At 39.6% G+C, this 130,654-nt stretch overlaps 37 protein-coding genes across 37 annotated transcripts in view; 22 read left to right on the forward strand and 15 right to left on the reverse strand.

Annotated features, from left to right (window-relative positions):
• Positions 1 to 7,968: 7,968 nt before the first annotated feature.
• On the forward strand, positions 7,969 to 8,956 carry N7478_010274 (DUF2841 domain-containing protein; the record flags this gene model as incomplete). Its single annotated transcript, XM_056926488.1, has 3 exons — positions 7,969 to 8,569; positions 8,617 to 8,795; positions 8,849 to 8,956. The coding sequence occupies 3 exons, from the start codon at positions 7,969 to 7,971 to the stop codon at positions 8,954 to 8,956; spliced, it is 888 nt and encodes a 295-aa protein (XP_056775858.1).
• Positions 8,957 to 10,722: 1,766 nt separating this feature from the next.
• Positions 10,723 to 11,634, forward strand: N7478_010275 (response regulator; the record flags this gene model as incomplete). Its single annotated transcript, XM_056926489.1, has 1 exon — positions 10,723 to 11,634. The coding sequence occupies one exon, from the start codon at positions 10,723 to 10,725 to the stop codon at positions 11,632 to 11,634; it is 912 nt and encodes a 303-aa protein (XP_056775859.1).
• A 3,203-nt stretch (positions 11,635 to 14,837) lies between these two features.
• Positions 14,838 to 15,176, reverse strand: N7478_010276 (uncharacterized protein; the record flags this gene model as incomplete). Its single annotated transcript, XM_056926490.1, has 1 exon — positions 14,838 to 15,176. One exon carries the CDS (start codon positions 15,174 to 15,176, stop codon positions 14,838 to 14,840), a length of 339 nt encoding a protein of 112 aa, XP_056775860.1.
• A 1,751-nt stretch (positions 15,177 to 16,927) lies between these two features.
• On the forward strand, positions 16,928 to 17,457 carry N7478_010277 (uncharacterized protein; the record flags this gene model as incomplete). The annotated part of the gene is made up of 2 exons (XM_056926491.1): positions 16,928 to 16,958; positions 17,051 to 17,457. The coding sequence occupies 2 exons, from the start codon at positions 16,928 to 16,930 to the stop codon at positions 17,455 to 17,457; spliced, it is 438 nt and encodes a 145-aa protein (XP_056775861.1).
• Positions 17,458 to 18,015: 558 nt separating this feature from the next.
• On the forward strand, positions 18,016 to 18,402 carry N7478_010278 (uncharacterized protein; the record flags this gene model as incomplete). Its single annotated transcript, XM_056926492.1, has 1 exon — positions 18,016 to 18,402. The coding sequence occupies one exon, from the start codon at positions 18,016 to 18,018 to the stop codon at positions 18,400 to 18,402; it is 387 nt and encodes a 128-aa protein (XP_056775862.1).
• Positions 18,403 to 20,611: 2,209 nt separating this feature from the next.
• On the forward strand, positions 20,612 to 20,995 carry N7478_010279 (uncharacterized protein; the record flags this gene model as incomplete). The annotated part of the gene is made up of 1 exon (XM_056926493.1): positions 20,612 to 20,995. One exon carries the CDS (start codon positions 20,612 to 20,614, stop codon positions 20,993 to 20,995), a length of 384 nt encoding a protein of 127 aa, XP_056775863.1.
• A 1,022-nt stretch (positions 20,996 to 22,017) lies between these two features.
• Positions 22,018 to 22,995, forward strand: N7478_010280 (uncharacterized protein; the record flags this gene model as incomplete). Its single annotated transcript, XM_056926494.1, has 1 exon — positions 22,018 to 22,995. The coding sequence occupies one exon, from the start codon at positions 22,018 to 22,020 to the stop codon at positions 22,993 to 22,995; it is 978 nt and encodes a 325-aa protein (XP_056775864.1).
• Positions 22,996 to 23,338: 343 nt separating this feature from the next.
• On the reverse strand, positions 23,339 to 23,863 carry N7478_010281 (uncharacterized protein; the record flags this gene model as incomplete). The annotated part of the gene is made up of 1 exon (XM_056926495.1): positions 23,339 to 23,863. One exon carries the CDS (start codon positions 23,861 to 23,863, stop codon positions 23,339 to 23,341), a length of 525 nt encoding a protein of 174 aa, XP_056775865.1.
• A 1,743-nt stretch (positions 23,864 to 25,606) lies between these two features.
• Positions 25,607 to 26,538, reverse strand: N7478_010282 (uncharacterized protein; the record flags this gene model as incomplete). The annotated part of the gene is made up of 2 exons (XM_056926496.1): positions 25,607 to 26,128; positions 26,224 to 26,538. 2 exons carry the CDS (start codon positions 26,536 to 26,538, stop codon positions 25,607 to 25,609), a joined length of 837 nt encoding a protein of 278 aa, XP_056775866.1.
• Positions 26,539 to 28,397: 1,859 nt separating this feature from the next.
• Positions 28,398 to 29,147, forward strand: N7478_010283 (uncharacterized protein; the record flags this gene model as incomplete). The annotated part of the gene is made up of 1 exon (XM_056926497.1): positions 28,398 to 29,147. One exon carries the CDS (start codon positions 28,398 to 28,400, stop codon positions 29,145 to 29,147), a length of 750 nt encoding a protein of 249 aa, XP_056775867.1.
• Positions 29,148 to 34,809: 5,662 nt separating this feature from the next.
• N7478_010284 (uncharacterized protein) lies at positions 34,810 to 35,086 on the forward strand (the record flags this gene model as incomplete). The annotated part of the gene is made up of 2 exons (XM_056926498.1): positions 34,810 to 34,917; positions 34,943 to 35,086. 2 exons carry the CDS (start codon positions 34,810 to 34,812, stop codon positions 35,084 to 35,086), a joined length of 252 nt encoding a protein of 83 aa, XP_056775868.1.
• A 2,121-nt stretch (positions 35,087 to 37,207) lies between these two features.
• On the reverse strand, positions 37,208 to 37,702 carry N7478_010285 (uncharacterized protein; the record flags this gene model as incomplete). The annotated part of the gene is made up of 2 exons (XM_056926499.1): positions 37,208 to 37,289; positions 37,341 to 37,702. 2 exons carry the CDS (start codon positions 37,700 to 37,702, stop codon positions 37,208 to 37,210), a joined length of 444 nt encoding a protein of 147 aa, XP_056775869.1.
• A 2,144-nt stretch (positions 37,703 to 39,846) lies between these two features.
• Positions 39,847 to 40,203, forward strand: N7478_010286 (uncharacterized protein; the record flags this gene model as incomplete). The annotated part of the gene is made up of 1 exon (XM_056926500.1): positions 39,847 to 40,203. The coding sequence occupies one exon, from the start codon at positions 39,847 to 39,849 to the stop codon at positions 40,201 to 40,203; it is 357 nt and encodes a 118-aa protein (XP_056775870.1).
• A 418-nt stretch (positions 40,204 to 40,621) lies between these two features.
• On the forward strand, positions 40,622 to 41,435 carry N7478_010287 (uncharacterized protein; the record flags this gene model as incomplete). Its single annotated transcript, XM_056926501.1, has 2 exons — positions 40,622 to 40,672; positions 40,794 to 41,435. 2 exons carry the CDS (start codon positions 40,622 to 40,624, stop codon positions 41,433 to 41,435), a joined length of 693 nt encoding a protein of 230 aa, XP_056775871.1.
• A 658-nt stretch (positions 41,436 to 42,093) lies between these two features.
• On the forward strand, positions 42,094 to 44,359 carry N7478_010288 (glycosyltransferase family 2 protein; the record flags this gene model as incomplete). The annotated part of the gene is made up of 4 exons (XM_056926502.1): positions 42,094 to 42,824; positions 42,918 to 43,818; positions 43,875 to 44,063; positions 44,126 to 44,359. The coding sequence occupies 4 exons, from the start codon at positions 42,094 to 42,096 to the stop codon at positions 44,357 to 44,359; spliced, it is 2,055 nt and encodes a 684-aa protein (XP_056775872.1).
• A 475-nt stretch (positions 44,360 to 44,834) lies between these two features.
• Positions 44,835 to 49,205, reverse strand: N7478_010289 (uncharacterized protein; the record flags this gene model as incomplete). The annotated part of the gene is made up of 3 exons (XM_056926503.1): positions 44,835 to 45,704; positions 46,160 to 48,612; positions 48,815 to 49,205. The coding sequence occupies 3 exons, from the start codon at positions 49,203 to 49,205 to the stop codon at positions 44,835 to 44,837; spliced, it is 3,714 nt and encodes a 1,237-aa protein (XP_056775873.1).
• A 341-nt stretch (positions 49,206 to 49,546) lies between these two features.
• Positions 49,547 to 49,942, reverse strand: N7478_010290 (uncharacterized protein; the record flags this gene model as incomplete). Its single annotated transcript, XM_056926504.1, has 1 exon — positions 49,547 to 49,942. One exon carries the CDS (start codon positions 49,940 to 49,942, stop codon positions 49,547 to 49,549), a length of 396 nt encoding a protein of 131 aa, XP_056775874.1.
• Positions 49,943 to 52,363: 2,421 nt separating this feature from the next.
• N7478_010291 (uncharacterized protein) lies at positions 52,364 to 52,642 on the forward strand (the record flags this gene model as incomplete). Its single annotated transcript, XM_056926505.1, has 1 exon — positions 52,364 to 52,642. One exon carries the CDS (start codon positions 52,364 to 52,366, stop codon positions 52,640 to 52,642), a length of 279 nt encoding a protein of 92 aa, XP_056775875.1.
• A 568-nt stretch (positions 52,643 to 53,210) lies between these two features.
• Positions 53,211 to 53,903, reverse strand: N7478_010292 (uncharacterized protein; the record flags this gene model as incomplete). Its single annotated transcript, XM_056926506.1, has 1 exon — positions 53,211 to 53,903. The coding sequence occupies one exon, from the start codon at positions 53,901 to 53,903 to the stop codon at positions 53,211 to 53,213; it is 693 nt and encodes a 230-aa protein (XP_056775876.1).
• A 347-nt stretch (positions 53,904 to 54,250) lies between these two features.
• On the forward strand, positions 54,251 to 54,625 carry N7478_010293 (uncharacterized protein; the record flags this gene model as incomplete). Its single annotated transcript, XM_056926507.1, has 1 exon — positions 54,251 to 54,625. The coding sequence occupies one exon, from the start codon at positions 54,251 to 54,253 to the stop codon at positions 54,623 to 54,625; it is 375 nt and encodes a 124-aa protein (XP_056775877.1).
• An 889-nt stretch (positions 54,626 to 55,514) lies between these two features.
• Positions 55,515 to 55,978, forward strand: N7478_010294 (uncharacterized protein; the record flags this gene model as incomplete). The annotated part of the gene is made up of 2 exons (XM_056926508.1): positions 55,515 to 55,742; positions 55,796 to 55,978. The coding sequence occupies 2 exons, from the start codon at positions 55,515 to 55,517 to the stop codon at positions 55,976 to 55,978; spliced, it is 411 nt and encodes a 136-aa protein (XP_056775878.1).
• Positions 55,979 to 56,350: 372 nt separating this feature from the next.
• N7478_010295 (uncharacterized protein) lies at positions 56,351 to 56,889 on the reverse strand (the record flags this gene model as incomplete). The annotated part of the gene is made up of 2 exons (XM_056926509.1): positions 56,351 to 56,667; positions 56,724 to 56,889. 2 exons carry the CDS (start codon positions 56,887 to 56,889, stop codon positions 56,351 to 56,353), a joined length of 483 nt encoding a protein of 160 aa, XP_056775879.1.
• A 935-nt stretch (positions 56,890 to 57,824) lies between these two features.
• Positions 57,825 to 58,369, forward strand: N7478_010296 (uncharacterized protein; the record flags this gene model as incomplete). Its single annotated transcript, XM_056926510.1, has 2 exons — positions 57,825 to 57,974; positions 58,040 to 58,369. The coding sequence occupies 2 exons, from the start codon at positions 57,825 to 57,827 to the stop codon at positions 58,367 to 58,369; spliced, it is 480 nt and encodes a 159-aa protein (XP_056775880.1).
• Positions 58,370 to 59,509: 1,140 nt separating this feature from the next.
• Positions 59,510 to 59,949, reverse strand: N7478_010297 (uncharacterized protein; the record flags this gene model as incomplete). The annotated part of the gene is made up of 2 exons (XM_056926511.1): positions 59,510 to 59,680; positions 59,728 to 59,949. The coding sequence occupies 2 exons, from the start codon at positions 59,947 to 59,949 to the stop codon at positions 59,510 to 59,512; spliced, it is 393 nt and encodes a 130-aa protein (XP_056775881.1).
• Positions 59,950 to 62,250: 2,301 nt separating this feature from the next.
• On the forward strand, positions 62,251 to 62,928 carry N7478_010298 (uncharacterized protein; the record flags this gene model as incomplete). The annotated part of the gene is made up of 2 exons (XM_056926512.1): positions 62,251 to 62,344; positions 62,669 to 62,928. 2 exons carry the CDS (start codon positions 62,251 to 62,253, stop codon positions 62,926 to 62,928), a joined length of 354 nt encoding a protein of 117 aa, XP_056775882.1.
• A 425-nt stretch (positions 62,929 to 63,353) lies between these two features.
• Positions 63,354 to 64,181, forward strand: N7478_010299 (uncharacterized protein; the record flags this gene model as incomplete). Its single annotated transcript, XM_056926513.1, has 2 exons — positions 63,354 to 63,663; positions 63,715 to 64,181. 2 exons carry the CDS (start codon positions 63,354 to 63,356, stop codon positions 64,179 to 64,181), a joined length of 777 nt encoding a protein of 258 aa, XP_056775883.1.
• Positions 64,182 to 64,375: 194 nt separating this feature from the next.
• On the reverse strand, positions 64,376 to 67,089 carry N7478_010300 (uncharacterized protein; the record flags this gene model as incomplete). Its single annotated transcript, XM_056926514.1, has 5 exons — positions 64,376 to 65,544; positions 65,601 to 65,992; positions 66,088 to 66,410; positions 66,470 to 66,719; positions 66,779 to 67,089. The coding sequence occupies 5 exons, from the start codon at positions 67,087 to 67,089 to the stop codon at positions 64,376 to 64,378; spliced, it is 2,445 nt and encodes an 814-aa protein (XP_056775884.1).
• A 180-nt stretch (positions 67,090 to 67,269) lies between these two features.
• Positions 67,270 to 68,055, forward strand: N7478_010301 (uncharacterized protein; the record flags this gene model as incomplete). The annotated part of the gene is made up of 2 exons (XM_056926515.1): positions 67,270 to 67,513; positions 68,042 to 68,055. The coding sequence occupies 2 exons, from the start codon at positions 67,270 to 67,272 to the stop codon at positions 68,053 to 68,055; spliced, it is 258 nt and encodes an 85-aa protein (XP_056775885.1).
• Positions 68,056 to 70,084: 2,029 nt separating this feature from the next.
• On the reverse strand, positions 70,085 to 71,218 carry N7478_010302 (transcription factor domain-containing protein; the record flags this gene model as incomplete). Its single annotated transcript, XM_056926516.1, has 1 exon — positions 70,085 to 71,218. One exon carries the CDS (start codon positions 71,216 to 71,218, stop codon positions 70,085 to 70,087), a length of 1,134 nt encoding a protein of 377 aa, XP_056775886.1.
• Positions 71,219 to 73,792: 2,574 nt separating this feature from the next.
• Positions 73,793 to 74,614, reverse strand: N7478_010303 (uncharacterized protein; the record flags this gene model as incomplete). The annotated part of the gene is made up of 2 exons (XM_056926517.1): positions 73,793 to 74,169; positions 74,245 to 74,614. 2 exons carry the CDS (start codon positions 74,612 to 74,614, stop codon positions 73,793 to 73,795), a joined length of 747 nt encoding a protein of 248 aa, XP_056775887.1.
• A 930-nt stretch (positions 74,615 to 75,544) lies between these two features.
• N7478_010304 (aldehyde reductase II) lies at positions 75,545 to 76,653 on the reverse strand (the record flags this gene model as incomplete). The annotated part of the gene is made up of 2 exons (XM_056926518.1): positions 75,545 to 75,861; positions 75,927 to 76,653. 2 exons carry the CDS (start codon positions 76,651 to 76,653, stop codon positions 75,545 to 75,547), a joined length of 1,044 nt encoding a protein of 347 aa, XP_056775888.1.
• Positions 76,654 to 80,764: 4,111 nt separating this feature from the next.
• On the forward strand, positions 80,765 to 81,835 carry N7478_010305 (amidohydrolase family protein; the record flags this gene model as incomplete). The annotated part of the gene is made up of 1 exon (XM_056926519.1): positions 80,765 to 81,835. The coding sequence occupies one exon, from the start codon at positions 80,765 to 80,767 to the stop codon at positions 81,833 to 81,835; it is 1,071 nt and encodes a 356-aa protein (XP_056775889.1).
• Positions 81,836 to 82,290: 455 nt separating this feature from the next.
• N7478_010306 (Ty1/Copia family ribonuclease HI) lies at positions 82,291 to 84,865 on the reverse strand (the record flags this gene model as incomplete). Its single annotated transcript, XM_056926520.1, has 3 exons — positions 82,291 to 83,438; positions 83,476 to 84,649; positions 84,779 to 84,865. The coding sequence occupies 3 exons, from the start codon at positions 84,863 to 84,865 to the stop codon at positions 82,291 to 82,293; spliced, it is 2,409 nt and encodes an 802-aa protein (XP_056775890.1).
• Positions 84,866 to 85,585: 720 nt separating this feature from the next.
• On the forward strand, positions 85,586 to 86,296 carry N7478_010307 (uncharacterized protein; the record flags this gene model as incomplete). Its single annotated transcript, XM_056926521.1, has 3 exons — positions 85,586 to 85,591; positions 85,621 to 85,834; positions 85,893 to 86,296. The coding sequence occupies 3 exons, from the start codon at positions 85,586 to 85,588 to the stop codon at positions 86,294 to 86,296; spliced, it is 624 nt and encodes a 207-aa protein (XP_056775891.1).
• Positions 86,297 to 86,727: 431 nt separating this feature from the next.
• Positions 86,728 to 87,470, forward strand: N7478_010308 (Zn(II)2Cys6 transcription factor domain-containing protein; the record flags this gene model as incomplete). Its single annotated transcript, XM_056926522.1, has 2 exons — positions 86,728 to 87,115; positions 87,169 to 87,470. 2 exons carry the CDS (start codon positions 86,728 to 86,730, stop codon positions 87,468 to 87,470), a joined length of 690 nt encoding a protein of 229 aa, XP_056775892.1.
• Positions 87,471 to 129,077: 41,607 nt separating this feature from the next.
• N7478_010309 (uncharacterized protein) lies at positions 129,078 to 129,308 on the forward strand (the record flags this gene model as incomplete). Its single annotated transcript, XM_056926523.1, has 1 exon — positions 129,078 to 129,308. One exon carries the CDS (start codon positions 129,078 to 129,080, stop codon positions 129,306 to 129,308), a length of 231 nt encoding a protein of 76 aa, XP_056775893.1.
• Positions 129,309 to 129,320: 12 nt separating this feature from the next.
• The window catches only part of N7478_010310 (uncharacterized protein), a gene marked incomplete at both ends in the record, with an annotated part of 1,857 nt that continues 523 nt past the window's right edge, over positions 129,321 to 130,654 (reverse strand). The window contains one exon of the mRNA XM_056926524.1: positions 129,321 to 130,654. This exon is cut by the window's right edge and continues 523 nt beyond it. Coding sequence (XP_056775894.1) covers positions 129,321 to 130,654 — 1,334 coding nt within the window.

Here is a 130,654-nt window from a genome sequence, read left to right on the forward strand (position 1 = left end):
TTTCTAGCAGGCCTCGCATTTCAAAAAGCTTGGCTTTGCCTTATGCGTCGTTCGCGGGGTTGCTTCGTTGTATTCCCAAGGCCCTACGACGGTACAGTAGATGATTGTCAGAACGCTTTGGCACACAGATATACTTTCTCATAATTGTTTCGATCTATAATCGACACATTTAGCACTTCATTTGATCCTAATTCCTAATACAGGCGGCTTGTCAGTGGAAAGTGATGAGTGTTGATGAGTGTTGATGAGTGACGGCGTGGTGTGGCCGTGAATGACCGAAGGTGGCGTGACAATCCGAAGTTCGTCCCAGTGAAAGGTTCATTCATGGAGGGGGAGATGAGCGAACTTCGGTTTATTTCACTGGTTGTCGATCACCAGCCTTTCTCTCCTTTCTCCCTCAATGCTATCCGTTGATTTGTCGACGAATATGGCTGAAAATCCCTAGTGGCGGACCATATCCGTAACTCATAGTGGTGGAAAATCGGGGGATCATTTGGCTGCTTTGGGTGGATCTTCCCGATCACGACCCCGTGGACTATGCCGTCTGGCAGACTACAAAACCACTTTGTAGCTAATAACGCGAGCAATCACTATCAAAATGTCTTGAATCCTCTATTTCGTGCTAGGTGATGCAGCTTTCTCGCTCAGCTCGTCTGAATTGAATGTCTTTTGAATGACTGCTCATTTATGGTAAAAGACTTCCACTGCTAAATTGACGCGAATGTTCGCGAATAGATGGTCACCAGGTTCGAATGTGCCGACAATAGCCGGGGCTATGAACAAGGCATTCGCGTTTACTCCATGCCACACCGCGGCACATTGGTCTTAGTTTCGTCACGTCGAGCGTAATATCATCGATAATTTCTCCACTTGGTACCAGCAACGACAGGAGAATACTGTAGTCTAGTGTTCTTTACATTACCACGAGCTTTGCTACATTTTCACATGTTACGCCTGGGTACCCGCAGTGGCTTTCGATCCGGCGGTGGTCCTAAGCGTTGCCCCTCGGCAACTTATCTTTCTTCACAGGGCCAAGTATCGCTTTACTATTACAGAATAGCCAAATATCTCCACTAAAGCCCATGTATGTGCCTACCGCTCGGTAGAAACTTTTATTATAGCACGCCGCTACTATTCCCCATATTTTCTTCCGCCGGAAAGGGTGGAAGTTGAAGTGGGACGCGGCGTGCTTACGTAGACGCGGCCCCTCAATTTTCACTGCTCTCCTGACAGCCTCTAGAAAACCACTCACTCACTTTGCCAACGTAACGGGTGGTCTCCAAATTCAATATGAATCGATTTCGCCAACAGTCACTTGAACACATCTTCAAAAATAACAAGAAATGGGTCCTGTCGAAGACGGGGGCAGATCCCGCCTTTTTCGACAAACTTGCTGCTTTTCAGCCTTTGTATCATATATCAGCCCATGGATTTGCAAGTGCCCCTTCTTAATCGCGTCGGTCACTTCAGTAAATTTGCGTAATGAACGCAGTTGATCAAGAACGTTTAACTCGACAAAAGCGCGATCGCGTTCCACCACGGGGGTTTGATTGATATCTTCTTCGTGCGTTGCATAGAGGGAATTAAGCTTGCTATAATGACGGTTAACTAGCGACTCTGCGGATAGCTTGGGTAGAGATGGCCTACGTACCACATCCATGGACCTTTTAAACCGTCTCTCGAGATTGCTTTCACAATGCCACATCCATAATGGCCACAAACAACGATGTGTCTCACCTATGCAGCGTTAATACGAACGAATTGTGAATCTTTTGTGACTAATAGCTACCTGAAGGTCAACGACGGCATGTTTTATCGCAGTCTCGGAGGATAGGTCGCCATCAATGATCATATTGCCGATATTTCTAAGCACGAGCGGTTCGTCGCCAAGATTAAACGCATTAGATTCCCTAGAATCGCTATCAGAGCATCCAATCCAGAGCACTTGCTGAGTTGTCTGATGAACGCTTGATAGGTAGTTTGCCCCGAGAGGCTCAACCGTCACCCTCCTGAGTCGTAGCTCGTTCATGATAGAAGAGCCCAAGGAGTAAGCGGCAGTGCTAAGATATGCTCTCGAATAGAGATGTCGTGCCGAAAATGATAGAAACGTATCTTGCCAATTTGCAACAGAAATTTGACGGGAAAACATTCATGATGCCCAGTAAAAACTTTTTGCAAAGCGTTCAGCAAAGTGTGATTCTGCTATAAAACTTCAAATACTGGACAGTGAGCTAGGAGCCCTTCCCGATCGGATGTAAGAGCAGAAAAGGTTTCGACGACTCCACTTAGTCTATGCTCGGTCCCTTCCAACGAAGACGTGTACATTCCGAACGGCTCTCGCAGATCGTCATTAACATGAGTATGGATGGCGGGGGACTACTTATTAGTCGAACATCCGCAGCTGATTCCGAAACCCGAGAAAATGCCGTTTCGGCCGAGAACACATTTCGGAACGGTAGGGTTTGGACAGGGTATCGCACGGACCAGTTCGTAAGAGCCCTTTGCAGGACTGAGTGAAAGGGATACCTGGGGTTTCAGCAACCGTTGGGTCTGCTTTCTGGCAAATAAGTCTACTGCGAATGATACCCCCCAACTGTCTATTGACAGTACATTGGCGAGTTTCATGGACAGTGAGGTCGCGTTGCATGCACAGTTATCTTAATATGAAAATACCGACCGGGAATAAGACCCATGTGAATAGCTAATTTCAGGGGTATTTCTGGACCTGAAATTTTAAATCTCAGAATCGACTTAAGATCTTGCTATTTGCCTCTTCATCATTTCCGTGGAAACATCCATAGATCCGAAATTCAGACCTCTTAATCCAGCGTTGTCCCATCAGATAGGCCCCAGGTATTTTGTCACAACAATCAGAAAAGCTTCTGTCAGCTAATGGGCTTCAGTCAGCATATTTTATCGTCCCACGCCCGCTTTCGTGTCGGCCAGTACAATGATTATAACTCGCGGCTTTTCTCTCACGAACTTTGTGATCGCAAGCTCGGCCTTGTGCTTCCAAATTTGTGTTCTGTATCCTTGGCATCACAAATTAGAGGATGAATTCAAACAACTGAAGACCGAACACCTCCGATTATTGCAGGAGGGCGAAGAGCACCGGTTGAAGGAGTTGAGGGAAATTCGTGAAAAGCTTGGCTTCCTGAGTACCAAGAAAGAATAGAGGCCCAATATCATATTCTCGAGGGTTGAAGGACTTTTCTGGTTCCTTAGAAGTACTTAAAAATCAAAAATACGCGAAATTGAAAGAATGAATATCATACATCATGTTACTTGCGCAGCCCTATATTACTTCGGTTGAACATTACTTGATACATCAAGACATATATGATATCTTCAAATTCAACCACGCGCTTAAGCAATTCGAGCACAAATATCTCCGCGGTAACATGAAAGACATAGGAGCTAGTGTTATATACCCACTAGTAGATAAAATCGACGCAAATAATTACAAGAGGCCAGAAGAGAAACATATGTGGAGAAGAACTAAACTGCAGAATATTGAAGACAGAAAAAAATTTCATTCTTTCGCTTTTGTATATCCGATATCTGACCAAATCCCCAAAAGGTCCGTTATATTGGCTTGGAGGTCGGGAAAATCTTTGTGGAAACCAGACAGCAAACCCTCTTGGTCGGCACAACGATTAAGTAAATACTCATTTTTCTCTCGTTCTTGCCGAAGGTGCCTTTCCATCAGCATGTCAATTTCTTCCAGTCATTCATTCTCTGCCTGGGGAGGTGTAAAGTGTGCTTCTATTGTCTGGCAATGCCTTACGAAATGAGCGGCCTGGGTCTTGAGTTGGAGGCTCTCTTCTCTCGAGGTCTGAATTTCTAGTGCCATTTTACTAAACGAGATATGCACATCTGCATTGACATATTCTGTCGACTTGTCAACTTGGCCCTGCTTCTATTGCCCGAATAATCAGCTCCCGTGGATTCCAAGACAAGAAATTTACATTGACTGGAGAAAATCGCTGCGGTGTTTCACGAGGACTCTTGTCGGGGCATATTTCGTGTGAATGGATAGCCATCTTACTTTTCCCCAGATCTTGTTGTCCGGCTGACGGGGAATTCATGATAATTATCAAGAGTGAAGATATAGAGTTCAGGAAGGAATTATTGCTTTAAGCTGGCTTATCCAACGTTTATATAAGTGGCACCGTATCCTCGGCAAGAGACGAATCATGTCTGGCGTAAGTACCGTGTCATTCCGTGAACATGATTCTCAAAATCTAATATTGATCCAATAGTTCTGGAGTACATGACTCGGTCTGTCCTCCAATCAGGACTGTCGCAACGTGTCTGGACATTTCTGTAATCATGATTCCAAATACCCAAAAATGGGGTATATAGTATAAAGTTAAATCAAGCTCCTTCGGCTCCGACATATTACCGAATCAAAGCGTTACTCTGGCTCCAGAATTGAAAACCCCTGAAAATGAAGGTGGTGGCGGCATCAAGGTAGGTCTTTGTGTATATCTTGCACAAAATAAGCATCCACCGCTTCACTGAATGGGAAAGTGCGCAATTTCATGATCATCATTGAACTCATGTGAGACGCGAATTTAAGGGTTACCGTTGGTCTAATAGGAAATACAAGAATGTATGCTCAAAAATGGGTATGTAAGTTAGTGGGCTTTGCCGATAAGATGAAAAGGGTATTGCGCTAGCGCTCATGTTCTTGCAACACAATTTGCATGTAAATGAAGTTTTCACCATTACATGAACTGAGAACTCCACCGATAAGGTTTAGCGTGAGATCGGTGATACAATACACTTCCCGAACCGCGGAAAGTGCAGTTGACAAATTCATGACTCGTTGTTTCGACCAGAAAATATCTATATTAGGAAAGTGATCTGCGTGTTATCGTCCATTAATTGGTAGCCGTGCCTTACCCTACGGTCTGGACACCAAACACGACTAGCCGCATTTGGTGTCCCGCAGCGCAATGTAATTCTCACCGGAATGTAATTTTTTCGCCTTTATATACAATTTTTTTTAGCAATTTAGAATTTATTATAAAAACCAATAACCTCTCCCGACTTGCTGTATAACGGTTCTGCCTCTGCCTCTCTTTAAGTCTTTGTAATACGTAGTGTGGTAGGAACACCGTACTTTTTCTCCAATTCTTTTACCGCCCGTCTCTCATCTTTTTTGTCTTCCTTTGCCTTCCGCTCAGCTATACTATATTTAGTATCTTTAACACGTATAATACTATCATCACTAAGGCCTATAACATACCGTCTAGTAGTTTTTTTCTCCCGTAGGGCTCGGATAGTAGCCATTTCCTGTATAGTAGCCGTAGTATTGGTTAAGATGTTAAAATAGAACTCTTGCTTATCTAAGACCTGTGCGAGTGTTTTTTTTTCTTTGGGCGTTAAATTAGGCCGGCAGAGAAGAGGAGAGAGATGTTTTTGTCTTTTTTCCACATCTTTAAAGGTTTTTGAAGGTATGTTTTCAAGACTTGACAACAAAAGATCTAGTTCCGGAGAGGGTATTTTCTCTCCCGATAGATTAATTTCAATATTTGTAATAGAAGAAAAAGCATTTTCGAGGCTCTTATAGACTTTTTTTGCGTCAACTAGATAAATTCCTTGCTCTAAAAAGGTATTTCGATATATTCGGGATATAAGGGCTTTATCTTGGAATTAGTAAAGATTATTTAGAAAGGATGATTTTAATGTAAGAAGACCTCCACCCTATTGATTATTTTATATCTTAAAATAAGCCTTATAAGCTTAGAAAGGCTTACTATCTAAAGGTTAAAGATAATTTATTCGATTCAGCAGAAATCCAAATATCTTAATACCTGCTTTGGTTGTAGTATTAAGAAATTTAAATATTAGATATAAGCTACAGCCGTCGACTAAGAGAATACACTACTCTCTATTTTTAAGATAAGTATATGTTTTATAATCAAATTCTTCCATCCAATATACAATAAGTTTACTAATAATATAGTCTTTTTCTACAGTCACAGTTATCTATTTATTAAGTATTGGATAGTTATACCATAACTTTATATAATACTATCCTTTGAAGATAACTAAGGGCTATATTCACCAACTATTAGTAGTAATATATTCTACGATTGTTACCCTTTTACTATATTCTATACCTAGGAGGTCTAAAGCTTTACCAGATTGGCTAGAAAATATATATCAGGTCCGTCCTTATCCAATTTAAAAGCCAGTTTCATCAAAGTTATAAATATTGTATAGATTTATACCCTTAAGAGCCTTAGCTAACAAATCATACTAATAATAAAGCTCTACAATATCTATAATTCCTAGACGTTTAGAATCAATAATTTTCTGCCTTCTGAGCTTTATCTTAGTGTCTAGGAAACAACGAATATAGCGATATACCTAATCTTTTCCGACCATCCGATCGGGTATCTTTGACCACATAAGTGTAGCATTAGCCCAATACTCTATAATAGCAGGCGTCGGAGGAAGAAAAGAAGCATCCAAAGTCTTTATCTAATAGCCTAAAGCCTTCTCCTGATAGACATTTAGGGTATAATTCGATGGTTTAACCTCTGTTTTAGGCTTCATATTGCAATTAACACGTCGCCATAACAATCTATAATTAACGCCAAATTGCCGCACGACCTCACGTAAATTTAGCTTTTTTTGGCTTCGAGCGTGTTTCACGGCCTCATTTACACAAGATACCTCAGTTTCAATAGAATCGGCCATATTTAAGGTGGTACCTTGTAGTAATAAAGATGTGTAAAAAGAAAAATTACATTCCGGTGAGAATTACATTGCGCTGCGGGACACCAAATGCGGCTAGTCGTGTTTGGTGTCCAGACCGTAGGGTAAGGCACGGCTACTTCATAAGGTGGGACCTTTGCTTCACCCCGGATTAGGTAATTATTAGCCATCGTAACTAACTATGAAATGTGCTTTGTTCAACTCAAGTCGAGCTTACATCAACAGGCGAATTATCTCAAAGTACTCCTTGGGTTATGGTAAAAGCAATTGCAGGCTGCAATTGACAATTTCCGACTGGTGTCAATTTGTCTCAATTGTGCGTCGGAGCACTTCTGCTCGCGGTCGCTGTTTCCCATTTTCAATTGCCCAGCCGCTCGGCCCTCGAGCGCGAATAGATCGATCACAAAATTATGGACAGCAGCGTACATCTACCGTGATAGTGCTGAACCTTAAGCTTTTTGCCATGCAAGTTAAAGCCATGTTTCCAGCAATCAATTGATCTTGGATCTTGCCGTGACAAGATAGAGGTTACCGCGCCGCTCTAGCAGACTGGTAGAAAGGAAACTACCAGGATGTCGCGGCAATATCAAGAATCCCGTAAATGTAATCTGTATTTCATACTGTTCTTCGTTTAAATCGCAAAAGTTTTGCCTAATCATATTTGGCGCAACTCGACAAACATCTTACCAATACCGACCAACGTGACCTCGGCAACGCGACCCTCCTTTGACCCCAACCATGGGAAACATACTCGTTGTTTTGGAGAACGGAGATCTCTGCAAGAAAAATGATCTGCGTTCCCTTGCATCAGCTAAGGCACGTTCACGGTTAGCATGCAAACGGCCCTTGGCTAAGTTTCGCATCCGTCAACAAGTGAATCATCCCAATGGTCCTATGGACTATGGCTAAGCCATTTTCGGGGGAGGCGGCTCTCAGCTGGGGTCAGCATGTTGAAAACCCCCTAATTGTGCGTCGCATTCCTGCTGGAGTATGCGCTCCGTTCAATAAGTCGGGCCGCTTGGGCCTCGCGCCTGAGAAAATCAATCACAAAGGTATGGGTTGTAGGGAACTTCTTTTTCAATATCGCCGAATCAGGGGCTGTCTGCAAAGCACCCCACGCCATTGAGGATATTTATAATCCACACTGTCCCCCAGAGATCAATCCATCTTGCCATCATACGGTACAGTCTACACCACCGCTCCAGGGCGGCTTATGGCTGAAATATCATTAATAGCATGTCGCGTCAACATCGAGAATCTCCAAAATTTTTGGAGCATTTTGCCCTCATCTATATTGATCAAGGGGGAAACCTTCGCCACCAGGTATCTGCTTCCATCTTCGATAGTGGCCAGTTTATCCTATCCCCACAAGTTATCGGGGCGTTTCTGAAGGCGGTGGCAGAATCAAGGACAAGCAGCTTTCCAGAACAGCCCAATAGCCAGCTCGTGCCGTCCACAGCATGGCTAGCGCCCAACGTACCCAGGACAGCAGAGAAGAGGGGTGTTCAACAAACACCAAGGCTTGCGCAAGCGAAAGAGCAAGGCTGGGGTACCCGCACGGCCATATCCCACATTACAGCCCAACTCCCCGTCAATCAGAAAGATCTTCTTCGTCGATACTATGAAAAGGTCTTTCAAAATTTGCAGCAGGAGAATTGCAGGGTGATCGCCAAAACTTATATAAGGCTTGCCGAGCCACGTAAGCAGACACAGTATCCCTATAATGGAAGGAAGTCCGTGGAGGGTAAAACGCAGCAGTTCAATCCTGAAGAGACTAAGCCGCCATGGTGGCCACTTGGTGTGACTCATCGGGAACCTGACCATCTTCCTAAATCTGGTAGGTCAATTTTTATCGATCTCGTTAACCGCGCTAATTTCAGACAGAACGCATTGCGCTCCTCATCCATATTCTTTGCGAATTACGTATCAGCCATGGAATCACCGCGCGAAAATTGAAAAACGCAGGGCGGCTTGTTCAACGTCAAATTACTCCGAATGAGCGATTGCAGCTATTGGATGAACTTTACTGGGTCAGAGAGGAGGAGGAAAAATTCTTGGATGCAGTGACTGGTAGGTTCATATAAGTGTCTACAGGCTCTGAGCTAACTAGTCACAGACGGGAGTGCCAGACTTCCCATATCAAGAGCGAACGTACCTCAAGACCTTGAATCTGTCTGCCAGCCAAGTGATGCCAGCAGTGAGGGGCTTTGGAATAGCCAGCTAGTAGGATTCGAACCGCCAATCCAAACCACGTCGACATCTATGAAAGCTACCCGAGGGATTTTGGATACACCGGTATACCAGTATTATACTATGGATGAACCCTGCACTATCCCAGAGTTGCCCTCTCCATCGTCTCGAGACCTTAAACGAAAGCATTTCTGTATTGAGGATGCTATCTTGCCTATATCTTCTACACCTGTAGACTCCTCTTTTTCTTCTTTGTGCCATCCTTCATTATTAGAAAATTATATGAATATGCCACAATACCTAAGACAATATTGCATATCATGGTATACTGGAGTGAAGCAATGAAGTGGAAGCCTAGAGTCCCGTATCAGATGCAGCTGTCACACTTAACAGAATGAATACTACTATGATTTATTTCAGGTGCCATCACTAGCGTAGGCCAATGCCGAATTGGCCACCTAAGCTTCTTTATTACACTAGCTTGGGAATTGGGGGAGGTCATCGGCAGCGATGCTGATACTGATTGGGTTTCAGTGGTATATAAGCTGTGCCTCAGTGAGGTGAGTCTGCAGTTGTCTTCGGTTCAGCCTTTGCCCGCACCGCCTTGGGCAACTCACTCAGCTTTTTAATGATAGGCCTTGCAGCAGTCCGGTAATGAAATCTAGGTCGAAATACACCCAACGGTTCTACTAATCGCTAGTTCCATGCGCTGGGACGTGTTCACTTGTCTATGGTCGATATAGACGGAAGGTCACAACTTGTAATGCACAGTGCGACATGAGCCTCCATTTCCACCCGACTGCCTCTGCACAACAATTAGCCGACGTCATTCCACATGGTTTAGCACTTCTAAACCAAAACTTTATGTTAGTATCCGAAAACAAAAGTTTTCACACTCTAGTCCTGTACTCAAATGCTCCATTTCAGGCTCGCTGGTTGCAGTCAGTACATCCAAACGACCTCAGTCGGGCGAATGCTTCTTTCGATGCATTCGTAAAAACTGAAGCACCCCTGTGAGCTGAATATCGGATCCGGGGCCAAGAGACTTGGTGTGTGCTGGATTTGCATCCTCTGCGTTAAAATGGCTGCAATTTCACATTGATGGCCACAGCGGATTCATCGCTACGGCTGCAGACATTAACCCAGAGGTACGAGCCAAGAACTCTCAAAGCCAGGTTGTTAAAGATGCAGAAGAACACAAAGAACTCCAAGGACGTTTCATTGATATGATCAGTCACGAGATACTGAATCCTTTCTCCGCGGTATTGCACTGCACCGAAGATATAATGGAAGTAGCGCGGGAAGGATAGCTTAGTAAAGTGTGTGTCTCGCGTATTCGAGAATCTGCGGAGACAATCAGCCTATGCATATCCCACCAGAGAGATTCTTGATGATGTCCTTACATTCTCGAAAATCGACGCATCGATGCTGAATCTCTCCCCGAAGAGTTTAACCAAAATTACACTCTAAGAACCTGATTTCTCTCTTTCAGTCCCAACTACAAAGGAACGATATTCAGTTTGTTTATCAATCTGACTTTTCCTATTCGGGCTGCGGAATTGAATGGGTGATAGCCGATCTCGATCGGATGGGCCTGGTTCTCATTAATCTTCTCGCAAATGCGATTAATTTCACTGCCCAGTCAAAAGTACGCGAATAAGCCGAGTGTCAATAGGCGCTTCCAAAGACTGGCCGTCATCTTACCCGCCGAATGTTGTGTTTTTTCGATCCGGTGAGGCCACACTCAGCCTCGATAAGACAGCATCACCAAAATGGGCCGATGGGGAGTATGCCTACATTATGATCGCTGTTCGAGATTCTGGAATTGGCATCGATGACCATGCTCAGATCCGCCTTTTTGAGAGGTTCAAGCAAGCTACTCCGAAGACGGAAGGAACATACGGTGGCTCTGGTCTAGGTCTGAATGTCAGCCGAAAGCTTTGCCATCTCCATGGCGGGGAGATTGGTGTTAGTTCCAAAGAAGGCCAGGGAAGCACTTTTTGCTTTTTCTTCCGGGTTCGCAACAGGATGCGCCACTGGGGAGATGGGATTGATATGGATGACATCTCGGATGTTGATAGATTATCTCATGATATCCAAGCGGTATGCATCGACTCATCCGGCGCCAAAGAACTTCCTTCAGACGTCAGAATCCCAAAGGACCCGCCGGAGAGTGAAATTGAAGAATTGAGTCGAGGCGGCCCTTCCGATGAACGAACAACTCATACAAAAGAGATTGCGCGGAAAGCAGCGAGTCGTATCACCGGAAATGATGCTGCTCAAAATTTCATTCGAAGCATACTCGTTGTTGAGGACAAAATAATCAACTGGAAAATGCTCACACGGAAACTGAAATCGTTAGGGTTTGGAACAGTTGAGGCAACGAATAGCTTAGAGGCTCTCGATGCCTTCCAAAGCAGCAGACCTGATTGTATTCTCATGGATCAGGAGATGCCTTTGATGGACGGAAATGCGGCAACAAAGCACATCCGAGACCTTGAGGAAGGAGGCAACAATCATATTCCGATTTTAAGGGTGACAGCGAATGTCAGATCAGCACAAAAGTCAGAGATGCTTCAAGCTGGGATGGATGACGTAATTCACAAACATTTCAGTACTGAAGAACTTATTGCGAAAATAAGCCAATTCGTTCCCACGAAATTGGAAACGAAAATTATTGACATTTCGGTTACTTTAACGAGCATTAATTGAATAAGGTTAGCTACTTATATTGCTGCCCAGAAATGATATGATATTGAGGAACATATACTTACGTTCTGCCTAGATCGCTATACGCACAAAGATGCCAAGAGACTTCATTGCATCATTGCAATCCGATTATTTTATCGCAGTCCAGCTAAGAGAGTCAATGCGGCGACTCGCAACAAAGGGTGAGAATCCTGGGTGATTGTGAATGGGCGCTCACTCCATTCTCACCCCATTCTCACCCGGGCGGACAGAAAATCGCGAAACAGGTTACAATTCGCTCTCGGCTCACCTTTTTAAATTTGTACTTTCCGATCGCGCAGCTGTTTGCTATTCTCATAAAAAGGTACCACCAAATCGTCAGCTCACTGAATTTATGGTCTGCACAGCTCCGCACGCTTTTAGTTTGAATTTGAAAATCAAGTCAACTAAATATTGATAATAGCTTGTAGACCGAGAGGATCGAAGTACTGCCAGATAACTTCATTAATTACAAGAGTGTAGTCCATTATACGTGTTTTCCGCGCCTCGCTCTTTTTCGCCCTTGTCTATAAATCATATTTCAATTTGGTCGAGTAATAGATTTGCAATAAAGATGAAATACATGCACCCTAATCTGGCCTCAATTCGACCTATAGTGAAAGAGAGGTAGGAACAAGGAAGCGACCCAGCCGTGCGAAGAGGGGGGCTACATCGGAAAATTAGAAATTATTCTAGGGAGTACACCAGGCTAACCAATTTCAGACGTCCATATTGCTAACGTCTAGAATTGCTTAGCTTCTTGAGATAACTATGAGGCCTTTTTTGTGTCACAGTGTAGATCAGCCAGGCTAACCAGTTTCAGACGTTCATATTGCTGACATCTGAAATCGGTTAGCCTGGGTATCGAACTGATGACTACAAGGATTTCACTTGAAGGTGGTACTGAAATGGTTGTTATGCTTTAGGATGGAAATGTGCGCATTTACATGGCAGAGAAATATTGTCAATGACGGTGGGCGACGGGGCTCTATTAAATAACAGGACGCCCAGTTACCTCCACTTGCACACTGTGGTGATTGTACTTGGTCAACTTGGTAAACTTCAACAGCCGCTGATGTGACGTTTCCGTCCCGATGATTGTATGATCTCACAATAACCACAGAGGTGGTAAAGAGTAATTATCTGCGGAACAACCGGCACCCCGTAAGGTGCACTATAATTCGATGTAAATTCTCGATATGCACGTCATTGACAGATTGTTGAGGCAAAAGAAATGGGATGCTGGTGAACATTTCTGCTCTTTCACCATCAGAGCAAATTTTCCTTCCTCCAGCGATGATCCGCATGGAGGAGGAAACTATGTTGGTTCCAATTGATACATGTTTACTGTGCAATTACAAGTCAATAATAATTAAAATGAACGACAATACTTCATTCCCAGGCAAACCTCGATTAGAAATTTAAGATAGACCTTATATTCCCATTCAAGCGGCATGGTTCCGTAAGATCTGGCTGTATAAGATCTTGCTTGGGTACCCGCGGGTCGACCATATGTGGAGACACTGGCCTGTTGAGCCAATGAGACCCATTGCTCACCAATTGGACGTGGGGCGGCCTATGGCACTGCATCTCTATCAAGGTCGATAGAGCGGACTTGTTGTTGTTAAGCTGATGGTTTTATAATACGGCTGATTCATCCGTTTCGTGTATCACACAGTCATCAATATCGCAATCGAATCTATGCCAGTCCCTTCCTGACGCTCATTGTAATCCATTTTCAGATTGTCAGGATCACATTTGTCCTTCATATTGGTAGGGGAATATACACCCTTGCGAGGAATATTTTGCCGTTCACCTAATTTATATTTTCTTCTTAACGATCTGTTCTCATGTATCAGTTCTGTCTCCAAGAAGCTTTCAGGGACTATACATCAGTCCTGATTGCCATGCAACATACCTTTTCTGTCTGCTCGGCCTGCGTTATGAATTAGCAAGAAGAAAGAGGCACTGAAGTTGGGGCTGGGAAAACAAGGAGACGAACCGACTAGCTGGGGATTATACATGCCCATTCAGGCCGGACTGCCCAGATTTGTCATATGCATTTCCTGAAAATGGGTCGAATCGCACCATTTTTGGCGATCTATTCTCATGGCGTGATGACGCAGGGCCATAGCTTGATAGTATCGAGCCCCGTGTCTTCTGAGATGACGCCGTGGACTCTAGCGGAAGAGGGCTGCTGCCTGAGGCCTCAATTGTCTTTTTGAACTTGTTGTGATATGAGGCTGGTGCAGATCAAGAACTGATCCGCACCATCGGAATTAATTCCCAAGATATCTATATGTAGCATCAAGTTGATTTCCAATCAACTTGATCTTCTCGTTGTATATATAGCTTCAGGTATTCCCTCTGAAAGAATAAGAATCAATCTTCCCTTCGAACTACAACAGAACTCTTCAACCATCGTTAGGCGCGACCGGCAGCAGACGATTGGTCTGATTGCGCTATTCGTAAGCAGATATTGTTATCCTAGACAAGAGAATAACAAGAGGAAAACTGCGGGGGATGTACTTCAGCCATCACTTTCTCGGCCAAGCACAACTAATCCACTGCATACATAGATGATGTTTTAATACGAGGAGCTCACGTATCTGTAGATAAGAAGCGTGTTTTCCAAATGATCAATCGATATTAAGAAAGCCAAAGTCGCCTCTAGATACAAGACATAACGCGAGGAAGCAAAAGAAAGATAGCTTCCTTGCGTTCAGGGGAACCCATCTGAGATAAAGCTATGTGGGTCCACATCCCCCACTTATCGTGTATACCTCGTCAGTCTCTGACGCTTAATGCAACTTTCCTGGTCGAATAAAATTGTTAATGATGATAGTATTTCACCGGCTGCGTCTATCACATAAACTATGGAATTCAATTACCGTTTCTAAGGTTTACCAGCCCAAGCCACCATCAAAAATTCCTCAGCCGAAGTAAGCTTACAGTCAGGTAGTAGTCGGTTCCATTCGTCAGAGACCTTGAAGCACCCAGCAGAGATTCCTAGCAACATATCTGAAAACAAGGCCTTTGAAAGCCAATCGCCCGCATATTCAGGAGGTATCGAAGGATGGCTGAATTGCGGTATCCAAAACGCTGGCCATTCCCTACTCTCCAAATCCTCTTTTTCACTACTTGGATATGGAAAGGCTCACCACCAGGGCGGAGGTCTCCAAGGGTATCTATACCATATCAGCATTTGAATTAACATACAGCTTTGTGCGGAAGATGGATATAGTCATACCGTGGGCTGATTCGCCAAGGGCAATGAGTTCCTTTAGGGATACATCACTCCCTTTGACGCCTCCAACGACAGGCCATTTTCCTTCAAAGACAATGGCCTTAGCAACAACCTGCCCAAGATCTTGCACTTTTGTAAGCGTCAAATATATGTTCTCATAGTTTTGTGGTACAATCGCTCGATGGCTATTAAAATCGAATGGTAATTCAGTCTGAAGAAGATGAGCTGCAGACTTGTAAGGGTATGTAAGGTAGTTCATGAATAATCCTGGCTGAAACATCGTGTACTCGAGAACCTATTTAATATGAATCAGTTACTACCCATGTTCTTTCTTGTCCCCCCGCAGCCCCAGTGCTCCTTCACTTTATTTTTGTGAGCATTTCATTGTTTTGGTGTGGAGCTTACTGTTTGCTCCCTATTCGGCTCTTCGAGGTATCGCCGGATCTCTTCTTTGAATGAATACCAGGGCATTAAATCAGATCTGAAAACAGTCAATATTTGACGGAGTACAAAGCTCGAACAGTAATCGCTAGGTGCAAATCGTTTGACGCCAGCTCCAACGGCAGCATCAATGAGGTTTTTTTGTATCTCCCTCGATGGTTTATCCGTTATAACAATAAATGATAACACGGTATGGATTCCATCAAGAACTCTTCCCAGTTGTTTCGAGTCTTGATAGTCCACCCGTGCCCAGTCTACGCCTTCAGGAACGGCACCCTGTATCAATGGGTTAATTAAAACGTCTCACCGCTGGAGCGGAAACTCGTACCCGTTCACTTCAGGATAAGACTAGCACATCATGTTTATGAGAGACAAGAGCGTCTATAACCTCACGTGCAACGGCTATGAATATTTAGTGATGTTGTGGAATTATGATTAGGGTTTTTTATAGAGCTTACTGCTGGAACCACCCGCAACTGCGACTTTGACCATTTCAATGCGATACCAAAGGGATTCTTATTTGTAAATCAAGTCGTATACTTAAATTTGGAACTTATTTTTGTCCTTAGTAATGTATTTATAGGTTCAAATGGGCGCATCTCGATTACATAGGGGCAGAACTAAAAATAACTGCACCCAGAGATAGCCCGTCGTACATAGGAAGGGGCTTAAGGCGTCCAATTACCTGCGCACGCACCCAACGGCAGTTTTCCCACCACACGAAGTAAGAAGTCATAAAGTGACACCCACAGAATTGGTGGAGGAGGATCCGATGCATGCGCCATGTCACTATTCAAGACCCACCTCAAACCACGTGTTTCATTTGCTCTGATCAATAACGGCAGAATGGAAGTTCCCGCAGCACTGTGAACAAGATTTAATCGCTTGCTTCACAAGAACATCGTCCCCGAGCTGGAGGACATTTTTGAAGATAGTCTCGGCGGGCTCCACTGGAATTATTCAATAATGGATCAGAAAGGGTCTCCTTGGACAACGTGTGTGTTACAGAGCCTTCTTCAGAGGCGACAGAGTCGGGGTGTGCAAGCAGATGGAGAAAGGCGGGCCAGCCATACTTGGTGATGGATTCATTGATACGATCATTTGAAAATTTCATTGGTACCAGTAATGGCCCCAGTCGAGACGCCTGAACTCCATTCCATTGATCGGCTTTACGACAAGGCTGTGCAGTGCCTCTCCGACCGACCAACCCTCTCCTTTCGGTCATTGGCATACTTTATGATCCTCGGTCTCCTTTTTTATGCAGAGCTTAGGCGTCCCAGGATTTCTTCACCCTCAAGCTGTAACATCATCTCCGTCCCGAAGGCCCCTCCTTTGCGCAACCAAGAAGCTTAGACCGACTCCACCCAGTAGTATCGCCGATCCGAAATCCTCTTGGCAGCCAATGCCGATCCCGAATCTAATGTTTTCTATTCCAAACAACCATGAAGTCTTCTGTGACAACGTTTTTATCTTCCACCCCCCCCCTTCTGTTTCATGAGCAAGCATTCTACCTACTGAGGATATCTTGATCCTTGACGTTCCAGCAATGTATCTTGAAGCAATTTATTCCTATTGTACGGATTTATTATGATGACTACAAACAATTCAACACACTCGCACAGTGAGTAACTCTTGAATAGAGCAAACCCCTTCGCAAAGACTCAATACCCTCAGACACTTTCTGATAGACGCTGAACATTATTTTCTTGCCAGGGGTAGCAGAAATCAATCGTATCATACGACTTAGATCGGATTCGTCGGATGACAAAACATACCACCTATCTGGCGGCGCAATATCCGGAGTAGTAGTTGTGTCCTTTGCAGCAGTGATAATAGTGCTGCTTTTTATATTCAGGAAGCAGGTTGTTATTTGCTGCACCCGCAGGAAGCAGCCTGTCGCCGACGAGGAGCAGACATTACCTCCACCCACGTATGCTCCTTCGCAATCGCAGTCTGCGCTACATGATGCGCCTTACAAGAATGGCTCAGCCTGGCAAGCCTCCGAAATGTCGTCCGAACAAAATGCTATTCACGAAATTGGGCAGCCTGCGCCGCACGAGCTTGGGTCGCTGGATATTAAGCCTGAGGGACATGGACGTGTAATCCATGAGTTAAACTAACCTCATTCGGGCTGGGAACAGCGGCCATGTACGGCAAAATTTGATATTTTTGAGGATACATTTTGTTCTTGGTGGAAGGAAGATGTAGTGCAATATCTGGATTTCTTTTTGGAATGTTCTCCGCGCCGGTTTTGGGGTCGTTTTTTTATTCGCATTGAGGTCGAGCCCTTGGGCATTCCATGGTATTTAATTTGAGGAACCTAGGCTACAATAACAAAAATCTTTTCTTTGTAACTTTTTGTAGCTTTGAAGAATTTATCAGGGGGAAAGTATATCCGGGTCCTTACAAGTGTTAGGGTATCCATAAGTCTAGTGTGATTTTTAGGACTCATCCACTAAAGAGTTGGGAATTTCCACCTACGCAAGATATTACATAGAAAAAGCAGAATTCGGACCAACAATGTGGCGATGTTACATGTGTACGAATCCTTGCTAGCCTAAATTTATGCGGGATACTTGGGCCGGCAAAGATACCTTGATAAATATGAAAACGAGAGATTCGTCGCTCGACTCAAAGTGGCAAGAAAATGAATATAACTTACTTCCTATGATTGAGCAATGGGATTGGTTTTCACTGGCGGTTTTCTCATTTTCACCGTGGCACAGGTGAAGAGAAAGATTAGTATCTTACTAATGTATACGAGCAACCGTACCCGATCGACAAATTCGCGGGCACTGCCGCAGCTCGCCAGTGGTTTCACGAAGCTGCGCGAACAGCTCGCAAAATGTGGCGAGTTCCATTCGCCGGTACCTTTCTTCGAGTTTATCCCAGAGGTTGCGAGATGTCCCAAGTCCGATGACATGAATGCTAATGTGGGGAGACAGACCGGAAAATGGTGTGGTATGCCTCAGCTTCGCAGCGCGACCATTCAACGTGGCGCTCGAATGCCTGGACTTCCACTTCGGGGCACGCTTCAATGGCACGCTGCCTCACCGCCCCGTTGAGGCGGGGCTCCACCAGAGGTGGATGTTCGTGTTGTGTTTCGGAAGGAATATTGATTATAGTTGTTATTTCAGGGGGAATACATAAGGCTATATATATACAAAAAAAATCAACTTGATGCCTCGTATAGATATCTCGGTAATTAATTCCGATGATCCGGCGTCGTTCCTGATCTGCACCAATCTTATATCACAACAGTTCGCCTTAATGGGTGTACTTGAAGAAGCAATCAGGGCTGTTGTAGTTCAGAGGTATGAGTTAATTTGTCATTCAGAAACATTAGGGGTGCGTCTCCATCCTCCGCTTTCTGAGTCCTATTGCGATCGTCAATATATGGCAAAGTTGTCATTTGCTAGAAATCGTGATGTGTTATATCACTATGATTGCGTGAAGTCTGAGATATATATCTCGTATGGCTTAATGTTGAGGAATTTTACAACCCAATAAACAGGGCAGAACTGTGTTTATTAGGCAAATGAGTTGAACGAGAATGAATATTCGTACTTTCTAATTAGAATTTCGATGTAAACAGACCACATACAAGAAGGAGACATACAAGAAGGAGAATGATATATTTCCAGGTCAGGATTTGGAAAACCCGACAGGGGGTTCAACTGAAGTTGCCAAGTTGAACCCCCAAAAGCCACCATGATTGGTCAGCCCGCCATCCGGAAGTGATTGCTACCGCCTTCTTATATCAACAAAGCCTGACCCGCCAACTGCCACCGTCGAGGCTGGTCGTCAGTGTTGTGATATGAGGCTGGTGCAGATCAGGAATCAAGTCGCAACGTCGGAATTAATCCCGAAGTGTCTATACGAAGAAACAAGTTGGTTTCCAATCAACTTGTTCTTCTCGCTGTATATATAGCCACATATTTCCCTCTGAACAATAAGAACAATAATCAACTTTCCTCTGAACTGTAACAACTACCCGTACCGAAACTCTCCCTGAGATGAAAGACGGCTCAGTGAAGCACAGAATTCTATCCCAAGCTCGGTATTTCCCACACTAGATACAAGCCGCTATTTTCAATGGCTGATCCCGTGTGGGCAACCGACGCGGAGAACAACCAAGATCAGAAAAGGTGGGCTGTGCTTACATCTTCAAATAGATGTTTCATCACACACGGCTCGACCAGCCTAGATGTACTTCTTGAAATGATCACCTCCATTGATAAAAATTTCGCGAGATCAATCGGTTTCCTTTCTAGGCCACATACGTGAAGAGACCGAAAGCATATTTGTTAAGTAGCTGAGCCAGTTCGCTCGCCAGGGTTGGGCAAACAGGAGTCGCAAAGATAGGCGGCATGACCAATAGTTGCCATTGAGTGAAAGTTGAGGTAGACTACGGAGCCCGTCGATACCATCTAGGAAAGTAAAAAGATGGCCCACTGAGAACGCAAACTTTATTCGCTGGCTAAATTGGGAATTTACGGCTCACTTTTATATTTCTCATCTCTCAATTAAACAGGGAGTATCGTAAAGGTTGAAATAATTCTGCTCGCTCCACTATCTGATATACTGCAGTGCATCTTGGGTGAATGAAGAAACACAGGCCTTAGAGGCAGGGCTAAAACGACCATTACTCTGTGCCACTCCTCTGTCTCCCTTTTCAATCAGAGTTCGTATCCTCAAGCAGCCCAAAGTGGTGAGATTATCAACAATACATGGTCGTTCAAGTTGAGCCAACACCGAATACCTTGGATCCACACCCGTGCAGCTCGTGCGTCGAGGTGGGGCCACCACATTTGCTTTGGCGTCTCGACGTTGAGTGAACGACTGTGAATGTTCAGCGAGACAAGGAATTTAGAAATGCTAGTTGTGACTGACTGAAAGATTCCCTCCGTACTTTGAAAGGCCAGGGATAGTGCTGGCGTATGGACCACAGGAAATGACGGAGGAGAACAAACAATGGCCCGCAGGATTTGAAAGCTGCTCCTATTTTCATGCTATGGGGAATGTCCCTCCTCACTTATCTATGATGTTGGTATACAATGATTGCTGAAACCTGTATCCTACGGACGCAAGAATTTGATTGACGAAGAACCGTCTCTGGTAAGTCGTATCCTCAATCTATCCTCCCCTATTTATAAGGCTAGCTACTGCATGCAGTCCCCGACACTTTCATCGAATTACAAAGTCCCGTCATCCAAAGCAATCACGATTTGGAGACTACCTCTTTTCCAGCTTTCCAATAGCCCGGCAGCTACCATGGGTAGAGTTATGAACGCGTTCACAAGAGTTCGGGAACGGCGCCGCACCAAACAGTTCAAACTGAACCATGTACCATTGTGCACACCGCAGTCGTCCCTTGACAAGAAGATTTTCTTCCCCAACTGGCAGCCTAGACCAGAATGGAAACCCCGTCGAGGTGTTGACTTTGTTGGTAACGCTTGTTGGATTTTCACGAGCCCAGACGACCCAACCCTTCGTCTTGACGAGATGCAACTGAAGCTTTACCGAAATCTCTCTTTCCAGCCGGTATTCGAGAATGGCGGAATCATTTACAAGCGCGCCAACGAGCCTCCGCTTACGTGCATTACGAGTCCAACTGCTTTGGAGACCGCAAAGCCGTATTGCGCGGGGACATACTGATAGTGGAGACCAAAAACCGGCGCTGTGCCAATGCACTATGTCCGCAATGCTCTATCTTCTCTTTCGAGACATTCTGAATCTCGCTAAAGGGCATTCTTGATGTACTAGGAATATTGGTGCGTTGAGATTAAGCTGAAAAGTACATGGACGAATTTGAACACTGGCGAGGGCTTCTGCTAGACTGATAGTTGATGGACTAAGAAGATGCCAACACATGTACTTTAGGACTCTAGTCGAGAATTGATTCATTTATCCTTGTGCAGCGAGAATAGACGCGACTCATACTCGCATGGTCCTTGCGTATTCAAGAGACAGTAAATTAGAATGAGATGCCCCGGGAATCAGCTCAATATTTCAGTAATAGCATTCAGACTGAGAAGCATGAAAGCGTCCGCGTCAGAGAGCGATCTCTTCCCGCCCGCTGTCGAGATCTCCAAAGGTCTCAAAAAATTAGCGGATGATCTGCCATAGACTTTCAACGCGTAATTGTTTGCAAAGTTCACTGGGGAAGAAAGGCTCGGATGATTCTGCAGTGAATCTGCTTCCCGGTTTTAGACTATTGCTGTGGTAGCCTTGTCTCGGATTGATATTCTGATGACTGATGCTTCGAGCCATAGCCCTAAGCTAGCCCCGGAAACACGAATTAAATGTACCGATGATTGTCTCACATATGTAATTCGCGCTGAATTCGAAGTCTTGGTTGGAGCATTCCCAGTCAAGGTAGAGTAAATGATATGAGGCAGGTAATAATTCAGGCTTATTAGAACAATCACTCATGTTTGCTCACCAGGACCGATCACTCACCGAGAAAAAGGTTTACCGCAACGCCTACACGCCACGGTTGGGTCTTTTGGCGACAGAGCAAAAAATGACGAGCTCTTGGTGTATTCAAACACACATTTAGACTGTTGGAATTTGACCGGCGCAGCTTAAAGCCGGCCGGATGGCGACTCTCAGAATCTTCGAGGATCATCTTTATCAACCCCACCCTGCCCCTCCCTTGCCACTCCATGACACCCTTCATGTCTCCCAGTCGAGAGAGCTTTCCTCCCCCCGCCTCTAGGAAGAAAGGCTCGGAATCCTTCACCTCGATCACTGATGGACTTGCCAAGAGAATCAGTGGTCGCTTCATTCGAGCCGAAGGTAACGCCCCTACCGCAACCATCAGCACCTCGCCATTCGTATATTGGAAAACGCAGGAACTAGTGTGGAAATGGGACCAACGGAAACTCTGCGGTGCGCGAATGAACATGCTGCTCAACTCGTCGCTGCTCCCGCACGGCCAAGCATGGAATGTTCCTGACACGGATAACATCTTCGTCTCTGTTGGACCACTGGGCGTGATTGTTCACGAGCCTGCACATCTTAGAAATCTTGACTGGTCTGAATGTGCGATCGGCGTTTCTCAAGACGAGAAAGGATCTGGTGCTAGAATCATTCTACAGGGCCGCACTAAGAGAGAATCAGGCAAAAGCCTGAGCAAGCTCCTCGTCCGTTTCAAAGACCCGATTCTCCCTCAGCCTCTGCTTCCACCCATTTCTTGGTCAACCGAATTCTGGATGTCAGATTCCGTGGTACTCGACCCACCTTTGGATGAGGGGGAGCTGATCATTGAAGGTCTCCAACTAAATGTCAGTGGCTCAGAAGAATATCATTATATCGGACTTCCGGGGACGGATTTTGGCGCTCTGTTCAACACACTCATTACTTCATGGGGCACTAGCGAGGACTGTTTTAAGTATTCCTGTGGGTACTTCTGGCTACTTGCATCCATCAGCCCTGTTCACTTGGCTCCAGAAGCCCACGGCTCCTCTTTTCTATTGGAAAAGTATCCCCTCTCCTTTCGCGAGCAGATGAGAGGAGAATCTTGGCTTGTTGCAGCCAAAATTACGCTCAAGCTGCAGAGGCCATCACGTCTCAAGTCGAGGCTCCAGGTCCAGGTTCACGCCATCTCGTCTGGCTGTGTGACCTCAACTCGACGACCTGCCGGCTTTCAATGAGGGGGCTGTAATTGTTTCCAATGAGATTTATCTTGTATATAGCGGTTATATCATCAACACTTTGGGCTTTTGAAGACTATCAATTCAAATCTTCATATATGTACATCCAACCGATGAGGACACTCAAGGGAGCAGAATTGGGAAGAGGGCTTCTATTCCGGGTACACTTATTTTCTGAAGTAAAGAAGTCAAATTAGTCGATTCAACGTGGAGCTTGTGAGTCTCTCGGGGGTTAGGTGGGAGAGCCTCTAATGTTTCTGGAAAAGAAAACCTATCTTGTGGAACCTCTTGCTTCATTCAACACTATCTCTCCAAATGTATTCTTTCATTTGCTAAAAGCATCTCAAAGAGCCAATTTCCCTGCTGCACCGAGTCGATGAGCATAGTCCCAGATCCACGACAAGTTTCTCGCATAATCAAGCTGGGCAGAACCTGACGGCACTACCTCGAGACCTACCAATTGATCAGCTTGGTATGTAGTAGAAACATTAGGTGATGTCTTACCGGTCGATGATCTCTTGGTTCCTGTAGAATCACTGCGGTCTGATTGTCCTGTGGAAACATTTCGGAGCCATCGTCTGATTTGGCGCTTGAGCGGATTTCTTTTTCTCCCTTTCACAAGGAGTTTGCGATGTTCACACGTTGTAGGTTGCCGTTTATTTTTGATCGGTGTATGACCAGCATCGCGGCGTTTCCGAAGGATGTGGTACCTTTTCCCTCTCAGAGACTCGGCGCTTCTTCTTATTTGATATTGCTGCCAGTAGGCGTGAGACAGAGCGTTCCAGGTCAAGTCTCGGTTTGATTCCAACCAGGGTAACAGGTTTTCCTCCTCCCAGGTTGACCAACCAACCGTACTATGGGGAGCCATTGCTCAACTGAGCAGCAGACCTCAGGAAAATGTGGCAGTAAGATGCAGTTCAACTGTGAATTATTCTGGCTGAGGATCCTGTGCAGGAGGAGTTACATGTTTATGAAGTTTTCAGTGAAAAGAAGGTCTGTCACATATCGTTTCAAATGGCTAGGGTGCTGAGCGTAATCTTTCACCGCTGACAAGGTTCGAAAAGATCCATGGTTGGGCTCTTGCAGCGTCTTGGCAAGGAAAGAAAAGAAAACAAAAACTGGTGGGCAGAATTTGAGCTGTTGAAAATCACTTAAACTGTTGAGCAAACGGAGAGGTAGCGTTTACTAAACGCTCTGTAGAGTCAATGTTCGATGTAAGAAATAGAGTTTGACAATAGCCCGATCTCAGGGATGGAAATTGAGACTGCATACTGCGAGATTATCTACCTACGACTTGAAATCGGTCGACTAGTGGATATACTAAAGCGAGAGTGAGATACCCTCGACCGGGAGCTTCAGGTCTCGCCAATGTTGTAAAGTTTCCAAAAGATGGGCGTTGCCGAGTCCTCATAAACTCACTGACAAGACAGTTGGCCTATATCTAGACTCCAAAAAAGAATGGTATCCAGGGGACGTCTCCTTTGTCTTAAGAACTATCTTTCTTGGCCCTGCGTTCATTAAATGACGATGGATGCACAGAGGCTGCCACAGCTGCCCTAAAGTGAGATTTGAAGGCACACAAAGTAACCGTACTATATCTGATGTCGGCTATTTGAATCGAGACAATGTAGGCAAGAAGAGCCCGTACTGAGTTTTCATAAACGATGCGGATAAAGGAAGACTAGGTTGACGTATATCTTACCCTACAGATGTGACCGACACAAAATGGGGATACCCACCATGCGCCTCACATATTGAATCTTTTTTCTCAATTTACTGGAGCCGCTAGGATCTTGCTGGCTCGAACGACCCCAGCATGGTCCTGAAATCAAGGGTTCTGTAGATGGCGATGGCTCTTCGTTTGTGGCGTTTGCGAGGGTCAGAGTTCGCTAGCAACAAGGAGTAGCACGTTGCTTGGACGATTGGAGCGAACTGGGCAGCGAGGCGACAGAGGTGAGTCATTCTGAGGCTCTGGGAATTTGTAGTATGTACGTGTCAACAACGTTGTTGTACGATATCGTGGTCGTGTGTTGCGAGTGTCACGGGTAGAGACTCGACGGGCGCGCACGTCCAAGCTAAGATGCTCCCGGCGGATCGGCAACGCGCTCATCCATGGCCACTTTTTAGACCGTTAGATCAAGATGCCGACTTAGCTCTCGGCTTTTCTGAAGAGAACTGGACGTTGCGTTGGTCACAAATCTACGGTGGAGTATACTTTTACCGTAAAGTCTGCTCTGCATCCTGCGGAGGACTTTTAGCGAACCTTACAAACAGCCCTGGCGTTGTTACATATCCAGCATCACTTAGTCAAGTATACATGCAATAAACTACCACGCCCTAACTAGGTACTCCAATCATTATAGTGCTAAGCCAAAAAGCAATTCAAAAGCCACCAGACTTCATAATTCACAGGTGCCGTTCACATTATTGGATTTCCTGACTTCGTGCAAGAGACCGCTCCCTCTGGAAGTGTAAAATTAACTCAGACATGCGGCACCACGGCTGTCCCATGATACCTTGCATAATTTGAGGTACGATCGGTGACCACATCTTTGTCTCGGAATAGCTTCGAAACCCTCTAGATTTTTCCAGCCATGCTGCATGCCGTCATTTATTGAGCTAACCCTGGAAATGACTCGTGTCTCGTATCATGATCTCCAGCAGGCTTCTCATAAATCGCAGTGGTATTGCTCTCTTGTATCTTCGGCGGAATTTGGGGGTTTTCCATAGGCGCGTCTACTGAAGCTGCCCGTTTACCACTTGGTCGACGAATGAAAAATGTCGTGGCCCCGGCTATCGCAATAACTCCGATGGACACCCCGACACCGACACCAACTTTCTCGTCGATGGAAAGATTTCGTGATGAGTCGGATTCAGACGATGGGTGGTCAAGTGCACTCAAGGTCATCGTTGAGCTAATCTTTGGAGTTGGTTTGGTCATAATTTTGGTTGGCGTGAGTGGAAAAAGGGTTGTCGTCGTCGAGGCGGAAGTTGCGTAGATGTCAAGAGGCACAAATACCTCATCCCCCATCTCACAACAGTCGTGCGTGTCACCGCAACACCAAGTCTCAGAATAATCCGTGCCATCGCAGGGCGTCATTTGTGAATTTCCCGTTTGTAAGTCGGTGCCTCCCTAGACATTTTGTTATCCATGGGACTGCTGTCCAAATTACCATCTGGAAAAAAGGGATTGTCAAAGTAACAAAGGGGTTATTGGTATTCACGAACCTCACAGACTTTCAAACAGCCAATATCCGGCCAGGATGATAAAGAACACATATCACGCCAGTAAGTGTCGATGGTACCCGAAGACTCATCCCCTTTGATTTTGCAAAGGCCATTGTTGAGACATTCATCAGACTGAGCGCAGCACATGCTGACGGTACCATCCAGACTATTGCATATCTTTGCGTTTTCAGCATCAAAGCTAGTTCCATTGGGCGTATAGCAGGTAACTATATCTGCCATTGAAAGCGATGGGAGTTGGAGTGCCAAGTACAGAATAAAGCCCAAATGCGGCTTAGCCTTTCGATTGATTCCCATGTCCAATGAACAGGGGACTGTTGAGAAAGCATACGAACATGAACTTTCCTTTTGGAAGGGACAATAACAAACAGGGGCTTACAGCTTCGAGTGGATCCTCGCCTGAGCCTGATTGGCTGTTCATTGTGCACTAAATAAGCCAAGAACAATTTCATTATTGTATCATGCTCCAAAGGGGAGCTAGTTCGCCTGAGAGCATGGCACGGGTAGCTTCAAAGTGTGGAATCATAATATTCGACTCAAATATACAATATTGGCGCAGAGAGTAGGTGACCAAAGGCCGAAATAAAAGTTTTGACTCAAGATATAGAGATTGGGCTGGTATGAAAGGAACGCAAGGGATGCAATGAAGCTGGCGCGGACCGGATCTATCGAATAGGTATCCTAAGCAAATAGCTAGAATGGGGCATCGGAGACCCCGCTGCCTTTCTTCTCTTACTCCCATCTCATCGTCTCCAATTTTGCCTCACTGCGCCTTGTCCGAGAGTTTGAAAGTTTCGGATTATTCACATCGAGGTCCTGGCTCGAGTTACGCGATCAATTTTTCGTCCAGAGTGCCTTGTCCCGTTCGTTGCGGCCGACACCCACAAACGCCGATCGAGCCCTGAGCCGAGTATCTTGTATTGCTAGCCACCAGTCTCTTGTCTCGTGTTCCATAATTTCATGCAATTTTTCAAAACATACATTTAAAGCCCAAACCGCGGTTGTAATCGCATTCTGTTATTTTAGAAATTGCTCATTTGAGCAGGAAAACGGGTAGACTTTTCTTATGTGGTCCCCACTATAGAAAGACTTAAATACAATTTGAAGAACCATACACAACATAGTATACACAAAACACCACGTTTTTCAATCCGTTCCGGCCTATGACCCAGCACTGCAACGTACTCATGCTACCTAGAACGTTGATTTATACCCAACCGTTTCTGAGCAGATTGTATCCAAGTGAAAAAATTTCAGGCATGTCAAATGTGTTTTGCTGAAACTCTTCTTCAATTCGATATGGTTGGAGTACGGTACTGCATTAAACTTGGGATTTTCCTGCAGCTCGCAGGCCATTCTGAACCTGCGACCCCAGCAGGTGCAAGTAAGTCTTTTACAGTACATAACCCAGAGGCAGTACAACTGGAATCCTTATCTGAAATAACGCAGATCGCAACTGACTTTACGTGCTGCATTGCAACACGCTCTTTCAACACGCTCCGACCAAACTCTCACTACTGCCCGTCGTCAAGTGGTATAGTCAACCGAGTCTCACAAGTGTTGAGATTCTGCCCAGCGATTGCAGACACACTAATGGATTATTTATATTTTCATATTGATTTGCCCCAAGCGCGCGTTGCGCATGATGAGAAGTGCCGTTATCCACTTGTGAGAAATCGGCCAGTATTAGTCATCTCGCGTCTGTGGGTACCCAAACAAGATCCTATCCAGCCAGGTCTTACGGGACCATGCCGTTTGAATGTTATGTCAAGTTTTTCTTCAAGTTCTCATTAGGTTTTGCCTGAATATGAAGTACCTGAGTTCGTTGTGACTTATATCTAATGTTTTGACGTCCTAGCGGCAATTAATTGCGCCGTATGTGGAAACATATCGCGCTCACTCGGTTTGTCAAGGTCATATATAGTGGTTGCTTCATAAACTGCGAAAGTTGAATTATGAAACCTGTGGTTGTACAATATGTATGTATCAATTGGAACCAAGATAGGTTACCCTCCATGGGGATCATCGCTGGAGGCGAGAAAAACTTGCTCTGGGGGTGAGGGGCTCTTCGAAATCGTATATTGAAGCTACAAGCCGTTTCCGTCAAATTAGGCACGAGAGCAGAGCAAAACCCGTTCTCTGCGGAGCTGGCAGCCATGGCACATGTGTTGAAAATGGTAGCGGAAATCAAAGACTACAAAATTACGTTGCTCACAAGCAACAAGGCGGCGGCGCTCACGCTAAGGAACCCGCGACGACAGTCTGGCCAGGAGCTGGTTTGTCAGATGTACAAGTTGATGAGAAGGTTGCGGAGAAATGGGAATCGGATCAGTTCCCACTGGATCCCTACTAGCGAAGACAATAAGCTGTTAGGTCTGGCTAAAGAACGGGCCAGAGCTGCGACACAAGAAGATTCTCTCCCACAAGAACGCGCCCCGAGGATGAAGTCGACAACATTGAAAATTGCACGGTCCCAAGCAGTCCCCAGCAGTGAGCTACCAGAGAACATAGGAAGACACGCAAAACGAGTGGATGCCGCACTGCCAGGCAAACACACCCGGCAGTTGTATGATTGCCTAACGTGGAAAGAAGCGACTGTACTGGCCCAACTCCGAACCGGCATGGCTAGACTCAATGGGTATCTCAATCAAATTAATGTAGCAGAGACGGATCAATGCGATTGCGGACAAGCAAGAGAGACCGTGGAGCACTTCCTCTTCCGATGTCGGAAGTGGACGGCGCACCGGACGGAAATGCTACAATGCACGCAGACTAACCGAGGAAACATATCCTTCTTCCTGGGCGGAAAACAGGCTTCTGATGATCAGAAGTGGACGCCAAACCTAGAGGCAGTACGGGCCTCCATACGTTTCGCCATTGCGACGGGCCGACTCGAGGCCACTTGAACATACCGACCAACATAGCCCCCACCCCCTTCTTCCGACCCTACTCACCCACCACCTCGTGCTACAGATGGTAGACGCGCTTCAACTGCCGAAGATAGGATGTTGAACACTTGGAGAAGCGCCTTCAAGCCAGCCTACTAACCCACTTCCTAACCACGAGGAACTCGCTGCGACACTGCTTTTTGGAATTGTCATATTTTATAAAGTTTCATATATGGGCTTGCAAGAGACATAGCATATGCAGATGGACATGTACAGCTGATTAGTGATAGTTGCCCTTTCGGCTCAGCCGCCAAGCGTTAATTAATTGTTTGTTTGTTTGTTTGTTTGTTTGTTTGTTGTAATCAGACTCCATACCTTCCATTGGGATATCGACAGCAGGATAAAGAGGCGTTCAGCGACATGGAAGCAAAGTATTCTGGCCGTAAATCTCCATATGGTACTGTTGTTTTTAAACGCCCTGTGAATATAACAAGGGTGGCGATGATCTTACGGCTCCTGTTGGTCTTGCGGCCATGTTTCAGTGTTTTCCCGTCTAGTTATGATCGCTGTCGCTAGTGCGTGCAGACCCCCAGCCGATTCTGAGAAATCTTGTTTCTATTGGAATATTCCCTCATTATTACTATTATTATTATAGACTCAAGAATTACGTACTCATCAGTTAATACAACTTGCCCCGGAAACCACGAGCTGAATAGCGCGCACATTTACTCGGATCAGTTATGCAGTCAGAATCAACTGCTACGAGATAGCCATTGCAACTCTGAGCGAGGCTTCTCTATGCAAGGGAATTCATCTCGCTATATCTTGACAGGTAATTGGAATGACTTCAAATCTTTGCGACAACATCTGGACTTCCTCTCTCCTGCGCTTGGAGACTTTGCTACCAGCTCTGCTACCAGCTTTTGTTAGATTTCCTCGGCCTCGCTCGTCTATTTTTGTTCCGCGGATTGAAAATGAGATGCACATTCGGAACTCCAATAGCTGGAACTTCGTTACTATCTAACAGAGTAGCCCATTTGCCGTGTCTTATGTTTGGATTTCTCATTTGCTCTGTTCTTGACCTTCTTTGTATTGAGTCTATTAGTTTCGTATTGTATCGAATGAAATTTTGCTTTGCGATTTTAGATTAAGGATTATTCATGAATACTAGTTCTATGACCAACGATGCATGGCTTGGTCAGATGTGATCAGGAAGTTAAATGGATTCTGGTCAATATCAAAGTGCAATTTAGCTACTGTATTCGTCGATTCTGAGCGCCATGTATGCCATCGTATACTTTTGCTTGCGAACAAATTAATCCTTTTTGTTGATACGAAAGGTCTGAATACGACGAAGCCTAACATTCCACATTACTACTTAATAAGAGACATCCGCACTCGTAATCAGACTACAGTTTCATCTTGATAGTAAAGCAACACCAAAATATCATATTGTATCTAACTTAGATCGGTATTTGACTTAAATTCAAGCAGACTATCTTTCAACTTCCTCTTTCTAAGAAAGCATATATGTATTGGAATCAATTGATAGATACATTTTTGAAAAGATGGATATAGACTCTGTTATCCTTCATTGATTCATTCAACAATTGGCATTCGTCACAAGAAAGCCAGTAATCCCACTGCGACCGCGCCCATGAAGTATTCCACTTGAAATAGGTCTGATCCCTCTTCTTCAGCACCACACGTAGTTGATCATCGCCCGAGAAGCATCCACTTTCAGCTCTACAAAGCTTGCATAGAGTATAGATATTGATTCGTCTCTTTGCTGGGAGGAAAAATGACAATGGGTCGTATGGACATATGATGATATTGTATCGCTGATAGTCACTTTCCAGACAGGAGACACATGACCAAGTAATAGTACCCTTCATTTTTGGGATAAGGCTCTGGAGAAGCTTTCACTGGGATGATTCACTTGATAATACGCATCCGCCTTAGGAGTCGAGTAGTCGAAGTAGCCAGCGGTCAGTTATAGCAGTATGTGGGAAAAGAAAGTGCCTGCACTAGCAATCATTCGAAGAATTCTTGTCGATAATGCCGATCGTTTTAAAGGGATTTCCGCTTACTCAATTACAAAAAGCAGATAGTGGATCGCCAATCACGTCACGCCAGACAGCACCGGGACCGTTCATTCCATCTGGGTGTGTAGTATTCCTGACTCACAGAAAGTGCTGGTCGAATCACAAAATTGGCGCAGTTGCAATCGGAGGGCAAAGAGCTGGCTCACCCATGGTTCACAGTAGTGGTACGGTGACCTCAGAGAAGTGAGTCAGAATGAAGGTCCTCAGCATTATGCTGCGCGTGCGAAAGTGCCATGGTGGAGGAATGTGGTCAGGCCATTGGTCTATTTTGAAGAGGCCCGTCGAATTGCGTGCGGCTTCCATGCCACCTCCGATTAACTATGCCCAAGTTCTGGCGGCTTATTGTGAAGTACTGAGGTACACGGCTTGACAGGTTTTGTCTTTGCTGCACATTCCGAGAAGTAACGCCTACATGATTGCTATCCAAGGGTATTCCATCCGTAAATCCATGACTGGACTTGTGCAGAGTCCTACGTGTCCACATATCCTATCTCAGGGCTGGTATTAACTGACCAAGAGTGGCAGCGGAGAGGCCGCCGAGAGCTCTGAGTTCTTGGTGATTGTCAATATACTCTGATTATGGCCTTACTATTGAAAACCCCATGCCATGCCAATGCCATGCCAACTTAGTGAATACCTGTCTCCCAATCTAAAGTTTTGGAGGGACGCAATTTTGTGTCTTTCGTAGAGTAGTGTATGCAAACTGCACGGGCACCCGCTTCCTGCGGTGCTTTTCGCTGGAACGGCCGAAATGTGATGGAAAGCGATTCCAAGGACGCCTTGGGGAATTTTCGGGGGTCGCACAAAATTGAGCAATCCCTCAGTCACCATCATTCTCTGAGGGCTTCTGGATTTCCTCGCTGATCATTCACTGTCGTTCACTCAATGTTGAGGAACCAGAGTGGATATGGTGGCCCCACCTCGACCCACGGGCCGCACCGGTGTGGATCCAAGGTACCCGGTGTTGGCTCAACTTGAACGACTGTGCATTGTTATGGTCTTGCCAATTTGGGCTGCCCACGGTTCACATTATGCTTGAGGAGGAATGGCAACTCTGATCGTTCCCTCCAGGGCGTGTCTTGTGTGGTGCGCTCAAATCCCACTATGCGCCCGTATGATTCATTGCCGTGCAAGTGATTATGCAGCTAGCAAAACTATTTCGCCTGGTGACAGGTTTCTCTCCGTCCACCAGTTAAGTGGGCTTGACAAGGGAAGAGAGAAACGGTAAGATAGTCAATTCAGTAATAGAAATGAGGACTTCCTAGTGCTCGCCTCAACTTTTACTCTTCAACAAGTATCTGTCATTCCATATATTGTTGATAGAACCCCTGTTTGCTCATCCCCGTTTAGTCAACTGATTTCGCGAGTGAATAAAGTTTACGACCTCATTCGGCCATCCCTAATTCAAGTGACTGGGACTCGTACTTTATCTCGAGAACAACAATTTGTCATTCTGCATATTCTTGGGATGCCTCATGTTTGCTCATCGCTGTTGATTCAACTGAATCTGCTGGTGAATAAACTCTGGTCTCTCAATTAGCCACTGCTCCACTTTCTTGGTGGCATTTCCTGGCATTCTACCTGAATCTTAATCCTTGCCAAGTATTTGTCATTCGGTCTTTGCTGCTCCTGTTTGCTCACCACTGGTGAGTAGCCATGTTGATTGAGCGCAGAAAACCGCTTGCTGGTATGCCGTTTTTCCTCTTGCCTAGAAAGAATCAGAGATTCTCACAATTTGCCACTCTTGATCCAAGCGAAAGACGAGGAACTCCGCCCTGAAGGGTATAAATATGCTCCCATCCGTCTTGCTTGACTTTCCTCTTGCATCTCACCTCACACCTATCATTTGCGAAGATGACTTTGATCTTTTCTTTTGTCTATAACTTGTGAGTGTACCCAGCCATCAGCTCCAGGCTACCTATCTCTCACTGATAATACTCTTCCTCCAGGCTTGATATACAAAGGCTTGAATACGTGAGTACCACCATCCCTTATCAAAAGCTTATACTAAAACCGTATATCACTCGGGTTCCGCTAGGCATCCAATACATCCACCATAGCACGAAAGGTTTGTACCAAGGTGAGGTGTTGATTCATTTGACCCTTAAAAAATGCACTATGTCCTATCTAACAGTCTCACAATAGAGCTTCTTAAACGGTCTGTGTACAGTTCAGATCTGAACACATTCTATGACAACCATGACAGGCTCTTACCCCCGATAGATTACGGTGGAGCCTATTTATATGGTAGGCCCAATAACAACCTCATGAGGTCAATCGCTGATCAAACGAACTTGTATCATAAGAATCTCTCACAGAAAGGTGAATGGATTGATACATCATGAATACCGGCAAACGCTGAGTGTGATCCGTATTCACTGACCTTTGATTGATTCTGTATCCATTAAGCTGACTATCCTTCTATGGCAGATATATTCACGGCCCCCTCCCCAAGTCCTGGTATGGGCTAGCCCAGATGCCGGATAGCTCATGGAGCTTCCTACCCTCTCAATCTTGGACTCGATAGCAAGGGACTAGTTGTCGGACAGGCCACCCATCATGTACCCAAGGGAAGGCCGATTCCACCTCGAATACAAGAGACGCACTTTATATTGAAGCGTTTCTATCCTTGCGACTTTGGTTACAAGACCAGAAGACACTATAAAGAAGGAACAGCTCGTCAACCACATCAGCGATAAGGATGTGATGCCATCAGGTACGTATCTCAAATCGGCGGATGTCGGTCTTTTCCAACCCGCTCTTTGCGCTGCTTTCTCTATATTAATCCACGCTTAGGTAGCTCGGACCTTCAAGGTATAGAACGTGGGTGAGTGATGGCACTTCTCAAACAATCCGAATGACAGATCATTGACCCCTCATAAAGCCTTTCGATACACCGGCAGTAAGCCAGTGTGTACGCAATACATGGCGCGTGACGCTAAAACCAAAGGAAAGCCCAGATCCACTGAAAGGCTATGTCGATGGTTTCAAGATCGCCCATCCACACCCCATCTGATACGGCTCTCCCAGAACGAATGGCCATTCATCAGGCTTCGCTCAGCCCTTGCTGATTGTGTCGTGGTCCAAGTAATTGAATGGTGGAACTGCCAGCCCCCATCAACCCTATTGACTCCAACCCGGCGTATCGGCTAACCTCGCGATCTTGCTCCTCGATGAAGCAGTTTCATGGTCAGTTCTATCCCATCCATATTTTTCATGTATATTGGGAGGGCATTCAGCTGACAAGAGCGAGCTTCGTACACTCAATGGGCATAGACCCCGCAGTCACGAGAACCAACCTTCATATCTCAAGCTACGGATTATCGGTCATGGCAGAGCTCCGAGGACTGCGTCTAGTTATGCAGCCATGTTGAACGACCTCTTCGGTGGCAAGGGTTGCACTGCCGTCTGTTCTCATATATATCACCTACTTTTGGGGTTGATAAAGAGTCTCCCGCTCATGCCTACCTATCCTTATTCTTCCTCTTTTGGTACTAATATAGCCAATAGTGCGACTGGTTGCCTCGCGCTTCCCACACCCACTCCATGCGTGTGTCATCTCAACATACCCTCCAATGCCTGCTCTGGAAACCCAGGGGCTCAATCGCACTGAAAATCTACTGCATAAAGAGCATACCGAACAGGTGGCTTTGGATCGCGTCCGCCCCCCTGCATTTACATTCGTATGGCTGACTATCGTTCTAGCAGACCTCTCACGTTCATCGAAAGATTTGTTACCTGATCTCTGCTCATTCCATTGGTAATGCCGTCGTCTCTAATCAAAAGCTTGGTTTTGAGCAGGCATTAGACGCGAGGCCGGCTGCAGTACAGGCTCTGGAGGTTAACAGTTGACGGCTAGCGTGGCTCCCTGTCTCACCTCACCCAAGTCAACACCTACGCGAAATGAACAGTTTATGACAAGACCTACTGTTGGGTCCGCATTATGCATTCCGATGGCTGATCTCTATTGTCATTGGACAAGGCCACTTTACATCACCGTCTTCCGCGTCGGCATCTGTGAAGATGCTGAAGAGACGTGCTCTTGGCACGCGATGAGCTAAGCCTTTCCAAGGTCGGCTTCACATTTATCTAGAGGCAGAGCTAGTCAAGAGTACTACTTATAGGCCTGTGGTGGCCATCTCGCCGTCGGCATGGCCACTTATGATGCGTCTGCGGTATGATTGATTGTCGGTTTGAAGGGGTGATACCCGATAATACATACTGCGAGAGGATCAAGTTGATTGAAACTTGACTCTACATATGAAGATCTGAGGAGCCAATTCCAATGATGCGGCTCCGTTCCGGCACCTGCCTCAACTCACGCCAGCGGCGTGTCCATGTGGCTGCGTGGACTTTCTGGTGGGCCGACTTATGAAGCAACTTCAAACATAAAGACAGTTCCAACCTTTCCCGTGCCTTGTGATTTTTCAAGACGGCCTACATTGACGGAATCAGACTTAGGTCGTTCTTCCTAAACGGTCAGACGCGCCGCTGACTACTTGCCACAGCTAACTTCGCGTGACGTCATTTCCCAAACGCGTCTCCGCTGGGCTTCTTCGCGATGAGTGCATCTCACAAGTGAGCATCGATGCACGAGCGTTGAATTTCACGAAGTATGTATCGTTCTTATCTGCGCTTTTCCAACGGCTAATTCTTCTTTATATTCTCGTCGCGATATTCTCTTCGCGCTGGGTCTACACCAGCTCACGCTCTTGACAATCTCAACGTTTGTGAGCGGGAAAACGTGTCAGACAAATAGAAAGGAGGCCAGCGGGGAGCTCCAATGGTCCGAATATGGCTCTAGGGAGGGTAACTTGGGTCTTTACCCAATTCAAGCTAATTGTGCAATCAGACTTGTATCCAGTCTTGGGAGCGCTGCCTTGACATGGATGCGATGTTCAACAGTGGGATCAGCAGCAAGGTCAATCGAAAACGTGACTTCATGAGAGATCTTCCATACATGACGGGGGCACATTGTCGCAGCATAGCAAATTTGGGGCTTTCACCGCGTTCTTGAAGCTAAAGGTCAACTAGTCCGACTTCAATTGGGGTAGCTCCCAAGCGCAGCTCGCCCTGATGGGGCTTTAACGGTGTGGTATTCGAACTTACCTACTCGCTCAGCTTTTTCGTCTAGAACGAAAAGGTCGGACTCTACCAGATACCAATACACTACCGCGCAATCTCTCGTGGGATTTTCTGAGGTCGGGCATTCAACGCGACCACAAAGCTTGAAGTCACGGTTTTGACATTAGAGGCTTCTCAAATGGAGGTCTTACCGTGCTGGGTGCCCTTATCAATCATATACTACTTGTCTACCTTGATCTAAAATGAACCCGGTGATGGCTTCACTGCAGCGAATCACGGTCGGAGTAGAGGCCAGGCAAGGAAGTCGTTCTCCTACTCATGGCGGGTGATTCTGCTATGTGTGATGCACGATTCTTCTAGTCGGGTCTACGGATGGTCCCATTGCCTGACATTTAGTCCCACTCTGGCGTGCTTGCGAGATGTCCTTATGCGGCCAGGCGGTTTTCAGTGCATGCTATGTCACAACAAGTGATTATTGAAGAAATCAGCCGCCCTTTTCTGAGCTTAAAACATCTAGGACGAAAGCAGATATGCGAGACTGACCGAAGGGCCACAAAGGATCGACGCCCTTGATACTGATAGAACAGATTTGGTCTTGTGCCCTCCGCTTCAACTCGAAGCCCCTGGTCGATTTCCGGTCCCCTTCTTTTTTCCAAGATCAATTCTCCCTCTCAAAACCACCCATTTGATTCCTTCGAAATCTAGGTGATCGGCGGAGTGTCCCAGGTGTGCGTGCCTCTCCGAGCAGTCTAGCAGATCTGCGGGGCAATGCCTGAGGTCTCTCTTGTTGCACTGCACCCGCCTGCAAAATGTGCACCGGGGTGGATCTATATACAGAGGGGGAGGAATCCGCTGACGGAGTATCGCATGGGGCAATGCGGTGACACCCTAGCTTCTGGCTGCATCAGTGCTCATTCGAATCTGCGATGGCCACCCGCGTAACAGGGCGTCTTGAGGCTCTTCACTTCGGCTGCATCTCTTTAGTAACCAGCCTTTTGATAGACGCGTTCATTGCACTTACCAGACGCAGCATGACTCGTGCAACTCAGGTCTGCATTGCTTCAACTCCTCCATGCAACCCATGTGCGACAATACTTGGCAGTCTCGACACTGCAGAACTACATTCTCGTCAGTAGGATGGCCATTCTCGGCAAGGCAAAATAGGCTGTATATGTCGTCAACGTCTGTGCGGATTTCAAAACGGCGGACCTTCACGCCCTGCATCCCAGGCTGTACGTGGGAGATCAAGGTCGAGGCGGCGCTTTCAAGAGAATCAGTGAGATGAGTCAACTCGTGATGAGCCGACGGACCCGCAGAAACGCTCCCGGCTCTATTTTCGTACGACACCTGGTCGGCCATGTCTTCGCCATTGAGCTCTTGCATAGAATTGGTGCTTGTGGGGCCAGCTGTGATTCTGCCTACGCACGGCTGTTGATCAAAATCTCGCCAGGCCGCTCATGAATATTTCTTCCGCGACCCCAAACACGAAGAAAACCAACAAAAATCTGCGCAGCATCGAATGTTTTGCAAGAGGATCGTCAGGCCATAGGAACTGATATAGTTCGAGGAGACGTTCTTGCCCCGGCTTTATAGATGGACTCCCAATCGCTTATTGCTACCGATCCGTAGGCAAAGGACTGGCTACATTCACAAATTCTGGTAGTGAACCCACCTGCATTCCTCGCTCAGCAATATTTTATAATTCTGCCTTCAAATTACGACGGTAGATGATCTCCTTGGCCGTTCGGGGCACACAATTTGATTACTGCATAGGGAGTCTGCATTGATGGGGGGTGGCTAAGTGTGAAAGACCGCCGTCAACTTGGATCTGCTTCAACTAATGAAGCCTTGGCTCCCTGGAAGAATCACCCAATGAGTAAATTCGGGTCATGATTTAGCATTGCCGATCCTGAGATCTTCAAAGGGGGTTCTGGGAACTCAGTCGCTACTGGGAAGCAAGTCAACGTTCCCCGAACTGCTTCGATGTTTAGAATTACGCTACTTTGTGGCATGGATGAGTGACGCGGCACGTCACCGCTGGCGTATTCTAGTGAGCTCTAATCGAGGCTATGCTCGTGGACATTCGCACGTCCGTTCATCAACATTTAAAGTGGCGGTTCTTCCCTTAGGGCTAGCAGTGACAATCTTGAACGTCAAAGTGTTTCCACAGTCATTTCATCAGTACTACTTCATATGTATACCACCTTTCCAGCGAAGTTGCGTCCGCAAAGATGCTCGCCATCCTCGAGCGGTCCCACATCAACTCGAGCCTGCGAGTCGTGTCGAGCGGCAAAGATTCGATGCAGTCGTCAGCTTCCTTCATGCCAAGCCTGCATCAGGCGTGGTAAAGGTGACCTCTGTTCCTATCTAGCGAATGTGGACCGGAGCGCATCTTGCGAGCCGTGCCGTATCGCCAGACAACGATGCAGTATTGAATCACGCACGTGCAAGGGCTTTCTTGGAGGAATGTCCCAAGAGACTCGCATTCATAACACAAGCTGCCGAAGCTTACAAGCGCCATCGATTCGGCTGACATCGTCAGATCAAGACGAACCGGTCAGTAGCTCGAACTCTGCGGCAACTTGAACTTGGCTGATGCTCATGGTCCTTGAAAGACGGTTCCCCTTACGGAATTGAATGAAAATCAAGCCTTCGATGTTGATTCTCGCTCTCCTGAACATTTGTCTGCTGCAAGTCCTCCCGCTACCATGGCATATTCCAGGATGAAGCTCTCAGTGAGTCGACCCCATGCACGATCTTAGAGCCAATCAGAGGTTTTTAATGTATGGAACCAGGCATTGCTGCCATCTCCGTTGGAAAGTCCAATTGTAAGTCCCATGTTCGCACTAGAAGAATCACATCCGACTTTCCATCAGCTCCTCTTGGTATTGAACTACATATTCATCTCTGCAATGCTCCCTGATGATGAGGCGGCCATACGGCGAATTATCTATCGTCACTCAGCTGACTGGGAAAGAGAATTTGTCTTGCAGTATGATAAACTGTCGAATCGGAACGAATCGTGTATGGACTGGTAAATCATGGATCCCATTGCAAGAGGGTTTTTTGTTTCTGAGTGCTGGATCGAGTTGAGCGATCCTGCCTGATTCGTGCAGGCTAGTTGTATAGCCCATACGTACGCCTACGTGCGCTTTACATACAAAAACAGTAATATAGGATCTGTCGATTCCGAAGAAAGCTGTACGCACTAGTACGGAGATAGACCAATGGGATCATTGAACAGTACTTGAGATGTGTTCTTCTAAATACATGATGATTTGCAAAATAAGGGGGTTGGGTGTGCTGATTCAGCAGTTGATGCCTAAGGAATGAAAAATGATGTGATGTTGAATAAAACGCATAGACGCTAGTAAAATAGACCGGATCTAAGCACGCGCTGAATCATCAATCTGTAATAGGAAAGGTGGTAATCTTCTCCTGCGGAGTTCGACATATTTCACAAGCGGGTCGCCACCCCTTTCAACTTCCGCGTCTCCAATTGTCCCCCACCACTTTAATCACCCACCATGCCACCAATTCGGTCTAAAACAAAGCAAGATTCTATTCACCAAGAGGGTAGGATCGAGCTAGCAATTGAGGCTATTCAGAATAAAACAATCTCTTCTATTTCAGCCGCTGCGCGTACGTATAGCATTTCGCGATCAACACTACGCGACCGCATCACAGGCCGCGTTTCGCAGACCAATATCCACGCAAATAGTCATGAATTGACTCAATTTGAAGAGGATACGCTTAAGAAGTGGATTCTCTCTATGGACGACCGTGGTGCAGCCCCTCGGCCTAGTATAGTGCGTGAAATGGCTGATTTACTGCTTGCATTGCGGGGCACTGACCGTGTCGGCAAGAACTGGACTGGAAACTAATCAATCGTACGCCGGCGATCCAAACACGCTTCTCGCGTCGATATGACTATAAAAGGGCTGAGCAAGAAGACCCACGGGTCCTTCGTGGGTGGTTTCGGCTTGTGGAAGAGACTATATCGCGCTATGGTATTCTGCCTGATAATATCTATAGCTTCGAAGAAACAAACTTCGCAATAGGCGTAGTTTCTGCCGCAAAGGTGGTCACTAGAGCTAAATATCATGGCCGTAGATCTACTCTACAACTAGGTAATCGTGAATGGGTGACTGCAGTGGAAACAGTCAATGCTTTAGGCTAGGTTTTACCGCTTGTTATATTCAAAGGTAAGCGCTATATTGAGTCTTGGTTTCACGATACACTAAGGGGCTGGCGCTTCGAGGTTAGCCCAACTGGATGGACATCTGATAAGATTAGCCTTCGATGGCTTCAATCACTCTTTATTCCGGTGACCGCAAGCTATACGCGTGGTCGGTATAGGCTATTGATCTTTAATGCTCATAATAGCCACCTTACGCCTGAATTCGTTCATTTATGCGCCGCAAATGATATTGTACCGATATGTATGCTGCCGCATAATTCGCATCTATTATAGCCATTAGATGTGGGCTGCTTTGCAGTTCTAAAGCGATCATATGGTCGCTTAGTGGACCAACAGACACGTATAGGAATCAACCATATCGATAAGTTTGATTTCCTCGAAGCATATCCACAAGCCCGCGCAGACGCATATCAGGCGAAGACTATTCAGAATGCATTTAAAACGACTGGTTTAGCCCCATTAGATGCAGGACCAGTGCTATTAAAGCTGAACATTCAGCTTCGGTCACCGACACCTATCACTGAACGACCTACAAGCAAATCAAGCATTTATTGCCCTGAAACACCTACAACAATTCTCCAGCTTTCTAAGCATGCGAAATCAGCTAAAAAGCTACTAAAATACCGGTCGAAATGCCCACCAACGCCTACTAAAGAGGTCATTAACCAGGCATACAAAGCCTGCGAGCAAGTGATGCAAAGCATGATCTTAATAGAGAAAGAAATTAAGGATTTACGGGCCACCAATAAGAAACAACTACGAAAAAAGAGGCTATCTAGGAAGGAGATAGTGAAGACTGGAGGTATGTTTGTTTATGAAGCCCATGAGCAAGGCATTGATTGGTCTACTAGGTGGTTTAGAAGGTGGTGGTGTGTCCTTCGCAGCACCCACACAGACGGCTTCGGTGACCGGTAATGGCACCAACAGACGGCAATATAAATGCAGTTATGCGGAACGCCTGGTCATAAGGCTGATAGATGTTCAGATAGGGTTTAAGTTGAATATTTAAATGCTTCATGAATATAAAAATAAAAATAAAAATGGGTGGGCGGGAAGACCGGGAAATAAGTTAGGACAGGTTTTGCCCCCCCCCCCCCCCCCCCCCACCAACCTCCTCCTTCTTTTTGCGTAAATTGTTAGCGAACAAGTCCCCTGAGGTAGCGCGGTACTTTGAGAATGGAGTAAACAAATATTCTCGCAATCAGTAAGGGTGCGGTATAATGAGTATCAATGGCGCATGAAGAATGAGCGAGCATTGCTCGGTATCGGCTCCCATCCAATGACGAAGGTAGTCAGTCAGTGAACGCAAGGTAGCATTGTTTTAATACTACTTCGTACCTTTGGATTGGTACATTTGATTTCCCAAAAGATGTTCGAAAGCTGTTTACACGCAGGGTGACGGTGATATTCACGAGGCCTTATCCTCCTACATTTTTCGACCTAATAGGGGTTAAACCCTCGGAAATCACAACAAGCGCAAGCCGCTTGATTAACACCACCGACATTTATCTCTGAGGCCGTGGACCTACGACAATGCTCATGGGAAACTCAGATCGCAGATATCTCCTACAGCATGCGTTTCATTAATGATGGGCTGATTGCCGAAGAGATATTCGTTCCTGAATCTCTTCTGACCTCAGTCCCGCTTAAAGACGGCTGGGGCCAAGAGGCTTCAAGGAGATCATCTCGTTACCATCAACACAACAACCAAGTCGAAGAAATTCACGTTCCTAAAAAAAGGCAGCCTACAACACGCAAGGCGCCCGATGGGTTCTACAAAGTGGGCACTGGGCGGCATCGACCAACATCAACCCCAGCAGCAAAAGGTGAACCAGATGAAAGGATTCCAATTATCCTGGATGGTGAAGGACAAAGTGGTATCGAGTCACTTGGAGACAGGAATACCTCTCTCCGCCCCCACTGGAGAAAGTCAATCCAGCATGAACAGCCTGGAGAAGTACACAGAGACTTTGAAGATAGCAACTCGCGAACCTTACCTAACAACGGTACTCACTTGTCCCACCTGCCTGTCCACCAGCCCAGCAGTACAGCTACGAAGCCGCGGAAGAGCAGCCTGATGAGCCTGTATGACCGGACCAGCTTAGTCAATATCAAGCACCAACGCAAGTATTGGCTCCGGCTACTTATTGAGTACGGAGCTTACACAGCGCTTGCGGCTTTTGCTTATCTTGTTCTTATAGGGACTCCCTTGTGGAAAGGGGCCGTATGCTGGCTGTATTGGTTGATGCAACGCAGGTTTGTCTTCTCAGGTGGCTGGGCAATCGCGATCGCTTTGCTTGTTTTGTGAGTTGACCTTTAGGTTGATACCTGTGAGCTTTTTTAATTATACACAAGGCCAAAAGCCTGGCTAGAATACTTACATTCTTGTCTTCACAGCTATTCCTTTACGCCACTCCTCAGGACTTTCGAAAATGATGCCCTCGGTCCGGACTATTACCAGCAGCGCCGTATTATCCCGGAAGCCACAGATACTGCTCTCCTAATCCCGTGCTACAGGTCTGGACCTATTATTGGTCAGACTCTCAAAGCTGCTTTAAAAGTCTTCCCCGCCTCGCATGTCTATGTGATCGCCAACGGCAACTCCTCAACTCCTCTCGACAACACCGAGGAAATATGTCGAGCCAATGGGGTCAATCATATCTGGTGCCCTGTCGGATCCAAGATTGTCGCTTTATTCATCGGCTGCTATGCTGCCAAGAACTTCCGTTACACGCTCCTCATTGATGATGACTGCATCCTACCCGCCAATTTCCCAGTTGTCGTGTCTCGGTTAACCGATTCAGTCCGCTGTATTGGATACCCAATCAAATCTGTCAATACCGATCCATCAAAGAGTTCATATTGCCAACAGGCTCAGGATCTCGAGTACAAGCTAGCTGGTTTACAGCGCAGTTTTGCAGGACACATCGGTAGTGCCACCTTTCCCCATGGGGCTGTATCTCTTTGGGAGAGATCTTTTTTGAAAGAGGTTTTTCAGCACCATCCCGGATTTAATATCAGTGAAGATTGGTTCTTGGGCAATAGCTGCCGACGCTTAGGTGGCAGGATTCAGATGTGCACTGCTGTCTTTGTGGAGACAACCACACCATCTGCTCTTTTGTTTGCCAAACGCAGCCACGGCAGGGGCGGCTTCGGTGAGATGACCGTATTCAAACAGCGATTCCTGCGCTGGGGCTTCTTTACCACCAACGGAATGTGGCACAATTTGTCATATCTTCTAGGGTCCTGGAAGTTGGGTAAATGGGAGGCCGGAACGAAGCTCTTCGTTTTTCAGGAGGTACGTAGCCAGCTATTTTCAGGGCTTGCTGATTACTCATTTCTCGGAATTAATAGGTGTATGAGACCGTCTTATACTTGCTCTTTCCTTTCATACTACCTGTTTCACTTCTTGTTCGACCAGGGTTCTGCATCATAATGCTAGCGGCAACATTAGGGCTATATATGCTCAATACCATCATATTTAACGAAGTCCATCTGCGATTGAAAAATGAGCGCGTCAGATGGGAAGTCCTGTGGTACCATGTAGGTTCAGGCTTTCCCTTTGCAGGGATCTCTAGGGTCCCGCTGATGACAGCGTGAGCTAGATACCCTACAAAGTGTTCGTTGTCCTTACGAACGTCACCAGCTGCTACTGGTCGCTATTCAAATATGCCCGGTATTTCGCAAGGCGACACCCTAAGCTCACGGAAGATCACAAGGCGGTCGGGATGGTGTTGAAACTGGAGAAGATGACACAGAATCGACAAGGAGAGCTCAGGGGACTGAGTAGAAGTATGACGGCCAGGAAGGTTGGTGTACGTGAAGCAGGCAGCAGCTGAGCTTCGAGAATTCCTTTGCCGGGGCTAGAAGTTCGTTTTCGGGAAGTGGTACACACTGCGTCTACATGTACGGATAGCGTAGTAATAGCAATGCCGTATCGCTCAGCGATCATCGAGTTGAATAATGATTCATTTAAATAGACAGTCTTACCAATCGACCCTTGCTTTTCCTGGATTACAAGGAACAAGGGGCTCGCGTTGTCCACAGATATACTACCAGAAGGTTCGTGGCACAACAGCCTTGGTGTACACATCACCTTTAAAATACCCATAACCATAACCAGGTCTTAGAAACGAAGCCAATCACTGACTCTGCTTCATATGCCTCATTTTTGTTGATGCCAACGAATGTTAGGTTGACTTGTGTTACATTGTCCTTTGCGGATTGCGTTCCGGTCGGGTGCATGGTATAGACCCAGTCGCATTACAACGCGCTAAAAAGTCCAGATGTCACCGCTTTTCTGGATCCCGTGTGCTACTTTTGCGATTGAAACTGATGAACAATAGCATTAGCAGCGCCTTCAAAAGTGATCCCTCCCAAAATCATGAAGACAGGCACATCAACACCAAATGTCTTGCCAATCCAGTTACGAACCTCAATCGCGCATAGCGAGTCAAGTCCATAAGAATGCATGGGCCGGTGCAAATCAAGTTGACCTTCTGCCACGCCCAATAGCCCTGTGATACGGGCAACGGGTGCTTCACTGACGATCTCCGTGCTCTCATTGACTGATGTGGCGGCCACAAATTTGGCAACGACATCCTTCGCTTGTTTGCCCGGCTTTAAACCGTGTGCATTGTCCACACCCTCAGCCTCACCAGCTGGCAGTGGAATGTGATGCATGTGCTGCCAGAATGGCTGACTCAACACAAAAGATATTTCTTCAAGATGCCCCCAGTGGGATGGTGGACGAAGGCCGACAATGGGATGGCAGGTGGTTGGGTGCGTGGCCAATTTACTGGATGGATCGCAGAATATTTCGAGCAATGCAACAATATCGCGGATGCAAGTCGGAGTATATTTGGCTGTTTCGTGAATTTGTCGTCGTCCGCTTGCGTACTCGGCATTGGCAACGAGATAGCCTGCGTCGGGTATAGCGCCAAGATTGAAAGAGATGGCTCGCTGGCCCTGAGAGACTCGATAGCGCGCCAGAGAATCTTGATAAGTGTTTCCGGCATTGTATGGTGCTAGGGAGCCGGTTCCCAAAATGCCCATGACGGATGACAGCATGATGAAGAAGTCCATATCTGATGGAAGCATGGCATGGAGGTTCCATGATCCTTGTAGCTTTGGCTGTAATGTACTTTGCCAACTAGAGAGTAATAGTTCGGAAAATATTCCCTCCTAATCAACTTGTTAGCATGGATTCCATAAAGCGTAGAGTCTTCCATTGACTTAATCTTCCCTGCATGACCATGGCGGCTTGGATACATCCCTTGATTGGTGGCATGGTGTCTGCATACTTGTTGAGTAGCGCTCGCAATGCACTGGGATTCGTGACATCACAGGCGGGCATTTCGCATTGAACACCGTGACCTTGGAATTGTAATGCCAAAGACTGTGCCTCGTTTGTCTTGGGGCCGGATCTTGACAAAAGAATAAGATATCTAGCGCCATTATCAACGAGCCATCTTGCTATCGATCGGCCAACGCCTCCAAGGCCCCCTGAGATGACGTATGTAGCATTTCAGTCAATGTAGTCGATAGTCCTGCGTGACGCGAACCTGAAAGATATGTTAATACATGTCGTATGTCCCAACGAGCAAGATATGCTTTGCTTCAAATTGGGGTACACTCACGTTGATCGCGTCCGACTCAAACAGGCGTACTACAGCGGCATCGGAACTTCCTGACTGCTTTAAAAACGCCATGACTTCGTCCAGCTGCGAAATTCGAAACATGGAGACCCGCTCTCGTGCATTCAGAAGTGACTCCAAAATGGGCGTGGAAACCGCATATTCCAGAGACTCCTGCAACACCTGAGTGTTATCACTAGCAAGGAAACAAACGTTGAGAGAAGAAGAGCCAAACTGGAATGCGGAATGGGAGTCATCGTTGGAAACGAGCACCACTCGCCCATTCTCCCGCATCATGCTCCTGAAAGTCTGTTCTCCCAGTTCATTGGCGACCGAGGTTGTGGCGAACACAATATCAAACCTGGACTGAGGCTCTGACTGTATGGATGAAAAGGTGCTTCCCACAGCAGACGTCGGTATGATGCGTTGTTCTGGGATATTGAATCTCTCAGAAGCCCACTGGCAATCTTCATTGCTGTTTGCTGTCAACCATATTTCCGAAACACCCTCGTTCAGAAGCAAGCCTACTGCAGCTTGTCCCAGAATGCTGCAACCATCCATAACCAAAACAGAATCGCGGTTTCGGATTCGACCAATATCCAACAAACCATGATTAGCTGTCAGGAGAGGGGGAATAGCCCAGCACGCATCTTCAGTGGATAATCCATATGGTAGCTTAACAGCAGATGATGGCTGAACGGCAGCAGCGGAGCGGAAACAGTTCTTGTGAACCGCAAAGACCATATCTCCTTGCGCAAAACTGGACCCAGATGGTGTGCCTGTTACGATTCCGCTGCAGAAGCTACTAAGCTGAGTGCCTTTTGGAGCCAAGCCCCGGGCGGCCAACTGGTCTTGATATTGCAGTGAGATAGCTCTGACGGTGATTGACAACGCATTGTCAACAACGGGAGCGGATATCTTGACGAGGTATGGAATGCCATTTTTATCTTCAGGGCAAGCCGCTGATAGCTTGAAAGTGGCATCAGTGACATTCGTAGAAGTCATTTGCCAGGGCAAGATTTTGGATTCCATATCGCATTCCAGGTATTTCGCCTCAACAAGACGGCGAGTATGCAGGCAACCATCAATCTCGATGTACTCTTGTTCGTATTTTTGAGACGGCTTTCGGAACAGCATCTCTCGTGTAATCTGCTTGAGATGACGTATATGGCCAGCGCTGCCGTCGAGATTGATGTCGAGGGCGATAGAGACGAGATGTAGACTATAGTTCTCCGCTCGCAATGTTCTCAAGAGACCATCCATCAGCCCATATTCTGGTGCAGCTGAGTCTCCACCACCTACCAAGACCCACAAAACTCCAGACCACGTCTGAGAAAGTAATTTCAGAACCGTCCAATCCTGCTCTGACATTGAGGCGAGGAATGATGCACCATAGCCAACCAAAGCAATGCAAAGACCGTTTGAGCTGGTGGTGCGACTCGTCGATGCTGTAAGGATGTTTGCATCCACGATTTCAAGAGGCTCGGTAAACATGTCTTGCAATGATGTAACAAGAGATGCGGCGAGAGACTGTTGTTGGGGGAAAGCGTTCAGGTTGACAATGATACCACTATAGTACGTTGGCGACGCAAGAGTTCGAGGGATGGACGACGGCACGTCCACAGCGGTAGAAATAACACAGCCAAGCTGAGGAGCGGAGCCATCGAAATCCTTGAATACCATATCGACACCTGAAAAACCACAGTGTTGCAGAACCTGACCCCACCCTTCCGCACTCAACAGTGATAGCGGGCGATCAGCTTCAGGTCCAACCCACCATCCAGGGAAAAGTCCAAAAATAAAGCCCAGAGCCCACCCATCAGGCTGGAGGAACTCTGTCAGTATCAACTTGCCACCGGTTTTCATTGACTTTCTGACATTGCGGAACGTATTTTCCAGATCGGCGGTGATGTGAAGCACGGCATCTGCCACGACAAGATCATACGTCCTGTCGGAAATTCCCTGATCAGAAAAGTCCTTCTCGATGTCAAGGGTTTGAAACACCATTTGAGACTGATGATCAGGGAACTCTTCCCGTGCCTTTTCCAAAAATGTAGACGACACGTCTGTAAAGCAGTACTGGTCGCATCGAAGGGTTCCGGAAGCGTTGGATAATTCTATCACGCCATGAGGGCCAATCATAGACAGTGCTTTGACCAGATGGCGAGTTGCAGCTGCAGTGCCTCCACCGACTTCTAAGATTTTCATGCCACCATTTTGGTGGGCGAGCAGATCGACAAAGCTTGTCGTTTGCTTCATGCATCTGTAGGTCATCAACTCGTCGTAGTATTCTCTCAGAAGGCCAGTCTGCATGAGAAGCTCTAGGGGCGTTGCAATGCCCCTGACGAAGTCGACAAGATGCAAAGCCACTTCGGCGTAGAGACGGACCACTCTGTTCGCAGACTTGACTCGATCAAAAACCGAGCCAATGGTCTCAGTGAGCGCAGGCAATGTACCTAGGTAGTAAGGTTGCAAGGTTTTGACAATAACATTTGAACATAGCTATCCCTGAAGCCATCGAAGCACCATATGTTAATGTGCGATTACTGTCAAAACAAAGAAATGAATCAAGAAACAAGAACATTTGAACATTCAAATGTAATAAATTTCGGAATTGATAGTGACTGCGGTCTTCAAACTCAAACTATTTTCTCAAACGGTCCGTGACAGTCACAACACTATCTACACGAATGGTAGCATCGCCAGAATTGGGAGGCGGGGTTGTACCGTGCAGATCCGAGCGACGGTAAGATACATCTGCTCTAGCGCCAGCGTAGTAATTTTCGTCTTCACGGGGAAATAAACGAGTAGAGCTCTCTTGTGACTCCAGGCTGTGGCCATCATTATCAGCGGTCTTATTTAATGAGACTGATGGCATCGCAATGTTTTGAATTTGCGAGTCTGGTGCAGAGTAGCTTTGTGATGCCGATGTGCCGTTGCTCTTGTTGGAGCTGAACAGAGATTGAACTTTGCTAGGGAGTTTGAAAAAGTAGTTGTTGGCCAGGTGGCGGCCCAGCACAGCCATGGGCGGTAGACAAATACACAGCATGGTGACGGGCGCCTCGGCACCAACCCAGTAGGCCAGATGGACGACGGTCCCTATCAAGGAAATATTAGACGCAGACCAGAGTATCATATATCGGAGACTTTTGACATACAGGTAATATCGGAGTTCAAGCTATTACCAGTTAGCAAAACTGTAATGAGTCGACCGATGGAAACGACGATGACACTGTTTGTTCTTTGTTAGCCGCATGTCGCGATAATCATTGGCGCTATTCAACGCTTTACCTGTAGCCAAGTACAAAGACGCCGATGATAGTCATTCTGCGTCTCGCAGCCATTTCCAAGCTCCAGATCTTTGGTAGGGGCAACACCAATATAATTAAGTCAATGATGACACTGGGAATTGCGCTTCCAAGCCAAAGGTGCTGGGCCGTGCCGCAGTGTCCAGGTAACAAAGAATCCCAGCCCTTCTGGACGGGAGTGCACATGAATATGGTGCCCCCAGCCCTTCTGGACGGGAGTGCACATGAATATGGTGCCAAAGATGATGCCGGCCAACCATGCGCAGTTGAGGCAGTGGGTAGCGATAAGTGTGTAGTTGAACCATTTGGCGTTTGCGTGCCACGGAAAGATGCGCGAGAGGAGGAGCAAGGCCGAGACCTTGGTGAAAAAGAGGCCGATATCGTAGACGTAGTATACTGCATATAACAATCTGAGGAAGATGAGCAGATCCTTTGCCTCGACAAACTGGGCGTGGCGACCGAGGCCATAATGGCCCATGGCAAATGCCAGTCCACATAGAGCGAGGATCGAGGGCTACCATTAAAATGAAGTTAGCACTTTGCATAGCTCGTAGTATGCGTTTCTTCCTCTTCATTCTCTTCTCTTCTCGTCTCTTTCATTTTTTTTCTTGGGGAGAGAAAAAGATCAATTACAAAATCACTTACCACTGCTGCTAAAGCAGCCCAATCATCCCACCACAGACGCTGAGTATGTCTGCCCGCGCCGCGTGCCGCATTGTTGCGGGTGAATCGCGACTAGAAACGAAGCGAGATAGCAAGGGCTGTAACGATAGTGACAACAATGAAGAAAGCCCTGATGCCTCCGGAAATGTCATCGTGCACCGCGGAATGCGGTAAGGAAGCGGATGAAGACATGGTGTAAGACAGAGCGGGAAGAAATCGTAACGAGGTACGACAATATTCGCTGAAAAGTGAGTCAAATTTGGGATGTTTGTCACCTTCAATCTTCAAGTGATGGGTTGATGTGAGATTTGGCCTCACTTAGATAGAATGGGATGCGAGACAGACAGCCCGCTAGCGGCAGGCAGATGGTCATGTCATTCCGCTTGAAAAGATATTGATCGGAGGCTAGCATCAATGGTGAACAACCACAGTAGCTTTTTTTATCACAAGGAGGGGGCGGAAACACTGTGTTTGTCTGCAGGATCGGCCATTTGCCATGTTTGATCAAGTCAAATGTCTTGATGGTTGGTTTATCTCCGGTGCTGACGTGCATAACAGTGGAGCGTATCGTGCGGGCTGTTTTCAAGTGAAGAATCACCACGCAGGCAATTGGGGTGGAACTAGCGCGAGCTTGGCCTAACCTCCGCATCGGCCTTTTCAGCGTTGACTGCGGCGCATACTGAATTGAATTGATCTGTCACGAAACGGCCCCCAAGCAAGGTTCCCCTCTTCTCTTCACCTGAATCGCTTTTTATTTGGAATGGCATCTCGATAACTCCACTTAAGTCATTTAGCCGAGGCCCGACCAAGCGGACCTTGGTGTCCCCGTTTGGATAAATTCGAAATAGCCTAATGGGCCGATGATCATCGAACCAACATCTGAATCTTGGATTCGATTTGCTCCACGGTTGTTTGATTCACGCCCCCACGGAAGACGGGGCCACCCGTGGATCCACACCGGAGTTGCTGCCTGATATGGCAGCTTGCACGAGATGCGGGCTTGCGGGGCGCCTTTCAATTTGGAAAGAGCCATTCTAGCCAGGGAAGTCTAAAAATCAGCCCACGAAGAATTTTGCTGGCCGCACCGCCGAGTCCTTATGGCAGATCTTTCAATAGGTTGGCCGAGCCACTGGTTGTGGTTAATTGTGTCTACCCGAGATACAGGAAATATCAAGAATTGAGTTTTGATATAAGACTCATCATCATTATCGAAACTTAGAGATGTTCTTGACAATGCTAAATAAGGTCTACTACAATGAAAGAGTACGAGAAGGACTAGTTGAGTATTTGATGAACTCTTAAGTCCACACCTTCTCGCAAGCCTAATATAATGGAAATGAACAACTTAAATAAATTCAGTGATTTAATGGCGTGACTAGACATCAATCAAATACGATTTTCTGTAACTTCACTCAGGTTTCAGCTAAAGCGCATCCAAAAGCCCAAAAGACAGTCGTCTGATTGATTCGAAATATCGGCTCACATGCCATGTCAAATATTTTGATGGCAATTGGCCCTTGGAGACTGGTAGTCTTGCCGATAGGTCTGCTGATACTGCGGATAAATACTGCCTGAAAGGGCCTTGGCTGCAATGATATTGTGGGAGAATGAGCAAAGTTTTGTTTATGCGCATAGCCTTCGTTGAAGCAGCAGATTCTGAGTACTCTTTCAACTGGGTATCACTCCAAGGCCAAGAAATAAAATTCATAATCGTCCTTTCTTTCGCTCAAATATTCTGTTCTTGTAATGGTAATCTGCAGAGATGCCTGAAGTTTAAAAATCATCAATAAGATGAATTCCACTGAAATAAGTAGACAGGGCTCTCAATATATCGAAAAGCAACTGGCAGTTAGCATACGTGCAGCGCGATGTCGTTGACGAGGAATATCCAGCGCGTACGGGTGTGACTTTGGCGGCCGCCGGTTTTAGACTGCTAAAGAAGTTGATGCTCGTTAGCTGGCCTTTCATGAGGTGTTCATATTGCTTAAGAGTAGATTCCTTCAATACAATGTGCCTAAATCTGCAATAAAGTCTCTCACCAATATTTGATGGCAGTAACAAAAGTGACCTCGCCAGGTTGGATGAGGAGTATGGCTGATTCTTTATGGATATATATTAACTGCAGTTCCGCTGCTCATTCTGAAATTTTGTCCATCAAGTGGACTCTACACTCTTTCGACGGGTAACTCTCCAGAGAAGCACCACCCACCGTCTCAACCAGCCAAAACAATTCAACATGGTCGCCAGAATCTCCTACAGTTCCCGTCATACCGCACGGCCCCTCCAGCCAGTTCCGCCTGGGAAGAAGCCTTCCGACCACTCTCGCATTAAGATAAAGTTGCGTTTCAGCGAAAGAATTGGACGCCGAGTAGCAAAGCAAAGCATTCCCTGCCCTCAAAAGACAGAGACACATCGCCGCCGTCGGCATTTGCTCAGCCGTAATGCCGCTGACTGCGAGGCGACTCGAGTCGATTGGATGCTCCGACTTCGCCCGATGCCACACCGAGTGTGCTAGGTCTCTCGCAGTGCATCTGGAGATTTTACCCGTACGGTCGCTCGATGCAACTCAATTTGTCTGGCTTCAGCTGCCAGACTCAGACTCTTGGTGACTTTTTTCCCAGGCCTGCGATATACAAAAGAAGCCGCTGTCTCGGTATGAACTCCTTCGTGCCTGTCTACATTGATTTATGTATCTTACACAAGCCTGCTTTGAATGGAAGTGCGACTGTCTTGAGGTCTTGCAATTGAGAATGAATAATATAGACGTGTGCCTGGCTGTAGCGACCCATGATATTCACGTTGAAATACGTAAACAGTCCCTTCTTCCATTTAACTAAAGATTTTTGACCCACAACGAAAATGAGAAATCTAAACAAATTCAATAACGAGGAAACATATCTTATACACATCCTTGCAATTTTTCTCTTCATACACTTCCTAGCTTTCCGTCCAGCAGCATACTCCAAAGCCAACCCGCAACTCACAGTGGCAGCGGCCCCTCAGTCACAATTGATGAAAGACGGTTCCTTTTCGCGCAGATGTAGGCTGAATGGCTAGATGCAAGAGGCTACGATAGCTCCCAATTAAGCCATTCGTGCAATCAGCACTTGCATCACCTCGTGCGAATAAACAATGAGCGCCAAGGTGGTCATCAAGCACATCGCATGAAAGCTAGGCCCCCAATGATGTGGAACTCCTAAAGCCTCCAATGGCTGCAACATGTAGATGACTAGCCCGAGTATGTTGCTTGCCAACAACTTCACAAATGCAGTAGCGAGGGGGGTCGGGAACGACGCTGGCCCTGCAAGAGCATGCATTGTTGGCATCAGCGCTAGCATGATGATGGACAGGATATCAAGAGAAGTACCGGAACGCGGCGTCGACTGTCTATTTCTCACTTGAAGATGACCTAGTGCAACTGCTGTCAAGCCAACAAGATAGCCGAGCTGTGTCCAAGACCAAATTGGTAGGAGGAAACCCGCTGCAGGCAGGGCAGTAGCCCATATTGAGATAGTCCCCGCGAGCTTGATAAGACCACTCTCACTTGCCAGTGGCTCGTCTGTGATGATCTCAATCACATAGCTCAGAGCTGCATACAGATAGCAGGATGCAATGCTGACAGCGAAGAGAAGGACAAGCACAGCTGTGGGTACCAGATCCAGGGAGGTCGGCAGATGGAAGAGAAGGAACTGAACTGCGTAGACCAAGAAATAGAGGAAGCCAACACTGGCGATGATGGCGCCGCAAAGGCAGCTGGGAAGGCGATTGGTATTCATTGGGGAGTGAGGAGGAGACTTGCTTTGAGAAGGAAGACGGCGGACTGGGTCTCAATATATAGGCTCGAAATCTTTCTCACTGCATTCGGTGCTCATCTCAAGCGTTGATCTCCGCGGAACGGTGACCCACCAACTAAACGCAGAAAACGCTCCGTTGAGTGAGCATGTGTGCTAGAGTTGGTGGATGAACCACTCAACTTGACGGGAGGCTTTGGATATTTGTATTGACTGACTATATCTCAGGCGCATAGAAACTTGAACTCAGTAATAGAGTCAACCCCAACTGTCCAGTGACTAATTTCATTCTCCGCATCATCTTGCTTTTTGCATATAATAAGCCCTGCAATATGCAACAGCTCATTGAGTTATCGCAAGAAATTGGTCAGCAGCAAATCGAGAATCGCTACCTCCGCGAATGTTACAAAGCACTCAAAATACTGCAAGAGAGCACGGCAGACATGATCATGGTACTTGACGAGCTTTTCGAGTCGCAGACACAGGAGTCCATGACTCCCATCTATACGAAAATCTTCCGGCTACAAGAAAAGACATGCCAGCTGACTACGCGCGTGGACAGAGCCCAGGAAGCATGCGAGGAACTATGTCCACTTCATATGTCATGCTCCGTTCACCAACAGCTAGAGCCCATCATACGAATGATCATTGACCAGAGAGCTCTAACTGCTCACGCAGCCGATTTTGATTGCGAGTCCCTGCCTTGAGGTTTTTGAAATATTGCAGGTATTGATGCAGGAGACAACGGTGGCAGGAGACTCGATCATTATGTATGGTAGAGAAATATGCTCTGAAATGCAGTGCAATGTATTCATGCTCTTTAATCCTCGAATCATCACTCAGCTTGGAGTGCGTCGGTTTCAAGAAGTTTCAGAGAGGGATAGGGTTCTTTTCCTGCTCTGTGGCTGCTACCCATAGATTGAGCAATTGATTGGTATTGGCTTATCTTTTGCTTGGGAATGAGCCATCCAATTGATAAACCCAATGAAATGCACACGAGCTATCTATTTGAATCCACTAGAATGTCTTGTTTAAACAGATGCGAGCAGTGAAAAAGCCAGTAGTAAACAGGCATTCAGTAAACAGGCATTCAGTAAATAGACGTTCAGTAAAGAGGCGTTCAGTAAACAGGCATTCGGTAAACAGGCATTCGGTAAACAGGCATTCAGTAAACAGACATTCAGTAAACAGGCATTCAGTAAACAGGCATTCGGTAAACAGGCATTCAGTAAACAGGCGTTCAGTAAACAGGCATTCAGTAAACAGACATTCGGTAAACAGGCATTCAGTAAACAGACATTCGGTAAACAGGCGTTCAGAAAACAGGCATTCGGTAAACAGGCGTTCAGTAAACAGGCGTTCAGTAAACAGGCGTTCAGTAAACAGGCGTTCAGTAAACAGGCGCTCAGCGAACAGCCGCTCAGCGAACAGATGCATTCGGTAAACCAACAACCATTTCCAACCACAAGAAAAATTCAGTCCAAAAAGGCGGGCCACCAATACCGATATTCTACGTTTATAAAGGGCCCAGGCTACCAGTCTCTATCACTATTCATTTCATTTTCCTCAACTTTCATCCCAACTCTCATCCTACCAATGGCTATGCATCCGAAAAACGAACTTTTGACCACCTTGTCTTGGCCGGACTACCCCGAAGAACTTGTCACCGCCGATGAATCGTCTTCGCAGTCAACGAACGAAAATGCTCCATCCGAAAATACCGATGACTATGACTTTGTCATTTCCGATGAAGCTACCACTGAATACTCGTCGAGCGTGCCAGACTCGACCGGGCGGGACTGGTCCAGTGGGCAGAACGAGGAGGTAAGACAACCATCTATTCCAGTTCCGCATGACCGAAACTGACCTCTTTTTAGCTTGGCCAATTATGGCCAATCAAAGCTATTGCCGTACGTCGCGTCAAAGAGGAGGGATCATACACTCTCAACTACTTGGTGCTGTGGGGGTCTTGGGAGGAAGAGCCACCCCGAAAGGAGCACTCCATTGGGACGAGTATCCCATTGAAACAAGTGGCCGTGAAAGAAGTTGTTCATATTTAGAGCCGAGTAGCTAGGCTCGTTTCATTCGCAGATGCTTTCCATGAGACAGATGATGTCCCGTCGATTAGAGTATATATCAGCAAAATACCAATTGTTGTCCATTTAGATATGTTGTCAGGAGCCGGGAACGATTTGAAGCTATTTGATCGTCGCTACCAGGGCTTATTACAGATATATACTCACCATTCAATGGGTCAGAGCGCTCGGTTGATATCGTAGAAACTAATTTCGTTATTCAATTTTCAATCTGGCAAGGCCCATTTAAACGTTGGGAGCAACAACTTGAGGGCGAGAAAAGATTTGAGTCTCATGAGCAAAGCCACAAATTTGACAGCAAAATATTTCGCAGGTCCACTTAAAGCAGAGGATGCATCAGCAGTCCGTCGCTAGTCCGGTCGTGTTTTTTTGAGTCGGGGATGGAATTTCCGTAGGACGCACAACGGCCAGAGTTCGAGTGGTGGACGAAGTGGTCGTCACTCTCTCGGTGGTGTTTCGGCCAACTGTGCACTCACTCCCGACTTGGAGAGAAGCGTCGATTGTACAACTGGCCGTCTGGCCTTGCAGGTTTTGGAACCGTATCAGACCAGTATCATCGAGTTGAACGGTCGCGACCGAGCTTCTGTTCCCGGCATCATGGCCACAGATCGAGACGTTCATGAAGCGCGGCCCGTCCGCCACTCCTGATTTCACTGTTGGCGAGTGGCTTATTAGCAATAATCCAGGATGCATGGGGATGCTTTCTCACAGTCACATGTTTTTCCTTTGAGATTCCCAATTGGATCCGAGGTGCCCGTACAATCCCAGTTGTCAACTGAATAGATACGGCATTTTCCATCGACATCGTAAAGCTGAAATCGGCCCGCAAGGGTCAGGGGTAAGCCGACAGTGAAGAGATAAGGAACGAAACGCATGGTGCTAGACTTGATGGGTAAGACTGAATGTGCGATGCTCGCTTTTATGTTCTCTTCAGGTAATACAGGCTACGAGACTTGGAAGGCCTAACATGATTAATGGCGTGTTCCCAACTTCCAGTTCAACCCGCAATTTTGACCCGATCGCTGGAGCCTCATCTTCTATCTGGCATCAATATATCAACATTCCTTGCCTCCAGATTTCTAAATATTGTGCTTGATTTGCAGACTAAGGCCCCATGGAATATTGCTCACGAGGTCAGAAGTCATGTTTGTTTTTTGCGCTCCAATTGCTGAGCTCACTATCTTCATTCACCTCATGTCCACTGTTTTTCCGAACCCTATTGAGTGGGTCAGAAGATATCAAAGGTTTTGTTCTCCATTCTTTTAATCTAGAGATACTAGAATCAGGCTTACCTACAAGTTAAATTGGCTGGCAGGCGCTATTGTATTCTTATCATGAGATAATCGTACCTAGGGTCCGGCAATATTGCGGTATTGGTGTATTTTAATGGATGGCATTCTACCCATCAAAAAAGAAGCGTGCGATGTTGTGTTTTTAAGATTTAGATGAGCGTTGCGTCACCCTGTATATGTTGATAGCGGCCAGGTCGAGGATGCCAAAATTCACGATTTTAAAAGCAGTCAAATTGAGCATTTCCAAGTTATGCTTGGCAACTGTTCCACCCTGGATCGGTTTAATCGGTGATTAGGTGTTGAAGTCCACCGAGACGTTTACTCAACGTTGGAAGACCGCACCTTGCAATATAAAATTGACTTTCTTGATCACTGTCTTGGCAAACATTCAGTTTTTGCAAAGCCCGACTGCAAAAAAAAAAAAACATATATATAAGCGCTCAAATTGCGCTGCTACCATGCATCCATGAATCAGATTCGATTTCCCGCATATTTGAACCCCCACGATGTTCTACAAGATGTCCTCGCCTATGGATCGGAAGCACTGTCAAAGCCCAGAACCATTGATCGATTGTCCAAACAAAAAGCCGCGCGAATTGTATGAGGATGGAGAAGCCTCATTCCCGAAAGCGAAGGTGCTTGACGGGAGCCCCAGTAAAATGCCCCAGGTGAGTGTCCTGTCATGGGAAATCAGCTATTCTTTCACACGTACTGATGACTGCAGCAATCCCAGCCCGTTGGCGCTCTGACGGTGCAGATAAGACAACTACTGGAACTCGATGGGCCCCTTGCGGCACAAGGCCTCAATCTTCTCGGTTTCTACTTAGCTATGTGGGAGTGTTATATTGTGAAGTCCGCCCAGGGTCTGCGTCTGGTGAATGAAAACAGCAAGCTTCAAGCCTCGTATGACTGGCTCATCTATGAGAGGGATCTTCTCACACAACAGCTGCGGGAGATGGAGCTGATTCTGGAGGATCGAAGGAAGAAGGCAATTCACCTGCAGCATACGATGCTGGATTGTATGCCTTCAGGTCTTATGATATCCGCTCATCCTCAAGAGTAGCGATCTGGGACGAATCACGGATGTGATTATATTATGGCTGGCCGCCCTCATATAGTGGCTGTCACAAGCAGCAAAGTTGGCAAAAGATAAGCATATGAGTCTTTATACGTTCTCGAAACTATCAGTGCTGCCTTTTACATTTGTTTGAAATTAGAAGTGACAAACGTATCGCACAACAGAGTTGATTGTCCAGCCCCCGTGGAGATTACCAAATTTGGTAGGACCGATTGATCGGGGAATTCTCTATTGAAACCTATATTCAAGTACCTGCGAATCATTGGTATGGTTTGGCTACCAGAACAAGTTCTTCCCCCAATCATGCGTGGTTCAGATTTGTTGCGAGATGCGAGTAAGACTCAGACTCAGAGAATGGTATGTAATCACGTGAGAAGATCCGCGGGCCTACAAAATCCCCGTTTCGAAGGGTTACGGGAGTAGCGGTATCCCATACGGTATCCCACAGCACCCGCCTGAAGAATGGCATGTCTTGACTCCACGCTGAAGCGCCACATAAAGAGGTCACTGCAACATGCTCTCGCTTTCCTCGACCTACGGTTTATTGCTAAAGGACTCCTAGCCAGTGAAAGGGATATGCGATCTTGATTAGGCCGCATAGTTCTTTCCCTGAATGTGACAGTTCAAACAAGCGAAAAGCTGACGATGGCCCGTAAACCCCCAAGGAGAGTACTCTGGTATCTATCAAGCTTCCTATACGTTCTCAATATCCTCATTTGAGAGCCATTTTCGAACTTGATTTGTGCGTCAATTTAAAGGCCCTCATGGTATAACATGCATAAATGACAAGGGAAGAATATTGATTAATGGTACGACGCAGGCGACACTTGCTGTTAAAATCATTAGCAGATGTCAAGGGCGAAGAATGAATATCACGTCCGGAAACGCTATTATCCTCAATAATTCTGTGAAATTTTCCAGAAGTGGAAATAAATAATACATGACCATCATTTGATCCTAGCAGATACGTGAGATTTGATCTTCAATTTTCGTTAAATTGCATTGCAGCCTTGCATGATTCTCCACGGTTCATCCTAAATATGAATTGAGCTATCATTCAATAGTTTCCGACACCCTGTTCCCAAACCGTGGCAAGAGTCAGAATCGCTGGAGGGATCTCCAATCTCATCGGCTTCTCTCAACCTTGCAGTCCTTGCACTGCTTTTCCTTGTCATTAAAGCTGCTGACCGGCGCATCCTTGCCCACTGTGGCCGTTTCTTTCTTGCCGGTCGAAGGCGAGTCATTCAAGCGCGAATTACGATGGGACGTTAGAATAGGACAAGGGAAGTGGGAGGCCTAATAATTAGCATATTTTACTCAAGTATCATCTGAAGATGACATACCATTTGATGGGAAACAAAATTCCAGAACCCCGGCTCGTCTGCTGAAACAATGTGTACTTCGCCAGTTTCACGAATGCGAATCCCGACGCACACATCAGCATGGCAGAGGGCGCTGTATTCGAGAGCTTTCTTTATGAGTCCTGCTCTGCGGCGGCATCTTTTTTGACGCACTAGTTTTCTGGATTTCGATTGTGTAGCAAGTGTGCTCTCGCTTGCGGTCATTTCAGATCGTGCAAAGGTGGGTGATATTTTGATGCGATGCTGGAACTCGAAAGCTCAAATTTAAAGCAGCAGACTACACGTCATTTAAGAAAGCGGTATGAAATTTCTTCATTTACCAATAAAACTCATGGGTTCCCTCAAAGTTCAGCTTGGTCAAATGGCACAGCTATTGACCTAACTTTGAAGGCCGCTCTTCGAAGAAATGCGTCGCGGGGACTAAACAGAACGCAATCTTGGATCTGTTCCACTTCACCAGTTGAACAAACACCCATCTTCTAAAACATTGGCTTGCAATAAACTTTAAAAACTTCCAAGCTTCCATGGGATATTCATTTGTCATCGGGTCAAATAAAAAAGTCACGCATGGCATCCTAGTAAAATGCTGATGCCAGATGTAGCTAGCTCCAGCAAGATTTGGTATCGACTCGATGCTGTACTGTTATGTGCCGCTCAAGTAGCGGCTTCATCCCCGCCTATTGAGATGAGCGGTGTATGACTCGCAATTCAAGGTTGAACCGCAGTGCACACCTGATCATCATCAATTACCATTCCCACTATTAATACCAAGCGATCGATAAAGAGGCCAGAAGAGAAGCTTTGGATTCCAATGGCAACTGAATTCTTACCTAGAAGATAGTCTTTCACAGTACGCTGCTCCGTTGATATTGGCAGACCTCGATAGCGCTATTATATTGTTGGAGTTTAGGTAGCATGTGCATGATAGCTGTGAGAAGATCGCAGAGAATGCAAAGAGGGCTTCACATCATACAATGTTCGCATTGGTTCCTTCTTGTATCTTTGCAACGTTGACATAAACCCCCGTAGAGCTAGACAAGGAAGAAATGCGCAACGCCAATCTATATGTTGTTTCCCCCATACAGTGATAGCTTTCCTCCAGCGTAAAAAGGGAACGTGACCCAGCGACAAATACTGCACAGGGTCCTAGGATAAAGACAATGTCTGAAAATTAATCCTAAGGTTGAGAAAACGGATTTGAGAAATTCTTTTACATAAATGAAGAAAGAGGGCCTTCAACTTAACCTAGATATATTGATGTTGGGGTAATTGATTCTCTGCGCCTGGCGTGCATTTTCTGTCGCGCGTCCACCGCTCGTCAGACGGTCTTTTTTTCTGCCGTCCTTTTTTCTGCCGTCCTTTTTTCTGCCGTCCTTTTTTCTGCCGTCCTTTTTTCTGCCGTCCTTTTTTCTGCCGTCCTTTTTTCTGCCGTCCTTTTTTCTGCCGTCTTTTTTTCTGCCGTCTTTTTTTCTGCTATTTTTTTGCCGTCTTTTTTCTCCTGTAGGGAAATAGCAAAGAACATGCAAAGCCACAAAATATCGAGAAATTGATAAACAATGACCTTCTCGCCTGTCGAAAGCCTCCCTGGGAATATTCCGGTTAAAGAGCTGAAGCGGGCTGCTGCCAGATTGCCCTGATATTACAGCAATGTGGCCAGCTGGTCATGGTACCTGGTGTTGCAAGCCTACAACGGGTGCACAGAAATGGAAACCTTTCCGAGCTACTACGCTGCAACAAAGGTATAATTCACCATGCTCTCCGTTGGTGTGCAAACGATTGTTTTTCCGCGAAATAAGCAACAGCTTCTTAATAAATTTTGAGCGATAACTTTATTTTACTTTTTCCAAGTTTGCTTCTTTCGTACTTAGACAAAGCCCGTATGCCGGTTCCATCAGCCTTGTAAATGGCAGTATTGATTGTCATTAGACAGTCGTTCAAAATTTATGGACGCTGCCCCTTTTCTAAAACCATGACCCTTAAGTCATGTGGTATCCTCCCCAGAGCGTTTAAGCTTGGCGATAACGGCGACGACGGGGCCAGTGCAAACTTGCACTCGATGATTAGACAGGTCATCGGAGAGCCTTTGGGCAATAATAGAGGGTTCCTCAATATGGTGATTAGATGTTCGGCGGTCTGTCAGCTGGCCCGTACAACAAGGCGGCAGCCGAATGTGAGAATGCCGCTGCAAATAAACCCTAGATCGCCAGGATAGCGTTCAAGGAGAGTTTCCCACGCTGAACTGATAAAAGGAGAAGCAGAGTTACGCAGAGGCGGAAGGGAAGAGTCAAATATCTTAAATTGAATAGAAGTGTTGGGACGCGGGGCTGGCCAGCTGGTTGGCGGCGATAGCGTTTGGATTATATCAAGGCAGGCTGTGGCGTGGTCCTAACTCGCTGGTTTCACTTTGCAGCTTATCATAAATGGTCGTTACTGCATTTAGAGCAAACGTGCCTACGGTGACAAGTTCGCCAGTGGCAACCAGCAGAAGAGTTGAACTTTTCACAAATGACACAATCGTTATTTGGGGCGGCGGTTGAGCGCGTTGATCGTGTGGTTGGGGTAGTTGGTGCCGTCTTTGCTGGGAGTACGTTGTCGGGGCGTAAGTAGGAGCTTTCGAGAGCTTTCCCGATTTCCCAGTCGCCAAGAGAAACGGTGAGGTCGCCTTTATCGACGACCATCTGGTTGTGGTCTAAGGACATTTGCAGGATACACTCCTGCCACTTATATGCCCTAGCAAGGTCACAAATACGGCGGTGAAAAAGAACTATTCCACTGATGCATAGTAAGTGCTTGGCAGCAAAGAAATCACACCAAATAGCAATGTAATTACTGAAGCAGTGGGCCCACAGGGATGCGGCTTTTTCCCCAGTCCTTGATTAGAACCACCTTGCGGAATTGCAGGCCAGACGAAGTGGACTTTAAGTCGGAGGGATCGCCATCTGGTGCCGTGGCTTTGAACTCGGGGCTGCGAAGTTTTATGAGGTCCTTCTTTGGGCGGAAGGTGTGTTCGAAAACGGCTATAATGGCAGCACGGTCGAGACCGGGCAAGCGGGGGAGGACTGGCAAAACAAGAGATGGGACCCTACCGTCGTCGAAGTCCTCGTCTGTGGTGAGATCTATAGGTGGGCGCTTACGCTGCCCGTCACCCGCAACAAGGGAAGCAGACACGGTGGACATGAATGAATCGCGTTGGGTATCAGAGAGGGAATTCCAAATATACTCCGGTGGGTAGAACGAGGAGCCCAAGGTGGTCTGTCCCCTAGGACTAGGACTGGGGCCTCGGAACTATGTCGCACTATTCAACATTGTAAGAGGAACTCTTGAAAGAAGAAATCGCTGCGAAGAGAGCCCAACTCTCCTTCGAAGCGGCGATATTCCGCTTCGAAGGAGAGGATATACGAAAATATCTGTGTGCGATTACAAGCACGGAATATCATGGACCCGACGCAATTGGGGGGGGGGGGGGCTCTCCGCAACAATCCCGAATAGAACATATCATCTTTTGAAACCCCCCCCCCCTCCCCGTTGACTCCTATCTCCTGCTCCTGTCCCTCCACTCTCCCTCCCTGTCACAACCCATCCATCCTCGTCAAGTCTGTCCAAAAAGCATGACTTCTCATAAAAGACCAAGGCAGGTTACCCTCTCTTCTGAGGAAACTCATTCCGATGATCCCTTGGATGACACGGATAGTGAGTGGGAGAGGATCACAGAAGACCCTGTCAAGCGAGTCGCGTTTGAAAGAAAGTGCATTGAAGATGAGCTCACCGATCAGAAACGAGTAATTCTATTGCAAGAAAGTCCCAGCAGAAGGAGTCACTGTCGTTTCTGGGACTGTGTTCCCAGGAAGTTGAATGGAGAACCCAATATCAGGTCTGCTTTTCGTTTCAATGTTAAAGACCTTTCCGGTCGATACTATGGTAAGTCCTCACAGTCCCGAAAAAATCTACCTTGAATCTCACCAATAGTAGAACCGAACAAGTACTATCATGTGTCATGCATGGAGCAAATATTTCCCGACCTGAGTTCCCTGGTAGAGCGGGAGGTTTTGCATATGGAAGGCGGGGTCACCCAGCTGACCTCAGCCTGCTGGCAGATATCACAGTTTCACAATGCCATTGAAGATTGGTTCCGCTTTAAGGGCCGTACCTTCGAAGTGGACATATACGATCGATTCCGAAGAGCACATGCCAAGTGGGACCGGAAAGACAGCACAGTGGAGATCAACCATCAACTCGGGGATCATGAGGGTAGTCGTCAGGATTGTGAGAAGTGTGAAGAAGTGCCGGATGAACCACTGAGAAAAGATTACTTTCCTGAAGAGCCTCGCAGTAGCCTACTGAGTGAAGTTCTGGCCTCCGTGGTTGGCGTGGGACACTTGGATGGATTAGATGGAGATTCGAATGCTCGCCGTTGTAAGAAGATTCGGCGCAGCTAGTACTGCTATAATTTGTCGATCATATTGTTGCTCTGATATTATGACTATGAATCGTTTTTAGATGTCTCGGCTACGAGTGATCATTCTTTTCTCAAAATCAACAATTGTGCGATCAGAGATTGGCATGTTGTTTACGCTTTACCTCGCTTTGTAAGACACAGCTAAAGAGAAAGAACAAAAGGCACATCTAATATTTATGATAGTTGTAGGCCAAGAGATGGTAAAGGTAAACAGGAGACAGTTCCATGCACTCTTTCCGCATGGTTCAGCAGTCCCGATTTTGACATCAGCTTTTCGCCGCAAACATGGCACTGGCAGTGCATATCATTCGGGAACGGCTTGATATGCCGGTTGACAAAGTGCCGACTGAGAGAACCAGGGTTCTTGTACATTCTCAGACGCTCATTTTCGGGCAGCCCAGCATTACCAAGGCAAATAAAGCAGATCGTTGGTCTTTCCTTTTCGTTTTTGACGCAGACAGAAGCGATGGCTTGAGAAAAAGTATCGTCTCTCTCTTCTGGAAGGGTAAAATTCTGCCTCTTAGGCACGGGGGCAGCAGCGGGTACATCAACTGCATCGAGCGGGCGTTTCTGCGGTGGAGGACGCGAGGGAGCACCTTCTTCCGCATCACAGACAGCAATCACCGCATTGATTGCAGCAATTCGGCGTTCGGTTTCTTTTTCGACTGTCTTCCCTGGCATAGTCAAGACACTGTCGATAAGCGTCATATGCTGTGGTGTCATATAGCCTGTACGCTGCAACGCACCCATAACTTCTTCATCAACAACCTTTCCGGCAAGTTGCCGCTCGCTGTCTATCACTGGCTGCTCCTCTTTGTACCGCTCTAAGTTCTCGCGAATCAAGCGGTGCTTTTGCCTTCTCTTCTCATTTCTCAACTGCCTCACTGAGTGCTGAAACAGGTCCTCTGCGCGATCGTATTTCTGGCACAATTTCTCCACGTTTTTCTTTTGAGTTCTCCACCGCTTGTGAATTCTTCGGAAACCCTGAGTTGCAGGACTCTTCTGCGGGGGATCATCCCCAAATTCCCGCTGAAATGCGGCCTGCGCATTTTCGTACGTACGCTTCTTGACATCTCGGATCCGTGAGCGCGCCTGCTTCCTCTCTTCCAAGGAATGCACATGAGGAATGTCATTGATACAGCTCGAGTCCTCTAGCCGGTATGGTCTCCGAGGATCAATGGACCGACTCATTGAACAGGCAAACCGCATGAGTTGCTTCTGGGCGGGCAGGCCCCTTACAATTGCCTGAGTGTCCACATGAATACCCACGCTGTAGTGCCGAACAAAGGTGTCAATACTTGCATGCTGCAGCATAACGTTCTGTAACTCATTCGATACATCCGCTGATTGGGGGATTCCATTAGCCACCTAGTTATATAATGCGGAATTTGTGACTCACGACTATCATTAAATGCTTTCGCTGCGCCGTATCGAAGGCAATACGGCTTCGCGACTTCTTCAAAGCCTGTGATCTCACCACCTCGTTTCATTCGGTAGCTTAGCCATCCTTTATTAAGACTCTTTTCCAGCGCTATCCGAATTCCGTCCGGTTCTCGTAGTGCGTGACAGAAAACATGTCGATCGAGGATTTCATCCTTGAGCTTCAATTCCTGCTGTCCAAGTCCACTGAGGACCCGAAGACTGTATAATTTCTCTGGACAGTTCATCACCGGGCCGTCTTTGGACAGACTTTTAAACGCGCCAATCCTAAATAGCATGCCCAGCAGGAAAACATGAGGACTGAGGACCAAGGTAGGGTCGAAGATAATTTCCGGGATCGGGAATGTGTTCCTAATTGAAATGATCAGCAAAATGGCGGAGACAATGACGTGACTGAAGAAGGATAGGAAGGAGGAAGGAATGACTTTTCAAGGGGATATTCTCACGATTCTTTCTCGCCGAGAAATGACTTTGTGAATTCTGGCCTCAGGTAGATAAAAAGTCTGGGGCGTCCTCCATCCGGATCCCGGATTAACGTCAACTTTAGATCCTGGAAGCGAAGTTGTAGCAACGCTCCGGGCCGACTACCGGTAATAGCCGCTAGCTGGCAGAATAGGAGGAGTTGGATCCGGTACCAGCCACAAGGGAAAGTCATTTCTGTGGTGGACAGGATTACTCGGGCGAATTCAGCCACGTCCTCGACATACATGGTCGCTTTGGGGCGCTTCTTGAGGGAAAGCTTTTTGTCCGTGGCCACTATCGCGAGCACCTATGGAACGTCAGCGGGGTACAATCGATGCCGGTTCTGAAACTCAACCATGATCTTACATCGCGGACCTTGACCTGGATATCCTTGCTGAGACCGTGTCCAACCTCGGCCGTGTATATCAGATGCCACCACTTCCAGAATGCGTCAAGTGTGCTTTTTTTGTTCACTCCTGCGGTGCGACGTCCATCCTTTCCCCGTCGCTGGTCACAGCGCCAGGAGAAGAGGGCTTTAAGGAAGCGGACCGTCTGCTCTGTATCAGAGAGCCAGGAAAGACATTCTACCGGATCACGGTTTGTGCCTCGGCAAAACCTGCGAAAAAACATCAGCGAACCAGGCCATGTAAACGGCTTGCTCTAGTGGTATCCTACCTGTCCCAGAAATCCTGCGTCTCATCCAACCGCTCTTGAGTTTTCGGACTGTAACGTTTCTGTCGGAGCTTGGAGACATCTAGAGACTCGGCTTCTCGAAGGTAGTGTTCTGGTGAAAGTTGCTCCTCTTCATCATCTAGCGCCAGCTCATCCTCAGACTCAAGCTCAGCTTCGGATTCGCTGCTGGTGTCGAGGTCGCTGGCTGCAGTGGAGGAATCAGAGTCGGAGGCGTTGTTCGAGAAGACATCTGGCAGAACTGAGCTGGCGTCGCTGTCGTCGTCAGCTGGAACTGGGGACGGCGAGGCAGGCATGGCAGCGGATTACAGTGCGTGACAGAGGCGGCAAGAGGACTACAGAGACCTGCTGAAGCACGAGAGGGGGGGGTGGTCGAGGCTGATATTATTTCAGTTTGGACGAGTCATCTGTTGGAAACTCGGGCTTGGAGCTGGAAAAGCTGCTGGAAAGCGAGCGAGGACTGCCGGTCGGGGACCATGCTTGGGGGTATTTATGGAAACTCAGAGAATCAGAACGGTCAACAGGGGAGCCAAAAATGGCTCCCCTCCCACCTTGACTGGGAGTATGAGCGAACATGGGACCCTGCGGCGGCGGCTGCAGCACGAATGGACATGGGCTGGAACGATGGGTCAGGCACCAGGAACAGCCGACAGGACGCTCGGGTGGCATTAGATGGTGAGGCCGTGGTCTTTGGCACACGTGACGCCAAGACCGCCCACGGTGAGCGGGCGGCTTAAAACGGCGTCAAAGGCCGCCGTTTCTGGCCTCCAATTCACCGTGTCATCGCTATTTGGAGTAATATTAGTAGTAGTAGCTATAGCTATAATAGTCTTTATAGCCTTTATCTACTAGGTATTAATATCTATAATCTTTAGGATAGATATAATATAATAAGCCTTCTCTATATAGTCTAAGAAGGTAATACTAATCTTTAAGGCCTTTCTAATAAGCTTATATTATAGCTTAGGGGTTAACTTCTAATAGAGAAGTTTTATATGTTTCTTATAGAGAATAATAATATTATTAGCTAATTAGGTAAATTTAGTAAGGAAGACTATGAATTTCTCTGTTTTTTTATATAAAGTTTTTTGAAGTTAAATTTAGTATAGTCCTAATAGACTAGGTCTCTATAGATCTACTTTAGGTAGTCTAAGATATTATTATTATTATTATTTAGAAGAGGTATAATCTAATTATATAGGTCTTATATAGATTAGGGGTTAAGAAATAATCTATATTTATATATAGTTTTAATTCTATAGTAGTATACTAATTATAGAACTTTATATTAGTTCTATTTTTATTAGTAAACAATAGGGAGTTAGTAAACTTATAGGTCTTTACTTTAGTTCTCTTAGATATTAGTATCTCTAGTTAGGGAATATTATATATATTATTAAGGGCCTATCGAAGTTTATCTCTCTCTTATTTAGCTTCTTAATACTATTAAAAATACTATTTTAAAAGATCCTAGAGTTAAGTAATATCTATATAATTCTACTTATAGATATTAATCTTCTTATAAACTATATTTAGCTTATCTACTATATCTTTCTAAATATTAAATAAATATCTATATTAATATAGATCCTTCTATAGGTACTCCTATAGATCCTTAGATTAACTAAACTTAATAAAATTATTCTTTAGGTCTAGTTTAGGGATATCTAGATAAATAAAGATAAATAATCTCTAATTCTTCTTTAGGCTTAGAAAGTTAAGCTCCTCTATATTATTAGATTATCTATAACTACTATTACTATTAGTAGGCTCTTTAGATTTAGTTCTATATATCAGTATCTTATAGATAGTAGGGGTTTTATAAACTATAGTAATTTATTTATTTAAGAAATATAAAATAGGTAAAATATAATCTAATTAGCTAAGATATACTTCTAAATAGATATAGATCTATACAGCTTTAAGTAATATAAAATAATCTTTGTTATAATATAAGAACTAGAAAACAGAAGAACTTTCGTACGATTTAACTAAAGTATTAAAGATAAGGAAAAAGGAAAGAGGGGAGTTAGGCTCCTACGCGTTATTATATAGGAGAATCAGACGGATATAGGATTATGTGATCTGTTATGTGATCCCGTAACCTCGCAACCTCGACATTAGTATTAACTCGGTATCGGTTCGTTACACTAACTATGCCTTTTTATTTTATGTGTGACAATCTTTGACACATACGAAAGAATTTTGTATCGTAGACCAAATACTGCATCTAGATTCAAGGCACCTGGAATTCTTGTACTAGACTGGGGTGCAGGTTGATCGTTTTCTCCTAGGAAGCTCAGAGCACCATATAAAGTGAGTGGAGATCGCTCGCGGTACGATTTTGTGACCCAATTGTATTCCAAATATGTCAGAAGCAGCGAATTGAGTCAAACCCTAAACGTCATTTACAGGCTTGAGGTATGTCTTCGCCACTGAAAATTAGCCATATTTGTATGATACCAGGCTCGGCTGACATTCCAATCTTCTATTGCATGTTGGTACACCGCTATAGCTCTTGGCTGTTGTATTTACGAATGGCCGGAATAGTCATGATTACCAATGAGCATGCCATACTCTCAAGGTCTGTAGTAGCTATAGAAAGTGTTTCTGCTAACCTCGCATTTTAAAACATTGACTGAATGGGTGAGTTAATTTAATCCTCCGAAACTGCGACATCAGTAGTACGGTTAACTTGCAAATAAGTATCATTGATCAATTGAGAACTGATTGTTGCAGATCTGCAAATATAGTGTTTTCCATGTCTGCTACTCTCCTCAAAATCAGCTGCGATGCAGACGAAGCAAATAATAGCCTTGTCTGTTTTGGTGAGCGGAGATGAAAAGGAAATCATTGGAGAGAAGCATTTGTAGCTCGGGAAAACATGAGGTTTGTCTTGAAATATATTGGCTGCCAAATGCTAGAATGATATTTTTGATGGCCCGAATGCCTTTATCGATCTCAAAGTTTCTTGCTGCCTTCCCGAGATTGATTGAAGTCGAGACATTTTTGCTGTAGCTGAGAAGAAAAGAGTTCAACGGTAGCATCATTTATTGAGAATCTGCCGATGGCATAAAGCTACTTGGAATGTGATATATGAAAACACATTATGAAAGACAGAGGCGTTTGATTAGCAGTACTTAAGATTGGCATTGCGCCGACGAAAGAAATTCCAGCCACCTCGGATGCAGCGGCGCCTCAAATCGCGATAGGATCGAATTAATATGATTGTAATCAAGTGGCTGATCCATAGATTGACTAAAGCTTTCGAATGACACTATTCAATTCAACTTAGTAGATATCCCATTTCGTGAAGCTTGGGAAAATGCGCCACATACAAGTAAGCAGCCTCGCCTGCATCCAGAAGCTCCCAAAATGTTTCAACTGTAGTTGTAGCACCGTGACATCTTTGGAAAGATTATAGCGGAGATTCTCATCTGATGTGCTGGACTTTCTATGAAGATCAAGAAAAACAAGCGCTGTAAAAAGGATGAAAGTGATTGCAGGGTCCACTGAGAGACAGAATGCACTGTCCCACTGATATGCCAACGTAGCGATATCTCGAGAGGTGCTAAGAACGCGTTGCCAGCTTGGCAGCCAATCGTCTTCTCGCCGATGACCACATTCAACGATTGAAAGGAGCAACTGCGCCATTCTAAGATGAAAGACAGTAATTAGCCTAGCATGGTGGTCACCGGCGCCTTCATTCGCGAACGCATTCCGTTGAGGATTGAGCCAGCCCAGGGGAAGGGCTAGACAAAGTGTAGCTAGCCGTTGCTCAGTGTTCCCGGCCTCCAACATTACTCTGTCGTGCCATTGCAACATATGCATACGGATGACGCGACCAACTTGACGCATAATGGCAGTCGTGACAGTGTGAATGTTGTCTAGCAGGGTCTCTTTGTTTGATATAATGGCAGGAATAATTTCCAGCAAACCATCACTGTGGGGTGGCAAAAGAATCCCCTGAATTACACCATCTTCCGTCCGAGTGAGGGATATGGTTGTATTGATTATCATCTCATCAATTAGATATGGTGTACCAGAGGCAAGATTGGAGTAAGTGTCGAGTCGGTAGATTCGCCACCACAACGCTCGCCATTCCTCAGTGTCTTCATCGCTCACCGCGTTCCAGTCGGGGTATAGAACACGGACTTGATCAAGTCGATCTAAGCCAAGGCGATATGCCATACGCGTCACCTTGGAGATACGTAGCCAGGATGAATGCCCTGGAGATTGGTGTAACTCGTAAAAGGCCAGTAAATACGCTTTTCGGACCTGGTCAAGCGATGTTTTGTCTCCAGTCAGGTCATCCTCCAGCAGACTTGACGTCAGCAGTGATTCTAGCGCAGCATCTAGACACGGACCATCGTCATCATTGTCACGTCCAGCGAACTGAGTCAATTTTGCAGTAATAAGAATCATCGTCGAGATAAGATCTTTATTGCATAGCGAACTTTTATAGCGGCTAATGAAGCGCTCTCTTGAGAATATAGGGTTTGCATCTTGGACGACCTCGAAGAAAGTTCTAGTGCTGCATGGTGGTTCTTAGCTAAAAAGACCGCACAATCAGGTGGATACTCACAGGTATTCCTCCTGGGTAGCGGAAAATGGTACTGGGCTGGCACGAGAATACCTATTGGTATTTCCAGGTAGTGAGACTCTTCGAATAGATGTGTCTTGTAACACGTCGCCTGTGGGCCTGGGACTGGAATTTATGGAGGTGTTAATAGATTTAAGCTCCTGAGTGATGCCGCTCTCTTCAGAGAGTTCTTTTCAGATGAGTTAGTTCACGGTAACGATTGGGTACAGATAGAATATTTACCAGGCGCTGCCCGTGACTTTGATTGGCGAGTGACGTAATGAGCACCGCGAGATGGGCCTGGCCTGCGTCTCACAATAGTATAGGTGCATTTCTCTCCTAACTCATCGCAACGGGAACAGGTTGGCCGTGCCAGATTGCCTGTTGGAATTTAGTCGGTGCAAAACCCCCTGGAGGTATAGATTCGTCGTCATACATCTGACTTTCTTCCTATGCAACAGCTTAGTGACGGCACTCCATGGCAAGCAAGGAGACAGCTGGTTACCTGATACACCTATCACAGACTCTCAGCGGCATAATTCAGTTCTAGCGTGTGAAAAACGAATATGGATACTCCGAGGAGGAAAAAAATGGATGTCCCGTTACGCCATGTAGTGGAGATGAAAAGTACATGGCTGAGTCATGAATCGAATAACTAACTAACTAAGTTATTGGTTTATATCTATTAGTCAGAGTATGTCCATTTTAAAAAGCGACACGCTTACGTAGCCAACGATGGCGCGTCAGGATGGAGTGGGTCCAGAGTTACTCCGGGGAGTATCTCTTTACCTCAACGCTGACTGGAGAGGCAACTTTCATGTGGGCGCAATATGGTTGCAGAGTTAAGAGTGGAGGAAACTCCGCCTCGATAAAGTGGTTGAATACATTGCATACGTCAGGCTCTCATCAAGATTAAGAAATATAGTATAATGGGGATCTGCCAGGCCTTCCAGAATCTGGGCACGAAGGATCTTAGATTACAAGTCAAGGCTGTCACCCGCTCGGTTGAGGATCTATGACGCAAAGGAGTCTACAATTTTGAGCTATTATAATATACGTTCCTGCGCGTTTCTGATTGTTTGCAGGAAAGTTCCAAACAGCTGACTGAACTCTGATATGTACTACTGTCTCTTCCACATATTGGCTCACATACGGTGACCGCAGCTCCGGAGTAAGATGATAATAATTCATTTGAGTGTGAATGTGGTCTATTAAGGAGAGTTGGTGAAAAGAATCATTCGATTATCGATTCCATATTCAATACCGCCAGAATGTCTAAGTCTAACCCCCCAAGGAGTGTCATCCGAGCCATTTATTGCGTTGAGATGCTAAGACGTCCTTCCTGGTAACCGCCTCCGATACCTTTGAAAGGATAATTGCCGTCGACCACGCGTCATGAAACGTCGAATTGCAAGACATTGCCGAAAGGCTCTGGTACCAAGGCCACACAGAACGCTTGCGCGCCGACAGATTTCACGGGTTGGGCTTCATCAACCGCGACGTAGGCTTTGTCTACCGTGAAAGGTACAAATTTCCCTGCCTGGCCTGGATCGTCGGCTCATTTATCCTTGTCGGCCGCAATCCCTACTTGTTCGGCCAACAAAATGGTATCCAAGCTAGTGTACATGCCCAGGGTCTGGCCTGGCTGTGCTATGCGCCCCTGTAGCTTTGAGATTTCGGATCACTGCCGTGGCCGCGGAATTCGAGAGACCTCGAGTTGGCATCCACTGACTAAGATGGTGATCATGATGAAAGCAATCTATGGAAGGGATGGTTGCTACAGAAGAGTAGCGCCTCAGATATAAGCATCAGTCGCTCCGCTCGACGGGTGAGGCTCCTTTTAGTGCCCATAGCCTGACATGGCTTTCCGGATTGAGCTCACAAGGGAAGGTGGCAATGCAGCGGGAACATTCGAAGTCTAAAGATCAAAATATATCCAACGAAATGCCGGGCGGGAGTACAGATATGGCCAAATTTGAGCTTTTCTGCGCGGCGTCACTATTTGACTCTTCCGGTCGATCCACCACATACAAGATATTTAGCCTAGAAAAGATCTCGAAACGGTCAATAGCAAAGCACAGCGTATATATGCAATTTCCAATCCAACTAATTATTCCTTCGCAGTGGTGGACATTAACGCAGTATTTTGTCTTTAACGTGGACTCCCCTGTTCCCAAAAACAGCTTCATATCCGGCTCCTCATGTTCCTAAAGTAGACCCAAAAATCGATCCACAGGGAGGCGAATTATCTGGGGTCAATGGCTCTGAATACATTCCTACCTCGATGAGAAATTTCTCAAAGAGGAGCCCAAGAAACCCCCTTAACCCGAGGGTCTGGATTCCTCCATTCAGATATATCATTCGGGACACCCCACACATATGGCTCCTGGCCATGACCATGTTTCCCTGTGAGATCTTCAAGAATCACTGTCAGCAATGTATGGGAAATCGGTAAATACCAGGCTTACTTCATCTAAAGCCAGAACCATCACCTGCGCCACGATCGAATCACTAAAAGGCGATTTATCTCCAACATTGGCGATACGACCACTTATAGTTTGGACACAAGTTAACTTGTGTCGAATTGCCAGCTGCGAAAAGATATGTTGCTTAAACGAGTTGTGGCGATAACAATACGAAAGGTGGCGGCTTGATGTGAGAAGAATGCTGCTCAAAAATCCCTTTTCAGTGAGTGCAAGTTGAACCCAATCCATTATCATTGCGTCGACAAGGCTACTGCGGGCCTGGAGCTTCTTGCAGTGAGTTTTCAAATACGGTACGACGGTCGTTACATCTAAGGTCGGTTAATAAAGCATAATCCCGGCCAATGATGGAAGATCAACCATGTGGCATGTCACTAAGTACTCACAGTGGTCAAGCAACAAGTAGTCGACGGACTGGAAAGGGATCACAGCTAAGCTGGCGAATGGGTCTCTTCGACCCGCCGGCGGGTGACCGAAAAGGCTTCGCGGTTGGGCGGTCAACTTCGCACTCTCGGACACCTTCGCGTCAGGCAGCAAGCAATATTGATTATTGTTTTGTTCTCCTTCTTCCGGCGCCGCCGAATATCGGTGCTTGGCAGCCTGGTATTGCTTGGTCCGCAGGCGTCTGACCCTTGCATGTGCTGCCCGCGATGCATGGGAGTAGGCCGCCTTACGCTCTCGTTTATTGGCAGAGGCATTTTGCTCAGGATGAGCGATGTTGATGAATTGGATTTTATGAGGTTCGGGGAGTTGCATTTTTTGTTGGCGTATCGTTTGTTCGCTCGTAGGTTAGGCTACAGCCAATTTTCTGTGTTTAATCCCGCGCATTTGTCAGCACCGCAACTTGGCCAATCGTCGCTGGGTCGGGTGTTAAGTAATGTAATTGAGCTTCAGACCGGATGGCGCCATTGCTTGGGACAATTAGCAGCCCCCGCAGGTACGCCAAGACTTCCTCCTTCCCGATAAGGTAAAGTACATTTGCTTATGTTGACGTATCAGTTACGGTTGGAACACTGTTTGGCCGTGTTCATCATGGCACGGGTGCCTCTCTGCACTTCTTGGATCTTGCTAACGACGCTTTCCAAGTCCAAGCTTATGACGACATGCCGAACCCCAGCCCTTGCAAAAGAGCACCTTGATCCCATTTGCAGCGCTCAACTCATTTGGTTGGGAGATTGATGGTTCAAATCTCAAAATACCTTGAGGCATGCAATTTGTGGCCAATATTTTAAATTTTTGTGTTTTTTTGCCTTTGTATTTTGACACCTGTTGTGGTTTGGAGAAACTTTGATTGCTATTGTTCAGAGAGAGATTGAGGCTATATGTATCTAGCAACTACAAGAAGGTCAATTTGGAAATCAACTTGGTTCTTCAGTCAGGCATCTGGGTAATTATCTACTACGAAGCGGCTTGATTCCTGATCTGGACCGGCCCAATCTCACATCAGCACTCGGAAAAAAGACCACTGTTAAATTTAACCATCCGATTTACCAAGGCTGAATGTCAGGAATGCAAGTAATGACCAAAACGATGTAACCAGATAGTTGGGTAGGTTAGCAATAGATTCTTAGTATTAGGAAATGAATACGAGAATTGCGACTAATATGAGACCTCCAGCATAGTGTAGGAGACCTTTTCTCCTTCCTATGCTGCCAGCGGCGCAGCTCTCGTTGGGACAAAGACAGCTTACACCGTGCTTTCCCACCCGAGGATAGGATCCATGTTCTCCTGCACCGTCTGCTTCAGAGGCGTCCATCCATCCTGGCTTCCCCACCGTCTCAGGAGGGCCTCGGACAGGGTCTGGTCGGTTGTGATCTCCAACTGTGTCATTCCCCGGAGATCTTCCACGAATTCATGCTGAGGGTAGAGCTGTCGCAGGATTGCGAGGATGTCGTTCCAATTGCAGGGATGCGACCAGGCCTGGAGACGTTCGTTCCTCACGCCCCGGTCAAGAACAGCGGCCAGGTGGAGCCGGGCAACGTCTTTCACGTCGACGGCAAACACTGGCGTTGTGACACGTTTAGTCAGCGGGGGCTTCAGACACCAGAGTCGAACGGGCATTACTTACGGGCTGGGGCACGGGACAAGAACGCCACATTCCGATCGTACAGCTGCTTGATCCACGCCGCAGGTGACCCAATATGGCTTCTGTCAAGCGGCTCGCCCATGATCGAGGACGGGCAAACCGAGTTAACGGAGAAGTGCGGCTTTTTCTCCTCTACGAACCTCCAGATCGCCTTCTCGGCTTCAACCTTGCTCGCTTGGTAAACAACTGAGCCATGTTTGGGATCATCTGCCGCTGCGGACCAGGCAAGCTGGACTGCCTGGTCATTCCACGTGCTGCGGTCGACTCGGGTGACATTGCCGGGTGCAGGGATCGTCGCTGCCACGATCGAGCTCGTGTAGACAAACTCCTTCACCGAGGGCTCCGTCAGAGCCGCCTCCATGATCGACACGGCCCCCGCCACGGTCTGTGGGATGACATTGTTAGGCTCCGGATCAAAGTTGACGATAGAGGCGACATGGCAGATAGCCGCGACACCTTTCACGGCCTGGTCAAATGCGCTGGGGGTCGCCAGGTCGGGCACAGTAGCAAACTCGAAATCACCGCTGGCTGCATATGATTTAAAAACGTCGTCCACCAGCCAGGATGCTCTCTTTGGATCGCGGACCGTGCCTCGCACCTTGTAGCCGCGCTCTAGGAATTGCTTGGCCACCTGCGACGCGACGTAGCCGGTGACGCCGGTGACGAGCACCAAAGACCCCGTGGGGATCGTGGGATTGAGTTCAGGCATGTTCTTAGACGGCGTTAAGAGGGAGGTGAACAAGAAGATCTCTGTAGTGAGTGTGCTTCGTGCAGGAGGGACTCTGCCTTCGCTTCACAGGTTACAACCAGCCATTTAAACACGTCCAGCACTTCCAGGCCCCAGAGTACATCGATACCATGCGCTCGGTGGTAACATTGCCCGGCTGACGAACCTGGCTGACAAATTGCGGATTAAGACTTCAGACAGCAAAAGTGCCGGATGGAATATACGCGACGAGTCTTCTTCCAAACCAGGCAGGAGCAATGCTTGGCATCGTCAACGGTTGCGCAACATGCTCACGTACATGAAATTTCCGCTGAAATACACCAAAAACTTGCAGTATTCTTTCCAGAAATTTCTCGGAATGTCTCTCTTAAGCATTCGACATTCTCACGAAACATGGGAGCACAACAGCCAAACCTTGACCCATATCGGAAGCCCACGGATATTGCCTGTCACCGCATTTCCAAGGCCTGCGGATGCTGTCGCTTGAAGATCTCGAAGGTGAAAAGACTAGAGAGGATTGGAGTTAGCCCATATACTGCCGTATAAAGTGCGAGAGAGCCAGCCCAAGTTTGGGCTGTCGAGTCGACAATGCCAATTGCGCCATCGGTGTGCGTAAGAAAATGAAATATCGAAATAACCAAAGGGCTAAGCTGGATTGAAACGTGGTAATTGATTACGGACTGATAAGCATGCCAAGCTATCCCTCGAATTTGACCTAACAGCCCAATAGCAAATAAACTTGGGCAATTAATTGGATAGATCTGCTCAGTCTCCTGATTCTAGTTTAATCCATTTCAAACTCCGTCCAGAAAGTAGTCCTGAGAAATGGCACGTGAAAACGCGTTTGCCTCACGACCCAGAGCTTCCGATGACTCTGGCTGGATTTTGTTTACGTTCAAAATCATCAATATCGCGTTGCAGAAAACCGAAAAGAGACCTATCAACTTTCCACGTCGAAAAGGGCATATAAAGCGCGAACATGAATGGGCTTCTCAACAATCATCCTATCCTTAAGTTCCCTATCAGTTTCCAACGCCCCAGCCTAGATAGCTCAAGGTATGTTATGCATCACCGTCGATACCAGTTTGATATACAGATACCAGGAAATAGTAGCATGGCATCTACACGTACAGTGCGTCTCGAAACCGGTGCAACAAAAACACTCTTAGACACTCTTTTTGGCCCCACTGCCAAGACCTTAAGCGCAGTTCATTTATTAAGGTGCCCGCATTAAATTGAGAACCTCTATAACGAATACTGTATAGCATCGTATCCCCTCTAGTTGAAGTGGTTCTAAGAATTTGGATAACGGGTAGAATTGATAGTTACTGTGCTGCTGCTGGGCTTTTGCGGCAGATCTAAACTGGGTGTGGCGGCAACCTCAATAAATGATCTGCGCTAACGCCTTGGCAGTGGGACCGAAAAGAGTGTTGAAGAGTGTTCTTGTTGCACCGGTTGCGAGACGTACTGTAATCCGTCCATGCGGAGGACGCGCGGTCTTCCACGTCGGGACTATAACGCTCTACACAATGGCCTGGGTTCTTTGCCTTCGGGGCAATCTGAGGAATCTACCTGTGAATCCGAATGCTGCATCTTATTGCGCCAGGGCCATGCTTCATGGCCTTGAGGTTCTCCGAGAAACAATCAGCCTTGACGTGATCAATGACACCGAGGTGAGGTGATAGGTCGTGCGTTTAAGGTTGCCAAAAGATATATCTCAAAAAGATCAACTACGGCACATCAAACTGGTCAAAATCTACATAAGCGGGTTGTACCTTCCAACATATATTCGCAACGAGATTCACAGTCGAGCGTTGCTAATGAAGTGATGGTATTGTGAGATCGTGTCGAAAAAAGAAGGTCGTAGTTTTACTAGTGAGCGTATTCCGCGTCCGCCCGCATCTCCTATGTACCCCCTCCCCGAAAGTAACAGATAAGTTCTTCAACCTAGACATCAATACACCAACCAAATCCACATCGCAGTCTCATGGCCCGCAGCTTACAAAGCCCATCAGAGCGAATACTCCTGTTGACGAGGGTGCGGAAAGCACTCAGATTATGTGGGCTGACACGCTGGACGAAACCGAGATTTCACCACAGGCAAGTACACCAACTCCGGAGAGGCGTTCACAAAGGCCAAGAAAGACTTCATATGCCGATACTTGCACTAGCTAAATAAGAATGGGCCAAGGATTCGAAAACTTGCTTTACGTCATCTCGTGTTGCGGTTATTAGTCATCTAGATAGCTTTTCTTTGGTTGGCCCATTTGGATTCGATCGAATTGCTGCTTCATTCAAAATACTGGCACGCTGCTATTCAATTCTAATTACTCTTCCCTTTTTCCTTTCATTTCAGGGCCGATGCGTGCGACGCGCGCGTCTTCCAGTCGCTACTAGGGGGAATTGGGTGAATGATGAATAAGCCAATCCCGAAAGGTCCTAGTGGTATTTGACCACTCCCTCAGTTCGTCACTTGAGAGTGTTGATTTTGAATACTATGGAAAGTACAGAATATATGCGATGTGGGCTTAGCAAGATCGTTTAGAGCCATGCAAGCATGGTTGAAAACAGGTATATGGGGGTGCTGAATATTCCTCGGGCGCACTAGTAAAACTGCGACCCTCTTTTGTCGACACCATCTGTTAGATTACGGCCCCTAAAACAGAGGAGGAGTTGTTGACGGCTACGGCCGAATGGATTCAATTGAGCGGTACCAAAGCAGTTTATCTAAAGCTTGGAGAAGTGCAAAAATAGGGGGGTGACCAGCGGCGAGTAAATATCCTGGGGGAACTGATAGATCACACCACACAGGCCAACCCTGGGCAATGGATCAGGACCTAGCCCGTCACAGAATTAGAAATGGTTAAATTTTTCTGTGAGTACGGGTCTTGTAGTTGGAATCAAACCCGACCCAAGTCGAGGTCTAATATGATATTGAAGTTATTCCGCGGGTTTGCTTGAAGATCCACAACGCCGTTTCACAGGTAAGCCTGATTGATCCTTTTTACGGTTAATTAGTTATACTTTCGGCATAACTTAAATTTTCTTCCGCGGAGGAGCTTCGGCAACAATGCACCAAAACGGCTAATGACGCACAATGAATTTGGCTTTGCGACGACCATCCGATTCCACAAGTCGAATGTGGGTGATTGCGGGCTTACGGTCTGATCTGAACAACCAGGATTGGGGTGTAAAGGGATTGGGTGCAGGTTATTCATTTAATATGTTAAAGCGCAAAATTAACTTTTGGCCCCTCACGATTTGGTGACTTGACATTGCTGACGGGCCGGAGGGACATCGTGCCACCAACATTCCGCAAGCGGAGTCCGCCTCATTAGTCAACCCGCTGTTTAAGCGACGGCCAGATGGGGTCCATAGGCTTCCACGTGGACAAAATACAATGCACCGGAGTAGCTTTTCTTAAAAAGCAAATAAATTGAACTTTTTTCTATTTCGAACTTACGCCACAATGAACTAGCCACCCTGTAAAGGTTGAATCTATACTGTATACTTGTATATAGATCTGGAAATACATCCCATCATTTTCCATTCTTGACGTGGTTTTAAGAGCTCGCTAGACTCGAGTATTTGTTCGCGATATTCAAAGTTGGAAGAGGCCCCCCAAAATAATCATATGGTTTTGTCTTGATAGCACCTGTCACCCTCCACGCCTTTCATGAAATGTGAAGTAGGTGACGGGGGTTTATGTCGTCCGTGCTACGGTGGCGGAAATCTTGGCCTCAAAACAGAAAAGGAGCGCGAATCGGGCATAAGTTGCTTCAACAACGTTGAGTAGGGAGATGCTCCGTGGGGAGGGGGATAGTCTGATGCGTTGTGGACACTGTAGGCAATCTTTTCCGTTTCTTGACTGGTGCCATAAGTTTCGTGTTCTGCCGGTGGTCTATTCGCATAGTCCATTCCAGTGGGGTCTATCCCCCGGTTTCAAGTCAGTAAATAAAATTTCAGGAGCAAATAGCTTCACAACCGGCACTTTCTCCACTTTCACTCATTGCCTATAAACTTGTCAAATCCCTTTATGCAGTATTGAAAGCGTTCTCCGGGGCCGCCTTATATTTCGTTTCCTGTAATCGCAATGTTAACCAAGAACATTTTTTCCAATGCTTTTTGCTTGTTGCATTATGCCCAGTTGACGATCTCCCACGAGCATAAAGCCCAACACCCGCCCGGCGTTCGACCGCCAATCAACTGGACATTGACAGACACCCACATACATGCCATCCCCCCAGTTCTTGCCCAGGCTATTGCTGAACATGGAGGTGATCCGTCCGGAGAAGCAACTCCAGATTGGTCGTTAGAAGGAACCCTGGAAAGCTTGGACAGTATTGGCTCGGCTCATGGCATTCTGTCAATCTCGACGCCAGGGGTTCCAATCGCAGGGACCGGACAGGAGGCCCGTGATCTTTGCCGCCAAATCAACAATTACCTGGCAGACTTGGCAATGAACAGCACCAGACTGGACTTTTTCGCCGCACTCCCGGACTGGAGGGATATTGCCGGTACACTGGCTGAGATTGATTGGATATATACTGAACAGAAAAGTGCGGTCGGTGTTATTTTCTACACTTCTTATGGTGATTATTTACCCGGAGATGCTTCTTTCTCACCAATATGGGAAAGGCTGGAACAGTACAAAGCGTTGACATTCATGCACCCCGGGACTATGAATGTCAGCCCATTTCTAATCAACGGCAAAATCCCTCAACCTATTGTCGATTACCCGCAGCAAACGACCAGAGCCGCTGTCGACTTGGTTCTAGGCGGCACGAGATCACAAACGCCGAACGTCGATATGATACTTAGCCATGCTGGTGGAACATTCCCCTTTATTGCCGAGCGTGTGTTGGGGAGCTTAGCACTTCAAAATGGATTTTCCAATATCAGTGCTCTCAAAGCCACTGCTGAGTTTGCGCGCTTTTATTACGATATTGCGCTCAGTGGAACAGCAACGCAATTAGACGCCCTTTTGGTCCAAACATCTCCCGACCATATTTTGCTAGGAAGTGACTATCCGTACACTCCGCCTGAAGGAATCATTGCAAATCAAGCCAGTTATATGGCTTGGGCCGCAGCACACCCCCAGCTGAGCCCTGCCACCCTCACGGCAAATGCCAAGGCTGAAATCGAGTCACACAGGATCTCATGATCGTGAGTTACCAAGGAGCATCTATTGCACGTTTCTTCTCAATTTCTAATCAACTCTAGTCGTTAGAGGGGTTTTCTATGTCTCGTCGTTTACTCTGGGCTTGGATGCCCATCCAGAGTAGATTGCGCCATAGCTCGCGAATGGGGTGTAGAATCAAACCCCAACCCATAGCGAGTTTTGGGTTCTGTACCTAGGAACCAATCCAGCCTAATGGGTTCTGTATCTAAAAACAAAAACTCTTTGATAACCTATTTGGCCGATTCTTGCACCGAAAAACATTAATTTCAATACTCGTATCACGGGGCTCCCCACGGAGGTGTAGATCCCTATAATGGCGGGTGACGAACTTCGAATTTCCGCCGAATATGTGGAAGGTGCTGGATTGAAATGATGCGAACTTTGATAGGGATCCCATCAACTTCGTGGGAAAATAAGTGGAAAGAGCGCCTATGCTGTCAGGCATGAAGCCTTTGAGTTTCTGAGGCGTCAATTCCTAAGAGACTACAAAATTTAGCAAAGGACGTAGGCCCCAATGGCTTGGTGAGACCATCTGCGGCCTGTTCCTTAGTTGGAATATATTGAAGCTCAATCTCGCCTGCATCCAGCACGGCTCGCTGATAGTGAAATTTCACATTGAAGTGCTTCGTCCGTTTGTGGAACTCGGGATTGCGAGAAAGCGCAATGGCGGACTGGTTGTCAGCCATGATGTTAGTGACCGGAGACCGATACAGTTGCGTTTCAGCTAGAAAGGTGCGGAGCCACTGCAGGTGCAGAATAGAGTTGTACTGTCCGATGTATTCGGCATGTGTCGTAGACGTGGCCACTTCCCCCTGTCTCTTGGACGACCAGGAAACTGGCGCCCCTGCAAGCTGGAATACATAGCCAGACGTCGAGTATGCACCGTCAGTAACGACAGAGCCCCCGAAGTCGGCGTCTGTATACCCGATTAGCTGTCCACTGCGGTAGGTGAGACGATGAGACTGTGTGGCTTGAATGTAGCGAAGCAGTCGCTGCAGAGCAACTTGGTGGTGTGCTTGCGGCTGAGACGTGAAGCGACTTAACGTGCCTAGTGCAAACGCAATATCCGGTCGCGTGCCAACCATCAGATACATTAACGAACCGATGGCAGTCGCATAACGAGCCTTTGCTTCCTCGTCCAGAAGTGCCTCGTCTGGACGATGATTCAGGATTTGCCTGGGATTCATCGGCGTAGACTTCGGCTGACAAGTTTCCATGCCAAAGTCTGAGAGTACCTTCTGGATGTACTGGTGTTGGTGAATGGATACGGACCCATTGACGTAATAGTCGAACTGGATCCCGAGGAACGAGCGTGGCGTCCCCAGGTCATTCAATTGGAATTCTGCTTGCAATGCTCGTTGCACTTGCTCTATCTCATGCGAGTTTGCTGCAGTAATGAGAAAGTCATCGACGTAAACACAGACCACGCAATTGGATTTGTAGAATACACAGTTGTCCGATTGGGCCATGGTGAAGCCGTGGGCGGCCAGGAGGCGGTGGGCGCATTGATACCAAATCCGCGGGGCCTGCTTGAGGCCATACAGGGAGCGGCGAAGCCGACAAACATATCCTGGCTCTTCGAAGCCTTCGCAAATCCATGTAAATGGAGGAGTCAACGTCACCATGCAGGAATGCAGTGACAGTGTCGAATTGGTGGAGTTTCCATCCGCGCAACACTGCGCTGGCGACAATGCAGCGCACCGAGTCCATTCGTGACACAGCTGCAAATGTTTCATGATAATCGATACCGTGTTTCTGTCGGTAGCCCTTGATGACCAATCGAGCCTTGCGGGTTCCGTTGGCTTTGGTTTTGAAGACCCATTTACAGCCTATCACATGATCTCCAGCTGGTACGTGTGTTCGCAGAACCTTTTCCCATGTTCCGTGTTCCAGAAGAGGCGAATATTCTTTCTGGATGGCTGCCCACCATTCCTGTTGATTTGAGCCCGACACGGCCTCGTGGAAAGTCGACGGGTCGACTTTGCTCACAGATGCAGTTTTCAGTGCGCCTGCCGAATACACCTTGCCGAGTGATTCCAGCAACCTTCGCGAAGGCCATCTTCTGCGGCCATAAAACGAATATCCAAGATCCTGTGTCAGGTCAGTTCCCTGTTGGCTTGGATTAACTGCCGGAGGTGTCTCCTCTTCACGCTCAGATGGCGCTTTCTCTCGCTCAGCCGACGGAGGCAATGGTGAAGCAGGTGGTGTGGGCAGCCCGCTGGCTGAACTTATCGGCAGTGACGGAAAGACAGCTGATGGAGGAGCGTTGTCCGGGAGGTCATTGCCTGTTTCCTCATCGATGAGTGGCGCCACTGGGGTCCTCTCATCGAACTCGACATCACGGGAAAAGACAGTCTTTCTAGAATGGATTTCATACAGCTTGTACTGGTTTGGTTCACAATAACCAAGTAGTCGGCACTCGGATGATCTCGGTCCGAGTTTAGCTCGGTGCTCTTTTGGAATTAAGACCCATGCACGGGAGCCGATCCGTCGTAGATGTAACAGCGATGGCGGCTTCCCATATATAATTCCGTACGGGGTCTTCTTCCGAAGGATTGAAGCTGGAGCGCGCAGCTTCAGATAGACGACTGTGTCTACCAGCTCGATCCACCAGGAAGGAGGAAGGTTCGCATCGGACAGGAGCGTGTTGATCCGCTCCCGGATAGTGCGATTGGTACGCTCGGCCAGTCCATTCTGCCCTTTGCAGTAGGGCGGCGAGGTGTCAAACTCAACTCCCTGGGATTCGAGATGTGTTCCAATGGGCAAATATATCGGAGAGGGGCGAACGCGTATGAACTAGTACAGCTGGATAGCATTTTTGGGAGGGTTATTCTATCTAGGTGCTCGATCGAGTTGAGCGATCTTGCCTGATTCGTATAGGCTATTTATATAGCCCATACATACACTTACGTGCGCTTTACATACAAAAACAGTAATATAGGATCTAAGCCCGCGCTGAATCATCAATCTGTAATAGGAAAGGTAGTAATCTTCTCCTGCGGAGTTCGACATTTAATTGTTTATAATAGCTACTCCAAGTGAGGGAAAACTTTATTAGCAAATTTTCTTTATCTTAGATATTTTATAATCCTAGCGCTTTGCTAAAGAATCGTGTTTACTGATTAGATATCACTAAGAAATTGGTCTATATTTGGAAAACTTCCGTATACTTTTCTGATAGAGCTTGGGTAGTATGTCTTCTGAGTAGATAAGTTAAGAGTCTCTGTATATCGACAACGGTATAATCTTCAACTCAAGCAATCAAAGCCCTTGTGATCAATCATATCTGTGTTCTTTTACTCTATCTGAGAAAGGCCTGGTCTCTACTCTTGAACTTTTACGGTCTTACTAGGCTGTTTTGTAGGCGGACGTGAACCTTGCACGGCTTTTTGGTGTTCCTCTGACTAGTACTCTTAAGTTGGAAGGACTCGATCACTTATTTAGGGATAAGCTGTATGTTATTGAAACTGACCACTCGGAATCTTTCTTTCGCTGGGCTGATGTTGTCCTTTCCTTGACATACGAATCAAAGCAGCAAACCGATGGCAACTATCAAATCCGGGTGGACAAGGGAAAGGTACTCGTGTCAAGAGAGGATCATGATTTCATTGCAACCGGTCTTCCGCGGCAGCTGGTGGATCCTCATTCATATCCTTACGATGTGGCATCGGAAATCGACATTGTCAGGTTAGCTCAATCCCAGATAACCTTGTGGGGGGATCTTGCTTTACAATGTGCGTAATCTCACAATTACTTTCATAACTTAGTCTACCATTCTGCTGATACTTCATATAAAAGTGAGTGAGGCCATCCAAAGCGTATTGGAAGGACTGTCGGAGAGAATCGACAAATTACAACAAAAACACGTAACACCTGGCTCTCGGAGATACGCTTCAGACGAGAATACTCAAGCTAGCTCTTGGGCAACGACTGCAGTTGAAAACACAGAGGGATATTCGAAAGCCAGGAAATATAAGAAACGTATGCTGAGCCTGCCTTTCAATGGGTCTTTCAAGCAACTAACTAACTAGCTCTTTAGGTACGAATCACAATTGGACACTCAAGGAGGACTGCGATTTGCCTGGCTGGTTTGAGCAACATCGGAACATGTCCAGGAAAGAAATTGAGAAGCGATACCTCGTTTTCTCGGGCAAACGTCGGAGCTATTTTTCTCTACAAACCAGACCTCACAAATTAGGCTTCGGGTCTCTTTGTAACCAGAAAAAGAAGCCTTTACATGAGCAGCAAGCTGCTGCCCAACCTCCCATGTTGAGTCAAGCACCTTCCATCGATGGGGAATCCAGTCGCCCAGCCCAGCTCTCCTTATTTCTCGATCATTCTATTTGCCTAGTCAGCGATCATATGGGACTCAGACGATCGAATCTGTACCGTGCATGTCACCGCGACAAACGCCCAGAACAAATAGATCGCCACGAGAGATAGAAAGTGATCTTGAATCGGAGAGTTTTGAGCCAGACTGCTTCATTTCTGACGTGATCCAGCATAATCGCTACGAACAGAATTCGGCTGGCCCAATTGGCATTATCGAAAAATCAGTCGGTCAAAATACACACCCCACCCCCACACCCCTTGCAACCCTCGGTGGTCAGCCTCCCAGCCGATCGATGAGCGGTCATTTTTTCAACCAATTGATGAGCCAGAACAATCCATCCCAGGTGAGAATACCCTGGCTTCATAGGGAGGAAATTAATAGCGCTGAAATTGTTCTCACCTACAAATTGAAACAGCAGGGCGGGTCGATCAATCTGGCTTGAGTTCCGGGTCGGACATGGAACCAAATCTGAATGTGTCCCTTAGGAGAGAAACACCGATCGAGAATCGAGGAAACTACAACTGAACTTCAATTCACTAGCATGCGATATAATTCACCGACTACTCATGGGACTTCTTATGGCCTGCAGAACTGGCAGCCTAGCTCGGAACAGCCGATTTTTCGGGATATGAACAGTGTTGGAGGCAAGACTAGACCTTCCAATATCAAACAAACAACAACTGGAGATGATGGCAAAAACAGACAGATGAATGATCCCAATATTGAAGCTAACGTCTCGTTAAACCAGCTATATTGTGATATGAGCTCTGCGATAGTGAATCAGCCCCCTACGGAAGATTTACAGCTGATTCCTCAGCCCGTTCTTCTGCCTAAGCCAAGGAAAAAGCGTGCGCCACACCGCAGAACCAAGACTGGCTGTAGCACCTGTCGCCGTCGCAAAAAGAAATGTGATGAGCACAAGCCGTCATGTATGATCATATGTTTTCGCAAGGCCACTGCAACATCACTGACTTTCAATCAGGCAGTGCTTGTGTGCGAGGTGGTTATAGATGTGAAGGTTACCAGACGCCTAGAAATGTACGATTACCCATAGCTCCGGTCATGCCCAGACCATCAAGACCGTTTGAACGGGACACAAGCGTCAAGTCTCGTGACCAGGATATTGCAGCCGACCATACTGCCTCCTCTCATCAAAATCCATTGTCCATGCATGCGATTTCACCGCCTTCTCATCCGACACTCCAAGACTGGACGATTCCTTCTATTCATGAGCTCCTTCAAGATACTCGCGTTGGGAACGAGCTTCCTCCCATCTCGAACTGAGTCACACACTGGTTAACACTGACAAGGGAGGTTATTTCTTTCGGATCATGTCTCATACAATCATCAAGCCCTTTTCGGCACAAATATCTATAATACTAGCTCGATAACTGTGCAGAATATGTTGACTGTTGCACTGGGCGTGTTGGAGTGTATCCGAATAAGACTTTCAAATGTACAACCTCCACGGCCATTCTCAATTCTAGTTGGATGCGGATGAATGTAGATTTGAGAGAAGAGTTTACAGAGCTTTACAACAGCTAATTGCTCTTTGAAATATCTAACTACATAGTATATCATGTACCAGTCTTTGATTCTACATATGGCCGTTGCTTCACTATTAGCCGAAAGCCGCGCTGCAGCTCCTAGGGATATGGTTGGTCGGTTGCCAACTATCCAGGCATTGTGATTCAGGAATCAGGAATTGAAAGCAAATGAAATGAGCTATGATACTTCCCATATAATTGCCAAGCAATTCCAAGATATTGACATTGTGACCTGCTTATTCGTGGTATAGCTACTGGCCCCATGTATTTGCCCTTCATCACCTATAAGATGTTAGATTCTATTCTACGGTTGGCTGGCCTGGTGGGTAAAACAACATAGTGTTTGCTTCCAGCAGGCAATCGATCGGTCAGTAGTTTGAAGCAACTTCTGCGGTATGCTGAAACTAATTAAACGTAAATACAAAGGTCTTCAATCGACTGCCCTACTCATTCAAGCTTGATCGCAGAACCTATAAAGTATATCTCATCGCAAAGCTACTCTTCGTTGATTTAATTGCATTGCAATTTACTCCTCGGCAAACCCCACAATTCTGCTCAAACAGATCGGACTATATAAGATATCATGTCAAATAATGCCCAGCCGCGATCACCTAATGTCTTCGAATCTCAACCGCATTTTCATCTTCCGTCCAAGATATGGTCGCCTGAAGAGGACAGGAAGCTAGTCTCGCTTCGCAGTGAAGGCTGGCAATGGACCGACATTAGCCAAATGCTACCCGGAAGATCACAGACCGCTTGTCGCCTGCGGTATAAGTGTCACTTGATTCGCTCTTCCCAGTGGACTGATGAGAGAAAAAATTCTCTTTCCCGGGAGTACGCAAGGTCAGTAGCTGAGTCCCTTCTTCTTGCACTATATTTACTCGAATTAGACTGAGAGAGCATGTATGGTCGATGATTGGAGATAGATCTGGTATTCCATGGAGAGTAGCCGAGGCAATGCATTGCAATTTAGGGGAGCAGGAGATATCACGTCGCGCTACATTAACTTCTTGTAAAACGAGATTCGCCGAGAAGCCTCATATCCTAGACCTCGATCATTGCCAGAGAGGGGGAGACTTGTCACTTTTGGGGCAGAGTGGAGTAGAAAAAAGAGACAAATATGTTAAATTACCCTCTATCGGGACACTCTTCCCAGAAGTTCCCAACCGTGAAAGGAAATAGTTGCGTTTTGGGCACTTACATATGATCTTGCTTGCTTGCCGTCTTTTTTATCATGTACCAAAAATAGAGACTCTCTTTCAAATTCTTATCGCATGATAACTTGGTCTAGAAATGGCTAGCTTGGCACTTAAAGAAGTGTCTGAGGTGAATGGTACGTACATACAGTATGATGCTAAACGGGTGAGCATATTCTCAGCTGATCGCACACCGCCGCTCCTGGCCTAGCCTCTGCAACCCGCACTTTTCATGCACTTGTATCCCAATTCGGGGACGACTGGTGTGCTTTCCTACACTCTACGTATGCTTTTGTCTCAGCCGTTCCTAATTCTATTATACTGGATGATGGAGAGGATCTTTCGATAATGGTAGCAACCCAAGACCACCACTACTGCTCCCTGTGGAGCAAGCTGCGAGCAAACGCCGTCACGCTGACAGACAGATTCTCATACTTATGAATGCGTACCAACCCCTTCTTTTCCCAATGGAGTCAGAATTCTTTCAGGTCTTAGTAATGCCGCGTTGGACATCTGCTTCATTCACAGACTGACAGGGGACTGCGACAATACCTGGACCGCCCCTGGACACTCCACTCCTTGGCCGAAGATGCCCCTCCCGCAATTTCTCCGGCAGACTCGGCTCATCAGGTACGACTAAATTGCATACATGACATGCAAATCAATTGCTTCGTCGAATCGATTGATCGATAGCGCTACAAACCTTTTGAACGATCTCGAGCTTCCGAAAACAAATCCTCACGCCCATTCATTTTGCTGTTTGTAGCCTTGGTATCATCGTCTGCAAGAAAGCTATTTTTCTTTCGCGACATAATCCAGAGCCTCATCTTTGGCATAAATTTTGTAGCGTGTGAGGTATAATGTTCCTGGGTACTTCCCATCGAGGCGCATGGAGGGCTGACTGGGCGAGGATACCTGCTTCGGCGGTTGCGCTCGCATAAACTACGAGCAACATGCGTGTTGTTAGATATCTGCAGAGAAAATCATATTCTGGAGTCTGAGGCCTATGACCGTTATTTAAGAAATATTTAACAAAATATATTGTCAGACTAGTTGAGACGCATGCCCATGAGGCCATGCGTGATAGCTGTGAACAAGGTAAACCCCTTTTTCCGGCCTGGAAACGGGAATTTACCGATTTCAATGAAGTACGTGATTGGCTTATGCCAGAATTGTATGACATGCCCTAACTGGGACCACTACTCTGATTGTGTCGTGAGTGCTGTTACAAATTACCCTGGTCACCAGTTTACATCTTTCACAATATCACACTCTCTCTTCCTTTATATACTTTTTCTTCTGTACTTCCTAAATACCTTATTGTATTTCTTCTCGTCTAGTAAGTATAATTCTAGATTCTTATAATATTGACTAAATCAAATATAAGCTAATGTATTGTTTCTTATAGAAATATTGGATGTTCCTCCCTTTAATATAGATACTATTATACTAAAGAACTTTAGTATTAGACCTTAGTTTACGAAAGCTATTATTTATAGCAAAGGTATTAATATATTTAGAAATATATTCCTTTTTAATTTCTAATCTGTATCTAATCTTACCCTTGTTGCTACGCTAGTTGCGTATAATATAGACTAGTAAGATATAAGTAATATAAAGATAAATTTAAAAGGGTAAAGGTATATATATATTACTTAATAAATTAGGATAGCTATCTTAATATCCTATATATACTATTTAGTAGGTTATAGGCCTTTCCTTTTATATATAGTTATAATTCTAGATAATAGAAAGGTTATATTTAGTAGTTCCTATACTTTATATATATATAAAAATACTACTAATAGATACTCTTTCTAATAATATTCTTCTAAGAACCTTATTTATTTTATATAAGTTACTTATCTGATCTCCTATTATTATATCTTATAATATCTAGTTAAGGATCCTACTATAGAAGATAATAATATAGAGATTAAGGAAGTATCTCCTCCTATTATTATACTATAGAAATATTATTCTACTACTTCTATATCTTCTTCTAAAGAGACTATATCTCCTATCTCTAAGAAGCTATATATAACTATTCTTACTTCTTCTACTATAAAAACTCCTATTTATACTAAGTTAGTCCTATCTTCTATAAGAAGGACTTAGAAGATCTAATCTTCTTTTCTTATAGCTTTTTCTTCCTCTTCTAATCTAAAAGGATCTATTTATACTATTAATATTAAGTATTCTAATAGACTAATCTATCTAATAGACTAGTACTTTTCTCTACTAGATAACTATAATATCTATTATTATACTAAAACTAGTAAGTTTAAGCTAATACTAGTAGTATATAATTAGCTTTCTTTTATAGAGTCTTAACTAGTCTACGATTATATATAGATAATAGTAGTTCTAATAGAATATTATATTCTTAATCCTAATAAGAGTAAGGCTAATTTAGAGGGGAATCCTTTTATACTTAATATAATTAAGACTATATCTTAAGTAGTTATCCTATCTATAAAGAGAAATAATTATTATAAGAAGAAGTCTATTCTTAAGAAAGAACTTAAAGAGTTTAGAAATATTATTTATAATAAGCCTAAACTTTCTATCTATAATACCTTTAATAATAAACTTTTATTTAATATATTATCTAGATCTCTAATAACTCCTTTAAAAAAGACTATTAGTAAATAATCTATTTACTATAGCTAATCCTATAAGAATATCTTAGTATAATCTATACTATTTTATACTACTTTATAATATTTATAACCTTTTTCTAGGGATGATTCTTAGTATTTTTCTATATTTAATTTAATTATACTTTCTTTTATATTCTTAGCTAGTACTTAATAAGCCTTATATATCTAATATAAATCTCTACTTTATTCCCTTTCTTTTTTATAGACTTTATAACTTAGTCTTTAGGATTATAATAGTAAAGGAACTATCTTTTATTAGTATCCTTTTATATATTATTATAGTATATAGAATACTTCTTCTTAGAAGAATATCTTCTTTTATATCTATATCTTTATTTTTAGAGATATATCTAGCTCTATTATTATTATTTAAGTCTAAACTTAATTCTTTCTATAACTCTTTAGGATTCTTCTATTTTAGATCTTCTTATATATATTAGTATTTTATTATATATCTATATACTTTCTTAATAATATATTCTATAATTATATCCTTCCTTATTAAACTTTATTATATATTATTATAGTAAAACTCTTCCTACTCTTTATAAATAAAAGTTAATAGATTAAAGTAAGTTAGTAGTAGAGTATTATTCTCTAGGATCTTCTAGATCTCTTTAGGTCTTTTTAGATTTAAACTAATTTATTATATTATAGTTTAAACAACTTATAATATCTATAGTAACTTTAGGTTATTTACTCTGATTTCTAGGAGTCTTAATCTATTTATAAGATTTTAGAGTATATAGCTAGATAACTCTACTAAAATATATATTCTAAGGATATAGATTACTAGAATATAATATAATCTAAACTACTTATTTTTAAATTTCTTCTTATTTTTATTATATATTAATACCTAGTTATCCTTCTAGAAGTTAGTTTTTATAACTTTACTATTATAGATATAATCCTTCTTAATTATATAATTTAGTAATAATTTGTTTATCTTTATTTATATATTATTTAAGTTCTATAGTATATCTAATCTTTCTATAAAAGGATATATTACTATTATATTATTATTATTACTAGGTATTTATAGTTATTTACTATATACTAAATAAAATAGGCTAAACCCTATTATACTATATTTATATATATATATAGTAAAAATAGTCTATATTAGATAAAGATCCTATAACTTTATTAGTTTATTTATTAAATACTTTATTAGTATTTAATCTAATAATCTATTAAAGTTTTCTATCTTTCTATTTATATATAGATAGTATAGAGTAGTTATTTAATATTAGGTATTAAGAAGCTAGATATAGTATCTTATTACTCTAGCTAATAGATTTCGGCTATTATTAATAATTATTTCCCTTAGTATACTATAATTTATAAAGATCTAATTATATATAAATTAACCTAAAGCTTCTTTTATAGCTTCTAGAATAGCCTATATAATAATATAGTTAGTAGTATAATTAATTGTAGTAATAATCTAGTAATTACTATTAGATATATAAGAAAGATATCTAATTAGATTAATATCTTATTATTTAAATAGATAGATATTATTCTCTACTATATATTAAACTACCTCTTATTCTAATCTTTTTTAAGGATTTTAGCTAACTTAGTATTTAGGGTATAATCTTATAATATCTTCTATATCTCTTTTTATATTAGACTACTATACTTATAGATAAATAACTCTATTTAGACCTAGATATTCTAAATAACTAAACTTTTTATAGAGATATAGTAATAGTTCTCTATAAAAGAGAGGTTCTAAATAAGATATATAAACCTTATCTTTATAAGTAAAGATTAACTAATAATAAGCTATACTTATAGATTTTATTAATAATTTTATATTATAGTATAATAAGTTTAGAGTAAACTTTTCTATAGCTTTTATAAGCTTCTTATTAGTAAGAAGTATTCCTAAATCTAAATACTCTTCTATAGTTATTAACTAATCTTTTTCTAGGACTTTTATAACTATTTATTCTACTATAGTTAAGATTATAGTAAGAGTAGTATTCTAAATTAAAAGAAATAATATATTTATAGGGTCTTTACTAATAAAATCTAGCCTTCTACTAATAATATTAAGAATAATTATCTCTTTATCTTTTTAATACTAAATCTTTAGATTATACTCTTAATACTCTATAACCTAATAAGTAAGCTATTTATTATAGATTAGTAATATTTATAAATATTATAAACCCTAGTAATTAGTTATAATAGTTATTTTTATACTATTTTCTAAATAATAATCCTATAGATATAAAGTCTCTTTAATAGCTAATAACTCCTTTTTATATATAGAATAATTTAATTCTATACTAAAAAGCTTATAATTATTAAAGATTATAGGATAGAGTTTTCTATTCTTATCTATTTGGTTTAGGACTATCCTAATAGCTTATTTAGATATATTAGTCTTAATTATAAATAGTTTTATTAGGTTAGGTTAGATTAATATAGAAGTAATAGTAATAAGATATTTTAATTATTTAAAAGCCCTTTTATATACTACTAACCATAAAATTAGATAAAACTTATCTTTTTAGAGCTACTTATTAGGCTTTTTTAATAATTTATATAGAGATATATAGATTCTAGTAAAATCCTTAATAAACTATTAGTAATATATTATAAGTCCTAAGAATTATTAGACTTTATATATATTTATAGATCTTAGCTATAATATAATTATATTAATCTTTACTAATACTATTAAGACTTATCTTCTTTTAATATAGAACCTATAGAACTTAATATATTTAGTAGTAATCTTATATTTTCCTAGTATAGTATATAGCTAATATTCTTTTAGTATAGCTAATACTTTTTTAAGATACTTATAGTATTCTTTTATAGTTTTTAAGAAGATAAGGATATTATCTAAATAAACTATAATAAATTAACTAAGAAAAGGTTTTAATATATTATTTATAATAGACTAGAAAATAATAGATATATTATATAGTCTAAATAGTATTATAATCTACTTATATTTTCTTTATATTATATTAAAAGTAGTCTTTTTAATAAACTATACTTTTATTTAAATCTACTAGTCCCTAGATATTAAATCTATCTTAGATATAATCTTAATAGTATCTATATAATTAAGTAGATCTTAAATTTATAATAATAGATAACTATTTTTTAATATTAGTTTATTTAATATATAATAATCTATATATATCCTTTAGCTACTATTTAGTTTTATAATAAATATTATAGAGAATCTCTAAGTATTTATAGATAGTTAAATCAGATTCTTTTCTAATAGTTTAGATATTTATTTTGCTTATTCTTATAGCTTTTACTTAGATAATATATATAAATTAATATTAATAGGTATAGTATCTTTAATATATATATTATATAAGATAATCTATTCTAGTAATAACTCTTATAGTAATATTACTCTAAAGATATCTTTATATTCTATTAGAATAGTATAAATCTTTAGATTCCTATATATAAGAATCCTAGATAACTTAGATATTTTAAACTCTTTTACTATCTCTAGATATATAATATATAATACTCTTTATATAGACTTATACTTTAGTTCTTTTTATATTTATTTAATTAATATTAAATTTAGTTATAGGTTATTATTATTTAAGATATATCTATATTAATTGTTAGTCTATATAATATATATCTAGTTATAATTATAAATCTTTATAGTAGATATTTTCTAATAGATCTTAAGGTTCTAATATTTTAGGAAATCCTACCTAAGAATAAGTTTATATTCTAGTAAATTAAGTATCTATACTAAAATTATTATATATTAGCTTCTAAGAGCTATTAGGAGATAAACCTTTAATCTTATAATAAGCCTTTTTCTATTAGGTATTTAAATATATATATCTAAGCTTATTTTATAGTAATTAGAATATAAATAATTTTTCTTAAGGAAGTTAATAGAAATAAAGATATAGGAAGTACTATAATTAAATAAGATATAAATAACTATATTTTTATTTTAGTTATATACTAAAACTTTATAGTATAATAAAGAATCTCCTATAGTATAGAGATCTATCTTAATATTAGTAAGTTTAGTTTTCTTCTTATATTTTTCTATATTCTCTAGTTTCTATAAAATAATTAGGATAGTAAGAACTACTAATACTAGATCTAATAGATTTAGATCTATATATACTAGTAATTTTAAAGCCTTTTTTATATAGCTAATAAGAGTTTTAGTTATCTTAGTTATCTTTAGTTTTTTAACTTCTTAGTATATCTAAAATCTCTATTCTAACTCTTCTTAGGTAATTAGTAATTTTATTTAATATACCCTTTTTTATTATAATTAAAATATATCTAAGTTTCTTTCTATTAGTTATCTTTTAATTTATTTATAGACTTAAGAATATCTAAATCTATTATATTAGGATTACACTAATTACTATATAGATTACTACTTCTATTCTTCTTTTCTAGATAGCTAGTGATTATAGCTCTTTATTTAAATTATATAAAATATTTAATTATCTCTATAAGTTTTATTAGGTAATTTTAGTTCTTTATCTAATACTTCTATAACTATATTTTTATATCTTTCTATAGGAATTAAATTAGAATAGTCTCTAATATCTTAATTCTATATTTAGCTATAGTCTCTTAGAGATCTATTATATACTTAATAAAGATATAATCTCCTTAATAATACTTCTAGAAGTAGTCCTATTGTTTTTCTCTACTAAGATATTCTAAGAACTTATATTTAATCTATACTCTATATACTATAAATATATAAACTTCCTAGTTAGGATCTATAACTATAATATATTGCTTATAATATTTCTAAAACTAAGCTACTCTTCTTTTAAGAGCTCTACTAGCTTAAATCATCTTATTATATTCTTCTAATTATACTCTAGTAAACTATATAATCTTGCGAAAGTAGTGTTTATAATTATAGAGATACTTTTATATAGTGTCGTCCTGAATTCGGTTATTATATTTATTAATTATATAGACACTCTTTATTAATACCTATTTAGTAGCTAATACACTTAACTAGATACGAATAGTATTAGATATTATATTATACTAAATAGCTTATAGTACTTCTTACTTTATATATTTATACTTAAATATAATAGTAGTCTAGATAATAATTTTAGATATAGCTACTAGGTTACTATTAGTACTCTATATATTTATATAAGTCTCTACAAGTACTAATAGAAGGATAGAAAGTATATATATAGTTTACTTATCTATAGATAGAGCTTACTAGTAATCTTCTAATCTATTATTAGTAACTTCATATAGATAATAATTATTTATTATAGTTAATATGTTTTAGCCTTTTTTTTAGTGAAATTGAATATACTGACTCTTCTTTTCTTTATAGTAAAATTCTTCTAAAGATATTAAGTCCTTACTATATTTATCTTTTTACTTCCCTTAAAGATAGCTATATTATAGTTCTTAACTACTAGTCTCTGGTTTTACTTAGAAGGATATCCTAAAATAGTATAGTTAATATAATATAATATAATAACTTAAAAATAAAATACTAATATATATAGATCTATAGGATTTATTATATCTTATCTATACTTAAAGTTTTGACTATCCGATTATAGTAGTTTATACTTATCCAACGAACTTTAGCTTCTGAATTCCCTTAGATAAAAGCTATATATATAGTATTAAGCTTTTATATACTATTACTATATTGAGACCCTTTCGGCAAACCTCGTTATCTTTCGAATTGTTTTTTCCAGGGTCGTACAGATATTTATATTATACTCCTAGTAGCCCCTAATAGGCTATAAAAGGCACTATCTTTAAAATAATACTACTATATAAGATCTTTAGATACAAATAGGTATATATTACTAAGTTAGGGGAAACAATAGTTAATATATATATACCAGTAAACAAATATAGTAAATAGATATATCTAATTATATATAATCAGATAACTATAGATAGATGGCAATAGATATAGATATAGATATTGCTATATATAAACAAACATAACAGATCGTAATATATGAAATATATAGGGAGAATTAGATAAATTTATCTCACTATACTTAGTTTTATAAATAATCTATAAGATATAAAAAAGGATTAAAGTTCTCTATAAGAATAATATCTAAATACTTTAACTTCTTAATATATTAAATATATTTTAATATATTCTTATATATTCTTTAATAAATATTCCTAATAGAATTTCTTTTTTAGAAGTTCTTTTATATATATTCTTCTAAAATATCCTATAAGTTACTTATTATAATAAAGCTTAATTAGTTTTTATCTTAGATTTTTAGTAATAAAGATATAGAGATATTCTTTATAATATAAAAGGTTCTTAAAATTAATACTTTAATACTTTCTTTATAGAATATCTTTCTAAGTTATATTAATTCTTTTTTAGACTATTTTATCCTTATCTTAGAGTTCTTTAATTAATAATTTTAGTTCTTTTAAGGATTTATTTATAAGTAGATCTTTATTTATAGTTATAATAGCTACTATTTAAGAAAATATAAATTAAAAGTAACTTAAAATCTTATAATATATTATATTATAGTCCTAACTTAGGAAAAACTTAGTTATATTATAATCTTAACTTAGAAAAACTTCTTTATTATTCCCTAGATCTAAATAATTAGCTTTACTAGACTTATCTATAGTCTTCTTTAGATCCTTCTAATCTATAGGAATAGTAATATTATTTTAAATCTAGTTTAACTCTAACTTTAGGTTATTAGCTAAGCTATTTATAGTTAAAAAGAGAAATAGTAATAGACTTCTATAGGCTAATATAGTTATAATTATTAATCCCTACTTCCCTTTACTTTCTTCTCTAGATAGTATTATATTAGTAATAAACTACTATACTTTTATAAATAATTTAACTATAATTCTCTTATAAATTAGTCTTAATATCTTCTTTATAGATAGAGACTTCTCTTCTTCTAAGATATAGGATAATCTATCTATAGGATTAGTCTTTCTTAAATAGTAATATATTATAAAGTTAAATAAAGTAAAAGAAAGGTATTAATATATTTATCTTTTATTAATCTTAGATTAATCTATAAATAACTTTAGGTTATAGTAATCTATTAGAACCTTAACCTAATATTAACTTTCTTTAAGATATTAATACTAGTATTTAAACAAATAAATAATTATAAATAGCTTTTAATCTAGTATTATATAGTTCTATTCTATAAATAAGAATTTCTTTAATCAGAAAGTAATAGAATACTATATCCTTTAATTATCTAGTTATAAAAAGATTCTATCTATTCTAAAACCTAAAGTATTAGTTTTAAGCTATATAAGTCTCTCTAGATTAAAGTATTATAAGAGAAATATAATTAAAAAGGTATTAATAAGATCCTAAAATGCTTTCAATTCGTGGTTATTTAGCTTAATATTCCCTAGTTTTTTCCTATCTTTATTTTCCTTAAGAAGCTCTATAAGTAGTAATATAATTAAAAAGTAATTTTTAATAAATCTTTAATAGAAGTTATAGAATCCTAGGAAGACTTAAATCTTTTTATAGAATATAGACTACTTCTATTCTTAGATAGCTTAAATCTATTCTAGATCTATAGAAATACTATTTCAACTAATAATAAAGCTAAGGAATTTAACTTATTCCTTATAGAATTAATATTTAGAGACTTTTGTGAATAGCTATATTTTTCTTAATCTTTTAAGTATAAGATAAAGGTATTCTATATATTCTTTATAGATCCTAGAGAAGATAAGAATATTATCTAAATATATAATATAAATAATATTAAGAAGGCTATAAAGTATAGTATAGATATAGCTTTAAAATATTATAGATATATTAGTAAGACTAAATAGTATAACTATATATTTAAAATAGCTATATCTTATACAAAAAGCTATCTTCTATTCTTCTTCTTCTTAAATATAAATTTAATAATATATATCTTATATATTGATTTTACTAAGGAATTAAGCCCTAGAAAGATAATTAAGAATCTCTAAAATAAAGGGTAGAGAATATTGATTTTTAACTAAAATCTTATTTAGACCTTAATAATTAATATAGAACTATAGCTCTCTATCCTTTTTAAATATAAATAAGATATATATACTAGCTAGGCTTTTTAATAGTCTAATTTAACTATTTGTTAAGTTTTTATTAAGATACTTCTATAACTCTATAAGTTTTATCTATAAGAGGGGGTAGATTAGACTATATAGAGATAATATATCTTCTTTAAGTTTAATTAAATAGTTAGTCTCTTTTTATAGTAGTATAATTTTAGAGTTCTATATCTTAAATATATCCTAGAATACTAGTAATTCGGAAGGGATTTAGTCTTAACTTACTATTAATTTATTTTCTTCTTCTTTTAAGAGAAGCTAGATTTCTTCTAGGGTTTTAATAATTATAAAGATATAGACTTAGTTCCTATATACTTTTATAAACTAGTAAGACTTTAATTATTTAATTATTTTTCTATTATATTTAAACTACTATTATTTCTACTATAGGGCTAATATAATTTATATTTCTTAGATAATTATATTTAATAGTAATACTAATAATCCTAATAGATAGGGATCTCTATTAACTATAATATAAGGATATAAAAACTTTTATTTAGTTCCTTAAGAGTTATATATAATAATTAGAATAGTTTATATACTATAAATAAGAGTTTTTTATTAGTCTATTACTTCTAGAATAGGAATATTATACTTAGCTTAATTAAAGTAGTATTTCTAAATAAATTTATAACTAATAAGATCTATCTCTATATAGATATTAATATCTATATATATCTTAATATTATTTTAGATATAAATCAGGATATAGAGATAAGTAACTATTCCTACTTAAGACTAGAAGTTAGAATTTATAGAAATTAATTCAATCTTAGTACTTTTTTTAAGTCTTTTAACTAAGTATTATTATAGTAATACTAAGATCTTAAATAAACTTCCTAGATCTTTATTCCTAGGGCTTATAGTAATAGATAATATTTATTTATCTAATAACCTAGTTTACTATAATTAAAATAACTATTTAAAGAGGTTTTAGTAAATAAATTAGATAGATTAGATAGATTAGTCTCTTTAATAGATATATTATTTAGATTATTCTTATTCTAAAAGAGAAATAATTAGGGTTTATCTTTAAAAAAGAGAGATTTAGATATAACTTAGAGTTATTATAATTTAGATTAGATCTAGGACTATAAGGACTTTTTAAGTATAGATTTCTAGGACTCTTTTAATCTTATTCTATATTATTAGATTAGTTTAGGAATAAATTATTAGGTTATAGATATTTTAAGCTTAAATTTAAATTATTAATAAATAGATTATATTTATATATCTTTACTTTTATAAATTCCTAGGTACTTTATATTTCTTCTATTTATTATACTTAAGTTTTAGAAGAAACCTTTATATATTAATAAATATATAGTATTAACTATAGCTATAGTTTTAATATATAGTAATATATTTACTTATTCTAAGAGATCTAAGGAAAATAATATTCTAGATCTATAAGATAATAATAAAAGGCCTTTAGTTTTTTATTAGTTTATTAGTAATAATACTTTATCTTATTACTAACTTCTTTAGTAAAGATATTTTTATTATATATTAAGATAAAAGTCTATTTCTTAAAGTATTCTTAGTTATTAAAATAATTATTATTATTATTTTTAAGATATCTTTTCTCTATAGTCTAGTTATTTTTATAGTTAGAGTTAAGATATTTAATTTTTATAAGGATCTTTATCTTTTTATTCTTATAGATCCTAGGATTATTTTAAAAGATATATTTAAGCTATAAGAGTTAATTTACTTATTCTTAAAGACTAAATAATTTCTTAAACTTATTGATCTTAAAACCCTTTATTTTCTTATATATTTTAATTTTAGTTCTTCTATAAGCTATAGATAGATTATTTAAGAAAGCTTTAATATTAATTCTAAAGACTTAAATAAAGAGCTTTTTAAAGTAAGTATAAATTATAAGAAACTCTTCTAGGTATTCTAGTTTATATCTCTTTTTTTCTAAGGTATTTATAGTAATACTTCTAGATCTACTAATACTTTTAGTTATAAGATTACTAGTAATTTCTTTAATCTAGTTTAGACTAGATTTAGCTAGATTTATATACTAATCTAAGACTAATTTAACCTTAGGTTATCTAATAATAAGAGGGAGAGATATAGTAGGCTTAGATTAAATACTATTATAAGAGGATATAGGGTTTTAGTATATAGAGAGTACTATTATTAATCCTTAGGTAGTTAAAAGAGAAAAATTAGAATTATAATAGTTATTAAGTTATTAGACTAGAGACCTATAACTAAATAAGAATATCGGATAGTAGAGATCAAATAGAATAGTTAATATATAGAACTAATTCTTGTAGGATAAGAATCATAGTTATTGTTTATATATTTTAATATTACTAGAGCTTACTAGGGCTTAGAGTAGTTATATATTAGTAGGTATATTATAGTAGATTCACCTATAGAGTAGTTATAAATTATATCTAAATCATACCTAAAGGGATTCAGGAATCCTATGACAATCTTAGTAAAGAAAACAATAGGACTACTTCTAGAAGTATTATTAAGAAGATTATATCTTTATTAAGTATATAATAGATCTCTAAGAGGCTATAGCTAAATATAGAATTAAGATATTAGAGACTATTCTAATTTAATTCCTATAGAAAGATATAAAAATATAGTTATAGAAGTATTAGATAAAGAACTAAAATTACCTAATAAAACTTATAGAGATAATTAAATATTTTATATAATTTAAATAAAGAGCTATAATCACTAGCTATCTAGAAAAGAAGAATAGAAGTAGTAATCTATATAGTAATTAGTGTAATCCTAATATAATAGATTTAGATATTCTTAAGTCTATAAATAAATTAAAAGATAACTAATAGAAAGAAACTTAGATATATTTTAATTATAATAAAAAAGGGTATATTAAATAAAATTACTAATTACCTAAGAAGAGTTAGAATAGGGATTCTAAGTATATTAAGAAATTAAAAAACTAAGGATAGCTAAGATAACTAAAACTCTTATTAGCTATATAAAAAAGGTTTTAAAATCACTAATATATATAGATCTAGATCTATTAGTATTATAGGATTCCTAAATCCCTTTAGGTATGATTTAGATATAATTTATAACTACTCCGCAGGTAAATCTATTATAATATACTTATTAATATATAACTATCCTAAATCCTAGTAAGCTCTAATAATATTAAAATATATAAATAATAGCTACAATTCTTATTCTATAAGAATCAGTTCTATATATTAACTATTCTATTTAATCTCTACTATCTAATATTCTTATCTAGTTATAGGTCTCTAGTCTAATAACTTAGTAACTATTATAATTCTAATTCTTCTCTCTTAACTATCTAAAGATTAATAATAGTACTCTCTATATACTAAAACCTTATATCCTTTTATAATAGTACTTAATCTAAGTCTACTATATCTCTTCCCCTTATTATTAGATAATCTAAGATTAAATTAGTCCTAGATTAGTATATAAACTTAGCTAAATCTAGTCTAGACTAGATTAAGGAAATTACTAATAACCTTATAATTAAAAGTATTAGTAGACTTAGAAGTATTACTATAGATATCCTAGAAAAGAAGAGATATAAACTAGAATATCTAAAAGAGTTCTTTATAATTTATATTTATCTTAAAGAGCTCTCTATTTAAGTCTCTAGAATTAAAGTTAGGGCTTTCTTAGATAATCTATCTATAGCTTATAGAGAAACTAAGATTAAAATATATAAGAAAGTAGAGGGTTTTAAGATTAATAAGTTTAAGAAATTATTTAGTCTTTAAGAATAAGTAAATTAACTCTTATAGTTTAAATATATCTTTTAAGATAACCCTAAGATCTATAAGAATAAAAAGATAAAGATCCTTATAGAAGTTAAATATCTTAACTCTAATTATAAAAATAACTAGACTATAGAAGAAAGATATCTTAAAGATAATAATAATAATTACTTTAATAGCTAGGAATACTTTAAGAAATAGACTCTTATCTTAATATATAATAAAAATACCTTTACTAAAGAAGTTAATAATAAGATAGAGTATTATTACTAATAAACTAATAAAGAACCAAAAACTTTTTATTACTATTTTATAGATCTAGAATATTATTTTCCTTAGATCTCTTAGGATAAGTAAATATACTATTATATATTAAAACTATAACTATAGTTAATACTATATATTTACTAATATATAAAGGTTTCTTCTAAGACTTAAGTATAATAGGTAGAAGAAGTATAGAGTACCTAAGAATTTATAAAAGTAAAAATATATAAACATAACCTATTTATTAATAATTTAAATTTAAGCTTAAAATATTTATAACCTAATAACTTATTCTTAAATTAGTCTAATAGTATAGAATAAGATTAAAAGGGTCCTAGAAATCTATACTTAAAGAGTTTTTATAGTCCTAGACCTAACCTAAATTATAATAATTCTAAGTTATATCTAAATCTCTCTTAATTTAGAGATAAACCCTAACTGTTTTCCCCTTAGAATAAGAATAATCTAAATAATATACTTATTAAAGAGACTAACTTATCTAATCTATTTAATCTATCTATTAGAACCCCTTTAAATAGTTATTTTAATTATAGTAAACCAGATTACTAGATAAATAAATATTATTTATTACTATAAGCCCTAAGAATAAAGATCTAAGAAGCTTATTTAAAACCCTAGTATTACTATAATAATACTTAGTTAAGAGACTTAAGAAAAATATTAGGATTAAATTAACTCTTATAAATTCTAACTCCTAGTCTTAAATAGGAATAGTTATTTATCTCTATATCCTGATTTATATCTAAAATAATATTAAGATATATATAGATATTAATATCTATATAGAGGTAGATCTTATTAATTATAAATTTATTTAGAAATACTACTTTAATTAAGCTAAGTATAATATCCCTATTCTAGAAGTAGTAGACTAATAAAATACCTCTATTTATAGTATATAGACTATTCTAATTATTATATATAACTCTTAAGGAACTAAATAAAAGTTTTTATATCCCTATATTATAATTAATAGAGATCCCTATTTATTAGGATTACTAGTACTATTATTAAATATAACTATCTAAGAAATATAAATTATATTAGTCCTATAGCAGAAACAATAGTAGTTTAAATATAATAGAAAAATAATAGAATAGTTAAAGTTTTACTAGTTTATAAAAGTATATAGGAACTAAGTCTATATCTTTATAATTATTAAAATCCTAGAAGAAATCTGGCTTTCTCTAGAAGAAGAAGAAGATAAATCAATAGTAAGTTAAGACTAAATCCCTTCTGAATTACTAGTATTCTAGGATATATTTGAGATATAGAATTTTAAAATTATACTACTATAAAAAGAGACTAACTACTTAATTAAACTTAAAGAAGATATATTACCTTTATATAGTCTAATCTATCCTCTCTTATAGACAGAACTTATAGAGTTATAGAAATATCTTAACAAAAACTTAATAAATAGTTAAATTAGACTATTAAAGAGCCTAGCTGGTATACCTATCCTATTTATATCTAAAAAGGATAGAGGACTATAGCTCTATATTAATTATTAAGGTCTAAATAAGATTTTAGTTAAAAATTAGTACTCCCTACTCCTTATTTTAGAGATTCTTAATTGCCTTTCTAGGGCTTAATTCCTTAGTAAAATTAATATATAAGATATATACTATTGAATTTATATTTAAGAAGAAGAAGAATAGAAAATAGCTTTTTATATAAGATATAGCTATTTTAAATATATAGTTATACTATTTAGTCTTATTAATATACCTATAATATTTTAAAACTATATCTATACTACGCTTTATAGCCTTCTTAATATTATTTATATTATATATTTAGACAATATTCTTATCTTCTCTAGGATCTATAAAGAATATATAGAATATCTTTATCTTATACTTAAAAGGTTAAGGGAAATATAGTTATTTATAAAAGCCTCTAAATATTAATTCTATAAGAAATAAGTTAAATTCTTTAGCTTTATTATTAGTTAAAATAGTATCTCTATAGACTTAGAATAGATTTAAGCTATCTAGGAATAGAAGTAGTCTATATCCTATAGGAAGATTTAAGTCTTCCTAGGATTTTATAATTTCTATTAAAGGTTTATTAAAAATTACTTTTTAATTATACTACTACTTATAAAGCTTCTTAAGAGAAGTAAAAATAGGAAAAAACTAAGGAATATTAAGCTAAACGACCATAAATCGAAAGTGTTTTAGGATCTTATTAATATCTTTTTAACTATATCTCTCCTATAATATTTTAATCTAGAGAGATCTATTTAGCTTAAAACTAACACTTTAGGTTTTAGAATAGATAGAATCCTTTTATAACTAGATAATTAAAGAATATAGTATCCTATTACTTTCTAATTAAAGAAATTCTTACCTATAGAATAGAATTATATAATATCAGATTAAGAGCTATTTATAATTGTTTATTTATTTAAATACTAGTATTAATACTTTAAAGAAAGCTAATATTAGATTAAGGTTCTAATAGATTACTATAACCTAAAGTTATTTATAGATTAACCTAAGATTAATAGAAGATAAATATATTAGTATCTTTCTCTTACTCTATTTAACTTTATAATATATTATTATTTAGGAAAGACTAATCTTATAGATAGGTTATTCTATACTCTAGAAGAAGAGAAGCCTTTATCTATAGAGAAGATATTAAGACTAATTTATAAGAGAATTATAGCTAAATTATTTATAAAAGTATAGTAGTTTACTACTAATATAATACTATTTAGAGAGGAAAGTAGAGAGAAGTAAGGATTAATAATTATAACTATATTAATTTGTAGAAATCTATTACTATCCCTCTTCCTAACTATAAATAACTTAGCTAGTAACCTAGAGTTAGAGCTAAACTAGGTTTAAAATAATACTACTATCCCTATAGATTAGAAGGATTTAAAGAAGACTATAGATAAGTCTAGTAAAGCTAATTATTTAGATCTAAAAGATAATAAAGAAGTTTTCTTAAGTTAAAACTATAATATAACTAAGTTTTTCTTAAGTTAAGGTTATAATATAATATATTATAACATTTTAAGTTACTTTTAATTTATATTCCTTTAAATAGTAGCTATTATAACTATAAATAAAGATCTACTTATAGATAAATCCCTAAAAGAACTAAAATTATTAATTAAAGAACTTTAAGATAAGGATAAAATAGTCTAGAAGAGAATTAATATAACTTAAGAAAATATTCTATAAGAAAAGTATTAGAGTATTAACTCTAAGAAACTTTTATATTATAAAGAATATTTTTATATCCCTATTACTAAGAATCTAAAATAAAAACTAATTAAGCTCTATTATAATAAATAACTTATAGGATATTTTAAAAGAATATATATAAAAGAACTTCTAAAAAGGAAATTCTATTAGGAATATCTACTAAAAGATATATAAGAATATATTAAAATATATCTAATATATTAAGAAGTTAAAGTATTTAAATATTATTTCTATAAAGAACTCTAACCCCTTTCTATATCTTATAGACTATTTATAGAACTAAATATAGATTTTATTATAAGACTTCTAATTATAATCTTTAAAAGAAAGAAATATAATATAATCTTAGTAATTATCTACTAACTTATAAAATTTTCTTAATTCTTCCCTATATTAATAATAATATCTATAGGAGATCTTACTAAACTTTTTTTTAATTAAATTAAACTTAAATATAGAAACCTAGAGAGAATTATCTTTAATTAAGAACCTATTTTTATAAATAAGTTCTAGTTATAACTTTATTACTATTCTAAGATTAAACTATAGTTCTCTATTATATTCTATTCCTAAACTAATAGATAAATAGAAAGACTTAACTAGGTTTTAGAAGATTATCTTAAATATTTTATTAATAAAGAATAATTAAACTAGGCTTAACTCTTTAAGATAGTATAATTTATATATAATAATACTATTAATATATTAATTAATAAGATCCCTTTTTATATATTACTTAAATATAATCCTAATTTCTAAATCTAAACTCCTAATAAAATACTTAAGAAAGAGGTTTCTAATACTAAAGAATAAGTAAATTACCTCTAGAATATTTATAAAGAGACTATAAATAAGCTTTAAATTATATAAGAAATATAATAGAGATCCTATAATAAAAATTATAAGCTAAAGGACTTTAAAGTAGGAACCCTTATATCCTTTTTAATAAAGAATCTCTATTTTAAAGCTAAAGAAAAGAAGCTATTCCCCTATTGAATTAAGCCTTTCTGTATTCTTATAAAAATCAATATCTAAGCCTATTATATCGTATTACTAGAAAAATACTTAAGATTATATAATATCTTCTCTATCTCTCTTCTTAAACTATAGAATAACTAAAATAATAATAACTTATAAATACTAATACTAGAACTTAAAGATAAAGAAGAATAAGAAGTTAAAGAGATTTAAGATAAAAAAGTCTTTAATAGAGTACTATATTACTATATAAAATAAATAGGATAGCCCTTAGAATATAACTAATAGAAACTAGTAGAATACTTAGAAAATATAAAAGATATAATAGCTTTATTTAAGAAAAACTAAGCTTATAAAATAGTATCCTAATAATACTAAAAACCTTCTAAAACCCCCCCGAATTAGTATTAAACTAATACTAGATAAAGAAAAACTATACTAGATAAGACTATTTAGTTTAAAAAGGGAAGGATAAGTAAGGTAAAAATAATAAATTACTATAGAATTCTATACTAAGCTATAAGTATCTTAATATTAGTAATTATTACTATTATAGCTAGAGTTAAAGTAACCCTAATCAGAGTTATATTATATCAATATCCTACTATAATCTCTACAAAGAAGGATTAAATACTACTCTATTAGAGAGTAAAACTAATATTACTAATCTATAGATATAAAAGATTATTAGAATAATAAAGAGACTAAGCAGAAGGTAAACTAACCTTAATATTTAACTCCTTCTATCGCTTAATAATAAATATAATATATACCTTTATAACTTAGTCTATATTCTATAAATCGAAATAGAGCTTATAACCAGAAAGATAAATAAAGATTATCTTTTAGAAAGATACTAGGAGATAAATAGATCTCCCTATAGCTATAGCTTTACTTTCCTTATCCTAGATAGATATAATACTACTAATAACTACTATAGTAGTACTATTATTTTAAACTTTATATATCTAGTTAAAGATTAACTAAAGCTAATATAAATTATTATAAATTCTATAAGATATCTAAGATAAATTAGTACCAAATTAAATATAACTTAAAGAAGAACCTTATTTAAAAGTAATTTTTACTATACTTTTTATATAAAGTATAAGTAATCAAGTTTATATAATCCTAGTTATAATAGATCTTAGGAATAATATCCTTAGGAGGGTAAAAAGCTATTTTAGCAATATATTTAATATAGAATATAAAGGAAGGATAAGTAATTTAATTATAAAGAGGATATAAGCTAGTAGAAGTATTAGTAATACTTCTATTATTTTTATTAATCCTATTACCTCTATTATTATTACTATTACCTTTACCTCTAGCCTAACCTTTATCTCTAGTTATATAATAATTGTTATAATAAGGAGGATTACTAAAAATACTAGAAGTAGTAGTCTTAGATATACTAAAATAAAATAAGATAAAAGTAGAGAGTAAGAAGATAGAGAGTTAAGAATTAAGAGTTAAGAAAAGGGAAAAGATAAGAGTGAAAAAGATAGGAGAGAAGCTCTTATCTTAAAGATATTAAAGAACCTATATTGTTTTATTTATATCTATATATAAAGATACCTAAGGTAGTATTAGTCTTAGAATCTTTGTTTAATATAATACTATTAGATATAAATTATCTAATTAAATATAAGTTATATAGATAGTCAAGTTGACTATTATTAAAAGGGGAGGATAAATTATTACAGGATTCCTGAATCCCTTTAGGTACGATTTAAGTATGATTTATAGCTACTCTATAGATAAATCTACTATAATATACCCGCTAATATATGACTATCCTAAATCCTAGTAAGCTCTAGCAATATTAAAACGTATAAACAATAGCTACGATTCTTGTCCTATAAGAATCAGTTCTGTATATCAACTGTTCTATTTGATCTCTACCATCCGATATTCTTGCCTAGTTATAGGTCTCTAGCCTAACAACTTAGTAACCATTACAATTAGACCTAGTATTAGTAGTTCTTACTATCCTAGTTATTTTATAAAAGCTAGAGAATATAGAAAAGTATAAGAAGAAAGCTAAACTTACTAATATTAAGATAGATCTCTATACTATAGGAGATTTCTTATTATACTATAAAGTTTTAGTATATAGCTAAGATAAAAATATAGTTATTTATACCTTATTTAATTATAGTACTTCCTATATCTTTATTTCTATTAACTTCCTTAAGAAAAATTATTTGTATCCTAACTATTATAAAATAAGCTTAGATATATATATTTAAATATCTAATAAAAAGAGACTTATTACAAAATTAAAGATTTAACTCCTAATAACTCTTAGAAGCTAATATATAACTATTTTAGTATAGATACTTAATTTACTAGAATATAAACTTATCTTTAGATAGGATTTCCTAAAGTATTAGAACCCTAAGATCTATTAGAAAATATTTATTATAAAGATTTATAATTACAGCTAGATATATATTATATAGATTAATAATTAATATAGATATATCTTAAATAATAATAACCTATAGCTAAATTTAATATTAACTAGATAAATATAAAAAGAACTAAAGTATAAGTCTATATAAGGAGTATTATATATTATATATCTAGAGATAGTAGAAGAATTTAAAGTATCTAAGTTATCTAGGATTCCTATATATAGGGACCTAAAGATTTATATTATTCTAATAGGATATAAAGATATCTTTAGGATAATATTATTATAAGAGTTACTACTAGAATAGGCTATCTTATATAATATATATACTAGAGATACTATATTTATTAATATTAATTTATATATATTATCTAAGCAAAAGCTATAAGAATAAGTAAAATAAATATCTAAACTATTAGAAAAGGGTCTAATTTAACTATCTATAAGCACTTAGGGATTCCCTATAATATTTATTATAAAACTAAATAATAGTTAGAGGATATATATAGATTATTATATATTAAATAGACTAATATTAAAAAATAGTTATCTACTATTGTGAATTTAAGATCTACTTAATTATATAGATACTACTAAGATTATATTTAAAATAGATTTAATATCTAGGTATTAATAGGTTTAAATAAGAGTATAGTCAATTAAAAAGACTACTTTTAATACAATATAGGGAAAATATAAATAGATTATAATACTATTTAGACTATATAATATATCTACTACTTTCTAGTCTATTATAAATAATATATTAAGACCTTTTCTCAGCTAATTTATTATAGTTTATTTAAATAATATCTTTATCTTCTCGAAAACTATAGAAAAATACTATAAATATCTTAAAAAAGTATTAGCTATACTAAAAGAATATTAGCTATATACTATATCAGGAAAATATAAGATTATTACTAAATATATTAAGTTCTATAGGTTTTATATTAAAGAAGGATAAGTCTTAGTAGTACTAGTAAAGATTAATATAATTATATTATAGCTAAGGCTTATAAATATATATAAAGTCTAACAATTCTTAGGACTTATAATATATTACTAATAGTTTATTAAGGATTTTACTAAAATCTATATACCTCTATATAAATTATTAAAAAAGCCTAATAAGTAGCTTTAAAAAGATAAGCTTTATCTAATTTTATAGTTAGTAATATATAAAAGGGCTTTTAGATAATTAAAATACCTTATTATTACTACTTTTATATTAATCTAACCTAACCTAATAAAACTATTTATAATTAAGACTAATATATCTAAATAGACTATTAGAATAGTCCTAAACCAAATAGATAAGAATAGAAAACTCTATCCTATAACCTTTAATAATTATAAGCTTTCTAGTATAGAATTAAATTACCCTATATATAAAAAGGAGTTATTAACTATTAAAGATGCCTTATATTTATAGGATTATTATCTAGAAAATAGTATAAAAATAACTATTATAATTAATTACTAGGGTTTATAGTATTTATAAATATTACTAATCTATAGTAAATAGCTTATTTACTAGGTTATAGAGTATTAAAAGTATAATCTAAAGATTTAGTATTAGAAAGGTAAAGAGGTAATTATTCTTAATATTATTAGTAGAAGACTAGATTTTATTAGTAAAGGCCCTATAAATATATTATTCCCTCTAATTTAGAATACTACTTTTATTATAATCTTAATTATAGTAGAATAAATAGTTATAAAAGTCCTAGAAAAAGAATAACTAGTAGCTATAAAAAAGTATTTAGATTTAGGAATACTCCCTACTAATAAAAAACTGATAAAAACTATAGAAAAGTTTATTTTAAACTTATTATACTATAATATAAAGTTACTAATAAAGTCTATAAATATAGCTTATTATTAGTTAGTCTTTACTTATAAAAATAAGGTTTATATACTTTATCTAGAATCTCTCTTTTGTAAAGAATAGTTACTATATCTCTATAAGAAGTTTAGTTATTTAGAATACTTAAGTATAAATAAAGTTATTTACCTATAAGTATAGTAGCTAAATATAAAAAAGGATATAGAAGATATTATAAAATTATACCCTAAATACTAAATTAGCCAAAACCCTTAAAAAGATTTAGAATAAGAGATAGCTTAATATATAGTAGAGAATAATATCTATCTATTTAAATAGTAGGGTATTAACCTAATTAAATATCTTTCTTATATACTTAATAGTAATTACTAGATTATTACTATAATTAATTATACTACTAGCTAGGTTATTATATAGACTATTCTAGAAGCTATAGAAGAAGCTTTAGGTTAGTTTATATATAAATAAATCTTTATAAATTATAGTATACTAAGAGAAATAGTTACTAACAACAGCTAGAATCTATTAGCCAGGGTAGTAAGATACTATATCTAGCTTCTTAGTACTTAATATCAAATAACTACTCTATACTATCTATATACAAATAGAAAGATAGAAAACTTTAATAGATTATTAGGCTAAATACTAATAAAGTATTTAATAAATAAACTAATAAAGTTATAGGATCTTTATCTAATATAGGCTATTTTTATTATATATATATATAAATACAATACAATAAGGTTTAGTCTATTTTATTTAGTATATAGTAAGTAATTATAAATACTTAGTAATAATAATAATATAATAGTAGTATAACCTTTTATAGAAAGGTTAGATATATTATAAAACTTAAATAATATATAAATAAAGATAAATAAATTATTACTAAATTATATAATTAAGAAGAGTTATATCTATAATAGTAAAATTATAAAAACTAGCTTCTAGAAGGATAACTAGGTATTAATATATAATAAAAGTAAGAAGAAATTTAAAAGTAAATAGTTTAGACTATATTATATCTTAGTAGCTTATATCCTTAGAATATATACTTTAGTAGAATTATCTAACTATATACTTTAAAATCTTATAAATAGATTAAGACTTTTAGAAATACAAGTAGATAACCTAAAGTTATTATAGATATTATAAGCTACTTAAACTATAATATAATAAACTAGTTTAAACCTAAAGAGACCTAAAGAGATCTAGAAGATCCTAAAGAATAATATTTTACTACTAACTTACTTAGACCTATTAACTTTTATTTGTGAAAAGTAGGAAGAGTTCTATTGTAATAATATATAGTAAAGTTTAGTAGAAGAGAATATAATTATAAGATATATTATTAAGAAAGTATATAGATATATAGTAAAATACTAATATATATAAGAAGATCTAAAATAGAAGGATCCTAAAGAGTTATAGGAAAAATTAAGTTTAGACTTAAGTAATAATAATAGAACTAGATATACCTCTAAAAATAAAGATATAGATATAGAAGGAGATATTCTTCTAGGAAGAAGTATTTTATATACTACAATAGTATATAAAAGGATATTAATAAAAGATAGTCTCTTTACTATTATAATCCTAAAGACTAAGTTATAAAGTCTATAAAAAAGAAAGAAGATAAAATAGAGATTTATATTAGATATATAAGACTTATTAAGCACTAGCTAAGAATATAAAAGAAAGTATAATTAAATCAAATATAGAAAAATACTAAGAATCATCCCTAGAAAAAGGTTATAAATATTATAAAATAGTATAAAATAGTATAAAATAATATAGATTATACTAAGATATTCTTATAGAGCTAGCTATAATAAACAGATTATTTACTAATAGTCTTCTTTAAAAGAGTTACTAGAGATCTAGGTAATACACTAAATAAAAGTTTATTATTAAAGGTATTATAAGTAGAAAGTTTAGACTTATTATAAATAATATCTCTAAACTCTTTAAGTTCTTTCTTAAGAATAGACTTCTTCTTATAATAATTATCCCTCTTCGTAGATAGGATAACTACTTAAGGTATAGCCTTAACTATATTAAGCGTAAAAGGATTCCCCTCTAACTTAGTCTTATTTTTATTAGGATTAAGGATATAGTATTCTATTAGAACTACTACTATCTATATATAATTATAGGTTAATCAAAACTCTATAAGAGAAAGCTAATTATATATTACTAGTATTAGCTTAAACTTATTAGTTTTAATATAGTAATAGATATTATAGTTATCTAGTAAAGAAAAGTATTAGTCTATTAGATAGACTAGCCTACTAGGATACTTAATATTAATAGTATAAGTAGGTCCTTTTAGACTAGAAGAGGAAGAAGAAGCTATAAGAAAAGGAGATTAGATCTTCTAAGTCCTTCTTATAGAAAATAGGACTAACTTAATATAAACAAGAGTCTCCAGAGTAGAAGGAGTAGGAATAGTTATATATAGTTTTTTGGAGGTAAAAGATATAGTCTCTCTAAAAGAAGGTATAGAAGTAGTAGAACAATACTTCTATAGTATAATAATAAAAGGTGTGAAGGGCTAAAGCAGAATTTATATTTAATTGAGCTAGGCTATATACTATATATAAAAAGCTTAAAGAGAGAATTACTAAGTAGGTGTTCTATATATTAGGTTATTATAGTTATATATACTATATAACCTTATACTAGGTATTAACCTATAATAGTATCCCCCCTTTAGGATAGTCCTTCTTATATATATTATAATTATATTTAGTTATCTTCAGACCTATAATAGAGTTAAAACAGGACCGAATTGTCTTTTAAAGATATCCAATATAGAGCAATCTCAAATATCACTAAGACTCTATTAGGTCTATTCTACCTAACCTATCTATTTTACTAGGGCTTTATTATAGTATCCTTAACTAACTTTCTTATATCTTATATCTATTATCTCTTCTACTTTATACTTAAGTTTCTTATTAACTAGTATTAGTAGGGAATATAAATTATCTATAATCTATAATAGAAATAGATCTAAAGTAATAGATCTAACTAGCTTTATATAGAATATTAGATAGATACTAATAGATACCTTTAATTATATTATATAAGATATAGAAATATCTAAAACTTAATATTAAATATATAACTAGTCTAGCTTCTTTAATTATTATTGTATATATATATTCTATAAATTTAGCTATACCTAGTTATCTTTCTTATAGACTAGTATAATCTATTATTACTTATTTAATTACTTTTCTTATAGAGTTTATATAGAAGTAATTATAGCTTAGGCCTAATTAATAGCTTCTTATAGTTAATTTATAAATATTTTGTCTACAATTCCTAGTTATATATAGGTTTTATAGGGTTTCTCTATCTTTTCTATTTTAATAGGATTAATATAGTAACTATATATAAAGAAGAAGAGGAATAATCCTATTATACTAGTATTATAATTATTAATTACTATAGTAATAATAGGAAGTAGTATATCCTAATTACTTTATATATAGATTATAAATATATATAAGATCTATTTAACTTCTTGGTTTATATACTCTATAGTACTATCGGATTATAGATAGAAAATAGTTAATAGTCGATATTAAATCAATAGCTTCTTATATACTATTCGCTAGAATATACCTATAAATTAGGATCTATAGTTATTTATAACTACTTATAATAGCCTATAGTATATATAAAAGTAGATAAAGAATATATCTACTACTCTCTTAGTAGTTATCTCTACTATACTTATAAGAATTATACTCTTTATAAGCTAGTCTATAATTACTATTAAATTTATTATATCTATATATACTATTAGGGGTAGTTCTATAATAAAATCTATAGATAATTCTATCTATATTTACTATAGAATTAGTAGTAGTTTTAGTAGTCTATACTTTATATTATACTATATAATACTATAGTTATAAATTATATAGTTTTATAAGAAATATTATATATCTCTTACTACTCCTAGCTAGAAGAATCTCTATAATAGTATTATATAAGTAATATCTTAATTAGAATATACTATAATATAAGAGTTATAGATCTTCTATATAATCCCTATATATAGTATCTTATTATTTAGGATCTATATCTACTACCTAAAGTAAAGTAGCCCTTATTTATCTAGATAATACTCTAATAGGCTTATTTTTATATTTACTTTAGTAATAATTCGCCAATCTCCCTTTTCTAAAGCTTTATATATCTTCTAATACTCTAGATTAGTAGATCTTATATTCTTCTATTCTTATTATAGTATAGGCTTCTTAAATAGAAGTATTTCCTTCTTAAAGTTAATTCCCTCTATTACTAGTAGATTAGGTTATTCTATCTTAATCTATATCTTTTTTAATAGGGTTTAGAACTAATTCGATAGCCTTTTATCTATAATATATTATAGGGTATCTTAGCTTTATTATAAAAGTATATTAGGTCTTATAATAAGTTTTCTAAAGTAATACTTTAGTTTATAGTTAAACTCTATAAGTATATCTATCTATTTTATTTATTATTTGTTTAGATATTATACTTTACTAAAGTATTATAGATTTTTATAGTCTATTATAATAGTAAATCAAAGTACTATCTTTAACTTTAGTCTCTACTTTTAGAGGGTATATATAATTACTAGTAGCTCTTTATTATAAATCTTATAATTTAACTCTACTAGTAATAGTTTCTAGGAGAGGTAGATATATAGATATAGCTACTTATCTAGTCTATATTATAATAAGATAGCTCTTATAGCCTATCCTAATATATCTATCTCAATAATAGTTTCCTTATTCTCTTCGAAATATACTAGAATCAGGGTATTAATAAAAAGACTCTTTAATTCTTTAAATATTTATTAATAGTTATTATTCTATATGAATTAGATATCTTTTCTTATTAATTTTATTAAAAGTATTAAGAGGTTAGCAAATTAGAGTATAAATAAATAATAAAAATTAGTAAATCTAAGGAAGCTCTATATATCTTATATTAATTTTAGTACTTCCTATTCTTAAATAGCTATAACCTTCTTTAGATTAATATAGATTCCCTTATCTATTTATATAATAAACTTTAAATATTTTATAGAATCTTGCTTAAACTCTAATTTTCTAATATCATATTGTAGGCCTACTTTCTATAGTTTTTATAGTATTTATTCTACTTTCTATTAGTAATCCCCTAGTGATCTATTATTATATATAATAATATTATTTATATATATAGATATAAAATCATCGAGATATTCTTATAGGGTCTTATTAATATATCTTTAGAAAGTTATTAGTATACTAGTTAGTCTGAATAGAGTAATATTCTATTTATATAGGCTATATTATATCTAAAATACTATTTTCTATTCTTCTCTTAGTTAGATATAAATCTTATAGAAAGTAATAATAATATCTAGTTTAGAAAACTATCTAGCCTACTCTATATTTCTTAGTATCTCTTTAATTAGTAGTAGTAGATAATAATCCTTTACTATTAACTTATTTAATCTATAGTAATTAATATAGAATTATACTTCTCTATTTAGTTTTCTTACTAGTAGGACTAGGGCTACAGTAAGTAATTTACTTACTTAGATAAAGCTTTTTCTAAGAAGGTCTATTAATATCTTCTATAGATATAGAAGCTCTTCTCTATTTATATTATAGAGAGGACTATATAGGGATAGTTCCTTAATACTATTATAATCTTGTTTTAGGGTGATTTTGTAGTTAATTCCTGGTTGATTTAGAAGTAATTTATTAGTTAACTACTAGTTAAAGATATCTAACTACCGCTAATAGTATTTTAATAGCTTATCCTTAGGATTATCCTATTTCTTTAGATATAGTACTTTCTTAATATTATCTATTATAACTTTACTAATTTATAGTCGATTCAGCTACTTCTCTCTATAGATAAAGTTATATAATAATTAGGCTATTAACTTCTTAATCTATATTCTCCTTATATTAATTAATCTAATTATATAATCTATATAGTTCTAGTACCTTATCTACTCTTTATTTCTTATAAATATATTAATATACCCTTTTCTTACTAAGTATTAGTTATTAATATCTTATAGCTAAAGGTCTTCTAATATTATACTATTCTCTTACTAAGGAATAATATATATAAATACTTATCTTTACTAGTAGCTATAAATATCTAGGTTAAAGTATATAACCTAGGTAATTTAGCCCTAATTTAAGACTACCCTATCTAGGATCTACATAGATATCCTAATATATAGAAGGTTAAATAACTAAACTAATACTTTATTTATAGTTATATAATAATAGTATCTACTATTAACTAGAGCTTATATAAATTAGATTTTATTTACTCTAGCGTCGACTAGAAATAGTAGTATTTCTTATTTTAATAGCTTTTTAACTCCTTTTTACTTCTATTTACAACTTAGAACTAGAGTTACTCTTTTCTTAAATCCTTATTTAAGAAAAGTTTATTCTTAGAAGCTAATATACTTAACTTATAGTTAGTTATATATCTAGCTTTCTTATCTTTAATCCTATAGGAATATCTCTCTCTTAGTCCTTAGTACTATATAGTTAGTAAGGAATATTTTATAATAAAGTAGTTTTATTTACTATAATAAAGATATCTTCTTTTATCCTATTATCTCTCTATCTCTTTATAATTAATCTACTTTACTTATCTACTTATTTTAGGCCCTAATCAGTAGTGTTTTGTATAGAATTTAGTTTAATTAACTATAGTAATTAGGATCTAATCTATTAAGTCCTAGTACTACTAGATATATATATAATATAATCTTTCTAAGATATTAATACTAAGAATATCTATATTAGTACTAATTTTATAAAACTAAGTAATAAGATCTAAAAATATAGTAGGAATACCACGATTTATTAACAAATTCGTTATATTTTTATTTAAGGATCTTAATAAGATCTATCTCTTTATTTTATTATATTATTTAAGGATATCTATATCTATAAACTCCTTCTCTAATCTAAGAAGGAATTTTATAAAAGATATATTATTTGACTAGTGTATCTAGTAGAGATATCTTATAATATATACTTTAATATTTAAGTCCCTATAAATACCTTTAAGATAGTCTAGAATTGTCTATAGATCCCTATTGTTTTATTATAATTTTATAAAGATTCTAATATTCTTCTAAGTAAGCTTCTTAAGCCTAGAGAATATATATATAAACTAATCTTAGGATAAGCTAATTACTATACTATTAATATATAGTTTATTCTCTATTATTATATACTATATTAGCTAGTTAGCTACTTTTCCCCTAAATAGGATTAGGTCTAGTAATTATATCTTTAGGTAATATATAGGTTCTAATCGTAGGGATTCTAGGGTTAATTTAACTATAGTTTATACTAGAGTTAGTTCCCCTATTGTCGTTATTAATTATAAGACTAATTACTCTATTATAGTCTCTAGGTAATAGATTTGTTTATCTTAAGCAATATACTCTTAGTCATATTATTATATTAATTCCTCCTATACTATACGTTCTATATTAATTTATTTATTCTATTTGCTCTATATAGCTTATAACTATACTATTTATTATAGTAGTATCTATATCTATAATAGTGGGCTTATAGACTTCTATATCTTTTACTTAGGGATCGTATCGCCGAATCACTCTTGATTTAGGGATAATTCGTATATAGTTTTAGATTTTTATAATATCTAATTAGAAGCTTTTTATTTATAAAGGGCTAAAGTAGAATTTATATTCAATTAAGCTAGGCTATATACTGTGTATAAAAAGCTTAAAGAGAGAATTACTAAGTAGGTGTTCTATATGTTAGGTTGTTATAGTTACGTGTACTACGTGACCTTATACCGGGTATTGGCCCGTGATAAAAGGAGATACTTCCTTATTCCTTGTATTATTATCTTCTATAGTAGGATCCTCAACTAGACATCGTAAAACATAATAATAGGAGGTTGGATAGGCAGCTTATATAAAGTAAATAAGGTTCTTAAGAGGATATTATCGGAAGGAGTATCTGCTAGTAATATTTCTGTATATATATAAAGCGTAGGAACTATCGAATATGATCTCTTTACTATCTAGAACTATAATTATATATAAAAGGAAAGGTCTATAATCTATTAAATAGTATATATAGGATATTAAGGTAGCTATCCTAATTTACTAGGTAATATATATATACCTTTACCCTTTTGAATTTATCTTTATATTATTTATATCTCGCTAATCTACATTACGCGCGACTAGTGCAATAATAAGGGTAAGATTAGATATAGATTAGAAGTTAAGAAGGAATGTATTTCTAAACATATTAATACCTTTACTATAAACAATAGCTTTCGCGAACTAAGGTTTAATACTAAAGTTCTTTAGTATAATAGTATCCATATCAGGGGGAGGAATATTTGATATTTCTATAAGAAACAATACGTTAGCTTATGTTCGATTCAGTCAATATTATAAGAATCTGGAATTATACCTACTAGACGAGAAGAGATATGATAAGATGTTTAGGAAGAGAAGTATAGGAGAAAAAGTATACAAAGGAAGAGAGAGTATGATGTAATGACACACAAGAAGGATAGTAAACAATGTGAAGGTAGTATTAGTAAGCTTTAGCTAATAAGTAGAATCACACCGCCGGAGAGAAAGACGATATAATAATAATAGTGATACTAATTGCTAAGCTATGATAGGAGGTTAAAGAGAAAGAGGGCTTATGGCTGGAGGAGGGGTTGATGCTTTATATAGGCCTCTTATGAACGGGAAGCTCCGCGAAGCTAAGTGAGAGGCCTCAGGCTAATACAGGCGTTTGTATAGCCGGAAGGGGTAATTATAATACTATTCGGCAAATACTATATAACCTGTGATCATAGCCTCTCCCTCTATACCATTCACCACGTTATCGTCAAAACCATCTGGAAAACGACCGACAGACTAATATTGAGCCTGAGGCCGTCGATTTATATACTAGAAGGGTAATTTAAGAGGTTCTACCATCTTAATACCCCTGGGATATTACTATTGTATAACGATCCTCGATGTTACTAGTATTCCCTTATACGATATATACTATACAATGAGACTGTTTACTATATAGCCGGATATATTATTATATACTATCGTGCAAGATGCTTTATAAGTAGCCAAAAGCGAGCAACATGGCGCTCTCGAAAAGGCGAATCGTGAATATTTGTGATCCTCTATATGCATAATCATACTATAGGTGTTTTATATACTATTGCCCTATGCGAATACTTAAGATCGAGACGATCTTGGTTAAGTGGGGGAGGATGAGATAAATTTATCTAATTCTCCCTATATATTTCATATGTTACAATCTATTACGTTTGTTTATATATAGCAACATCCATGTCTATGTCTATTACTATCTATCTATAGTTATCTGATCGTATATGATTAGATATATCTATTTATTATATTTGTTTACTAGTGTATATATATTAACTGTTATTTCCCCTAACTTAGCAATATATGCCTGTTCGCACCCAAAGATCTCAATAGATTTTATTATAAGATTTCTAATTATAATTTTTAAAAGAAGGAAGTATAATATAATCCTAATAATTATCTACTAACTTATAAAATTCTTTTAATTCTTCTCTATATTAATAATAATATTTATAAAAGATCTTACTAAACTTTTCTTTAATTAAATTAAACTTAAATATAGAAACCTAAAAAAGATTATTTTTAATTAAAAACTTATTTTTATAAGTAGGTTCTAGTTATAATTTTATTACTATTCTAAGATTAAACTATAGTTCTCTATTATATTCTATTCCTAAACTAATAAATAAATAGAAAGACTTAACTAGGTTTTAGAAGATTATTTTAGATATTTTATTAATAAAAAATAGTTAAACTAGGTTTAACTCCTTAAAATAGTATAATTTATATATAATAATACTATTAATATATTAACTAATAAAATCCTTTTTTATATATTATTTAGATATAACCCTAATTTCTAAATTTAAACTCTTAATAAAATACTTAAGAAAGAGATCTCTAATACTAAAGAATAAGTAAATTATCTCTAGAATATCTATAAAAAGGCTATAAATAAGCTTTAAATTATATAGGAAATATAATAGAGATCCTATAATAAAAATTATAAATTAAAGAACTTTAAAATAAGAATCCTTATATCCCTTTTAATAAAGAATCTTTACTTTAAAGCTAAAAAAAAGAAGCTATCTCCCTATTAAATTAGGTCTTTTTATATCCTTATAAAAATTAGTATCTAGATCTATTATATTATATTACTAGAAAAATACTTAAGATTATATAATATCTTCTCTATCTCTCTTCTTAAACTATAGAATAGCTAAAATAATAATAACTTATAAATATTAATACTAGAACTTAAAGATAAAGAAGAATAGGAAGTTAAAGAGATTTAAGATAAAAAAGTCTTTAATAGAGTACTATATTACTATATAAAATAAATAGGATAACCCTTAGAATATAACTAATAGGAATTAGTAGAATATTTAGAAAATATAAGAAATATAATAGCTTTATTTAAGAAAAACTAAGTTTATAAAATAGTATTCTAATAATACTAAAAACCTCTTGAAACCCCTTTAAATTACCTTTAAATTAATACTAGATAAAAAAAAGCTATATTAGATAAGGCTATTTAGTTAAAAAAAGAGAGGATAAGTAAGATAAAAATAATAAATTACTATAGAATTTTATATTAAGCTATAAGTATCTTAATATTAATAACTATTACTATTATAACTAGAGTTAAAGTAATTCTAATTAGAGTTATATTATATTAATATCTTATTATAATCTCTATAAAGAAGGATTAAATATTATTCTATTAGAGAGTAAAACTAGTATTACTAATCTATAGATATAAAAGATTATTAAGATAGTAAGAAGACTAAGTAGAAGATAAACTAGTCTTAATATTTAACTTCTTTTATTATTTAGTAATAAATATAGTATATATCCCTATAACGTATTCGGTAAGCGAGTGACGCATATAAGCGAGTAACACACCCCACCCAAAACGCATCTATAAATTAGCACTTAATTAATTCAACCACCCATTATACCACCAATTCGCCTCCAAACCTCAAGAAACTCAATCAAGCAAAAGGGTAGGATCTTATTAGCTATTCAGACTATAAAGAACCAAGAAATCAGCGCTATTCGTAAAACAGCACATCGTTTTAATATATCGGAGCCGACACTTCGCCGCCGCCTCCACAATATTCAAAACCGCGCGAATTCACACGCCAACTCACATAAATTGACAGAAATCGAAGAGGAAACGCTTCAAAAATAGATCCTATCGCTTAATAATCATAGAGCAGCGCCCCAGCTGACTACTATATAAGAAACTACAAATATTCTTCTTAAGACTCACAAAACAACCCCTATTCAAACAGTTAGGAAAAAATAGGTTTATAACTTCATAAAAAGGTATCCTAAACTATCAAACCAATTCTTAAGACACTATAATTATAAACGTATAAAGTACAAAAACCCAAAAATTATTAATAAATAGTTTAATCTTGTTCAAAAAACTATACTTTAATATAGTATCGATCCTAATAACATTTATAACTTCGACGAGACTAGTTTCGCAATAGGATTAACAGCAACTATAAAAGTCGTTATAAGGGCTAAATACTACAATCGACAATCGCTTTTACAACCCGGAAATCATAAGTAGATAACCATAATTAAATATATAAATACTTCAGGTTAGGTCTTATCTCTATATATAATTTTAAAAATAAGGTTTTTATCAAATCTTAGTTCAATAACCTTCCAGATAATTAGTGATTCAAAATAAGCCTAAACAGCTAGACTTCCGATAAAATTGGTCTTCATTGGCTTAAAAAGCTCTTTATTCTATCGACTTCTTTGTAGTTAAAAGGTCAGTATCAACTTTTAATACTTAACGGCTATAGAAGCTATTTAATCCTGAGGTTTGATAAAATTTATGAAAAAAACGATATTATACCAATTTATATGTCTATATATTCATCACATCTTTTACAGCCTCTCAATATCAGCTATTTTACAGTATTAAAGCGCTTATATAGTCAGTTTATCGAAATAAAGATACACCTTAGGATTAACTATATTAACAAACTTAATTTCCTTAAGATATATCTGTACATCCAAATCAAGGCTTTTAAACCTAAGACTATTAAAAATAACTTCAGGACAGCTAATCTAATACCTTTTTTACCCAATCAAATACTCTTAAAGCTTAATATTTATCTTCGAACCCTAATACCCCTAATAAGCTAAAATAGTAAATCAAGCCAAAATTTTACACCAAAAACTCCCTATATAAAGAAAGAACTACGTTGATAGGCTTCATTAATTAAAGCTTTACTTTATATACAATCTTATAGTCCACCTAGCCTGTTAGATTGTGTATTAAACCAGCTTATAAAAGACTTCCAACTCCAGATACAAAGTCATATTCTACAAGCGCAAGAAATTAAAGAATTACACACCACCAATAAGAAGCAGAAGCAAAAATAGACTCAGTCGACTAGGCAGATAGCTCACAAAGACAATATCTCAGTTCAAGAAATTCATAAGCTACGTACAGAGCCATTTAAGGCCCAAGTAGCCCATATCAATACCTATCGTAAACAGGTTTCAGAGGGTTTACAACCACCTACGCGGGGCCAGCAAGGATATGGAATATATAGGAAGCCAAGACATAGAAGAGAAACATACCCAGATAGAGAATATAGCTAGTTAAATTAATTTAATGGCGTTTTGGTTAAGAAAAATGCATTTAAAATAGATATTGTATGGTAGGTGCATCACTCGCTTACATACGTCACTCGCTTACCGAACACGTTAGCTTAGTCTATATTCTATAAATCAAAATAGAGCTTATAATTAGAAAGATAAATAGAGATTATCTTTTAAAAAGATACTAGAAGATAAGTAGATCCCTCTATAGCTATAATCTTATTTTCTTTGTTTTAAATAGATATAGTATTACTAATAACTACTATAGTAGTACTATTATTTTAAACTTTATATATCTAGTTAAGAATTAACTAAAGCTAATATAAATTATTATAAATTCTATAAGGTATCTAAGATAAATTAATACTAAATTAAATATAATCTAAAGAAGAACCTTATCTAAAAATAATTTTTACTATACTCTTTATATAAAGTATAAGTAATTAAATTTATATAATCCTAGTTATAATAGATCTTAAAAATAATATCCTTAGGAGAGTAAAGAGCTATTTTAGTAATATATCTAATATAGAATATAAAAGAAGAGTAAGTAATTTAATTATAAAGAGGATATAAACTAATAGAAATACTAGTAATACTTCTATTACTTCTATTAATCCTATTATCTCTATTACTATTATTATTATCTCTACCTTTAGCCTAATCTTTATCTTTAGTTATATAATAACTACTATAGTAAAGAAGATTACTAAAAATACTAGAAGTAGTAGTTTTAGATATATTAAAAAGAAATAAGATAAAAATAGAGGGTAAGAAGATAAAGAGTTAAGAATTAAAAGCTAAGAAAAGGGAAAAGATAAGAGTTAAAAAGATAAGAGAGAAGCTTTTATCTTAAAGATATTAAAGAACTTATATTACTTTATTTATATCTATATATAAAAATACCTAAAATAGTATTAATCCTAGAATCTTTATTTAATATAATACTACTAGATATAAATTATTTAATTAAATATAAGTTATATAAATAGTTAAATCAATTATTATTAAAAGGAGAGGATAAATTATTATAGGATTCCTGAATCCCTTTAGATATAATTTAAGTACAATTTATAATTATTTTGTAGGTGAATCTACTATAATATACCTACTAATATATAACTACCCTAAGTCCTAGTAAGCTCTAGTAATATTAAAATATACAAATAATAGCTACGATTCTTGTCCTGCAAGAATTAGTTCTATATATCAATTGTTCTATTTGATCTCTACCATCCGATATCCTTGCCTAGTCATAGGTCTCTAGCCTGACAACTTAGTAACCATTATAGATAATAAGAGGATGTATTCACCAGCTATCTGCAGCAATACATTCTACAACTATAACTTTTTCTCCGTGTTTATTACTTGTAAGCTATTATAATTTATTTATTCAGCTAGAAAATACTTACTAAGTTCTTCCTTATCCAATATAAAAGCTAGTTTTATCGAAATTGTAAATTAACTGTAGGTGTATACTATCTAGGGCTTTAGCTAATAAATCGTACTAATAATATAACATTAAGATATCTACCGCTCCCAGACGTTTTAAATTAACAATCTTTTGCCTTCTAAGCTTCATTTCTGTATCAGGAAATCGTTTAATATAACGATAAACCCAGTCTTTTCCGACCGTCCGATCAGGTGTTTTTGATCGAGTAAGGGTAGTATTAGCCCATTATTCTATAATATTTAGTGTAGGGGGTATAAAAGCTGTATCTATAGCCTATATCTAATACCCCAAAGCCTTTTCTTGTTGTACGTTCAAGACGTAATTCGATGGTTTAACATCTATTTTTGGCTTCATGTTCTGTTTTACATGTCTCCAAAGAAGCTTGTAATCAACGCCATATTCCTTAGAAATGGCGGACAAATTCGGCTTTTTGAGGCTTCGGGCGTATTTAATGGCCTGATTTACACGAGATACCTCGGTTTCAGTAGGTTTGGCTATAGTTAAGGAAGTCTTTTTAAACAATATAATAAAATTCAGAAAATTTTCCATTCCGGTGAGAATTTCCATTCCGCTGCGGGACACCAAATGGGGCGACCCCATTTGGTGTTCTGCCGCGTAGCGGTGTAGGCACGGCTAGTTTTTTTTTTTTTTTTGATTCAACGTTGATCAATACTGATACTTAGATTTTTTACGGGAATGGATGGATGGATGATTGATTTCCAGCCGACACGCTTGTACACTTCAGCACTCTCCAGTAGCTTATCAAAATTTGAGCAACCTCATTAGGCCCCTCATCATTGTGAGTTCCGAGTTATTTTCACCTCCATCATGTTCATTTTTCAAGGCCCTCAGTTTAGGGATTCCGGTCATAAATTCTGTTGGAAATCAATCAATGATAGTGTAATTTTTTTTGTCTTTTCTCTTTTGTCTCAATTAATTAAACTTACCGCATTCATCGTCAATGACAGTATGTGTTGAATATGGAAAGACAGTAGCGGGCGGTGATACCACAAGGAAATTTCATTGAGTGTTCGTTACAAAAAGTTGAAAAAGTACTGTTCAACGTTGATTAAACCCCCTGCAGGTACTAGATATTTAGAAAACATTACACGTACCTCTGGATCATGTGCATTTGCTTATAGTTTGCCGCACCCGAATCAAACTAGAAATGTTTTTCACCTTCATCCTTGATGCCTGATTTGTTAGGCTTTACCAGACTTTTTGAGAATTGCTAATACCACCCCTCAAATGGCTAAACCCACCCCTTCTAAGCCGCTTTGGGAAATTCTGCCGTATTTGTAATATGAGCCCTTAACAAGGCGGTGTAATTTAAAATGGGCGGTCAGGCGAGGTCCAGGCGGATCCCAAGCTTATGGGAGCAGCTAGGTGCCGTTGAAGATGCTGTAGATCGTGAGTTTTATGAGCAATGGTCCCAACAAGGCTCACAGCAGCCAGCAACTCAGCAATCGCGGAGGAGACCCGATACGTGTGGAAATTGGGGCGTGGAGGGGCATAAAAGGCCTGGATGTCCGCAGATCAACAGATTTGCCAGTTAATTCGACTGAAAATGCATTTTCCGGTGTTTTTAAAATCAGCCCCTGTTTCCTCTTTAGGTTAAGCTTGGAATGAGATAACTTGCTTGCATATTAAATGTCGTTAAATGTGTGGTAAAATGGAAGCTTTTTACGTGGAGATTTAATTTAATTCTGGACCGTATTCATGCTGCCGGCAGAAAATTGATGCCTTTGTGCCTCGTGGTATTACAAATACGGCGGTGAGCTTAGAAGGGGTGGGTTTAGCCATTTGAGGGGTGGTATTAGCAATTCTCGACTTTTTGCCTAAAATAATTTCAGCCGCTGAGCAGAGGGGTGAGCAAGGGTAAGCAGATAAGTCGCACCCTCCCCCTCAACAGTCGACCATCATCCTTACCAAAGCTTTCCTCCATTAAAGTTGACTTCTCTTCGCAACATAGCCCAAAACCTCCCTTCTCAAAGTAACCCCTTTGTTTGTCTTGTTTGCAGGGTCAACATTTGGCATTCTATAGGTCCCGAAGACCATACAAGCTTAATACGGAAGGTATTCCTATGCTGTTATTTACAAGTATACAGGAATACTGCCAAAAAACGGGGTCAGGGGAAGGGTAACCATAAGAGGAATAGCGTGTTTCGAAAGAGGGTTCGAGAAAGAATCTCTGTGTGCAAATGGTGAAACTGATTTCGATCCTCCCTGTACCGTAAATCATGATTCGTCCTAACGTATGAAAACTGAGGGGTCAATATACAGCGTGGGAAAGCTGCTAGGCACCTAACGGTAAGCGCTCAGTCTAAGCGCCCATGGATGGCACCACAGTACCACACCGATTAATGCATCAAGCCACAGCGTCAAGGAAGAGTTTATAGTGTTTATTTATAGTAACGAACATAAAGCTTTGACGATATAATGCATTCGAATCTCCCCAGCAGCTCACACAGGTAACGGCAATCACATCCCAAACTCCTCTGCAAGTCATTAATATCCAGTTACATGCAAAAGGTATTGCCCATAATGATTAGGAAGACAGGAGGGTGTACAGCTAACATAAATGCATGAAGCAGACTCCGAATTGGGACTAGAGCTTCTGATATTCAAAATGACCGCAAGTTCCGGCCAAGTTGGTTCTTGCTCAAACTCGAGATGTGGCCATTGGAACAATGAGCACAACACCTACAAGTGCAAGGAAGCAAAATGTCGCAAGAGATGGAAGATCTGTCAAACCGGCGATCATGGCGACTCAGGGGTATATGCGATCTGTGCCAAATGTCCCGACCACCCAGCTGGCGGCCCAGACGGTTTCCTCGAATACATTGACCTTACGGTCTGAGTTGATCCGAAACTATTCGATGCTTTCAAGCCAATTTTCAACGGGCATTATCTTTGGGCATTTTTGTGTTTCCAAGTCTGATTCCATATCATCGGCCTCTTCTTCGTCAGTGCCCTCTAGATCCAGCCAAGAATGTTGGTATATATGTCTTTCGTTACGAGAGTATCCTGTCGATCTTAACCATTCAAATATCCCGCGAGTGGCTCCTTCAGAAAGGGATTGTGAATAGTAATCATAGTTATAATCTTCGAGTTTGGCCAGTTTCCCATTAGCGGAAAAAGCTGATGCCTGAACAGAAGACTGACTAATTTCTGCTTCGGAGTATTGAATTGAACCATTGTTTGTCAAAATCCATTCCCAATAGTCGTATTTCAAGCAGTGGGAGTTACACCTAGCATGCTTTCGGACTGGGAGCTCTGTGTCATCAAGTTGTGTAAATCCGAAGGGCTTCCAAGGCCAGACTGGAGGTCGGTCATGACCTTCGCAGGCTGTGATGAAAAGGAGCCGACATTCGTCGTCGCGTGGTATCAAATCGCTATAGTTGGTCTCCAATTTTAAAGTCAGGAACGTCTGTGTTGTTCCAGTCCACGCAGAAGCTGGAAGATCCAAAGCAGTCATTCCTGCTCGTATGTCTCGCAGAACCGAGCTCGCCGTATTTGTGAGGATCGCGCCAACCCAGAGTATACCGAGTCGAGGAAGTCGGTTTGCTAATAATGTAGCCATTGAACTCTTATTTTGGATCGAGTCAAGAACAGCAAAGGCCGGGTTCAGCCAGGCACTGACGAGATTGCACTCAATATCTGCATTGAAAAACGTACTGCACAGTAGAGAGCGCAAACCCCATGCGTTGGAACTTAATGTCATATACTTTGGCAACAATTCGCTATGCTCTTTCATTAGATTTGGGATAGAGACAAAAAAGTCACTAGCACAATTCTTTCGTTTGAGCGAAGAAACTGGTTTTGGAACCGGAAGGGAAACCGTTCTTTTCCTCAGAAATGGAATGTACAGTACCCCGGCAAGGGCAACTGAACACTGAGCATATAGGTAATGATGCACACAAAAACGATTCAGGTATTTAAGAGCGGTCACCGAGTCCGGTAGATTCAACTTGGCACTCGAAAATCTGTTTGTGGGCAACCTTAAACCCGCATGCTTTGCCGAGGCTGACCATGGCGACAAATAAACACGACCGTTGTATTTAGCGGTCGCATCCCAACCATCGCCAGAAAATAAAATAGTCCGCCACCAGGAGACTTCTTCTTCACATACATAGTCACCGATGTCAATTTCAACCACGGGTTGGTTATCCGGTTGCGGCGATGAATTGTTCGTCTCCTGTGTAG

This window comes from Penicillium angulare (assembly GCF_028827245.1).
Source record: "Penicillium angulare strain IBT 27051 chromosome Unknown utg000007l_segment0_segment0, whole genome shotgun sequence".
NCBI classification, from domain to species: domain Eukaryota; kingdom Fungi; phylum Ascomycota; class Eurotiomycetes; order Eurotiales; family Aspergillaceae; genus Penicillium; species Penicillium angulare.